This window comes from Peromyscus maniculatus, chromosome 7, assembly GCF_049852395.1.
Source record: "Peromyscus maniculatus bairdii isolate BWxNUB_F1_BW_parent chromosome 7, HU_Pman_BW_mat_3.1, whole genome shotgun sequence".
Taxonomy (NCBI): domain Eukaryota; kingdom Metazoa; phylum Chordata; class Mammalia; order Rodentia; family Cricetidae; genus Peromyscus; species Peromyscus maniculatus.
In genome coordinates, this window is record NC_134858.1 from 100880772 (window position 1) to 101023821 (window position 143050).

At 47.8% G+C, this 143050-nt stretch overlaps 3 protein-coding genes across 4 annotated transcripts; 1 reads left to right on the forward strand and 2 right to left on the reverse strand.

Annotated features, from left to right (window-relative positions):
• Positions 1–16337: 16337 nt before the first annotated feature.
• On the forward strand, positions 16338–79209 carry Rab6b (RAB6B, member RAS oncogene family). Of its 2 annotated transcripts, none has more exons than XM_006978665.4 (8): positions 16338–16804; positions 46037–46095; positions 65166–65219; positions 65421–65526; positions 66601–66712; positions 67955–68048; positions 72702–72768; positions 78843–79209. In XM_006978665.4, exons 1-8 carry the CDS (start codon positions 16735–16737, stop codon positions 78905–78907), a joined length of 627 nt encoding a protein of 208 aa, XP_006978727.1. In that variant the 5' UTR covers positions 16338–16734; the 3' UTR covers positions 78908–79209. The 2 variants fall into 2 exon arrangements, with proteins under 2 accessions (XP_006978727.1, XP_076433046.1); XM_076576931.1 differs by lacking the exon at positions 16338–16804 and adding an exon at positions 25251–25363.
• Positions 79210–85531: 6322 nt separating this feature from the next.
• On the reverse strand, positions 85532–102036 carry Srprb (SRP receptor subunit beta). Its single transcript, XM_006978667.4, has 7 exons — positions 101819–102036; positions 101185–101279; positions 98948–99025; positions 95193–95275; positions 89442–89578; positions 88154–88208; positions 85532–86568 (listed from the first exon to the last, which is right to left on the reverse strand). The coding sequence occupies exons 1-7, from the start codon at positions 101964–101966 to the stop codon at positions 86355–86357; spliced, it is 810 nt and encodes a 269-aa protein (XP_006978729.1). The 5' UTR covers positions 101967–102036; the 3' UTR covers positions 85532–86354.
• Positions 102037–108569: 6533 nt separating this feature from the next.
• Tf (transferrin) lies at positions 108570–136482 on the reverse strand. Its single transcript, XM_006978668.4, has 17 exons — positions 136197–136482; positions 133697–133869; positions 132154–132262; positions 131269–131445; positions 130470–130602; positions 129469–129524; positions 128811–128989; positions 127843–128020; positions 123401–123552; positions 121392–121482; positions 120805–120837; positions 118682–118837; positions 117093–117222; positions 114296–114360; positions 111940–112124; positions 110097–110286; positions 108570–108741 (listed from the first exon to the last, which is right to left on the reverse strand). The coding sequence occupies exons 1-17, from the start codon at positions 136237–136239 to the stop codon at positions 108707–108709; spliced, it is 2085 nt and encodes a 694-aa protein (XP_006978730.2). The 5' UTR covers positions 136240–136482; the 3' UTR covers positions 108570–108706.
• Positions 136483–143050: the final 6568 nt, after the last annotated feature.

Here is a 143050-nt window from a genome sequence, read left to right on the forward strand (position 1 = left end):
CTACCATGCCAGCCGGGCAGTGGTGGCACACGCCTTTAATCCCAGCACTCAGGAGGCAGAGGCAGGCGGATCTTTGTGAATTCGAGGCCAGCCTGGTCTACAGAGAGAGAGATCCAGGAAGGGCACAAAGCTACACAGAGAAACCCTGTCTTGAAAAACAACAAAAACAAAAACAAACAAACAAACAAACAAAAAGCTACCATGCCTACTACTTCTTTATTCTCCACTCATATATATATTCGCCTGGAGCCCTTCATCTATACAACTATTCCATCTGCCCCATCTGTCAAACTACCCACCATATTACTATTCCGCTATCTACTCACTTTTCTACATTCATTTATTCTAGCGAGACACACCTACTCATCCATTTACCTATCCCACCTTCTATCCACCTACCAACCCTCTCATTCACAAATCACATTATCCCATCTCCTATGTATTTTTTTTATTAATTCATTTGTCCATCCAACCAGTTCATCAATTTATGTGAAAATCTGGAGACCCAGGTCATTGTCCAGGTAGGGAGCAGTTTCTTTCTCCAATTCTTGATTTTCAGCTATCATGAGAAGACTACACATTCCATGGGCTTAATAAGGAGGTCTGTCAACTCATGCTCTAATTATTGGTCACCCAAATAAACATTATTGCCATAGACAATGTGTATTTAATAGTACCATATCAAATACTGGGTCTTCTGTTATCAATTTCCTAATAGTTGTATATTCTAATCTCACCTAACCTCCACTATAAAAAGTTATACAACAAACTGAATATGACATACACTACTGTAAGAGCGTCTTAAATAAGTATTATGGACATTATAAATTTATTCCAATATGTAAAAGAATATTAGAAAAATTAAGAAGGAGGGCTGAAGAGATGGCTCAGTGGTTAAGAGCACTTACTGCTCTTCCAGGGGACCCTGGTTCAATTCCCAGCACCCACATGGCAGCTCACAACTGTCTGTAACTCCAGTTCCAGGGGACCTGACACCCTCACACAGACACACATGCAGGCAAAACACCAATGCACATAAAATAAAAATAAATAAATTATATTTAAAAAGAAAAATTAAGAAGGAACAATAAGCCATTAAAAAAAGAGCTATTCAGAAAATGAGGCACAGTTGGTATTGTTTTATTTTGTTTTGTTTTAGACAAGTCTAAAAGCTGTGGCTGGGCCCTGTACCTTGCTATAAAGACCAGACTGGCTTTGAAGTCATAGAGATCCACTTGCCTCTGTCTCCTGGGATTAAAATATTATATCACCATGCCTGGCATAGGCACAGTTTTGTTCTGTTTTGTTTTTGTGTTTAATATGTACTTGAAGAAACTGGAGAGATAACAAGATAGTAAAGAAATGCAAAGTTTAGAAAAGGGTTTAATTAACTTTCAATTCCAAGTTAGAGTCCATCATTTCTGGCAGGTCAGGGTAGGAACTCAAGCAGTCACATTACACCCACAGTCATGAGCAAAGAGAGAATAAATGCACACATACTTGCTTTGTTAGCTTGCTCTCAGCTAGCTTCCTCCTTTCTCACAAGAGAGATTCCCAAGAGCCCCGCTAAAATAATGCTTACAAAATTCAAAGAAGTTTTTAAATGTAAGTTTTAAATATTGGAAAAAAAGAAAACCATAAAATGATGTGGTTTTTTTTTTAATATAGTAGATTTGAAAAAGAAGAACATGGAAATTCTAGGCCTTAAATGCAATGGTAAAAATTAGGAAATCATTAGATGATGTTTTAAAAGACAAAACAGAGCTGAAGAGAAAGTTTATAAGCTGGAAGGTTAATCAAAGAAAATACCCACAAAGCACCATGAAATGACAAAAGAATGGAATATACAAGATATATGAAGTACTGAGAAGGTGTGGTTATTAATCTTGATTGTCAACTTGACTAGATTTAGAATCACCTGGGAAACAAATCTCTGGTGTGTCTGTGAGGGCATTTCCAGGGAGGTTTAACTGAGTGAGAAAACCTACCCTGAACTTGGGCAACACCGTTCCATGGACTGCGTGGTCTCAGACTGAATAAAAAGACTACAGGGGGCAGAGGGCCAGCACTGGTCTCTCTCTGCTTCTTGTCTCTGAACACAATGTGACAAGCTGCCTCAAGCTCCTGACACTATGTCTTCTTCTTCACGATCAGTTACCCTCAAAGCCTAAACCAAAATCAACCCTCCCTTCCTTCTTTCAGTTGCTTTTGGAAGGCAAGAAGAAATGTAAGGAAAAGAGAAGGTCTAGCTTAAGTAGAGGTGAGGAATGGAGTATTAAGGTTATGGACAGAGTGGTCAGAAGTGGCTGTATTCTTAAGAATATTTGTTCCAGGGCTGGAGAGATGGCTCAGTGGTTAAGAGCACTGGCTGCTGTAAATGGAGATGAAGTTTTCTATCCCAACAGCCTGGTCCCAAATAAACACACAGAGGCTTATATATAAATATAAATGCTTGGCCACCAGCTCAGGCTTATTATTAACTAGCTCTTACTTTGAAATTAACCCATTTCTATTCATCTATGTATTGCCACATTGCCATGGCTTTACCAGTCCTCTGGCATCTTGTTTCTTGGGTGGCTGGCTTGCATCTCTCTCAACTCCACCCTTCTTTATCCTAATCCTCAGTTTGATTGTCCCACCTAACTTCCTGCCTGGCTACTGGCCAGTCAGCATTTATTTAACCAATTTGAGTGACAAATCTTTACAGTTTACAAAAGGATTATTTCACAGCAGGATGCTCTTCCAGAGGGCCTGAGTTCAATTCCAAGCAACCACATGGTGGCTCACAACCATCTGTAATGAGATCTGGTGCCCTCTTCTGGTGTTCAGGCATACATAATAAATAAATCTTTTTTTTAAAAAAGATTAATTGTTCCACTAAGAAGTATCCAATGCACTGGGGCAACAGGAAGTATGCCTTATGGGCAAGACCCCACACAGGCAAGGGCATCAGGATACAACAATGTAAATTCATTTGAAAAGAGTGTGCCTAAAAAAAGAAATTGACTTCTAGGTGCCCTGCTGGAGAACAGAAGACTTGGGAAGCATTTTCTCAGATTCAGCTTTCAGAGACTACTGTAGCTGTGGTCCAAGGGGACCAGGATACACCTCAGGCTAACAGCAGAACTTGACATCATTCTCATAATTGCTTGTTTTACAGGCATGCAAGATTCATGGGGGTGGAGGGGCAGTGTCATGGAGGCTTGTACTAAGGGCCCAAAGAGTTGCTGAGGCCAAGCATTGTATATGCAGGATCAGAGTCCTTGCATGGAACTCTTGAGTGGGCTATGTTCAAAACTGTGGAGGTGAGGTTGAGGTTGTAGTGGAGGGCCCAGGATACTGGAGGTGCCAGAGCTATGGGACATTCACTGAAAAAAATGGCTGGCACTGAGCAGAGTCAGTCCAAGAGAGATGACACAGGAGCAAACAATCAAACTAGAAAAGTGGGGATTCCCAAGTCCATGGGAACCCCGATGATGCCTCCAAGAGCCCCAGATGCTGGACATGAAGCTGCTGGGTTTGGCCTTTGTCCTGTTGGGTTTTGTTTTTTGTTTCCTAATATGGTTGCATTCTTCTCCTTTGGAATACGAATGTTTACTCTATGATGTGGCATATTTGAAGTATGTGACTTGCTTTTATTGACTACACAAGGGGCTCACAGTTAAGTGATTTCCTTGAATCTTACAAAAGACTTTGGGCTTTTGAACAGCATTGGGATTATTGAGATTTAGGGAGTTCTTAGGGATAGACAAAATGCATTTTGTGCTATGAGATAGACAGGAGACTTAAGGAGTCAGGAGTGGAATGTTATGGTCTAAAGTGAAGTTTTGAGTATCAAGCTGGCAAAGGGTGCACTTGTTAGTAATGGTTAACTTAAACCATCAACTTGATTGGATTAATAGACAACTGAGGTTTTGAGACACGTTTTTGGTTGTGTCTGTCAGAACTATTCTAGAGAGGACTGAGAAGGGATACCAGACCTGAATGTGGGCAGTCCATGATCCAGGGTTGTGGGGTGACTAAAAAGAGGAGGGGGGAGAGGAGGAGGAGAGAAGGAGGAGGAAGAAGAGAGGAGGAGGAGAAGGAGGAGGGAGAGGAGGAGGAGAGAAGGAGGAGGAGGGGGAGAGAAGGAGGGAGAGAGAATAAGGAGAAGAGGAGGAGGAGGAGGAGGAGGAGGAGGAGGAGGGGGAGGAGGAGGAGGAGAAGATCAATTAGGCCCTAACATTTTTCCTTCTCTCTTTTCTGTTCCACTGAGAAGCTAGGAGGTGAAAGTTCAAAGATAAGTGTCATGCTTTCCCTGTCATGATGAACTGATACCCTCAAATCATAAGCTAAAATAAATAATTTCCCCCTTGTTTCTTGTCAGGTATTTGGTCATAGCAACAAGAACAATAACTAAGACACTAGTTTCAAAATCATGTTGCTCTAAGAATTCAGAGCACAGAACCTGTGTCATCTTAGCATTAATATCCCGTCAAAGGGGTAATTATTGCTTAAAAATAATTCTAAATTTATCAACATCAGGCATTCTTCACAAATTTCTTCTATTTTTGCAGCCTATGTATATAATAGCAATGATTATAATTAAAATATGCATATCGATTCATTTTCAAAAACTGTTTCAAGTCATTATTTTTGGTTTGTATTATAAAAAGCTGCAAAATAAATGTTTGTTCTTATTTTGCCAGGTCATAAATAATCTTTCCTCTTTCTTTGCCATTTCAGAATTAGATACTTTGCATGAGAGTGTAATACCAGGAAGGAAACAAATCCCACTGACATTTTTATCTTTGTTTATTGAATATCTGGCCAACATTTGTTTTGAACTTCTCATAAGTCTGGGTTATTTACTTAAAATTTCTGGAACACTTTCTGGCATGATCTAGCCTAATTTTATTTATATCTAGCTGAGATTATTTTTGACATATATAAAATATTCTTATTTCAGATTCAGTTCAGACTTTTAGGCCACAAATGAACAATATTTTATAAACTAATTTGGACACACTAGAGGATATCACATCAAAACATCATAGAACAATATCCCTTCTGTCACATGAGCTACTTAGACTTTAAAAAATGCCTGTAATTTTTCTAATATTGGATCAATTATCTTTGATATCATGAAGAAATACTCAACTTCATATGGAAAAACAAAAAACCCAGGATAGTCAAAAGAATACTGTACAATAAAACAACCTCTGGAGGCATCACGATCCCTGACCTCAAGCTCTACTATAGAGCTACAGTAATAAAAACAGCTTGGTACTGGCATAAAAACTGACATGTGAACCAATGGAATCGAATTGAAGACCCTGACATTAATCCGCACACCTATGAACATATAATTTTTGACAAAGAAGCCAAAAGTGTACAGTGGAAAAAAGAAAGCATCTTCAACAAATGGTGCTGGCATAACTGGATATCAACGTGTAGAAGGCTGCAAATAGATCCATATCTGTCACCGTGCACAAAACTTAAGTCCAAGTGGATCAAAGACCTCAACATAAATCCAGCTACTCTGAACCTGCTAGAAGAGAAAGTAGGAAGTAGTCTTGAATGCATTGGCATAGGAGAGCACTTCCTAAATATAACACCAGTAGCTCAGACACTCAGAGAAACAATCAATCAATGGGACCTCTTGAAACTGAGAAGCTTTTGTAGAGCAAAGGATACGGTCAACAAGGCAAAGCGACAACCTACAGAATGGGAAAAGGTCTTCACCAACCCCACATCTGACAGAGGACTGATGTCCAGAATATATAAGGAACTATTTTATTTTTTGAAATAGGTCTCTCACTGAGCCTGAAGCTCACTGATTTGGCCAGACTGGTTGGCCAGCGAGCACCAGGGATCTCTCTATCTCCACCTACTCGGCACTGGTTTTACAGTCATGCACACCACCATGCCCAGCTTTTATGTGGATGTGGGGATCAAACTTAGATCCTCATGTTTGTGCAGCAAGCACTTTGTAGACTGAGCCATCTCCACAGCCCCTGGTTTCTGTCTTCTGTTCTGGCCACAGTACTATTATCTCCACTAGATTCTACACTTACACTTCCTTTTTATATGTAAAGCTTTGTACACTCATTTTCTCTTAATTAATTAATTAACTAATTAACTAGTGTGTATTGTGTAGACAGATTTTTTCTTTGGGCTGCCAGCTCACAAAAACAACATAGAGACTTGTTATTATGAAAGCTTGGCTGATAGCTTAGGCTTGTTTCTAACTAGCTCTTATAACTTAAATTAAACCATTTCTTTTAATCTACATTCTTTTACGTGGCTCAGTTACCTTTACTTTGTAATGTCCATGCTGCTTCCTCTGTGTCTGGCTGGTGACTCCGCCTCTGCCCTGAAAATCCTGCCTAGTTATTGGCTGTTTAGCATTTTATTAAACCAATCCAAGTGACATATTCTCACAATGTAAAGGAATATTCCACAACAGTTTTGTGTGTATGAGAGTATGTGTGTTGTATGCACATATGTGTAGTTGCATGATGTGCCTATGTGTGTACACAGAAGCCAAGGAAGAATGTCAGGTGTCCTGCTCTACGTCTTATTTCCTTGAGACAGGGTCTCTCACTGAACCTGGAGCTAGGGTGGCAGAAAGCAAACCCCAGTGAGCCTCCTGTCTCCTTGCCCTCACAGTGAAGGGATTTCCAGGTTCATGTGACCACTCCTGTCTTTTTATGTGGTTTCTGGGCATTTGAACTCAGGTTCTCATGCTTGCCCACATGGCAAGCTTTATTACTCATTTCCACTGCCCCTATACAGTTACTTTCTAGACTAGGATAATAATTTCATTAGTACTTACAATATATATATATATATATATATATATATATATATATATCCCACTGTACCTATATTATCTAAATAGAATATTATGCTATTATATAAATATATAAATAAATTCATGCTGAGTCAATCCATTAGCACCGACTAGAAACACAAAGTGCTTAGGCATAATTATAGAAAATCCTGTGACACAATGATACAATAAGTTATGTAATGCAACAATTAGAGCAAACTATAGTCCATAAAAATTATAAAGTTGTGTTAAGAAGAAAATACTTTATACCGTTTAGGTGTTTAAATTGTGATATTGATATTAGCCATGTTTGTGTGGAAAACACACTGTTAGGAAAACAGTTCAGGAGCCTCTTCAAAGTCAGTCATATGACAGAGAAATCTAACTCCTGGGCACTCATATCAGTGGCCTGAAGATATATGTTAACATCAAGGTCTGTGTGTGAATGTTGATGGCAGTTTTATCTATAATTTCCCCAAATTGAAACAATAAAACTGTATTGTAATTGATAAACAGGTTTTTAAAATAGCATATCTAAATAATGGAATACTACCAACAATAAGGAGAAATGAACAATTTAGTAATTCCACAAAATGAATGAAGCTTAAATAATTTTTCTAAGTGAGATAAAATAGATCCCAAAGGCTATGTATTGAGTGACCCCTTTGTATGACATCCTGGGAAGGACAAAGCCATAGAAACAGAAAGCAGATCAGTAGCTGCCTGAGATTGGAGAGAAGGGATGGATTCATTGTTTGAGTAAGAAAAGGGACTCAGAGGACTTTTCTGTGTGATGCTTTAACAGCGGGTCTATAACTCAAAATCTGTAGGAATTACTACAAGAAATGGTTTTACTGTGTGAAAATGTCACGTGCAAGCTGGGCTATCAAGAGAATCCAACGTGGAATACAGGCTGATAGGCAAATCAAGCTCTATTATAAATTAATGCCATAACCATGTCTTAGTTTATTTTCCTGTTACTGTGATAAAATACTCTGATCAAACCAACTTAAGGGGTAAAGGGTTTGTGCTGGCTAGTGTTTTGGGTTTTGTTTGTTTGTTTGTTTGTTTGTTTTTGTCTGCCACCTTAAGCCAAGATCTGGGAAGAGAAGACCCCAGCAGAGAAAACGCCTCCATCATATTGGCCGGTAGGCAAATCGGTGGGTCATTTTCTTGACTGACTGATTGGGAAGGACCCGGCCCACTGTGGGTAGTACCACCCCTGGGCAGGTGGTTTGGGATTCTGTAAAAAAGCAGGCTGAGCAAGCCATGAGGAGCAAGCCAGGAGGCAATATTCCTTCATGGCTTCTGCTTCAGCTCCTGCCTCCAGGTTCCTGCCCTGAGTTCCCTCAATGATGAAACTGTAATCTGTGAGCTGAAATAGACCCTTTCCCCATCAAGTTGCCTTGGTCATGGTGTTTACTACAGCAATAGAAACCTAACTAGAATGGGGTTTATTTTAGAAAAATGTCCCAATGGCAAAAACCTCACACATAGGGGGCTCCATATTGTGATGATCCAAATCCACTTAAAGGAAGAAAACCCAACTTCAAAGAGTTCCCTGCTCCTTGAGAGCAACTGCTTACGAAAGTGCTTCCCCAAGGCCGGCACACAGAAGCTGATGTGCCTGGGGTTCAATGGTACCAGGCTCCATCCGAAGCCAGGCCAGAGTCTGACAGATGGAAGATACAAGACCCTGGAGGAGCAGCTGAGGCCTGACAGTGTGTAGCAGGGCTGGAGTTCCTGCACAGAGATACTAAGAGGCCATGGTGTGAAGTTGTGAAAGTGAGGCCTCAGTTATAATGGAGACCCCAGGATATCAGAGATGTCAGGACTGGAGGTCATCTGTCAAGGAGAGCTGCAGACATGGGGTGAGGTGGAGACAATCTGTGTGTGGTGCAGGTGGCAGAGACAAAGGAGTAAAGCTATCCAAGCCTTTTGGAGCCTGGTTGATTATATTATTAGCTCCAGATGCTTGACAGAAAGTGGCAGAATTTGCTATTTGTCCTGTTGAATTTTGGTTTGTTTTGGTGTGACTGTTCCCTGCTTGCTATGCATGTTTAAATATATTTACTCTGGCTTTATATGTTAGAAGTGTGTAACTTGTTGAGTTTTTTTTATTATTATTTTATTTTATAGGAGCTGACATTTAAAAAACTTTGGGCTTTAAAAATATTGAAATTGTTAAAAAAAAACTATGGGGACCTTTAATGCTGGAATAAATGCATTTTATATGGTCATGAGCCTATGGGGGAAAGAAATGGAAGAATGTATTAATTACTTTTCTATTGCAGTGATAAAACACCATGACCAGACATTACTTACAAATGAAAAAGCTTATTTGGACTTACAGCTCCAGAGGGAGAGTCCATAATGATGTAGGAGGCATGGCAGGTAGTTGGAGTCTTCAACCCAAAGCAAAGAAAATAAACTGGAAATAAGGGAAGGCTATAAACTCTGAAAGCCTGATCCAGCTGACATACTTCTTCCAGCAAGTCTCCATCTTCCAAAGATTCCATAATCTCCCAAACAGCTCCACCAACCAGGAACCAAGAGTTCAAATCTGTGAGCCTATGGGGGCCATTCTCACTCAGACCACCACAGAGGTTATGGCTTCAAAGTGGTGTGCTTGACACCCTTCCCTCAAATCTCAGGGAACACCATGGAAGAGGAGGGGGAAAGACTGTAAGACCCGGAGAACAAAAACAGTGTCTTCTGCATATGGCAGGACCACTGCACTCATGAGCTCATAGCAGCTATGACTGCCCACATAAGACTCACACAAAACAAACCAATGATTAATATCGATAAATCAAAAGTGCATTAAGGCAATCAATTAACCTCTAGACAGAATGCTGGGGGCAGGGAAGAAGAAATATATACACTGTCAATATCTGGAATAGGAGACATATCACTAGAGAGTTTATAGAATTAAAAGATTAATAAGGCAACATTACAAATAACTTCACATAAATAAATTCTATGGCTTAAGTAGAAAAATTCCTTGAAAGACACTAACTGTTGGTGTTCCCTCAAGTAAACAAACAAACAAACAAACAGTTAACCCGAAGGGCCTAAAGAAACTGAGTTGGTATTTTTTAAAAATATTGCCATAAAGAAAATGAAGAATGAATGGCTTCATTAGTTAATTCCATGCAACTTAAATTTTTTTCATTAAGAAAAAAATCTTAGCTGGGTGGTGGTGGCTCACATCTTTAATCCTAGCACTCAGAAGGCAAAGGAAGATGGATCTCTGAGTTTGAGGTTAGCCTGGTCTACAGAGAATAGTCAATTTAATGGATGTTTCCTATCCCAACTGCCTGTTCCCAAACACCTGGCAGCCACTTCCCAAATTATCATACAGAGGCTTATATTAATTATAAATGATTGTCCAATAGCTCAGGCTTGTTACTAACTAGCTTTACATTTTAAGTTAACCCATATTCCTTATTTATGCTCTGTCACATGGTGGTACCTTTATTAACATGGCTTGTTCATCTTCTGCTTCCTCTGCATCTGGCTGGTGACTCCTGACACTGCCCTCCTTCCCATCATTCTCAGTTTGGCTTTCCCGCCTAACTTCCTGCCCAGCTACTGGCCTGTCAACTTTTTATTAATCAATGAGAGTAACACATATTCATAGTGTAGAAAAGGATTGTTCCACAGCAAGTCAGGGTTACACAGAGGAACCCTGTTTCAAAAAACAAAACAAAAAAATCTTTATGTGTGTCTGTGTGAGTGCATACCACATGCATGTGAGGCCAGAAGAGGGAGTCAGAGCCCCCTGTAGCTGGTCATGAGCTGCCTGATGTGGGTGCTAGGAACAGAAATCTGGTCCTCTGGAAGCACAGGAAATGTTTTTAACCACTGAGTCATCTCTCCAGTCCTTCCATCCAACTTTTAAAGAAGTAATACCAATTTTACACAAACTCTTGCCAGAAATTGATGATGCCCTTGTACTTCTCAGTTCATTTTATGAGGCCAGCATGACTCTGCTACCCAAACCAATTGATGGCATTATAAGAGAAGAAAATTGCAGGCCAGTATCACTCACAAACATAGGCAAAAAATAAAAAGCCCCCCAAATTCAGAAGGTCAAATTTAACTTTATATAAAAGAACAATTTATTATAACTAAGTAAGGTTTATCGAAAGAATGCAAAGAATGTGGGTATCCTTCATGAGTGAGGGACTAAACAAACCTCTGTCATCCCCACCACAGCGTATCTTTCAGCAGTAAATGGAGTGAACTACTGATACAAACAGGGTCTTGAGAATACCCATGGAATTACTCTGAATGGAAAAGAAAAGCCAGTCCCCCAAAGTCACACACTATGTAATTTCAATGAGATTCATGAGATGACAAGTTTCAGGAAACCGAACAGTTCAGTGATTGAGAGTGAAGAAGGAGGTGCAGGTGTGAGGAAAGCAGGTACAGGAGGGTCCCCATGGTGATGGGAATGCTTTTTCCTCGGTTGCCAATATACAGGCCGTGACAATGAACTTGCAAGGTGCAACCATGGTGGAAGGTAGGGGGAAAATATAGGACCCTCAGGGTCTGCCTTTCTTGAAATTGCTTGTGATTCTACAGTGACTTCTGTTGTTTTATCTTCGGCACAGTGGTTGTGCCTCAATCTACTGCTATTTCAGCCCGCAATTGTGACACGACAGTGACTGGCCTGCTTCTCTGAAAGTACCCTGGTGCTCGGGCTGCAGCCTGGTGGGAAATTTGTTCCTGTAGGCGCCAGCTTTGTTGCTGCTGCTACAGGTAGCTTTAACTAAATCTCTGTCGTTCTATTTAGGCTGGGGTGAAAACCTGCTAGCTCAGAGAGGTTGAGTAGTAACTAGTTAACCTTCTCTCCTTGCTGGTATCTCCCAAGAAGTCCACCCTTCTGCTCTGCCAAAACACAAAAAAGGCTATGCCACTCAAAATCCCTCCCTACTACTTCCAGTGTGTCTCTCTATCTCTTCCCGACGCCCTCTGATGCTCTATGATTACTTTCTGTCAAGTAGTTGCTAGCTCAGCCTCCTGACCCAAGGTTAATTTTATTTAATTAATGCAAATGCAGACTCAGGGTTCACAGTGTGATAGAATGTCCCCCAACATTTTTCCCTTTTTGTCTAAATAAAAAGGAAAGGTTTTAACTCTAACACAGTGAAACTATATACAATAAGAACAATTATCAAGTTAGGATTACATTCACAATGTCCTGTCCATCTGTATTCGGCAAATTCAGAGAAACTACTTTATTATCTATCCTATCTTGGTGAGTCCAAAGTTTGATACCCAATTCACTTTCTATCCTAACTTGTATTGCCAGTTCAAAACTATCTTTTTAGAACTCAAAAACATTTTCTTAGAAAAACAAGCTAAGCTTTTATGTCTCTCAACCTGATACACTTTATACCTCTTTTGTGAGTTTCTTTTCTGAATTTGGTAACAAAGAAAACTGTAACTATAACTATCTCATCTTCAACTCCATCAGAGACCTGGAAGGAGAAGGATATAATATTACCTAAGTAAACAGGAAGTGCAAGCAAGCAACTTCCAAAACTACAGAAATGACAGAAGCAGCTGGCTGCCAAGACAGCCACCCAAGTTTCCTGTGCAACGTTGGGGCATCCATCTTCAGCCCACAGCCCTAGAATATCTGGCAAACTTTTCTGTGAAGCAAGAATTTTGAAGGACTGTTCTATCTTGCCTCAGCAGTCTCCTTCTTTTGTGTCCTACTTGTCTAATTTGTATGGTACACTGTCAGCCGTCAAGGCAAGGGCAGTTACTTGTCTAGTAGCTAAGTTTGCCATAATAAAGACAAATTCCATATGAAGCTTCTTCAATGCCCATCATCCTTTTTTTTTTTAAAGCAAATTGGTGCTGCCAGGAGCAGATGTGTCTCGCTGTCATGAAAAGCCTTAGGCTATTAAAACATCTTAAATGCCATATTCTGTAGGTTTGTGAAGTCTTTGAAGACCACCTATCTATCTAAAATATATCTCTGTTTAACCTTGAGAATATACCTAACATGACTACAAGTTTGATTACTACAGATGACTAACCTGTATTTCTTAATTATACATTATATTTTTTAATGAGCTGTATAGATACAATACCTTAAACAATAGTAGAACACATACAGTATAACAAAAATAACCTTAAATTTGTATCAATATACAAAAATCCATACCATTGTAAACTATTTGATATTAATAGTTGCTTTTTAGTTTGAAGTCGATCCAATAATCTACCCTTTCATCCTATTCTTCCTAGACTTCCAAATAAAGAGTAATTTGTAGTACGTTTTTATATAAATAACCAAGGGCAAATAGCCAAGACCTTCTTGAAGAAATATGGGTAACGAGGTAGCTATAGGCTCTGACAACAGTCTTTGGCATAAAGATAACATACATTAGGTTCTACCTCACCATGTATCTCCTCTATGAAGAGCTTTGAAATCTTTTCATAGGTGCACCAGGAGAGAGGTAGAGAGCAATCCTATCTGCATCATTCGCAAAGCAGAAAGAAGGTTGGGTGCGTTTTCCAAGGTTAATTTCCTGTCTCTGTTAAGGTACTGTGGTTATGTAAGATGTTATTGTGGGGCTGTTGGATGAAGAGACACAGAAACTTCCTGTACTATTTTTTGAAACTTCTATGTTAGTCTAAAATTATTTCAAGCTTTAAAAACTGGACACATTTTACTGAAAATGGTTTCAAAATTGGGGCAGACAGTGGAATACTGAACAGTCGTGGGAATGACAGACTCTCCGCTCTGTGCATCAGCAGGAATCTTGGGAGCATACGGAGAAGGAAAGTCATGAGACAGAGTTTGAAATATCGATTCAAAAGACTCAAAAGAAGTGCAGGTGTTGAGACGCACATCTGAACAGACTGCAACGGAAAGAAAAGCCAGAGTTTGGGGTTTGGGGGTTGAGGAAGGAAGACGGGGAGGAAAACCCCCAGGGGCATCAGAAATATTAGAAGGCAGGTGTGTGTGTTCATGGTGGTGACCATTTCTTTCTATGTTCCTCATCCCTCCACTGACGGGCCAGAGAGATGCTATGCAGAAGAAACTTCCTAGTGGGGTTGCCAGGTCAAGCCTTATAGAGCCTATGATAGGAATCACTTGAGAAATGTCTGGTGTCCCAGGACAGAATACCCCTAAGAGACAAAGGAATGAAAATGTAGGAAAGAGACTTGGAATAGAGCAGACTCTTAGTGCCTGAGGCTAAGATTCCCACAGCATGAAGACCACACTGTGTGAACCGAGTCCTGCCCAGACTACAGGAGCCAACCCAGCGTTTGCCATCTGAATCATCATTTGAAGAATCCTGCAATGTATTCTGGTCCATGGCTACCTCAGTTGGACTTGGTGCCAAGCCCCATGAGCTGACTCAGAGGCTCAGACGTCCTCGACCCTATTCCTCCTTCCCAAATGCCCACCCTACCTGTAGGTAAACGATCAGCCATTCAGAGAGAAGGTATAGAGTCAAATGGTCAGGGAAGGGTGGTCAGGGCTGAGTTAGCCTTGCCCAGAAGACCACACTTTCTCTTGCCTCAATGTTGTCCTCAAGCCAGCATGAGATGGTGTGGGGACACAGTAACAGTGTGGAGGTATGGCGTGGAGGAGGTGACCTCCTTGGATGCCTTGACCTCCACTGGCCTTTTACTCACAGGCAGAGGGGACTGTGGCTTAGAAGTATTTGCAGGGATGTCCAACCTCTTGATATTGAGACAGGACATTGACAGACTTCACACTGGAGAACCAGGAAATGAAATCAAAAGCAACAAATTGCAAAAAATAAAAAGTAAAAATACCCACCTCGATATCTCATAACATTTTACTTATGATGACAATATTGTGTTGGGTAGCATTCATAGTTATTCTGCACAGCATGTGGCCTGTGGACAGTGGGCTGGACATACCTGCCAGACCTTTCTTCAGCCCTTGCTTGGTGATCCTGAGACTGCAGCAATCTCAGGGCAGAAGGTGGGTGGAACCTGAGAGAGTGAGCCTGTATCCCAGGCTTGTATCCCAGGGGGATGATCTCCAACCTCAGGGACTCCAAACCAAAGAAGACCATGAGAACAGAAAGGTTACAATGATTTGAGTCCTAGACATGAATTCGAGCTTTTGGTGATTATACCTAAACTCTGAGGTCCTTGAGATTCCAGATGGAGCCTCAGCTGCTGCTTCCATGGAGTTTACTGTAAGGGTTTAAAGAGCCGTGAGAGACTATAGTGGTACACTCTGGGTAAATTGCTCCTGAGATGGAGTTTCTCTGTGTAGCCCTGGCTGTCCTGGAATTCACTCTGTAGACCGGGCTGGCCTTGAACTCAGAGATCTGTCTGCCTCTGTGAGTGCTGGGATTAAAGATGTACACCACCACCACCACCACCACCACCACCACCACCACCACCACCACCTGACTAAAGTTTCAATATCTTTTTTCCTTTGTTTGTTTTTGTTTTTGAGACAGGATTTCTCTGTGTAGCCTTGGCTGTCCTGGAACTTGCTCTACCAAGCTGGGAGTTATCTTAGTAGGCGTGGGGTGCATTTCACTCCTGGCTCTCTTTGCGTAACACACACCACACATTCCAAACGTTCCCACATAAGCATTCCCTGCAAGGTAAGAGGTCAAGACCAGCGGGCAGCAAGAGAGAAAGAAGGGGCTTCTTAAGAACTCTGTTAACCAGATGTTTTTGACTGGGCTGTCCTGGAAATGCATCTAGTCCTCCTCTGCGCTCTGCTCTTTGCTCTCACCCTGTTATGTGTGGCCAGTAAGCAGAGGTGAATAGGAGGAGGACGCCCTCATGTCCTCTTGGGGCTCATTATACAAATAAACCTAAATAGCAGGGCGGAAGAGTGTAGTTGGGACTGGTGGTCTCAGGGTCAAAAAAGGCTGGGCACTGTCCTGGAGTTAGTGGAGCTGGCTTCCACCAGGCCTTCTCTCCCACGGAGCAGACTAGGACTCAAACCAGTGGGTTAACCGTAGGCACATGCTATAAGGGCGTCTTTCCTCCCACTGGCCAGATCTGCTGGGGACAGCCAAGCCACAGACCCCTCCCCATGAAAGAGTCTGGGCCCAGATGGGAGGGTGAGCTAGAGGCCACCAGGGGCGACAGAGGAGCCCCACCCCGTCTTTGCCAGGTATCCTCATATTTTCCTACTTGTCACTACACCATGCACTGGCCCTTTCCTACCGTGCCGCCCTGTCCGACCACTGCTCTGCTCATCTGTGTCTGAGACGAAAGAAGGGACCCCCCCTCCCCGCATCCAGGTGTCAAAGACCAGAAGCAAATGTCCCCCGACCACGTCGTGTCTTTCTTTTTCTAGGTGGGTGGAGGGGGAAACAGAAGTAGCCGGGCCGTGCGAGCCGCTCCGAGGAGGGGCACCTCTCGTAGGCACAAGGCGAGGTGACTCTCCCCGGGCGGGCTGCGCGCGGGGGGCGGGGGCTGGCGCACGCCCCCCAAACCCCGCAAGCCCACGGGCCCCGCATGACATCAGAGGCAGGGGAGCGCGCAGAGCGCAGGCGCGGGCGGAGCAGGCGGGCGGGAGGGGGCGCGTGGCGCTGCTCGGGAGAGCGCTCCTCCGCCCAGCTCGGTCCCTGCGCCCCGCTCCACCCGTGCCTGGCTGCCCGCGCCGAGCCTCGGGCGTCCACAGCGCGACTGTCGCCCGTGCAGCCAGCGCCGCCCTCGGCTGCGCCGCGCACCCTGCCTCCTCCCTTTCCGCCGTCGCCGCCGTCGGACACGCAGCCGCAGGCCGGGGCCGGGCCGCAGCTGGGGAGTCAGGGGCGCGCGCAGCCAACCCTTCCCCCTCCGGCTCCCGCACCGCCCGCCGCCTCCCCTCGCCCTCCTACTCTCCCCTCCCTGCTCCTTCGCCGCTTCCTCCTCCTCCTCCTCTCGGGGCCCCAGCTGCCAGCATCATGTCCGCAGGGGGAGATTTTGGGAACCCGCTGCGAAAATTCAAGTTGGTGTTCCTGGGGGAGCAGAGCGGTGAGTACTCGGCTTCTTCTCTCGGCTCGGAGCCGAGTCTTTTCCCCACGCCGCCCATTCAGTTACCCCACTGGGGACCCTCCCAGCCCCGGCTCGCCAAGGCCCTTCCACGCCCGGGCGGAGGAGGAAAGGGATGCAGATGGGGAAATGGGGCCGGCTCGGGTGGGGCCGGGCTGGGAGGACCTGGGGTAAAGGATGGAGGTGGCTTCGGGGTCAGGGGATGAGAGTGAGGGTGGGATCTGGATAGGGGTACCCCGGGCAGGTGCGTCTGGCAAGACCGAAGGCGGTGGCTAGCTCGGTGGCTGTAGGCGCCGGGTTCGCGGGCTCGCTGACTAGCTCGCACTGCGGCACCGGCTGCGGAGCACGGTGCAGGTGTCTGGGTGCCGGCGAGGTTGTGGGCGAGGGGACAGGAGCCTCTATTGGGAGAACGAGGTGGGGCTGGGGGCTGATTGCCCCCACCCCATAAGATTGCGCCCGAGGGGTTCCCTGTGGACCCTGCCCGGAACCAGGGGAAAGGACACGTTCAGCCCTGGAGCAGATGGCCGCTGGAGAATGGGGGACACGACACCTGTCCCTTTTCGAAAAGAGTGGGTGCAGGTGGTAGGGGAACAGAGCATTTAGCCCCCCCCCCCGGCTTACATCTGACTGGGCAGAAGGTTCTAGACCCACGGCCCTTCGCTAATGAATTAGCCTCTTTGGGGCTCAGGGGTGTGGATCATGAGAGTGAAAATTCTCTCCTTAGCAGGTGACTTGGGGGATGGTACAGAGGCATCTCATATCAAGGATCTTGGCACTGGGCAGAGAAAGGCCTAAGCGACACGCCCTGCCTGCTTCCCTGCCCCCTCCAGAGAGCATCAGTGGAGCCGGTGGATTCTCCCACCCCCATCTCCCAGCTCACCGCCCTTCTTGGGGGAGGGGAGGTCACCGTGACAGCCAGCCAGAGCCGAAGGAGGGGGAGACTGAGGGTTTCTTTGCTGCCCAGGAGTTTCCCCACCCCGAGTATCTGAAACCCAGGTTGGTCCAAGGTGGGAAGCCCAGACTGAAGAGCAGCGACCCCTCTGATAACCTGTAGGAAGGTGTGGCTCCGCGAGAAACCTCAGTCCAGGAGCCTCATAACCAGGGGCTTACAGAGACAAGCTGGGTTCTGAGCATTTCTGCTGGAGGAGAAGGGGATCCCCAGGGGGCGGGATTTCCAGCTCTAGCTCTGTAAACCAGTCCTGTTAGCTGGTTTAGAGGCCCAGAGCAGGAAGGCTGTGGGAGGACCTGGTGGGCTCAGGCACAGTGCAGCTATGACGTGTGTGCGTGGGCTCTGTGGGGTCACATGGTCACCTTCTGTCTGCTGATGCTCAGTACCTGAGAAGGAGGCTTGGGATCCGAGTGGAAGCGGTTGCCTGTCCTGGAGAGCTGGGTTTGGGACATTTCAGGTCGGGACTAGCCCAGCGAGGTAGTCAGCTGGATCTGATTTCCAGTCCTTTGTAGATCCGAGTGTCACAGTGGACACCTCTGTCCCCTGCTGTGTGGAAAGGATTTGGGTGCACCTCAGCCCTAGAAGGGAACCTGCAGGGGTACAAGCAGCCTTGAGGTGGAAGTCTCATCTGTGTTGTCTTTTGCCTAATTGGAGGCCTCTGGAACACTCATTTCTGTCTCTGAAAAATGGGTGGCTTGCAAGAGACCTTGTGCCTCATGTTCTCCCCGGTGCCTGGACTATGCTGTAGGCTCAGAGACTATTTGTTTATTCCGAGTTCGAACACAGTTCCATAGTCTTATGTGGTGAGTCTGGATGAAAACTCTGGGGTCTCTTAGAAACAGTGCTGATGAGTTCTGCCAACCCCTACATGTCTGAAGTCACAAAATGAGAGTCTACCTTTACCTCCATGCTGTGCGGAAAGGGAGCTCCAGGGAATGGGGAGGACTTGCCTGGAGACCCCCTGTGAGTGGTGAACACTTTAGGAACAGGAATCCACACTTCCGTTTTCCAGTCTACCATTTTTTTTACTAGCATGCCACTGGGAAATGAAATGACCTTCAGTGGGGGAAGCCATGTCCGGAACCTCTTTGAGAGGAAATACAGGCTCGGGGGTAGTTGATGTGGGTGACCCGGTGGGAATGCTGCACTAGTTGGTTGGGGGTAGGGTTCATGGGCCTTTGGAACATGGTCCATTAGTGAGATTGACTGCTGGCCACCTTGGTCCCTTCTGGCAGACAGCCCAAAGCCCCTGAATAGCTCCTTCCACTTAGATGTGTCATTAGTGAGCTGTTTACCTCAGGTTTACAGAGCGTTCGGTGTCTGAGATGCAGAGGTTATGTGTATCCCCAAGCCCGGTGGGATGAGATTGCTCCTGATGTAGCCCTGGCCTATGCACAGTTTTCTATGTTAGCATTCTCTGCAGCCTGTGCTGTGGAGGGAGCCTCCTGAGGTCTGATCCAAACCCTACCCTAGCGCTCCCTTCTTATGTGATCTTGGAGGCCCCTTGCCTTCCATACCAGGGCACTTGAACTCTGAAGCATAAGCTTGCCTATCTGAGCTGAGTCTGCTGGTGATGGGAGAGAGGACACAGACGTCTCCTGACCTCTGTTCCTGGCATTGTGGTGGTATCCCTCTAAGCTGGACTCCAAAGAGGAGTGTCAGGGTTGGAGCAGGGTGAGGAAGAAGATACCCTGGGGCAGATAATCACAGGTAGGCATGAGTCCCTCAATGGTACCAAGGAACTAGTTCAAGTGGGAAGCCTTTGAGTGCCCTCCTTCCGGAACACACCTCCAGCCTGGAAGAGAGCGTGACAGCAGTGAGTGGTGTCACATGGCCTATGGACTGTAGTCTGGCTGGCCGCATGGGGTGGGATCCTGGGCAGGTGCTGTGGACCTAGGAGGGGGTATTTCCTTGCATCAGAGAGGCCATAACGTCCTACTGGTGCTCGGGCAGCTGTCTGGATCTTCCTGACTAATCCTAACGTGGATGGTGATGGTGGGGAACAGAAGAAGCTGACACACACCAGACTGGTCTGGGACACTTGATAGCATCCAGAAAAGACAGAGAGGAGCAGGCGTCTGAGGGGAAGTGGACCTACAGGGTCCCTAGCTTCTCCCAAGTTAGCAGAGTCTTCAAGGGCATCTAGCCCCCTCACCGGGTGCATCTTGGCGCGTGTGGTGAGGAGAGGGGGGAGGCGGGATGGGAAGCTGTCTGCTTTCGCAGGCTGAGGCCAGTAGGGCAGCCTGGGCCTCTGCAGGCCTGAGTGCAAGATTAGGAGAAGATTTCAGAGAAACCTCCCTTTCCTTAACCCGCTCTGCAGAACGAATAGATGGAGGCACAGGATGTCAAGAGTGGCTCTGGGTCGCTGGCACCCATAGAGACTGACCCTCACTTCCTCCCATTCCTCTCTAGTTAAGGGTTAGGGAACAGCTGTCCACAGGCTGTTCCCTGCAGCCACCCCCCGCCCCCCGACCGGCACACAGCACACAGCTGCCCTTCACTAGCTTGGTGATGTACCTGCTGCCCTTCTAGAACCTTTCAGCTCCCAGGCCTGTCTTGCCACAAATGGGCACAGCTTGGATTTTTTTGTTTTAAATGAGCATTTAAGAAAATAATTGGTCATGCGCTGTCCCATGACCCCTCTTCTGTTGTCTCAGGTAGCTAAGGATCTTAAGATGGTAACCTTCTGGGGTGCCCAAATTCCAACTGAAGCGGGTGACCAGAGCACTTCTGAAGGACTGTGTCTTAGTCATCTCCTGCTCCCCACCCCCTCTGTGGGCTGGGTGTGCTCACCGAATATCTTGATTTGAAGATGATGACATCCTTGATGTGTGAGATTTGCTGATGGCCTGTCAGCAGATTAGCAGTGAAGGAGTCAAGGCAGCTTGGTGTGGCTTCCCTTCATCCTAGCACCTGCTGCTTTCTTGCCAGAGCTTCTTACCAGGGACACTTGACAGTTGTTTTTTTTTTTTTTTTTTTTTTTTTTTTTTTTTTTTTTTTTTTTTGAGAACTGAATCATTGTGCTATGGTCATGCCCAATCACCTGAGTCTCAAGAATTCATAACTCTCTTTATATCTCTGAAGAAATATGGGGAAGCTCCATCCTACCAGAGGTAAGAAAGGACATGTCAGACCAGAGCAGATCTCTTGGAGACCTGGACTAAATCACTAAGCTGTTCTGTGCCTCAGTTGCTCATCTTACTTTTTCTCTCCTTTTAATTTTCTCTCTCCCTACTCCCTCCCTTGAATGCTAGCACAACAGAGAGAACCTTGGATGCTGGGTACAGACCTAGAACCCTTGATTTTTATTTGTTTAAAGAAGTGTGTAGGAGAGAATCGAGTGGACACTAAGATGAGCCTATCAGTGTGCGTTGTTACTGCAGTGAAACACCCGAGTCAGGCTAGCTTTGTAAGGAACACAGGTTTCGTTAGCTCCCAGTCTGAAGAGTCAAGGACAGGGTGCTGGCAAGTGGCTCAGTGCTGGTGAGGCTGTCATAACAGATGACATCACAGTGGTGGGAGTGATTATGAGAGCATGAGGTCACATTACCACAGGACGTTAGATAGAGCTTCATAATCCTTTCCCAGCCAAGCTACAGTGGATCAAAAGCCTCTTCATAGGTTTCCTGTCTTATTTATCTGTGTGGAGGGTTGAGTGGGGGCGGGGGGATAGGATGGTGGACAAGGGTCTTATATAGGCCTCACTGGCCTTGAACTCCCTGTGTAGCTGAGAATGACCTTGAACTCTCCCACCTCCACCTCCTGAGTGCCAGGGATTGAATCCAGGGCCTCCCACATGCTAGATTAAGCACTCTGTCATCTGAGCTAAATCCCTGGGTCCCACCTCTTAACAGACCCATTACAACATGAGGGCCAAACCACATCCAGACCAGAGACTTGAAGGTTAACCTGTATACAGCACAAGAGAAAAACCGGCATCAGTAGTGAGAATTTCCCAGTAGAGAGACAGGAAACTGAAGTGTGCTGGCTGTGCGCTGTGGTGATTGCCAGCTTTTGGAAGATAGGACTGTCATTAGTTACAATCCCCAAATAGTTATAAATCACTTAAAAATGCAACGAAGTAACTTCCTGTCTTCCACACTACCTCCCTAAAATCAGTCCATGTTGCCCTGATGCTGCAGACCATCCTTGGCAGGCCCAAGAGAGGTGTCTGTTGCATCCAGCCCACACTCCCCACCCAGTTCCCCACTCAGTGGCTTTCACTGTTGCTAGACATACAGGGCTGCCTGGTCTCAATATAAAGAATTAACTTGTTGGGCAAAACCATGGAGGGAACTGAAAAGTTAGGTAGAACGGCAAAAGCCATAAGTAGGGATGGACTACTGTCCTGGGCGTGTGTGTGTGTGTGTGTGTGTGTGTGTGTGTGTGTGTGTGTGTGTGTGTGTGTATCTGTGTGTCTGTCTGTCTGCCTGTCCGTCTGTCTGTTATCCTTTATTGCGTCTCACTGTGCAGAAGGGAAGATGGAGGAAACCTTGGTGGAGGTTGCCAGGGAGAAGTACCAGACACGCCCTGAGATGGGCAGCTCTTTTGTTCCAGCCAGAAATACAGGCTGCTGGGAAACGGGGCTCCAGGCAAGGCCTGGGGACTTGAAGTCCCAAGGGGACTGGGAATGGCAGGCAGTCTTTGTTTCTAGAACCAGGAAAAGGATGGATGCTAGTTCAATTCTCAGGGCTCCTGAGGAGGACTATATTATATGCCTGGGCTTCAAAAGTCAAATTTTCTTCTTTATTTCTATAACTTTGTTTGAAACCAAGAAGGATCATTTTAAAAAATAAAATTTTCTTTGCCATGAGTACTTCTTATCACTTTAATAATGTAGTTTATTTTTAGTAGAAAAACATATTTATCCTGTTCTCTCGGTAACAAGACCAGCGGGAGCTCAGGTAACTGGGGCTACGTACCTTGGCCTGGCACTGTCTCCAGGGGTTGGCATTACCCAAGGGATAGGCCTGGGTCTTGAAGGATACAGATAGTGGATCCCTGAGCTCAGAATATAGTTCTTTAAAGTGATCTCCAAGAGGGCTGGAGAGATGGCTCACCCATTAAAGGCTAGTTCGCAACCCAAACTAAGGTGGTCTCTATGAAATACATAGAAAGGCTGGCTGTGTCCCTCCCCTGTTAACCTCAGGTGGTTCCAGGTACCTCAGGTCTGTCCGCCCCAGGCTCTCCGGGAGCACTCTGTACTTTCCTGGTCACCCCATGACAGACATGCAGTGATAATCATTTTGCGGTTCATGAGACAGCAGCAGGAGAGAGCCGCTCCTGCCTTCTATTAGTGTAGCAAAATTAGAATTTGGAGCTGGGGCTGGAGGGATAACTGAGCTAAGGGGGTGCTTGCCTTGCAAGCATGAAGAACTTTTTTGATTCCCCCAAAACTCACATTAAAAAGTGGGGTGTGGCTGGGCAGTGGTGGCACACACCTTTAACTCCAGCACTTAGGAGGCAAAGGCAGGTGGATCTCTGTGCATTAGAGGCCAGCCTGGTCTACAGAGCAAGTTCCAGGACAGCCAGGGCTGTTGCATAGAGAAACTCTGTCTTGAAAAAACAACAACAACAACAACAACTAACCAACAAATAAAACACAAACAACAGGGCTGGAGAGATGGCTCAGCCGTTAAAGGCTAGGCTCACAACCAAAAATATAAGAGTTTGGTTCCCGGCACCCACGGCTGTCTCTCCAGCCACAAAAAAACAAAACAAAACAAAACAAAAACCACAAACAACAAAAAAGTGGGATGTGGTGACAGATGCTTGTCACCCCAGCACTGGGGAGGTAGAGGCAGGTGTATCCCTGTGACTCAGTAGCTTGCCAACGGAGTCTACTAGGTGAGCCCCAGGCCAATGAGAGACTCTGCCTCAAAAGGGGTGGGGCTTATGTCTGAGGAATGACACCTAAGGATGTCCTCCAACCTTCTCTCTCTCTCTCTCTCTCTCTCTCTCTCTCTCTCTCTCTCTCTCTCTCTCTCTCCTCTCTCTCTCTCTCTCTCTCTCTCTCTCTCTCACACACACACACACACACACACACACACACACACACCACACAAGCATTTAGACCATGTCGTTGTCAAAGTCAGGCCTTGGTCCAGGAGCAGGGACAGAAGAACATTGAGGTCTTAGCAGCATGAGGTCTGCCGTAAATGACTCAGAACATCTGTGCCAAGCACATGCCGAAGATGAACCAGCATATCCCTGTACGGAGCGGGCCATGAAAGGCGTTGAGGCCCAGCACAGGAAGGACAGGCCTTTAAGGAGTAGGCACGGTCTCCATGATAGATACCGGTGGCTCTGGCGTTGTACAGCAGGCCTCACTTGGTCATTTCCCCACACAGTTAACTTGGGATGATTTGAAGGGGCCAGTAGAGAATCAACCTTCAACCTACTTCTCAGGGGGACACTGACCAGGGTGTAAGGGGCCGAACCAGTCAAAGTGTCTTGTTAAACCACCTGCTGTGGACTGCGTGCCTGGGTCTGCCATGTCCTGGAGATACAGACGTTATCTGTCACCAGTTGGTGGTGTTAAATGAGCCCCTTCTCCACGGTGGCTCCCAAGGCTCCTGGGTGGGGTGGCTTCTGAGTGAGCCAGTGGGGTTCAGACTCTCCTTTTTGTAATTCTGTGCTGGCACCGAGCATGCTGCCAGGCATATAATAAGGCTTCAGCCTGGAGGTGGGCACGCTGCTGGCGTGAGGGGCTGAGGGTGGCAGTTCTGCTTAGGATCAGGGGTTAGCCAGCTCCTCTCTCCCGATGTGTTTGGTCCATCCTCTGCTTCCTGTCGCCAGAAGGCATCTCTTCCACAAATGGATGGCCTAAGAGGAAGGCAGCGGGAAAGGCACAGCCCTCAGGCACCAGGGCTCAGATAAGGAAAGAGCCAGAACCAAAGCGGGTGTTAGCGACCCTGCCCCAGCTCCTGCTCCAACCATCACTATGTCAGACCTCCTGAGTCTTGGGCTTCTGCCCAGCTCGGCCTCACTGTCTGGATGGTGTGTGGGGTGCAGTAGGACCATGCATGCTCACTCAGTTCATGACCTTGCTGGAATTTCACGAAGATCGAATGTGTGAGCGCACAGCTCGTGGTTAAAGCTCAGGTGCCAGCTGGCTTTGTTAATAAAGTCCTGACAGCAGCTTCCCCACCCTCCTCCCCTCGCAGCTGTTAGGGAAGGAGTATAGGTGCCTGGAGCCTCTCTTCAGGTAAGCTGCGGCCCACAGCCTCGGGATGGCACAGCCACTCATCCCATTGGACAGCTGAAGAAAGGGAGGCTTTGAGAGGAGGAGGAGGAGGAGGAGGAGGAGGAGGAGGAGGAGGAGGAGGAGGAGGCGTCTGTGTTCCCAGTAGAGCCCAAAGGCAGCCTCTACTCAGCGAGAAAGGGACCTGGGCCTCTGGCTTAGGGTCTGCCCCTGCTCATCCCTCCTCAGTGGCGGGAGGGGGCACCGACTCACCAGCCTACCCCCTCAAGGGCCACCAAAGCCCCTCGTGGGAAGAGTACTTTGTCTTCCCCGAAGAACTGCAGGGGCAGGAGCTATGTGTGGTGTGACTGGAGGCATATGGACTGTTCAGAGCAGCGCTTGGCCTCAGGTAAGTGGAAAGGAAGGCCGGTCATTATAAACAGGAAGCATTACATACAGAAGCAAGGCTGTGGCCATGCTCTGCCTGAGGGAGCCATGGAAGGCTCTCAGAGGTTTTATAGTGAGTGGGAAAGCCCCTGCAGGCGTGGAGATGCAGGGAACAGAGGGCCCCACTGTGCCAAGGCAGTAGAAGGCCTGAGGCTTCTGGAGAACTGGGTCTGGTTCAGGGCTGCTGGACCCTGGTGGCCTGCCGGTGTGGGAGAGTAGCCGGTGTAGGGATTGAGCCTACAGAAGATGGCAGAGCCAGACCATGGAGCTTTGGACAGAGGAGGCCCATGCTCATGGATTATGAGAAAAGGCAGAATGTGGCCCATTTGAAGGTCCAAGTGACTAAACTCGGTCAGACAGAGGATGTGTAGAGCTCCGAGTGGGCTTTGGGAGGCGGAAGCTCAGTCCTCTGCCTAGCTCTGGCCTGCTCAGTTGGGTGGGTATTTTCTCTCAGTTTGTTCTGCAGAGAAGAGCCTCAGGACAATGAAAGGAGCCGGGGAGGACGCCCAGCCTTCTCTCCACACTGCCCCCAGATGTCCCAGAACCAGCCACCTTCAGCAGAGGGAAAAGGCCCAACTTTGACTTGTTCCAGCCTCTCCTGGGTCCCTCTTTGTACCCACTCCTGGGACAGGCAGGGGTTGAGAGCTAGAGACCCGTCCCTGGTTCGGGAATAGATTGCTGGAACTGTGACCTGTGCACCAGAGCCAAGTCCCAAGGGACGGGCAGATAAACTTCTGGCTAACTCTGAGAAAGGGAGGGAAACGTTGCACCTTGACCCTGTGATGAGCAGGAAGTAGGACATAGGACAGAGCACTGGAGACATTTAAAATGCATTTCTCCCCCCACCCCCACCCCTCCCCCAGTGTTGAGCGTGGTGAGCAGGCCAGGAGGGAGCCACGGGTGTAGCCAGAGGAAAGGGACACCAAGGATGTGCTGAGTCAGGGGAGATGTGCTTGCTGGTCTCCCTGGGGCTTCCAGAACCAGGATACTTAGCAGCTCTTAATAATGGTACTGTCCGCCGGGCGGTGGTGTCGCACGCCTTTAATCCCAGCACTCAGGAGGCAGAGCCAGGCGGATCTCTGTGAGTTCGAGGCCAGCCTGGGCTACAGAGCGAGATCCAGGAAAGGCACAAAAAGCTACACAGAGAAACCCTGTCTCGAAAAACCAAAATAATAATAATAATAATAATAATAATAATAATAATAATAATAATGGTACTGTCCATCCCAGGGTTCTGACCAAGTCCAGTCAAAGGCTGGAGGTTCTGTCAAACTGCCGCTGGTTCTTGGGCACAGGACGTTGTGGCTGTGAAGGACAAGAAGGGGACTGTAGCCCAGTGGGGCATGGGGGGGGGGCACACGACACACGACACCTCCGTCAGCCCCACTGTCCCAGGGCTTCCTGTGGGGGACCTGAAGGGAGGGGCACTGAGCTCCACCTCTTCCTCCCCCAGGGGTTTTTACCCCTGTCTCTGTGACCCTGCAGGTTAACACTTGTTTTTCCGGTAATAAAGTCACACCTGGGGACCGGGCTCTCTGCTGCCTTCTGCTCTTTCTGTAGAGAGCACCCCCAGGAAGGGCTTCATTTCAGGGCAGACCACTCCCAAATTATTTTTCAGTTCTCAACACATCCTTCATGCAGCCCTGGGGTCTGTATGTTCTTGATGCTATTCATCCAATTTCCTCCCCTTTCCCCACACACCCCACCTTAGTACTGCAGGCCACTGCCCAGATGACAGGGAGCAGGAGGTCTGACAGGGAGGCACCTGGCCAGCCTCCGGTCCTGGTCCTTTCCTACCCACATCAGAAAATGGCAGAGTCCCACATGTAGGGCCAGGAAAACTCGGTTCTTCTCCAGCTCTGGGAACAGAACGGCTGCCAGAGCTGGCCTTGTCTGGGGTCTGCTGTCTGGGGGTTCCAGATGTGGTGTCGGGGAGCTGGACAGAGGTGTGCACCCGCGCCTGGACCAGTAGACACAGCTGAGTAGCCCTCCATTCTGCCTTTATGGCAGCAGGCTAGGAGAGATGTCCAAAGGCTAGGGGACCTGCAAGGTGTTGTTTCCGGGGTCAGCCCAGTTCACAGCAGCGGGAGCGGGAGGGAAAGGCAGTCCCTCTTGTGAGCCCATCACTGTGAGTCCGGTCTTCTCAAATATCCTTCCCCTGAGTGCAGATGGGACTCTGTGACATGCTTCGAGCCCATACAGTATGGCGAAGGTAACAAGAGGTCACTCCTTGACTTGAGTCATGTTATTGGGAAAGGTAACGGGACAGTTTGTCCCTTGACTATTTCTTTTTATTTACTAATTAAAATGAATTCTTTGAAAATGTCATACATGTATTCCGTGTGTTTTGATCATATCCGTCCCTTATTTCCCCCACTCCACTTCCCCCAGGGGACCACGCCAGCGGGCCTACCCACTCTTCACTCCACTATGTATTTTGAGACAGGGTCTCTCAGTGACCTTGGAGTCACTGATTGGCTACATTAACTGTTCCGTGAGCACTGGGAATTCTCCTGCCTCTACCTCCCGTACTAAGATTTATAGGCACGTGCTGCCTTAAAAAAAAAAAAGCATGTGGCTTTTCACATGGGTGCTGGGGATCTGAACTCAGCTCCTCATGCCTGTGTGGCAAGCCCGTGAGCCACTGAGCCGTCTCCTGAACCCCTCTTGATTGTTTTATTAGAAAACCATTCCTCTGTGCCTCAGAGAAATAAGCTGCCATGTGTAGTGTGAACACGTGTGTGGAGAGAGTGACTCGGGGACTGGGGCTTGGCCTCTAAGAGGAAAGTGCAGCCACCAGCCAGCAAGAGATTGAGACTTCAGTCCCACAACGGTGACGACCCCAACCCTTGTCTTCAACTTCATAGGTTTGGAGGAGGATTCTAACCTCAGAAAAGAAATGCAGCCTAGCAGACACCTTGTTTGTGACCTTGTGAGCGCTAGTAATTGTTACACAGCAACAGATCGCCTACACGGAGGAGGGAGATTTTTCAGGCAGGGAGTGTCTTTATCAGAGGAGGCGTGGAGGGATCTGCTCTGGGTTAAGCACCTGCCCAGGCCCAACCTGTGAAGCCCTGATGCATGCTCTGCTTATGTTCTTCATGTGACCCCAGACAAACCTTGACTCCTGGGGTTTTCCTCTGCCACATGCAGGGCTAGAACATTCTGTAGGCCCTTCCTGCCATGCCCTGTGTTCTGAGGCCACTCTGATCGACGGCCCTCCCGGAAGCCAGGCTGCCACACTTCGTTGTCCTCTAAGCTCTCTGCTGACCCTTGACACTTCCTGTTGCGTGTTTCCACTGGGGTCTTAGCCAGTAGAGTCTCCCTGGCCTGGTGACACATTGGTGACCTTGTGGGTTCACATCAGCGGCAAGAACAAGAGTAAAGAGAACAGCTTCTGAGGGCAAGCTCTCGGTGTGCATTGGAAGAGAACAGTGCCTGGCTGTGGCCCTGGTGCTGTGTCGGTTACACAGGTGACCCTTCTCCTCCGGCTTCACATCTCTCCGATATGTGAAGGGTAGCATGGAGCCAGCGGGCAAACCAGGATGCTCTCAGTCTCCATGGGAACGGGGAGGGAAGCTGCTACCAGTGACCTGCCTCTCTGGGCCCCAGCTTCTCTTCCTGTCCTCTGCAGATCCTCATACAGCTTCTCACCTTACTGCTGGCCCAGGAGAAACATTGGTTCTGAACCATCAGCTCCAGAGTCTTCTGTGGCTTCCAACATCATGGGGGCTGCTTTTGAGAATGGCTCCTGAGAGGCCTAGAGCTTTCAGTGTGGGGGCGAGAATCTGAACATTGCCCTGGTTCCCCTGCTCCTTTGTCCAGTCTCATGCCTGGCCAGCAACCGTCTGTGCCTCCACAAAAGCTGGAGGCAGGCACAGTGGTCCTGCCTGCATTCCTGATGCCTCCTCATGGTCACCCACAGGCCCAGGGGCCTGAGGTGTACAGTGCGTTTTCTTCTTCGAGACAACAGTCTTCATGGTACTTCAGCAGAAGACCTGCCCCTATGCAAGTGTGTTTACATATGTCTAAGGAGCAGGAGGATGGTTGGTTTGGGGTTAATGAGAGGCTAGAAGTTTCACTCTTTTGTTCCTCTTTCCAGCCGGCTTGAGGGGAACAGGGCTGGGCCTCTGTCCGTCTTCTCCTGAGCCAGGAGTAAGGTGAGAGGCTGTGTAAGAGGCTGCGGAGGACAGGAAGAGAGGCCGGGGACCACAAAAGCTGCCCCGGAAGCAGCCCCCTGCTCTCATGGAGACTCAGAGCATCCTGGTGTACCAGTTGGCACCAGGCTACCCAGCCCAAGAGTTCCTCTGAGAAGGGGATGGACTTCTGGGAAGAGGCCTGCCAGCATCAGTCACCTGCAGGCCTCTCCCACACTCCTGAGCGAGCTGGGTTCCATTGTCATGCTTAAAGCTTTGACCCTAGTGTTGGGACCTGTAGGTTATTACAAGTCTCTTTGATGACCTAGGGGACACAGCTTTGCCTCTCAGCACTCTGTGCGCCATCTGGTCACCTGACCTTTGTTTCTATTACTGAGGCTTTTAACATCCACACCACCAGCCTTGGGAAGAAAAGGATGAGCATGTCCATTAGTTTACCAAACTCATGGCTGGCTGAATCAAGACATCCTGTTAGGTAAGCTCTCAGATTACATTAACAGGAACCTTTTCAAGAGATGGGGGGAGGGGGTGCAATGGGAATGTAGCATGCATATCCCCCTTCTCTACAGCATGTTCATGGCGGAATAGTTGTGCAGCTACTCAGATACATGGACACGGTTGGCCTGTAGTGTCTGGCTGGGGTTGGGCTGAGTCTCAGAGCAATTGAGTGGGAGTACATTTGCCTACTCTAGAGTGGCTTTCCTGAGAAGCGAAGGGTTGCTGTGTGCGCTGTGGATGGGAACCTGTCAATGCCATGTGTCCAGCATTCAGAAGTTTTACTTGGACCTACATGGGAGACGCCATGCCTTTTTGAAGTTGCTCCTTGTGTTTGATACCACTCTGAGAGGCAGAAAGGACTCAGACCTGGATAGGCTGGCTGGAGTTGGAGTAGTTCTGCCATCTACAGTAGGGTGCCAAGGTCTCAAGAGGGTCTTAGAAACCCTAAAGGTGGTATTCTTGACCATCAGTCCTAAAAGCAAAAAGCCCAGGAAAACCAAGGCATTTCCACGCAGACCTGTTGTATTTACCATGTATGTACACACACCTGTATATGTATGTCCAACATGCATCTCAAGTATGTACACATCAGTGGGAACCTGTAATAAGAAAAGCTCACAGCAGCCTCTGACCCCAATCCTGTTCCTCCAGGAGGCTTGAATAGATGTACAGTACCATTCCAGTTTCTTAGAGAAATCTCACCAGGGGCTGTGTTAATCCCACCAGTCGAGAAGAAGACCACTACCACGATTTAAAGTCAAATTTGAAGCAAGCTTTAATTAAATACTGGCCAGGTGGATGGGCTCTGGCCGGGTCCATACCCAGATTCCTGGGAAATGGCCCAGAATCAAGTATGGCAAGGGCTTAAGAAGGAAAACCCATAATTCATTGCATTTCCCATCAGGTCCAATCAGGGGCAAGTATACATTCTGACATATGTCCTGCCTACGTACCTCCCGCCCCCATGTGATCGAGCACATCCATCTGGTGTAGATGGGCCAAACAAACTTGTTTAGGGGAGTGAAAATATGATGAGGCTTGTTATCTCCCATAAACAGTTGCCACCAGCATTTCAGGAAGTATCTGTCCTTGGGCAAGGGACTTGCAGACCAGAGGTGTTTTTGTGGATCTCTTAGGCATAGTAATTAAAACTTAAAATGTAGCATTGGCTCTCAAGATGCTCAGTGGTTCAGAGTGTGGATGATTCTTTCAGAGGACCCAAGTTTGGTTCCCAGCACCCACATTGGGTGGTTTATGACCACTTGTAACACCAACCCCAGGCCTTCTGAGACCCTTCTCTGGCCTCCTCAGCCATTGGCTCTCATTATGTGCACATTATCCCCACACACACGCACACACATGAACATGTATTTAAAATCTTAAAAAAAAAATTTTCGTATTCACCAGCACATTTGTTTAATCAGAATACACCATTTCCTGAATATGCTGGGTATCTCAGAGACATGTATACACATATAACTAAAATAATACTTTCCCCTTTGTTTTTTAGGCCTATAAAAAGTTACAAAACTAATATAAAGACTTCCCATTTGCCTTTTACCCAGGACCCCAATTTCTAAATTTTCACTACTCTCCTAGAATTCTTAAGACTGTTGTGAGATAGATTGTTATGTGTGAGGAAGACGAACCCCAGAGAGGGTAGTAACTAACGTAAGGTCACACAGCAAGCCAGAGGCCTGCCAGTCCTTAAAGCAGCCACGCTGACGACCGGGCTGCATGAATCGGTGGAGGCCGCTCCTTCTGCCCCTCGTTTCTTTGCTTGTACACTAGATCTGCCAGCAGTGAATTATCTTGGCATTTGTCTGTATTTCACTTTCATCTTTGAAATATCTTTTTCTGGGAATAGAATCTGGGTCTGATAATATTTCAGAGATGCCACTTGCTCAGCATGTGATCATAGCTGGAGTCCTAAGCCAGAGGTCCAGCTCTGGAGGTTCCAACATACCAGGTCCCCGTCATCGTCACTTACTCCAGAGGAAGCCGGTGGGGATAACGGCGAAAGGACAGCGAAGGATTTTAATGAACACAGCTATGCTGGGAAGCAAACACCACTAAGCGTTTGCAGTCCATCTTCTGGGAACTGACTCAGGCTTTAGGTTAAACAGAGGCATGAGTATGACTGGGGTGAGAGGCATGCCTAAGTAAGCAGTCTTGGTTAAACTGGTCAGTTCCGGTTCTGCTGAAGTCCTTGCTTGAGGGGGCAAGCCAGTTCCCATGAGACAACTACTTCTGTGCCAGGGGTGGGGGGGTGGGGGGGTGGGGGGATGGTGGGGAGGTGGGGTGGGGTGGGGATGGATATGGTGACACTCAGGTGGGTGTTCTTTGAGCAGCTGTTCTCTGGTACCCTCTGTTTCATTTTGTCAGGGGAGGGGAGGTGTCTCAAACAGAACGTCGTCAGGTCTGACAGGAAGCTTTTATCTGCATGCTTCCCCGCTCGAAGGGGAATGAGGTGAATCAGGTATCACTGATTTTGCACAGACCTTCCTTGAATGACTAACATGCTGTGTGCAGAGCTAAGTAGCAGCCTGGACCTAAGTTGTTGGTTTGAGACAGGGTCTCACTAGGTAATAGGAACTGGCCTGTCACTATGTAACAGAAACCGGCCTGCTTCTGCCTCCTGAGTGCTGGGATTAAAGGGGGGCACTGGGATACCCAGCTTTGACCCTAAATTTAGGACCAAAGAGAAAGATATGGGATGGAGACTTTTCTCCTGCTTTTATTCCCTCATGGGCCCAGGGAGGATCCATGCTTTCAGTAAAAGCAGTTTCCAAGCGCCTATTGTATCATTTCAGAGTAACACGGATTTTTCTCATAATCCTCTCAGACTTATTGTTATTTTTGTTTAGACCATCACTTATCTTCAGAGGGATTTAAATGGCAAAAATCTTGGTATTTGCCCATGGCCACCATTCTCTAGTGACACTCCACATTTCCACCCAGCATCATTCCCCTTATTCCTGAAGAAGTTCCGTTAACAATTTTTGTCATGAGGATCTGCTAGGGACAAATCCTGTTAGCTTTTCTATGTTTCTAAACAAACAAACAAGCAAATAAATAAATAAACAAGCAAACGAATGAATGAATTAATGAATGAATGAATAAATAAATGAATAAAATTAACCTCTTTATCTTGCCTTTACTTTGAAAGATGCTGTCCCTGGGGATAGAATTCTAAGTTAATACCTAGTGTAAGTTTTCCCTGTCAGAACTTTATACACATGTACTCCTCTCTCTCTCTCTCTCTCTCTCTCTCTCTTTTAACCATAGGGCTGAGAATTGAACCAGGGCCCAGGGCACGCTAAGCCCTCCATTGTCTTCTTGCTGGCATCACTTTAGGGGAGAGCTCTGCTGTCCCCTTATCTTCCGGTTCTTGGTACATAGAGAATCCCCCACCCCTGGCCCCACCTCCCACCCTCAGCCCCTATGTGCACTTTTAGAGTTTTCTGCTCACCCCTGCCTGTATGTCGCCTGGCAGTGGTGCTTCTCGGTGGACGTTTAGTGAACTCTTTTCTTCTTTCTTTCTCTTTTTCCCCCTGCCTCTGTCTCTCCTTCATCCTTGGAGAACACAAGTCACATACATGGAAGACCACTTGACTAGCCCACAGTTCACTGGTTTTCTCACCATTTCGATCTCCCTTCCTCCCCCACACCCTCTCATCTTAGATAGTGTTCATCACTGATCTCAGGTTCACTGCCATTTCCTTCTGTGATGGGTAATCATCTCTGACACTGTAGTTTTCACTGCTGGAAGTTTAATTTGTGTCTTTACAAACATATTCCTTGTCTCTATTGAACGTTTGAACATACGGAATATAGTTATAACAATCTCATAGTGTCTATCTGCTAATTCTAGTGTGCTGGTTTGGGTTTGGTTCCAACCGATTTTTTCCCCTCTCCTTTTTATGTTCCTGTTTTCAGGCTTCTTTGCAGGCCTGGTGATTTTTTTTAAGACTTTTATTTCTTATGTGTTTTGCCTGTATGTATGTCTGTGTACCACATGTGTGCCCAGTGCCCAGACAGGCTGGAAGATGGCATGGGATCCCCTAGATCTAGAGTTATATATAGTTGTGAGCTACTATGTGGTTGCTGGGAATTGAACCCAGGTCTCCTGGAAGAGTAGCCAGTGCTCTTAGCCTCTGAGCCATCTCTCCAGCCTCACGTGGTGATTTTTTTTAATTGGGTATCAGATACCATGAACTTGGTGTTATTGGGCACTGCATAGTTTTGTAGTCCTATAAATATTCTGAAGATTTATTAGTTAGGTCCTAAGCAACACTCAGTGAATTGCAACCCACTTTGAGCACAGCCCTTCTGAGGTCTCCCCCAGGGTCCTTCAAGTGATAAGCGTTCCACAATGACTGGTGGGGACAGGGGCTGTCACCAGCCCTGTGTAGGCACCAGGCATGGCTTCCTCTGATCTGGAAGGAGTTCTGTCCCAACTAGTTTGTCCACACACTGGCCAGCACTCAGCTTGAGACATGAGAGACCCTCAAAGATGCTACAGTTTTCTCTCTGAGCTTCCTCTCTAGAACTCTGTCTTGTTGACTCTGGTTTAACTTCCTCTAGGCTGTCAGCTCCATCCCCTCCACCTAGGGGTGCACCAAGTTCCCCTGACTCTCAAGACATCGTCTGTGGGGTACATGACATTTGTTTCATGTCTCTCTGGAACCACCATTTCCCAGAAGCCATTATGTTAAATTGCTGTTTTCTGTATTTGTCTGTCATTTGGATGAGATGACTTATCTGGTCTCTCTTGACTAGAAGCTGAAGTCCCTGGATCTTGAGTTTCTCATATCTTCATTGTTTGTCAGAACACTAACCTGAACCTATGACTCTGAAGGCTGACTTGGTCTGGTCATTAGCCTTGGTTTTTCGGTAGTCATGGCATGCAGTTAATTGTATAAGTGTACATATATGTTGGCTCTTTGAATGGCTATATAATTTCTGCACTCCAGACCCTTTTCTAAATTTATCTGGAGCACAGCTCATAAAAACCATCTCAATATCACACCTGGCTTGGTTTTTCTCACATGAGTAGAGTGGTACCCTCTATCTGTCTCATGTCTTCTGCTTCCGTTACTTGTGGCCAGTTGGAAGAAGTAGGGTTAACACAGTACAGTAGGGTACTTTGAGTGCAGATGGTGGGATATTTGTGTAACTTTATAATAGTGAATTGTTGCACTTGTAATATTATGTTGTGATTATTATCAATCTCATATACTACATTAGAAATTAAACATTATCATAAGTGTATATACATAAGATGCAACATAGTTTATATAGGGCCTGGTGCTGTCTGTGACTACAGGCACGCTCAAGTCTCAAAATGAATACCCTGTGGATAAGTGAGGGCTGCTATACCCTCAATTTTTTTTTTTGGTTTTTCAAGACAGGATTTCTCTGTATAGTTTTGGTGCCTGTCCTGGGTCTCGCTCTGTAGACCAGGCTGGCCTCGAACTCACAGAGATCCACCTGGCTCTGCCTCCCGAGTGCTGGGATTAAAGGCAAGCACCACCACTGCCCAGCTACCATGAATCTTATAACTGGTCCTGCTGTGTTTTTTCAACTTTGGCTGCCAGGGAAGATGAGGAGGCCACCATCTGGGGAAGTTATTGTGAAATGTATTTCGACAAACAAACTTTGCTTGTACATTGTCTTTTTACTGACCTATCTTTTTGCCTTCCTGAATTTGTAATTGTAAACAAGAGATCTAATGTCCCAGTCCAGCTGACTGGAGGAAAGATTGGACTGTAACTAGAGTTTTCCTGCCTGGCCCACAGTCAGGACAAATCTTTGTCACCTGCCAGTCCCACAGCCGCTCAGACCCAACCAAGTAAACACAGAGACTTATATTGCTTACAAACTGTATGGCCGTGGCAGGCTTCTTGCTAACTGTTCTTATAGCTTAAATTAATCCATTTTTATAAATCTATACCTTGCCATGTGGCTTGTGGCTTACCGGCATCTTCACATGCTGGCAGTGACTCCTCCCACCTTCTTGTTCTCTCAGTTCTCCTCTGTTAGTCCCGCCTATACTTCCTGCCTGGCCACTGGCCAATCAGTGTTTTATTTATTGACCAATCAGAGAATTTGACATACAGACCATCCCACTGCATTGGACAGTTCAGGGCAGAAGGTCAAAGGCACCTCAGCAGTAGCCTGAGTCCCATAGGAGTGATGTTGGGGAGACGCAATTCTAATGCTGGGTGCTGGCAAATGCTAAAGCCCATCCTCCCACGGTGGCTGCCTCTGAATGCAGAGTCCAGGTTGTAGTGAGTTCTCCATCTCACTAGGTTCACACCCGTCCCCTGGTAGAGTCTTGTGTGAGTCTCTGAAGGGAGAAGGCTACTGTGTGCCTCCATGTGTTGCAAGGTGGGCCTTCTCCATTGGAGAGGCAAGCTGTGGCTTCTCCAAACAGTGGACATCCACAGGGATTGGGAAGTTGTTCAGTTTTATTAATAGGAAGGTACCGTATTCTGACATGCCTTTCAACAATTACATGTCCGAATATTATTTTCGAGAGTTATGAACAATCTTTTTGGCATAGAGGAGGAGTTACCTGAGTAAATAAATAAGGGCAGGTACTCCTGGCAGTCCTGAGCCAGAGAACACACCTTCTACCTCATGCGAGCCCCCCCCCCCCCCAGCTCCCCTCTGCCTTCCCACCACGGTAGACAGTCAGATTTCAGGTCCTTCCTTTAGCTTCAGGGCTCTGGGCTGTAAAGGGAAATGGGGACATGAGTAGGGTTTGAAGCCCTGGGGTAAGAGGATTCTGCCCACAGCAGTGAAAGAGCCCTTCTGGACTGTCCATCTGCAGGATATCAAAGTCGATCCGGATCTTAAAGACCATTTGGCTCAGCCGCATTGGACTACCAATGAGCCCAGGCAAAGCCAAGACACGCGTGGGTGGCACACTGGCAAACTTGTTGGGCACGTCACTGCCTTGGCCCTCCATCACTTGACAAGCAGCCCCGGACATAGCCCTGGCTGCGTCTTGACAACGGGGCAGGCCACTGTTCTGTCAGTGGACCTCTCTCACTAACAGTGCCTTCCTCGGTTCCAGACTCCTGGCCCAGATCTAGCCCTCTGCAGTGTTTGGGTAAGAATGTCCTGGGCTCTGGCATTCGAGTCTGTTCTGGGACACAGTGTCTGTATTGCAGTGTCCTGAGGCCTCTGTGCAGAGCCACCTTTGGGCAGACCTGTCTGGTGTTTCCAGTAATGGCTTCCCTTCCTTAGCCCTCAGCAGTCCGGTGCCCCCTTCCCCTTTTATTGCCCATGTCTTCCATTAACTGAGTCCCATAGCTACCGTCTGTCCAGCCCAAATCTGGTGCCCTCCTGACTTCAGGCAATAGAAGTTGGAGCCAGGGACTCCATGTCATTCCCTGACCTTGAACTAGAAAAGCCTCAGGTCAGAGCTTGAGACTGTTTGCTTCCTGGTTCTGGCCTGAGACTGGCCCTGACTAAATTTTAGTGTTTTAGGTTTAAGGGGTGGGATATCCTGTAGCTGATACACCCCAAATCATTCAGTCTCACTTGGCCAGGACAAATGCCCCAAGGGTCTGCTTGGGACTGGGGAAGAAGAGGAAATCTCAGTTAGGTCTGGCTGGGAAGGGATGAATTCCTGTGTCCTGGAATCTCCTGAGGTGGGGGAAAGGAGGGGCCAAGTCCAAGACTACCGTGCAAGTTCCCAGGCTTTGGAGAGGGAAGGAGGGAAGCTGGGATGGGATGTACTGTCTAGTAGCCTGTGGACCGGACTCACCTGCTGGAGACTAGGTCTCCTGCACTCGCCTTATAACCCGAGTTTGGACCTTTGACTGACATCCCCCCACTTTACCCCACCCTGCGCCCCCGCGCTCTGTTTCTGAAGATTGAACATAGAGGTGGAGGAACCGCATGGCTGTGTCTTCGTGTGTCTGGCAAACCCTAAGTATTGTCATCATGAAAACGGCACCTGGGAGGCTGGGCAGATGACTCGGTAGGTGAAGCACTGGCTGTACAGTGTGAGGATTGGTGTTTGGTCCCTAGCACCCACATAAACGCCAGGTGATCATACCCACCTGTGATCGTAGCACTCAGGAGCTGGAGACAGATTATCCTTGGAGCAAGCTGCTTAAAGGAGTTGAGACAAGGAACTCTGGGTTCAAGTGAGAATCCCTGCTTCAATGCATAAGGTGAGGAGCAATCGGAGAAGATACCTTATGCCAACCTCTGAGTGCCACATGTGCATGCACACACACACACTCACACACACACGCTTGTACCACACACACCCCACCTGCATACACCACATATATACACCATGCACGCACGTACTTGCACCATACACACACACACACACACACACACACACACACACACACACACATATGCACGCACACCCCACAGGCACGCATATACACATGTCAGAAAGGTAGCAGTGTTGTGATGAATACATTAGACTAACTGCCGTATCATTTCATAATGCATATGCCTACTATCTGTATCTATAGAGAGGGGAGTGCCAGCAAAGCATCACATTGTATGCTTTAACTATATATAACTTTCATTTGTCAGTTATGCCTTAGTAAACCTGGGGGTGGAGAAAGAAAGGAAGCTGGAGAACAAAAGGAAACCAAAGATGAGCATACACTCTGTAGGCAGGAAGGTGCCAGAGCTCTCCCTCAGGGCAGCCAGAGGCTGAGCACCTTTGGAGGAGTCTCACCTAGCCCAGCCCTGTGGGCAGCGCTTCCCTCTACTTACCTTGCTACTGAAGGAGGAGCCACTGGAAAAGAAGTGGGAACACAGCCAAGAGTGTTTAGAAAGGGAAACTGAGGCTGGGCCTCTCAGTGCACTGTCTGGGCACTAGCAATGGGCACAGGGCCTTGATAACGGTGTCTGGAGGACTGAGCATCCTGTGTACCTGAGGGTCCCTGCAGGAAGGGAGCAGGCTTGTCTGTAGTGTTTGGCTTCTTGGGGACAAGGAGCCTTTATTTTGGCCCTTCTGTTTTTCTGCCCTTATCCTTTCTACATGGTAGAAGTGGGGGTTTCTTCTTTATTTTATAGCATTGTACTTTTAATTTATCGTTGTTGTTGTTATTACTATTGTTTATTATTACTATTGTTGTTGAAATTATGTGTATGTGCCCAAGAAGGACAAAGACATCAGACCGCCCCCCCTCAGAGCTGGAACAATAAGTGCTCTTAACCACAGAGCCATCTCTCCAGCCCCTGAGCTGTGGACTTTTGTGTTATCAAGATTTCTTTGGCTCCCCTGATCCTGCTCTTTCTTGCTCAAAGGCTGCGACCCTCAGGGGGCTACAATGGTTCCAAGGTCCTGTGGCCAATCCAGGCCAGATAGGAGGCCAGAACGCCCTTCTGTCTCCCAGGATCCCCATTTTTCCAGCAAGTGTGAAGAGTGGTAATGAAATGGCACTGTGCTGCTGAGTCAGGACAGGCTTCCAGGACACTGGGCTTGGCTAGAGGAGCTGGGTCTGTGGAGGGCTGTGAGGCAGGAACACTCAGTAAGGAGGCCAGAGGGTCAGGCATGGTCAGCCTCCTGGCTGGTACAGAAGGGCCTGAGCCACACCGGCCTGCCCCATGCCTTGCTGTTTGTTCTCAGCCTCCCTCTTCCTGCCCTCCATTTCCCTGTTCCATCTTCACTGGCCCCTGAGTGAGGCCCAGGCAGCCGAGCATCCGCTGGCAGAGGGAATTAACACACTTAATTAAAGTGTCCGATGAAGAGCTTTGCATATTTCTTAATTACCGTCTGAGTCTGTGGGGGAAAGGTTTGAAATGGGATTTTTCACCTGTTTCCTCATTTAGCCTACAGTGAGCCAGCCGGGCCCCGAGGGCTCAGGTGGGAGCCGTCAAAGGCACTTTGAGCACGGGGTGGCAGAGTGGGGTGTGAAGGGGGAGCCTGGCCCTAGGCGTGGTTTTCTTCCACAGTCAGAGAGGGCTGGATTTTTCTGTTTCTTTAACAGAGAGCAAAAGGAAACAAGATTCCAAGGTAGCTGCTGTCTGCCTCTGTTCCTCTCCTCCTCACAGGGTCTAGATGCCTCGTACACCGCGGCCCGGCCAGTGAGAGAGGACCCGGCGTGCAGAGGTTGCAGGGGATAGTGGAGGCATCTTTGAGGACACAGGGTCCGATGGCTTGTCCTGCCAGTTCCAGGCCCCGGGCTCAGCCCCTCTGTAGGCCCTTGCCAGCATCCCCAGGGCATTTCCCATCTGTGTCCTGAAAACTGAGTGCTTGGGACAGCTGAGTGGGCTGGTCCCACTCTAGGAGTCGGTGGCTTGAGCTGGGAGGACACAGATTTGAATTTTCAGCCCCTGGGGCCACCTTCTCAGAGCTGCGGATCTGCTTTGATGAGAGCTGTAGCCGGGTGCAGAGTGTCTGGCATGGGGCCCGTTCTCCTAAAAACACTGAGATCGGAGAGGCAGACAGTCCACCTTGGCTGTCACCGTGAGTTACATGCTGCTGCCACCCAGGGCGTGAGCTCCTTCGGGACCATCAGGGGGACTGGAATGAGCGCATCTCTCTCTGTCCAGGAGCGCTGCCGAGCAGTTAGGGGCAGTAATGTGAGCTGAGCTGTGAGCAGGCTGCAGGCCGAGGCTCTCTGTAGTTGTTACAGCTTCTGCCGGGTCTTGCAGACCCCCCATCAAGTGTGCAGATGATCCCTTGTGCTCTGTCTCATTTCCTGGCCCTAACAGCCATCTCTTTGCCTACATTCACACCCGCTGTGGAGATGAGGAGGAGAAGATGTGTCCTTCACAGAGGGAGGCTAGCTATTCAGCTCTCGTCCTGTGACCAGGACCCAAGCCACACCCAGCGTCCTCATGGGTACTGACCCTCGGGCATGGCACTGATGGAGCAGTGTGGGTGAATGACTTTGTGATGGATAAGCGCATCTTTCAGCCCTCAGATCTTCATTTTCGCCCCTCCCCATTAACCCAGGTACCACCTCCCTTCCAAGAGCATGCTAGGACTCCCCCAGCAGGGCCTCATTACAGCCACCTCCCTCAAGTCTGGCATTTCAGGTGCTCATGGCAGGGTCTTGCTCCGCATGGCCAGGGCTGCTCTGGGGTAGCCTGCCTTCTCACTGTGAATTGGGTGCCCAGATTGAACCTCGCAGAGTCAGCACTCAGTAGAGGTTCGCTGAATGCAGAAACTTCTCTGTGTTCTAGAAGCTACTTAGAAACCACCAAGATGTACAAAAATCTGTCGGCCTGGAACTTGTGCTGAGTCATTGGGGCCCACAGACTGTGGGAGGCCAGTGGAGTGCGTGGACCCGGAAGAGACAGGCAGGCACTGGTAGCAGGCCACCTAGGGCCAGTGTTCTGTCTGTCCAGTGGCTGGTGGTGTTGCCGTGGTGTGTGGGACTGAGTGCCACACAGCCTGTGGGTATGCAAGAGCCTGGTCCAGCAGCTCGGGATAGAGTTCAAAGAAAATAGATAGTTATTTCATGGAAAATGGGCATAGATCCTTTGTTCATGAGACTGAATGATTGCTTTTATTTATTTACTTTCTGGAAACAGGGCCTACGTGTGTGCCCTGATCTGATCATTATGAGGGAAGTTTTTACAGTGCTCTGAGGGGTTCTCATTTGACTCTGATCTGGGGTCCTGTCACCTGGGTGATCTGGGGTCCTGTCACCTCCTCTGTTCTTTCACCCCTGTTGCCCCTGCAATCTTCCAGATGGTCTATCTCTCACCAGACTCCTGCTCCGCCGCCACAGTGGCTTCTGTAGCCAGTCTCCAAGAGCAGTATGAGTAGTTTCTTTGAAAGCTCAGAACTGACTCTGAGTATCTCATGCCCTGTATCAAACCACCCAAAACTCAGCTGCCCAACCAAAGGAAGATATGTACCTGCCTCTCAGGTTCATAATTGAAGCAGGGCACAGCAGGGCACAGCAGGGCACAGCAGGGCAAGTATGCTTTGGTTCTGAGCATGAGGAATTGAAAGTAGCCTGGAGATTGAGGCAAGAGTTCTCAGAATGAGAAGCCTTTGCACGCACAGGTCACCTGGGATAGGGGATGTCTCAGTTTCTTGTCACACGAACACACCAGAGTGATCTCCCCCAGGTGGTCTGGCATGGGCTCTTGTGAAATCTGACAGCCCAGCTCTAGGGCAGGAGCACACTTGAGGCAGGCGAGCTGCCCTGTCTTGCCTGGTGTCGGGAAGCACACAGCACCATTTCTGTGATCAGAGTCGGACCCTCCAGACTGAGCCCCCGAATGAGTGCCCGGATTGCATTGCGAGCGCAGGTGGAATGGGGACCACTCCGGGAGCCTGTTGTGGGAACGTTGAACGACCATCACTGTGCACATCCATACTCCTTGTGCTGAGGTCTCTTCTGGAGCACTCACTGCCTTGGAAGCTTCAGCTATGGCCGCCACATCCCTGCCAGCCTAGCCTTTCCACCTGCCCCTTGTAAGCCCTCCACAGCTGGCCCCAAAGGTGAGGTTTGGTTTCAGTCAACCCTGCAGCCTCACAGAGCTTCTGGGAACAGTGTTTTCCGTTCACCTCTCTCTTCATATACTGTGTCTAGCTCCGTTACCTGTAAGGCAGTGTTAAGATTGAGGGGCCTCCGCATAACATCCCGTGATGACCTGGCCTTCTCCTCTCCTTTCCTAACAGACATCTCCCCTGCACCCCGCCCCCGCCCCGCCTCTGCCTTTGCTCACACTGTTCCTGCTGCCTGGGTGCTATTGCCCACCCCACCCTCCCCTCCCTCCAGCAGCCTTGCTTGGGGCCCCCATGATCTGTTGCTTGCTGGATGGCTCCACGAAGCGGCTCTGAGGAGCAGCTGAGGCAGAGGTGCCGGCGGGCGGCAGACCTGTGCCCCCATTTTGTCCACTTTGTGACCTTGAGCATCTCAATGCATAGGCTGGAAGTGAGGATTCCTGAGGCCACCCAGGGACAGTGCCAAATCCCCCTGTGTGGCTTACGTAGGGGCCCAGGGAGCATGGGGGTTTCCTCCTTCCTGGAGGATCCTGGTCAGTGCGCAGGAATGACTTTTCTCACCTTCATTTGGTTGAAGGAAGAAAAACGCAGCTCCCTGTGTAGTCGGGGGGCGGGGGGGGGGGGGGACCGCGCATCCACGAGATGACAGGAGTGTTGCCGAGCCCGGAGCCGACGGTGAGAAGAGCTCTGTGATGGTTCCGCTGCGTGTTTCTAATAAAGCCCTGCCCTGCCTTGCTGCAGTGGGTCTGTGAGCCATTGTTGGCAGTGTGGCAGGGTGACCTTGAGGATGGGGCAGGGTGGGAGGCGGCTCTCTCTGAAGGGTTCCTGCAGGGATTAAAGGCAGAGCGCGTTTCCTGCCCCTCCTCCCCCCTGCCTGTCCTGGTGCCTGCTGAGCACCGCCACCCTCTCAGCCCTCGCTTCTGCCATGACCCACAGTAGAGACCCACAGTAGAGTGCCTCATCGGGTCCGTTTCCAGATTCCGGTGTCCGTGATCTGCCCAGGGCTGTGGTAGAGGGCAAGAAAGGGACAGGGAAGGGGCTTCTGCCCTTCAGGGTTAGATGACCTTGGCAGAGAACACCCCAAGCATGAGCCACGGAGCTCTTTCATTTGATGCCATGGTGGGGGCCAGTGTGGGTGGACGGAGGGGGATGTCTTGTAATGAGCTCTGCTCGGGCCTCCTGGAGCATTGTCTGGTAGCATTGTCATGCTTTGTGTCCCGGGCAGGGCAGTCCAGTCCCCTGAAGACTGTTGAGCCCAGAGACCTCAGAAGCCAGGGTCAGGACAGAGACCCTGCGGTCCCACGCTTGGCCAAGGTGGGGCTTGAGACAAAAACAAAGTGATCCGAAATAAAAGAGCAGAGACAAACGCTCTAGAGAGCATGATGGCCTGGGAAAGGGTGAGAAGGTGTACCAGGCCCGTCGGGAACTGGAAAATGTTTAGGGGTCCCCCAGACATCTATATTTATGACCAATTAGCTCTAAATCTAGGGGGTCCCCAGTGCCCCTCAGGTTCAACAGCAGACCCTCAGGAAAGCACCCCTTAAGATTGCAGCTGTGGGGATGGGGGACAGCGGAACGAGAGCTCAGCTGGTGTCTTGCCATGCAATCATGAAGACCTGAGTTTGGCTCCCCACGTGACAGATGTGATGCTGCACATCTGTAATCACAGTCCTGAGGAGGCAGAGACAGGCAGAGCCCTGAAGCTAGCCAGCCTCACCAGTCAGTGAGCGAGCTCTGGGAGCATCCCAAATGCAGACTGGCTGGGCCCTCTCCTCACAGAATCACAGCCTGTCCACCCTCAAGGCACATCTGTGTGTTCACAACCCAGGCGGCTCCTCCACAGGCCGTGGGTGTCTAGAGTTCTTCCTGGGGTTTCATTATGTAAACAGAGCTGGTCGAATATTGTCGTCCGTGTGTTGGAGCTCAGTCTCCAGCCTTCCTCCCTTCCCTGGACCCAGCCCTCTGGCCATGTGATTGACAGCTCATCCTGAGGCTATCTGGGGAGCCACCACCTCATTAACATAGGCTCAGTTGTAGTAACTAGAAACTCCTGTTGTCCCCTAAAATTCCAATCCTGGCATATGTGCCCTTACCCCAAGACAAGGAGGAATCTGTTTCTTCATTATACGACCTTAGTGCTGATGGGTTTGTTTTTCCCTTGTCATATGTCATTCTGGAAAGTGCCTTAGCTCTCTCAGGTGGCCTGACGCCTCCTACTCTCCAGCACTTCCCATGTGCCTTTCACTCTTATTACCTTCCTTACTTCTCCTTACATCCTCTGCCGACTTTGGTATGTTGTAACGAGGTCCAGAGGAGGGGTGATTACCTCAGGTGACACAGCTGAACAGTCCTCCATAGGATTGGTCCTCACCCGGGTCAGACTTGGGTTTTTTGGCTGCAGCCCAGACCTAGTCTGTCAGAGGCTCCTGGTCAGGAGACTGACGCTCCTTGGCCAGTGTTGGCTGTCAGGAATGTTACATGTCTGTAGATATAGACCCGGCAACGAGCCTTCCCATGGATCATTGGGTTGTCCTGCCCTACCCAGGCAGTGACTAGCCACGCCACCAGACCCCGTCTGGGAATGGCCTGCTGAACATGGAGAGGGCGGGATGGTGAGAGCTTGTGGCCTTAGGTACCTTCACCTTCCTTGTCAGGGATGGTTGTCTCCTGCAGCTCCCTTCTGAACCTCCCAGGACTGCGACAGAGTCCTGGTGGGACAGAGGAGAGAAGGGTTCCATGTAGTGACCTGACAAATGTCCCTTTATTATCCCAGATGGCGCGAAGTCCCGCAGTTGGCATTTCTGTCACTGCCATGTCCCAGAGGACCTGCTCGGGGTTGTATCAGAAGCCAAACCCTGTGGTTTGGGAAATTAGCGCCATTTATGGGTCTCCCAAGAGACTCTTAACCATACTAGCAGTTTTCAATTGGGGACGTTTCTGCCCCATTTGGGGTGCTTACAGACCTGTGGGTAAGCCTGCCGTCATCACAGTATCTGGGAATCCTCTTGTCATTGACTCAGTGGGATCCAGGAATGCCAAAGGCCCGGTGTTGGGCTGGACAGTCAAGCCCACTCTGTGGGGAAGAGGATTGCTCTGGAGAGACACTAAGAAAGGACTGCTGCCTTCACCTGCCCCTTCCTCGCCAATGCTTAAACTAAGTAAATGGGAACTGAAGGGTGTCCCCTGTGAGCAGATGCCCTGTGGTGCGGTGGTGTGGCCCGGCGAACACAGACAGCTATGAGAAGAGCATCTGTGGGCATCACATTTCAGCTGGCACCTGGGGTCAGGGCAGACCTGGACTTGGGTGGTAGGAATTGGGGAAGGGGTGGGCCTCCTTCTCCATGGCAGCCTGGCGTCTGACCAGAGTGTCTCTGGAGCTCACCTGGTGTAGACCCCAGTGCCTTGACTTGGGTCTTCTTCCTGGGGTTCTTGTAAGCCGTCTCTCTTCCGAGTTTAGAAGCCGCTGGCCATCAGGCTCGTCTCCTTTCATCTGAACATCTCTCTCCTTTTTGCCTTGCAGTCGGGAAGACGTCTCTGATCACGAGGTTCATGTATGACAGCTTTGACAACACATACCAGGTGAGATTTCCCCACGTCCCTCATGCCACCCTCCTCCTCCCCCGCTTCTCATCTCTGCCTGTGGCACCTGTCTGGAGACCACTGGCAGCCTGTCTCCAGGGATGGCTGAGATCAGAGTGGGACAACTCCAGGTTTCTGAAGTGTCTTTTCGCTTTGAAGGAACATCTTCCCTGAGTACTGGGCCTATGCAGGAAATGATCTCAGAATCTAGAGGTTGAAAAGGAGACATTTTTATTTTTCAGGGAGAAATCCCAAAGCCAGAGAGGGGATCTTTTGCTGTTCACAGTCAGGTCAGAACCATTACAATGTTTGGTTATGTTGGGAGGCAGACAGAAGAGGACAAGCTGAAACCCTGGAGCAGTTGAGGAGGGTATACCCTAGGAGTGGTCATGTTCTCTTCACTGGACTCTTACATACCCATAACCCAGAGCACACACACGGAGTCCCTCACACACCCATGCATTTACATACTCACATTCCCTAGACGTCACACCCTCGGCCCCTGTGGTCATTGCTGAAGCCACAGAGAGGCATGGGTGGTGAGTTTATCCTGCCCTGTGTGGCCAGGAAACTGGACATAATGACCTCTGTGGATCTTGATTTTGGAATGGTGGTCTGGCATCAGTCACAGATCTATTATACTTTAGGTGACCCCAAATCAAAATCCAGGGGGGACAGGGACATATCTGTTTGGTTTCAGTGGTGGTGGTGGTGGGGTGTTGTACAAGTGAATTTTCCTCATAATTCAAGCTTTTTGCTGAGGTTGTAAAACTTAGGCATTTCAACTATTCTGATATATTTTAAAAGTACTGTTTTTTTTTCCCTCAGAGTATAGACAGTTCTCCAGTTCATTTCTCTGGGCTGGGAGTCCTGTGAGATACTGGTTCCCAGACATGTTAGTAGGTAATACTTGAAAAAGGGGGGGTGGGGTTTCAAGCAGAGCTGGACTCTCCAGGCAGGGGACTGCTCTCAGCAAGACTTCTCGGGCTCTTCTTCTCAGTGTGGGGCTTCAGCCCGCGCAGCCGCAAGCAAATACAGTGTGTGTGAACGAGGACTCCCTTGTCATCACATTCTCAAGGACAAGTATTTATAGAGCCGCTGGGGCAGCTGTTCCAAGATGTCGCTCCCCACCACTTGGAACAGCTCACCATGCTTGCAGTTCTGTGGCTGTCTGTCCGTCTCTCATTACCCTGGACCAGTCATCCTTGTCTCGGATGCCCTCAGAGGGCCCCCTCTCTGCTGCCCTCGAGTCCCTGCTTTCACTCTGCAGCGGCTGGACCAAAATCCTGCATCGTGGGGCATCCAGAAGGATTGTCTAGGGGGAAGGTCAGGAGACTCTGGGTGCTTCAGAGTGGGGCCCATGGCGCTGCACACGGCTTTAGGACATCGATGGTGGCCCTGCCATTGCGTCCTCCCCAAAGCCAGGACTCCGTATCACTTTGTCTCCCTGTGGCCTGTCCTCCCAGTAAGGGGAATTCTTCTGTCACTGTAGAGCAGAGGTGCCAGCCCTGAGGGACTCCCTCCTAAAGTCTCACTTCGTGCTGTGTGTGCACTCACGTGCACGTGTGTGTGCCTGCGTGCATGCTCATGTCTTGTCTTTGTTATCTCACTCTTCCCCTTTAGTTTTTTTGAGGCAGAGACTCATGGAGCTCCAACTGGCCTTAAATCTGTTCGATAGCTAAGGATGACCTTGACCTCTGGATATCAGCCGGCACCACACCTGGCTACTGCTTGGTTTTAAAATAGTCATCGTCTTCCCGTTTTCCGTTGACATCACACTGAAAAACACAGCGAGGTTCTTAGCCGCAGCGGACAAGTCACCTCTGACAGGCAGCCACAGAACTTTGAAAAAAGACTTCCCCTTCCCGGTGTCACCATCACCGCCTGGCCCTTGTCACTCAGTTCAGCCTCTACTTGCTGCTCCCTGTGTGGTCCTGCTGCCCTCGGCTCCTGTCGCTGTCCCCTCTCTACTCTGAAAATTCCTCTAGTGCCGGAAGCTTGGGGCAGACGTTTGCCCTCAGCACAGAGGCCCTGCCACCCCCATCAGCTCCTCATGACCCTTCACCTGCAGCATGTGTCCTTAAGGCTAGTTGGACCCCCCAAATCTAGGGCGTCTGCTCTGCCCTTCTGGTTTTCACCTGGGTTTTGGGATATGCCAAGCCCAGGATCTTCTTGGAGCCATCTCCGTCCGTACCAGGCCTGGCCACAGATGGTGTTCACAGACGCCTGCTGGCACAGCAGTGGCTGCTTGCCTCAGTTCATTGGTGGCCTCAGACTGAGAGCCCCCAGGTCCACTGTCATGGTGAGTCAAGAGAGACCAAAGGGTAGACCTCATGCTCCCCAGGCAAGGCAGAATTGTCCGACCTGGTGTGTTATAGCCTCAGGTAGAAGTCTCTTCCAAAAGCCCCTTAGAGCAGTAATTAGGTGGAGATACACACACACACACACACACACACACACACACACACACACACACACACTAATGAACCCTCTGGAGACAGAGGAGGGTAGACTCTTTGTTTATTTTGTTTTTCCTAGCAGAGCAGCAGAGGTGTGTGGGAGTGGACACAGCCTCCACGGGCTCTAGAGGATGAAATTTACCTCTTCTCACGTTGTCCCACTGCACAGTGGCCATGCTGGTTACCCTCCCACCAGTGTCCTGTCTGTCCAGCAGCCAGGACAGCAAGGCAGAGTCTAGATCCACTCAGACACTTCCCAGACAGTGCCCCCTCTCTTCTCCCCATGTCTCCAGGCCCCACACTCTCCACCCATTCACTCACTCTGACGGAAGATGTCTGTGTGGTGCCGTCCATGGTCTGTGGAAAGGGCAGCAGAAGGAAGCAGTCAGGGCGTAGAGCCTGGCCCACCCTCAGCAGGCTAAGGAGGGCAGGGGTCCATCCTCAGGACTAGCCAGTTCCACCTTGGTCTGGGGCTCAGCAGGCACGAGGCCCTGAAGGGCCACCATGAGGCTCTGAGTATGGGAGGCTGGGGTCCTCTTCTGGACCTCTCAGAAGGTTCTGTCTGCCTGTGGGCCCTGGTGAGCTGCCACTTGGCCAGCCCTGGGGACCTTTGAGGAGCATGTCTTTTTCCAGTATTTACCTGGCAGTCACACACACACACACACACACACACACACACACACACACACACACACCGTTTTTCTCCATTAACACATGTACTCTGCAGTCTCTCACCACCTACCAAATGACCCTGCAGAAATCACTTCACTTGTACAAGTGAAAAACCATGTCTCAGCCAGAGGAGAATTGTGTTTGTGATGATTCCTTCCTGTAAGATCCCAGCTAAGAGGTTACCTTCAAATTCTACAGTAGGAAAATATCTGGGCATACCCTGTAATAAGAATTGGCTCTTGGTGTGCCCCCCCCTCCCCTGATACCCGGGAAACCCCTGTAGGTCCTGGGAAGGTCAGCTGTGTGAAGGAGTCCTGCTGGGAGGTATGGTCCTCTGGAGGCAACTGCTGGCTGAGGTTAGAGAATCGCTGCTTTGTGGGGCCTCTCCAAGGCTCTCTTTCCTGCCTGCGTATTAGGCAACTATTGGGGGATGTCTGGGAGGGGAGCTCAGGCCTTAGCATTTAAACCAAACTGAAGGTGATAGAGTCCACACAGTGATCCAAGTCAGAAAACAACAGATCGAAAGGGTTACCTCCGGGAGAGGCCCACATGCTGAAGGGTTGCTTTCACGGGACACACTGCTGTGATGGGAGAGGGGTTCAGACTCTGAAGGGGCTTCCTAGGAAGCTCTGGCCTTTCCTGAAGGCTCGGGGCTCCTGAGATGCCCTTGCCTGAAGCTGATCCTCCAGCCATGCCAGTCTGTTCTGCCCTAAGGCTTCCCACGCTCACTTCTTGGGGCTGCCAGAACAAACGATCACAAACTGAGTAGCTTCAAACGATGGGCGTGTATCCGTCTCATCACCTTCCTGGGGGCCTGAGGGTGACACAGTACAAGGGGACCACACTCTGTTTAGAGGCGCTAGGGGAGGATGCTCTTGTCAGCTTCCGGTGGCCCCAGACGCTCTGTTGTAGGGCTGCAAGATTCTCATCTGGTCCCTCTTAACAGGATCTGAGATGTGGCTGATGGGTCCGTGTGGATCGCCTCTGGGCCCTTGAGGTGGGGTCAGTGCACCTCTATACTCTGGGGCAAGCTCCTAGCCACCAGGTAGTCAGTCACCTGGTGCCCCATAGCCTGGGATTCTATTTCTGTTTCCTTTTTGTGTGCTCTAGCTGTGGACACACACACACACACACACACACACACACACACACACACACACACACACACACACACACGATGCTGGATCCTGACACCTCAGCCTTTCTTGAATACTTGTGCACGCACTCATTCCTCCCTCCAGGGTGGCTGCATCAAATCCTGCTCATCTCCCACTCGCTCCACTCTTTCCTCCAGGAAGCCTTCCCGCCCACTCCATCAGCCACCCATGCCTGGCTTGTCTGGACCACACACCCGAGGGACCCCAGCCCTAACACACAACTCCTTCACAGGCTCAGCCACTAATGTAGGTGGGGGAGGGTGAATGGGCAAGGACTTGGATGACAACAGAGATGTTTCTCATGTTGTAAGCACCATGATCACCCAGGGACAGGGTAGCAAGCTGTTTTTTGTATTAGTGTTCTCTAGAGGAGCAGAACCAATAAAAATATATTCACATATAGAATTACAAATGGGATGGCCATTCTTCATGCAGAGTAAAGTAACCACCAGAAGAGGACAGATTGTGACACTGAAAGGCTAGAGGCCTGCCCTGTGACCTTGGGAGCCACCATCGCCTCCTCCACTGAAGGGCTGGCCACCGCTGGCCCCCACACATTTCCAAAGGCTGTGGGATCCTCCCCACAAAGCACCGTCTCCTCTCGGGTCTGAATCTTTAAGTTTACCAGGCTCATTTGCATGGTAATTTGCATGACTTTACCCAGATACTTTTCTCTGCTGGTTGGTTGTGCAGAAGCAGAACAGCAGAGTCATTGTCAAGGGCTTGTCATGCCCAGCTGCTTCCTGCCATTTACGGATGCTTCTCTCCAGCCCTGGGCTCGGGCCGGCCAAGGCTAAAAGAAGACACACATACTTGCCTTTTCATTCTCTTCCCCAGAAGAAAATGCTGGAGTCAATTTATGCAAATTACCATGCAGATTTCCTCCGTAGACTTTATTGCTGTATCTTGTCAGAATGTGGATGCAGAGTTATATTTCATAATAAATGCACAGCGCCAAGAAGATTTCAACAAGTGCCGTAGGGAACATCTTCTTGCTCGGAGATCAGCTGTACCAGTGGAAGTTCTGTCTAGAGGAATGTACGTAACACACCATCGTTTGAACCCCTGTTGATACTGTTTAATACCACACTCAGAGGAAGGCAAACGGTGGGGAGGAACTCTGTGCTTCTTAATATTCCTTGCATGTATAAAATAAAGCGGCTGCCATTTTTCACAGGCGGAGCTGCTTGCAAGCGCAAAGGAATAAATTAGCATTGCCAGGTTGGGGGGTGGGGTGGGCATGTATCACAATAGAGTACACTGCAGTCTCCTTCAGAGGAGACATCATGCAATACAGGCAGGTAGGCACAGCCTTGCAAGGGGCTCATGGGGCCTCTAGGCTGGCAGGAGATTCTCCAAGCACGTGCCTGTGGTTCGTGCGTCTCGGCATCCCATCCCCCATGGAGCAGCTACCATCGGAAATTATTTGTTCCGTGCCTCACAAGATAAAACAGAGAACAGAACAGCTGCTTTGACCATGACTCCTTGGCACAGTGGAAGAGGGCTGTTGCCCCCAGACCCACCTTTCTGAAGCTCAGCCTCTGCTGAAGCCCTGGGAACACCAGATGGTTGAGGCGTTGATAAGGGTTAGGAGCACAGAGGTTCCTAAGGGGGAGGGAGGTGCAGTAGATGAGGAAAAACCCAGTTCCCGTTTCTCCAGTGCAGGACTTAGCAGAGCCTTTAATGTACCACTGGAGGCTGGTTCACCGTTGACCTTCATCCTGAGCGTAGACTCTCAGGGTCATATCACATACCCAGACAGACACTGGGCAGCTCCATGGGCTTGGCTCTGCAGCTTTGCGTGGACAGCCCCACGTCAGTTGGTTTCTGGTACCAACTGCTCATTTTTGTTTACGTAGCATAGAACAGAGTAAAGTGCCTCCACAGAGCCTAACTCATGTGGCCCAACAGTCCTTACAGGGAGCTCTGGTGTCTTCAGTTGAGAGATGAGAGGATTGAGAGCTAGGGAAGCTAATCAGACTCTTGAGCTCAGCTGCTAGACTCTAGCATGTGGAGTTAGAAGCCGGAGGGTAAGTTCAAAGCATCCTCAGCAACATAGTCATTTAAAGGCCAGCTTGGGAGCTGGGAATACAGTAGAGCCTATCTCAGTACAAACAAACAAACAAACAAAAACAAACACAGATAACATCAAAGAAAACCATACTGGTGCCCGCTGGACTCCTGACTGATGGCATGGCAGCCCCTCTGGGGCCAGCTGGGGCCTGTCCTGAGCGGCACTGACAGACAGACCCTGAGTATGCTTCCTTTCCAGAAAGTCTGTGAGGGTTCCTCACCACCTTGGCCTCAGGGCAGTGCTGGGGCTCTGTGTGTATGGGGATCCTGACTTTACCTTCAGAGCAGAAGCCCCGACCCCCTTCTCCATCATACCAGTATAATACAGCCTTCCATGCCTTTGTACAAATCAAGTGTGAACTTGTGTGTGTCCCCATTACCATGCTTCCCATACACACACACACACACACACACACACACACACACACACACACACATCCATCAATACACAACTCTCCTGTGTGACCTTTGCTGACCCTTGAGAGGAAGCTGGTCAAAAGGAGTCACCAAGGATGCCAAGGCCTTTCTGAATAGTTATTTGTTCTTTTTATCTGGTGTCTCCTCCCTCTAACGTCCACCTAAAGTGGGAGCTTCCTTTACAAGTAGACTGCAGATGCAAAGGAGAGAAAACTAGCTCCATGAGTGAGGGCACTGGGCTGAGAGCGGCAGAACCACCGCCCGGGGCTCAACATTGGATCCTTGTTCCCAGCTGGCCACGGGGAAAGGAAACTCTGCCTGGTTCTTGAAAGGTGATGTGCTCGGATGCTGCTGTCTCTTGAACAAGCCCACCTCCCCCACAGGCTGTGTTTGAATGCTTGGTCCCCAGCAGGTCGGGATGTTTTGGAAAGGGGTGGGGCCTTTAGGAGGTGGGTCCTGGTGGAGGAAGTGGGTGTCTGTGGGGAAGGCAGCATGCAGTACATTATGGTTACAGCCTGGCTCCTCGTTCCAGCTTGAGCCCTGTTTCCTCGTCCACCATGGTGTGAGCAGACAGCTTCACACTCCCACCTGCCATGGGGGGGTAGGGGAGAGCTGCTGTCACCACCAGATGGGCTGTAGCCCCTAAACAGCCAAAATAGAACCTGAAGTTCTTTCTTTAAGATATTCTGCCTCAGCAACAGAAAAGTCGCTAATATAGAGGGTTTCCTGGGGCCAGGCTACAGAGACGTATTTGACGTGGCTTGGCAGGTAGAGTAGTTGGTAGTGGTGTGAACAGCGAGGCGGAGACTCATACAGCGATCCGTACAGCTCACAGTGTACTGCCTGCCTCCTCCCCTCACTTGCTAGCTCCCTTCTGTATGGTGTGGACAAACATCTGTGGTCCATGGCCTCTGAAAGCTGAGTTGACACGGGTCAGAGCCTGTAGGTCCGTGCTGAATAGCAATTAAACAGAACTCTCCGTCAGAGCCCAGGAGCCCCCAGGAGCTCTGCTTGCCATGCCCTGGTTAACTCAGCTCATCCCCTGTGAGAATGCCCACCAGTCTGGATTTAGCCTCATGGCTCCCCACTTAGGCAACATACATGAGCGACACCCATGTAGTGTCTGTTTTCACTAGTTCTTGTGGTGTGGTTGGGGCTACCCTTTCTGGAGTCTGCTCCAAAGGAGTCAGTCTGGATCAGCTATTTTTCCATAGACATTACCTCACACCCAACAGAAACAGCCTGATGTAGAAAGTATTGATTTGGGCACGTGTGGTCGCAGAGACGTTCGTAGATCACAGTGGCGAGCACATGACCAAGCAGAGCAGTTCACATCATGGCGGCAGTTCACATCACAACATCCTGCCCAAGCATGTGGGACCACGCGACCATGGACTGGGCTCCTGGAAACTGTAAACCAGAAGAAAGTCACCCCATTCTTGAGTTCTTGTCTCTGTCGGGTATTTTGGTTGCAGTGAACCCCAAGAGTCTACACTACTCAGGTCAACAAAGTTAACCATTCATTACACAGCCCACGAGGTCTCCTTTATGGCCTCACCCAAAGCCCGTGTGCCAGCAGTGGAGAAGATGTGTGACAGTCCTTGTCACCCTGCTGACTCACTGTGAGACTTTGGGAAAGTCACTTCTCATCTCTGGACCTCTGGTTGGTCCTCTGGTAAGTGAAGATGTTGTTCCCACATATACAAGCCACTGCACATGTCAAGACCTTGCCTCAGCCACACAGCCTTTCTGAGTCTCTCAGCATCCACCAAGTCCAGCATGTCCTCAGTATCACCCACAGGCCTCCCTCCCTCCGGAGTCCGCTCTCTCCCCTTGCCTATCTTCCAGACTTGCACAACAAACTTCTATGTGTCTTCCTTGCATTCTTCCCATCTGTCAGCCAGAATGACCTTTCTAGAGTTCTGGCCATTAGGAAGTCCTTCTGAATTTCCACTTCATCCGGTTCTCTGGCTTCACCGTGTCCTCTCCTCGTGTCCCCTGTACCAGCCATTGGTCCCAACCATTTTCCATTTTCTGAAGAAAGTATGTGGCTTCGTACTTCAGGGTGTTGTCATCTGCAACATTGTTGCGCGAATCCTAATTGCTCTTGCAATAAAAACCTGGAGCCAGACATTGGGGTAAATGCTGAAAGGTCAGAGGGACAAAGGAACAAGCCACTAGCGAAACTTCTCACCATTACCGAATCCTCAGGCTGAAAGGGAGGCGAGTCCTGTCTCCACAAATCCTCAGACTGAATGCCTCTGACTCCTCGGCATAAAGGGCTGAGTTCCTATCTCCTTATACCTTATATCCCTTTTTCCACCCAGCCATTTCAGTTCCTATCTCAACCTTCCTAGTGCTGGGATTAATGGTGCATATGCTTTCCAAATACTGGAGTTACAAGTGTGTGCCACCACTGCCTGGCTGTTTCTCTCCTAGACTGAATCAATCTCATGTAGCCCAGGGTGGCCTTGAACTCACAGAGATCCGGACACAGAAATCTGTTGTGCAAGTCTGGAAGATAGGCAAGGGGAGAGAGCCGGCTCCAGAGGGAGGGACACCTGTGGAGTGCTAGGATTAAATGTGTGTGCCACCACTGCCTGACCTCCATGTTTAATCTAGTGGCTGGCTCTGTCCTCTGGTCATCAGGCAAATTTTATTAGAATATAACAAAATATTAGCCTCACCCATGTAGTGATCCTCTCCTGTATCCTTAGCCTTTCCAGAGGAGTCCCAGTTCCTGCCAACATCATTATTTCCTCTCAGTCTGAGGAACTTCTTTCTAAAGTAGACTCTTTGTTCCCATTTATTTAAAAATGCTTTTAGTTTATCTGCACATTTGAAGAACTTTTTGCTGGATTTCAAATTCCAAGTCTGCTGTCCCCGTCATCCCTGTCACCATGCCCTTGGCTGTCATGTGTCATTTTCCTCGGGCTGCTCCCAAGATTTTATCTTTCGTTTGCTGTTCATTGATTTGACTCTGATTTTCTTTTCTTTTAAAAGTGTGTGTGTGTGTGTGTGTGTGTGTGTGTGTGTGTGTGTGTGTGTGTGTGTGGAGAGGTGCATGCCATGGCACATGTGTGGCCATCAGAGGACAACTTTGTAGGGTGAGTTTTCTCCCTTCTACCCTGTGGGTTCCCAGGATCAAACCAAAGTGGTCAGGTTTGATGGAGGGCACCTTTACCTGACGAGCCATCTTGCTGCCCCAAATCTGAGTCTTCGTTATGAAAATAAGTTTCTTTCTGTGTTTGGACATAATAATATTGACCACTTTAGAATATTTCCTCCAGCTTTCAGCGTCTAAATTAGCCCTTCATTTATTTCTCTTTCTCGTGTATGGCTTACATTCTCGGCTCACCTCATGGTTGCTCACTTGGGACTGCCCTGCACATTGTGCTGGTGACCGTGGATTCTGTTTCCAGCCTTGAGCAATGCTGTTTCCTTAACAGTTGCGTGGACCCCGATTCTCAACTCTGTCCCATGCTGGGCAGCAGCCACACAGTCTCTTCCAATTTCTGTTTCTTTTGTTTTCTTCCCAGCCCTGGGCAGGTTGCTCGGGGTCTTCTCAGCTCGTCTGATGTCGGGCACGGTTTATAAGCAGACTTCAGAGTCCCTTCTCTGTGGCTTTCTCGTGTCTAGGATTTTCTGTACTTCTCGCCAGCTGGGGTACCGTGCATTCTGTCCTCTTATTTTTTCAACCAGTTTGACTGTGGGCTTCCGAGCCACCCCTTGGCTGCCGCTGGGGCCGCCTGCCGTTGGGTGAGAAGTCATGAAACCATAGGAAACACGCAGTGTTCCCCTCTAAGTGGGTGTTCACTCACTCCGGTTTCTACCTGCACTTTCTGGTGCCTTCACTCACCTGTTTGTTCTATTTGGTCCACAGTTAATAATAGAAATCATCAAGAGGGTTAGACAAACTCTCGTTTGATAATAACCAGAATTCCTCTTACTCCCTCCAAGATGCTTCTCCCTGAACCTCCCATCCTCCACTGTTCCCCATCCTCTGCCTACTGAAAAGGTGACACGCACCAAGGGCTTGCATAATTCACTCTGCATTTCCATAAGACACCAAGCAAGTGGGGCCCACTGCGCTGGACCCTCAGAGCCCTGCTCACCTGCTCCTTCTCCATTGCTGTGAGTGACAGTTCTTGTGCATTTATCTTCTTCTTTTTCTTCTCCACAAAGTCAAAAGCTCCTGAGGGGCAGGGACCGGGGATTTTTATAACACACAGTAGGCACTCAAGTGAAGTGGCTTCATTGTTAATTATTACACCATCTGCCACAATAAAATGCTGCCCAGGGAAGACCATAACCACCTTCTCTGAAAATCTGGCCTTCTTGGTAGAGACGGGCTCCAGCTGGCAGTGGTGTGGGACCAGCTACTGTGACTTGTATCTGGGAAATAGATGGTGCCCGGAAGCTAGAATTGTTCTGGTCGTGGAGACCCAGCCAAGTCTCTCTCACAAGGCCTTTCCCTTCTGTCCTTTGAGGGCTCACTTTATTTATTTCTACTAAAATGCAAATGAACTCCCTCTTAAGTGGGCTCTGATGAGCTGTTGTGGCTAATTATTACCACTCTCTGACGGTAGGGAGCCAGATATGATGTGATGCCAGGGAGTCTCAGGGACAGCCTCAGAAACGGACTTCTAGAAGCAGAAGGGGTACAGCTCAGTAGCCTATAGCAGGGACTTGGATGTCAGGGAGACGTGGATTCAGATCCCAGCTCTGCTACCCAGACCATGTGACCCTGGTTCTGAGGGAGCCTGGTCCCTGTGCATAACACCTCATCCACTAGCACTGTCCCCTCTCCCTCAAGCCTTGTCATCAATCTGTGACCCCTGGAGAACACAGCCTCCTCAGACCCGGATCGCAGCACGGAGCAGTTATTTGCACACGTCACTGAGCAAGTAAATGATCTGAGAACTCATCTATGGTTCTGATTCCCAGACTGACATCCAGAGCTTGCACTTGTGTCTACCTGAGTGGACTCAGGGATCCCAATGTTCAAAAAGCTCCTGGGGTGATTCTAAAGCCCACGATCAGCAGGCTGCTTGCTCAGAATCACCACATCATTAACCAGTGGCAGAGATGAGTCAGTCTGAGACCTTTCCTGTTTGGTAGTAGAGAAAGTATTGAACAATCTCTGGGCTAGCCTGAGAGTTTAGAATGTGATTTGCAGAGGAGAAGCATCTCAAATTCTAAAGAAATACTTTCAGGGGAGGAACAGCATCAGGAAAAAGACCTGGGAGGGGCTTGCAAGCTGACTCTGTGGGTAAAGGTCCCTGCTGCCAAAGCCTGACAACCTGATTTCCATCCCCAGACACATGGTGGAAGGGGAAAACCAACTCCTGTAAATTGCCCTCTGACCTTCACAAAAGAGCCATGGCATGCATGGATGCACAGATATATTCAAAATAAATGCACAGTAACGTGGGAATTCCAAACAACATTATTCCCTGGTATAAAGTCAAGCTGAGGAAGAGGAGTATGAGGCCATAAAAAGCAGTGGTGGGCCCTGAACAGTCCATCACACATGTTTAGACTATTTCCTAGGAGCATCAGGGAGGAATAGAGTCAGGTTTTTGTTTTATATAATTTTGTGTTTTAAGATGTATTTATCATAGCCGGGCAGTGGTGGTGCACGCCTTTAATCCCAGCACTCGGGAGGCAGAGGCAGGCAGATCTTTGTGAGTTTGAGGCCAGCCTGGTCTACAGAGTGAGATCCAGGAAAAGCTCAAAGCTACGCAGAGAAACCCTGTCTCGAAAAACAACAACACAAAAAAGATTTATTTATCTTCCTTTCATGTGTATGAGTGTTTTGCCTGCATATATGAAAGTGTGCCATGTATGTGAAGTGCTGCTGGAGGCCAGAAGAGGGTGTTACATCCCCTGGAACAAGAACTGTAAAGAGTTGTGAGCTGCCATGTGGGTTCTAGGAATGGAACGTGGGTCTTCTGCAAGAGGTTCTTACCTGCTGGGCCACCTCCCCACAACTCTAAGGTTGTTGGTTTTTAAACCCAGAAAAATAACCTCGCCTGCTGTGTAAAGATGCCTTCCAGGACCAGTGTTGAGGACAGGGAAGGCAGGCCAGGTGCCTGGAGGTTCCTCACAGGAGAGGTTCAGTCTGAAGTGGGGAGGGTAGGTGGAGGTGGGAAGAAGGGGGCTGGGGGAGGTGAAACTACAAGAGACAGCGCCATGTGATCTGCTGTCTCCGCGTTTCCTCATTTCTGTCTTGATTGTTAGGATGTCCTCGGATTGGTTGAGACCCATCTCCACGTCTGTTTTTTCCCTTTTCTTTTTAAGCATACCTGTTTGTATCATCTGGGAGTCTATTCCTATTGAGGTTGTTTTCCCCCTCTTGATTATGATTCAAATTCCTTCTTTTTTTATTGAGTGGACATGATGACTTAAGGGCAGGTTCCACTGAGTTCTCTTTGCTTTCCCGGAGACTGAAATCCGTCCATTATCCACCAGCTTGCGAATGGTTTCTTGAACCTACAGACTAGTCAGATAGAACCTGCTCAGCTGTTAACCAAAGCAGAACCTTAACTATGAGTTGAAGAGAAGCAATGGCTCAGTTGTCCCCAAGAAGTGACACCTGTGCTTTGTCACCGTCATGCACAACTGTGACTTCTTCTCACAGTTATCTGTGTAGTAGATAGGTGGCCTGGTTGGGTGGGGAATCACACTTGGTTTTTATGTTTTTGCCACCAAAGTACTCGACAGGAACAATTTACAGAAAGAAAGATTTGTTTGGGTTCATGGTTCCAGAAGAATTCAGTCCTTCACAGACAGGGAAGGCCTGGCAGATTTGCAGCAGTGTGAGCATGTGTGAGCATGTGGTGGGGGCTCCTCACATCACAGCAGACCATGAAACAGAGAGAGCAAGGCTAGAACCAGGTATAAACTGGTGTATGTACTAAACACCCACCCTACGTGTCCTGTTTTCACCAGCTAGGTCCTACTCCCCAAAGGTTCCAAACCCTCTCCAAATAGTTCCACCAGCTGGCAAACAAATTCTCAAAACCTAAGCCTGTGAGAGACACTTTAAATTCAAACTATAACATTCCATCCTGGTTGCCGAAGGCTCATGGCCATCTTGTAATACACAGATGTGTTTATTCCAACTTCAAGAAGCCTTATAGTCTCAACAATGATCAGAAGTCAAAGTCTAAAGTCTCTACTGAGACTCAAAATAATCTCTTTGCTGTGACCTGTAAAGTAAGAAGAACATATTCAAGATTGAACCAAAGCAGGACTAATACCCAGCAGGGAAAATATTAAATCTTGTAGCTCCATATCCAGAATCTGGGGCACATTGTTTGGTCTCACTCACAAGCATTCCTTAAGAACCTAGGGGCAAGACCCCCAAAATCTTGCCTTCTGCACACCTGGAAAATAGTACCTGGTGGATAATTCCATTTCTGCTGCCGGTGAGGACCACTTAGATCATGGCTACATCAGCCTGAGTCCCTGAGCAGCTGAACCCAGAACCGAGAAAATCATTTCTGTAGGTGGCCCTTTTCCATCAGAACACCCTGGTGACTCTTCAAAATTCAGTCTCCTTTGAAGGAAAGTATTTTAAGCGAGTCTTCAGTTTTATACCCTGGCACCTTCGGAGGGTAGGGACTCCTTCTCAGGTCACCTGTTCTGTTGTCCCAGTGTCATAGACACAGCTTCTTACAGATGCTGATGACTTGAGCATCAGTGGCCTGCCTTGCCTACTCTTCCCTTATCCACAGCTTTAAACATCCTCACCTTTCTTTCAGGGCCAGACCCCACATTTTAAAAATTCTTCTCTGCATTTTGATCCTGATTCTCACTATAAAACTAACTAAAAGTAGCCGGCCAGAACCGTACCACAGGCTGAGTACTAAGTTGTCTTGCGTTTTCTCCATTACTTTTGAAATCCCCCTCACTCAGATTTTCAGGACATGGGTAGAATGTGAACGAATTCTTCACCAGACACAGTGGCCTCCGTAGTCCTGTTCCCAGTCGGGTCCTTGTCCCTACCTGAGACCACATGAGTACCATCTTTGCTGTCTGTATTGACAGCATCCTGGTCCTCCAAGTTCTCACCAGAGTGGTGAGTCTACATCTTCATAGTCCACATCTTCATAGTCCACATCTTCATAGTCCACATCTTCAAACTCTTCCACTTTCCTTCACCAGCCCGTTTCAAAGGCCGATAAACCACCTGGTGGGATGAGCTATAAGAATGGTGTCACTATAAACCAGCTGGTGGGATTAGTTATAACAGTGGCACCACTATAAACCACCTGGTGGGATTAGTTATAGCAATGGCGCCACTTAGCTGGGGCCAGCTCTGCACTTGTTACTTTGGGGTTGTTCTGATGGAAACAACTTGAAGGAAGAAAGATTGGTTCTGGCTCACGGTTTTCCAAAGGACTTCAGCCTGTTCCAGCATACAGTAGAGGACGTGGGGAGGACGGAGGCTGTGTGTAATCTCCCAAGCCCACCCGACTCCTTCCGCCAGGTATGCCCCGTTCTGAAAGGTTCCACAGCCTCCAAGTTGACACTGCCCACTGGAGACCAAGCATTCAGAACACGAGCCTCTGGGACATTTCAGGTTCAGATTCTAACAAGTGGCCAGAACAGGTCTTAGAGAGAGACAGCTACCAGATTAGGGATTGCACTTCCGTAGTAGCTTGAAGATCAGACTTAGAGAAAGCTGGGGGGGGGGGGGGATAGGAAGTTGGTCCCTCCCAGCGTTGGTTTACTCCTTGCCCTCTCTTGGGTCAGGCTGTGTTGAGGTTGAATAGAGATGCAGTATGTAGTTCAGTGTTTGTGATGATGGAAGCCACTGGGCTATGCGTGGCTGCAGCTTGATCCAGGGACATGATTTCTTGTCAGAGTATCTGATGACCTCTCTCTGCTCCATAGCAACCAAGTGTCTTCTGTGCACACAAGGGGGGAAAAAGGCTGTCACCGTCACAGTTATTATCAGTGACATCGCTGTCACCACCCAGGTGCCGACCTTTGGGGATATGATTTTCCACAGTCCTTCACTCTGTTGATTAAGGTTAGTTACGCTGCGTTGACAGAAGTGGCTGGAGCAAAATAGAAAATGGAGTCTCTCTTGCACCACACGGATAGGTGTACGCAGGCGAGTGCTGCCGAGGTAACTCTGCACAGTCGGGCTCAGGCTCTGTTGAGCAGCTGTCCTGCCCTGTCACCCTCAGCTGGGTGAGCCATTATCACTCACCACACCGTCTGCATTCCTTTTCTTTTCTTTCTTTCTTTTTCTTTTTTTTTTCTTTTTTTTTTGGTTTTTCGAGACAGGGTTTCTCTGTGTAGCTTTGTACCTTTCCTGGAACTCACTTGGTAGCCCAGGCTGGCCTCGAACTCAGAAAGATCCGCCTGCCTCTGCCTCCCGAATGCTGGGATTAAAGGCGTGCGCAGCCGCCACCGCCGCCGCCGGCCACCATCTGCATTCCAAGCAGTGGGGAAGGGGGCAGCTTGGAGCACACTGACCCATAACGGACTCATCCCAGACAGTCATCACCTTCTCATCCTTTGATCGGATCGTAGCCACCCTGCAGCCATAGGAAACGTGGCCTTCAATGGGGGCAGCCACCAGCTCAACTGTGCATTTCTCAAATTCTGCACTGGGGGATGCTGGCAGCCCTTGCCTCTGATCCTGAGCCCAGGCATCTGGTTTGGTTGGGGGGGGGGGTCACTAAAGAAGGAGTTTGGTGCCCCGCAAGGATCCTGTGGCACATAGAGAAGTTGAAATTTCTGTTTGGCACATTCCTTCAGGTTCTAGGTAGACACAGGGTTGCCAGTCCACTCACTGATGAATGGCCATGTGTGGCTGCTTGGGGATGAGGCCTTGTCGGCAAGTGCTCACTGGTTTTAGATCCGCCTCCCATGACTGTGCTAGGCAGGACACTACATAGTAATGGGTAGATTTCAGCATGGGTTTTTCCCAGTCCCCGCGCCGACTAGCAAAGTCATGAGGCATGCTCTCCAGCTTCTCCAGTCTTCTCTTTTACTTCCCACAGTCACGACAGGATTGGGTTGTGTTTACAGTGTGTGTGTAGCTCTTGAATTGTTGCACATTCATTCTAGAATGAGATGGCATTGGGTACTTTACACATTACCGTGACCAAATACCTGGGAAGCCGCAACTTAAGGAAGGACTTATTTTGGGTCACCGTCTGAGAAGGGCTTGCGATCATCATGGCAAAGATGGGGTGGCAGGGAGTGTGAGGCTGCTGGTCCCACTGTGTCCGCGGTCTGGAAGGGGAGAGAGAATGGATCCGAGTTTTCTTTTGTTGCTGTGATAAAACACTAAGCAGAACCGGCCTGGCGGGGAAGGGATTGTTTGGCTTCTCTCCTCCATCACCGTCCGTCATTTAGGGAAATCAGGCAGCAACTCGGCCTTGAAGCAGGAGCTGATGAAGAGCCGCAGAGGAACACTGCTTACTGGCTTGCTCCTCATGGCTTGCTCAGCCTCTTTTCTTATGGCCCCTAGGACCACGTGCCCAGGGCTGGCCCCACCCACAGTGGGCTGGGCTTTCCCGCATCAGCCATTAGTCAAGAAAATGTCCCCACTGACTTGTCTACAGGCCAGACTAACCAAATAAGATTCGCTCTTCCCAGGTAACTCTAGCAAGCACACGCACGTGCGCACACACACCTCTAACTCAGTGAAGGAGAGGAGGGAGGGGGAAGGGAGGAAAGGGCTTGCTGTGCTTCCTCTCATTCTCTCCTTTTTGTTCAGTGTGGGACCTCAGCCCATGGGTGCTGCTCACATTTAGGCCGGGTCTTCCCTGCTCAGGCAAACTTCTCTTGGAAATGCCCTCACAGACAGCCCAAAGGTGTGTCTCCTCGGTGATTCTAAATCAAGTTGACAGAGATCTCTGTATTTATACTGAAGTCTCTCCTTGGTGTATCTTTTATATTCATTGCAGGTTTTCAAAGGATGAAAACTTTTCTTTCAAATATTTTTTTAAAATAAAGATTCACTGTGTAGGGGACTGGAGAGATGGCTCAGCAGTTAAGAGCACGGTGGCTGCTCTTCCAGAGGTCCTGGGTTCAATTCCAGCAACCACATGGTGATTCCCAACCATCTGTCATGAGATCTGGTGCCCTCTTCTGGTGAGCAGACGTACATGCAGGCAGAAAACTGTATACATAATAAATAAATAAATCTTAAAAAAAAAAAAATTGACCGTGTAGCTCAGGTTAACCTCACACTGTGTTCCTCCTTTCTTGAAAGTGCTGGGATTGCACAGCTGTCTCAAGGATTTTTTTCTTCTAAATTCTTAACTATTAACTGTTTATTATAGAAAATATTAAAGTGTGTGATAGAGAAAGCAAAAATTGCCCAAGATGCAACTATTTATTCAGATACCAGAACACAACATACTCTCTTCATCTCAGCGTCTGAGAAAATAAGAGACCATCATCTATCTACTTCATTCGATCAAGTTGGGACATCACCACACACAGTGCTTTGTACTGAGCCTTTCACTACTGGGTGAAGGTGCCTCCAGAGCTGGATGTATTTTCTGAGGTGACTCCAGGCACGGGCTGGAGCACACTGCTGAAGCTTCGCTGCTCCTCAGTGGTGTTCACTCCAGTCCACGTTGACGGTCTCTTAGTCCCCCACTTGCAGGCACAGGGTACAGGTAAGGACCAGAGAGGTGGGGCTGCCTACCAGGACAGAAGAGGCACCAGGGTGGCACAGGGGGTGGGTGGCAGCTCTTGACTTGGCAGTGTGAGGAGCAAAGAGCTCACTGGGTTTTCGACTAAGACATTATTGTAGATGGTGCACAGTACCCCTACCCGAGGCAAGGCATACTGTTCTCTGGTCCCATGCGGTGGCAAGTTCCACCCCCACCCCCTCAAAAACCCTCCCAAGAGCAATGGTGAACCCAAGTTCAAGGTAGAGGCTGTGGGAGCTGGGGGATGCTGGAGGCAGTGGGAGCCTCTCTTCCATGCCCCATGCTCTCTCGCCCTTCCTGAAGGCTTTCTCTCTCTCTCTCTCTCTCTCTCTCTCTCTCTCTCTCTCTCTCTCTCTCTCTCTCTCTCTCTCTCTCTCTCTCTCTCTCTAGAATATTCCTCTCAGAACACAGAAACAAAAACCCATAGTCACCCATGGTTTGCTCAGGCTCCCTCCTCGAAAAAGGGTGTCAGTGGCTAGTAGGGGCACTTGACTTGGGTGTCCCCTCTGCTGTCTGTGCCACCTCCTGGGGTCTCTGGGCGATTGGCCCCTTAGTATGAGTCTTTTCCATTTTGACTTCCCTGTGCTGTTCTTTCATAGGCAACCATCGGGATTGACTTCTTGTCAAAAACCATGTACTTGGAAGACCGCACGGTGAGTTCCTGATCTCCGACCTGGGAGGACAGAGGGGACATTGTTGGGTTTATCCCCTAGAGCCCCCAGCTGGGCACTCTTGGAAGTCTCTGCTAAGATCGGGATGGACTTGGCAGTGCCAGCATCGTGGGGTCTGGGCCTCCAACTCCCTCGACCAGGAGGGCTCCACGGCCCCACTGATGCCTCTGTCTTGACACTTAGGTTAGACTGCAGCTCTGGGACACAGCCGGGCAAGAGAGGTTCCGCAGCCTCATCCCCAGCTACATCCGGGACTCCACGGTGGCTGTGGTGGTGTACGACATCACTAGTGAGTAGGGGGTCTGTGTTGGAATGAGGGAGCTCTTGGGGTCCAGTGTGAGCCTGACCAGACGTGTGTGTGTGTGTGTGTGTGTGTGTGTGTGTGTGTGTGTGTGAGAGAGAGAGAGAGAGAGAGAGAGAGAGAGAGAGAGAGAGAGAGAGAGAGAGAGAGAGAGAATGTGTGTACAGGTATGTGCTCAGTGTGGGGGTAGTGACCTATCTTGGACCACTAGTGGGATTCACTGTCCTTCAAACGCCTGCGACAGACCTGGCCGAACAAGACAGGGTCCTGGGTGGGCAGGGAGACAGATGCTCACAAGGTTAACCCTCTGTGCCCTCCGTGGCCCTGGCTGACATATGTACCAGCTCTCCCCAGGGATCCCTGGAGGCAGCCCTCCTGGCACACATGGGTCTCGAGAAGGCTTCACAGAGTCAGTGGAGGCCCAGAGGTTAGGGCAGGCCTTAGGCAGAGCCTAGCTACCCAAGACCATCTAGAGGAACACAGCTTGGGTGTCACCCTGTGACTCTTCTGAGGGAGATGCTGCTGCCCATAGATGACTTGCTTCCAGATTCATGTGCCTTGGGGTGGCCTTCCATCCACCTTTCCCTTCAGGGTTGCAGGTTCTCATCCCAAGCCAGCCTGGCCTTCCTCAGACTCCCTTGAGCATCCCTTTGGTGGGACAGCATTTCCTAGGGGCCACGGTGTCCTCCCAAAGCCTTCCTTTCCATCCTCCACTGTGAGCCTCAAAGCAGCTCTGACTCTTGCATGGCCTCTAGAGTCACTGTTCTGTGTAGAAATTGTGACAGCCTAGCTTCCCAGGTATGGTGACTTCTCTCCCTGGGGTGGCTGAGCAGTCCTGCCTCAGGATCACAGGACAGGCCTCCCTTCCCTCAGGATCACAGGGCAGGCCTCCCTTCCCTCAGGATCACAGGGCAGGCCTCCCTTCCCTCAGGATCACAGGGCAGGCCTCGCTTCCCTGTACGGCCCCAGCCTAACTGTTATGTGGAGCTTGGATTCGTGTCTAGGTCCACGCTTGCCTCCGGGGCCTCTCATCCTCACTCGGTCCCCACTTTCTGCCTCCAGACCTCAACTCCTTCCAGCAGACTTCGAAGTGGATTGATGATGTCAGGACAGAGCGGGGCAGTGACGTGATCATCATGCTTGTGGGCAACAAGACGGATCTGGCTGACAAGAGGTATGCACCAGAGCGTGGAGACGCTGTGGCCGGCAGGTCCATGATTCCTCACCCCTCTGTGGCTGCTCTGCCCAGGAGGTCTGAGATGACAGAACGGCAAAGCTTGCCTCCACGCACAGGAACCCTGGCCTACCTGTGAGACTCCACACACTGCAAGCTTCTCATCTCAAAGCCCCATCTTTCTCTGCCCAGCACAGGCAGGGCGGGGACCTGTCTGCACACATGTCCCCATTATGGTCCCAAAATAGCGCCCTGACACAGTGGCCCCCTGGGCTGGAGCTCCTGTCCCTGTGAAGGCCCTGCATTAACTTGTGGGTAGGAGTCTGTGGAATGTCAGCAGAACACAGAACTTGTCCCTCGTCTGTGCATCCTGGCTCATCCTGTGTCTGGGCATGGAGTGTTACCGGAACAGGCTTCTCCACAGCTGCCCTCCAGGGTCCCTGCTCACCAAGGTATCCTCTCCATGTGTGTCCACTCTCAGAACTCTGTGCTGACTTGGACAGATAAGAGGCCACGTGTCATGGTTTCTAATAAAGCGCGTGGACTTCCTCACAGTATCCCTGACATTTAAGAAATAATCTGAGTTAGAGTCGAGAGCCCTGTCCAGAGGGGAGGGAAATGGGCTCCTCTGCAGAGCGATGTGGGCCTGGTGGGGGTGACTTTTAATTTTGGTGTTTGCATTAGGAAAAGGGGACTGATGATTCCTCCCAAGACAGGCTGTGTGTGTCCAGTTCTAAAGGCTACCGAGAAAGGTGGCAGGGGTGTGGCTCAGTTGTAGAGTGTTTGTCGTCCATACAGGAAGCCCTGGGTTCAGTCTCCAGCACTCACCAAACCAGGCTTGGTGGAATGTGCCTCAGTCCCTGTTGTAGGGAGGTAGACACGGTAGGATCAGAAATGAAGTGTCGTTCTTTGCTACATCACAAATTCAAGGCCAGCCTGGGCTACATGTGACCCTTCCTTAAAAGGTGGGGGGTAGCCTTGCTCGCTAGTTCAGAAGACATGGAAGAAATGGTGGAAAGGGGCCGTGGTCCCCTGTGCTCAGGTACCACCTTCTTACTAGACAGACTATGGCTGGCATTCTAGGAGGGACTCCTGGGCAAGGAGCCTGTCCTCAGGGCTGACCAAGGGGCCTGGCAGGCTCCGTCTGCCCCCCCCCCCCGTCCTTCGCCTCAGGTTGCCTCTTTCATGTGTGCCAGGATTGCCTCTCTGCCACCTGATCTTTCCCTCTCCCTTCATTTCCAGGCAGATAACCATCGAGGAAGGGGAGCAGCGAGCCAAAGAACTGAGCGTTATGTTCATCGAGACCAGCGCGAAGACCGGCTACAACGTGAAGCAGGTGAGGAGGACACACTGGTGAGGGCCCTGATGCGCTCAGGTCTAGAAGCCCTCACCTGGGACATTCCTCGCCCTGAGGTGGCTAGTGACTAGGCTGAGGCAGCCAACCAGCGCATAAACCTGTTCCTCTGAGCAGTTAAGGGATGGCACTAACCTTCAGGGCTGCTAAAGCAGGTGATACGGAGGGAACACTCAGCTTGGGAGCCATGCAGGTTCTGTCAGTCACTAGTCTCCACAGCTGCGATCAGGTGTGGGTCCCTGTAGCAAGCAGCCTGTGTGGATGAGGGGCCAGCGTGGACTTCCACCTGGCTGAGGGAGCTGTGGTTCCTAGCATCTCACTTCACTTACAAATGAGAACGCAAGGTATTTAGTCTGATTTAACGTGTTGGGTTTATGTCTTGCATGTAGCAAGAACTCGGGGCCATGAATGGCTTGGCTCAGAAATGGAGCAAAGAGGTTCCCATGGCAGTTGGGGATCACAGGAGGGAAAAGAGGTGGAGCTGGGGCTGGAGCAGTCGTGTTTATCCGTGATCCACCAAGTAGTTCACCTGCAGAGCTTAGCTGCTCAGGCGACCTGGGCGTAAGAAAATCATACCTGTGTTATGACTCCTCACTCATCTGTAGCCTGGTCCTCAGGGATGGAGGAAGACAGCCAGACTCCACATGAGCGGTGACTGCAGTGACGCTCATGGACAGAAACCATAGGTGTCTTCTTGTTGCTTCATGGTGTGACAGGCATCTTTACACACCTGCACTTTACACATGTGGACCTCAGCATCCCACTAGCTAATCCTGCTGTCTAACGTGTCCAAAGGGAGACACAGATGTCACCACGGCGTAGATTTATGATCCTTAAATATTCGAGAAGTTTCATTCAGGACTGGTGTTTGAATCTTAGATGGTCTTTTAATAAAAAACAAACAAACAAACAAAAAACCCAGAGCCAGATATCAGGGTGAAAGCTGAAAGATTAGAGAAGCAGAGCAGCCAGCCACTAGTTCTTAATGCTACGAAATCCTCAGCCTAAAGAGAGAGGGTTCCTGTCTCCTCACGCCTTATATACCGTTCTCTGCCCTGCCATCTTACTTCCTGGGATTAAAGGCGTGTGTGCTCCCCAAGCAAAGGCATGAGATCTCAAGTGCTGGGATTAAAGGTGTGTGCCACCACTGCCTGGCTCTGTTTTCTCTCCTAGACTGGATCAATCTCATGTAGCCCAGGGTGGCCTTGAACTCACAGAGATCCAGACGTTATCTCTACCTCCCAAGTGATAGGATTAAAGGTGTGTGCCACCACTGTCTGACCTCTGTGTCTAATTTAGTGGCTGGCTCTGTCCTCTGATCCTCGGGCAAGTTTATTAGGGTGCACATCGTATCACCGCACAGAACCAACCGTTTCCTTTACCATCTCCATAATTGACTTTACATGTGAAAAGGAGTCCACAGGCTTCAGCAGATTTTGAAAGGGGTCCATGGCTCAAGCGAGGTGAGAACCCCGATTTTGGAGCACGAGGAGGGCGAGGTGGCAAGGAGGAAGGGCGTCCCAGGTGAGGCTGGCAGTTGTACGCCTGCCGCACAGGAATGGGACTCGAGGAAAGAGAGCAGCTTGATGTGGTATCTACCGGGACCCTAGATTTCCCAGGAACTCCAGGCAGACCTGGGCACCAGTTGGCCTTTCGGAGACAGTGATGGTTCAATTCCACGTTGATGGTGCTGGTGGCCTCAGAGAGTAAGGGTGACAGAGTAGGAGGGGCACTTAGGGCCACCTTAGGGAGACCCACAGCATCCGGAACCCGGTGGTGCCCAATTGGAAGGCCCTCAGCAGCTCCGTTCATCCCAGCCCCTTCCTGGCCTCCATGAGTATCAGATGTGAGCCTGAGGGCCTGCCTTCGGGGGTCTCGGAGGAGGAGAGGGAGTATGAGGTGCTGCTCATTGGGTCCAGTGATGTCATGGGACATGGAGGCAGAGGACAGCATTGGGCATCCATAGAGCAGGTAGCATCTGCACAGGCCTCCGGGCCAAGGAGAGGCTGGTCCCCTTTTCCCATCCTGGAATGATCTGGCATGTGGGCAAGGGTTTGAGCAGGAGTTAAATCTGGCCAGTTTAGCCCCTACCACAGATCACCACAGGCTATGTAGCTTAAAGATAATAGAAAATTATTTCTCCCTGCTCTGAAGGCTGAGGAGCCAAGTTAAAGGTGCTGGTGGGTTTAGCAGATTTAGTGTCTTGCGTATCCTCCCCACCACAGATATTTGATGCCTCTGGCTGTTTTCTCACATGAAAGGAACTGACAGGCTCCCTCAGCCTTCTTGTAAAGGTCCCAGTCAGGAGGACCCCTTAAGGCAACACCTTCTTATACCTTTGTGCTGGGAATCAGGTTTTAACATATGAACTTGGGGGAGACCCAGACATCCAGACCAGTCCAGAATCTTCTGTGCTTTGGGCTTCTGCCTGTACTTCTTACTTTCAAGGTGTTACTATCTCTGCCAGCCTCCACCTTCCAGGCCCCCTGATGTCTCCTCCTGCTCTCATACACATTCACTTTGGTAGACTCACACATGAACCCACACTCCACGAGCTTGCTTCCGCCGTGGCCACTTTCTCATATACACACAGAAACGTGACAGTCACAATAACGCATGCGCGCGCGCGCGCGCACGCGCACACACACACACACACACACACACACACACACACACACACACACAGTGTCATGGTAGTGTTCTCACATCCCTCACTGTGGCTGTGGCTCTGGCTCCCAGCATCTGGCTGCCCCAGTGTCCCTGGGGAGAGTCATTTGCCTTAAGTCTGGTCAGAAACTGGTGTTCTACACCTAGTCCCCATGTGAGGGTAACAGACGAAAGTCTACTGAAGGGCCTGGATGATTCCTGCACTAGGGCAGGTAGGTCCTTTGCGGCCACCATCATGTCCCCTACTGACTGTCTGTGGCCAGCCTGCCTGTGGGAGAAGCCACAGCTTTGCTATGCGTGGGGGCATGCGTGTGTTTTCCCCTGCGCAGGCCACAGGTGAGCTTCTGGTGTCATCCCTCGGGTGTCATCTACATTGTGTTTTGAGACAGGGTCTTTGGTTTTATCTGGTGTGCACCAGTTCAGCTAGGCTGGCTGGCAAGTGAGCCCTTGGAAACCTACCTGTCTGCCATCCCATCACTGGGCTTACGATACCCAGCTTTTTTTAAAATTAATTAATTAATTTTTAAAACTACATTCATGATATTAATCACATTTGTGGTATTCATAGATTACATTTGCAGTATTCATTCAAATATATGTATATATATATTCAAATATATATTTAATTTTAAATGTCGAATGTCATTTCTTGAAGGGGGTAGGAGGTCTTAAATACAGGCTTACAGCACAACGGGAGGACCCCGGAGGGCAAAAGTTCGCTACTAATGTTTTACAATCTTGCAACTAAGCTGTTAACACCCATTATTCAGGATACACATACAAGGAACTTCCCTTAAGCATTCAGGAGGGTGGAACCTGGCAGGGAATTAGCATTGGGAGGATATCAAGGTCAAGGTCCGCAAGCAAGGCAACAGTTACCCAAAACAGGGGCCAGGGCCCTGCAGGTCCCCCTTTTATTAAAAAATGAGCTTCTGACTTGGGTTGCGTGGGACGTCAGCAGGTCACCTTACCCGTCATGGAGACGCCTGCCCAGGCCACACAGGTGCTCTGTCTTAGGTTGGTGAGTGCCCCCCAGGTATTACCCGTCTCTGAATACTCATTATCATACCGGCTCAATCGTGTGTGAGCTGCATGGTTAATTGCTGCCAAAGATCTCAAAGTGGCACTGGACTTGCAATCTGTGTGTTCGATACAGAAAAGACCAACAGAGGTCCTATCTCACCCATAGCCAGTAGGCTAAAGGCAACTGAGCCATTCCCTTCCTTATTGAGCCATACTGTACGTTGGAGTCCTTGTAAGATAGTATCCCAAAAGCAACTGGAACTTGAGTTTATAAATTTATAATTTTCAAAGCCAATCGAGATGTATATAACTATTGAATTAAATTTATCAGGCCCAATAGAATGAAAGATTAACTAACTGTGGTAGCTACTTTTGTTGCCAGGGTCTCCACTGTGCTAGCTGTAGTAACCAATTATGAAATGGTAATCCCAGAAACAGTAGCAGCGATACCCAGCTTTTTTGGGGGGGATGGTTCGAGAGAGGGGTTTCTCTGTGTAGTTTTGGTGCCTGTCCTGGATCTTGCGCTGCAGACCAGGCTGGCCTTGAACTCATAGGCATCCGCCTGGCTCTGCCTCCCGAGTGCTGGGATTAAAGGCGTGTGTGTGTGCCACCACTGCCCAGCGATACCCAGCTTTTAACGTGGATTCTGAGGATGAAGTTGGGGCCTCAGGCTTCTGTGGCAAGCACTTTACTGACCAGGCTGTCTCCCTAGCCCGTTTCCTCTTTCTGCAAACACCCCGAGACCCTCCAGCATTGTGAAGGCATTGTGAAGGGCTATGGTGACAGGAAAGGACTCAGACCCAGCCTGCCTCCAGGGCACAGTCAGTGGACAGACAGGCAGTTGATACCTAAGATCCATACACACGAGAAGAGCGGTGCAGGGGGAGACCGGGGAAGGGAAGGAGGGGGACTGGGAGGGCCTGACCCTGCATCTCCTGCCTGCAGCTCTTCCGACGTGTGGCATCCGCTCTGCCCGGCATGGAGAACGTCCAGGAGAAGAGCAAAGAAGGGAGTATCCTTTTCCTTTAACACGTGAGTGAAGAGACGGCCCCCAAAGTCCGTGCTTCCCTTAGGGTTTCAGTAGAGGAGACGAACATTCCATGGCCTCCAGCCCAGCCTTCCCTGAACTGATACAGATAGCCAGGCCACCTCTGTTCAGCCACAGGGTGGGCTCCACGGCCTTGGGGCTCCCACCCAGCTCTGACCAAGGCTGCCTCCTCTTGCCCAGCAGTGAAGAGAGGCAAGGGCTGTGCAGCCGTGGTGGGGGAGGGGAGGAGGAACAGTGGCTCTGTCTTGCTTTGTGGTGAGCAAGATGTGTGTTTCATGAGTCCGCTGGAGACCCCATGCTTCTCTGCAGTGAGCACTTGATTTCAGCCTGTCAGGGCTTCCTCCATCTCCCCACTGCTCTATGGAAGAAGCCTGCACAGAGCTCCCACAGTATAACTGGAAACCCAGCTAACACCCAGATGCTGCAGCTGAGGTTCATAGAGGTAGAATGGTTTCCTTAAAGACACATCATACATAACTTAGAGAGTTAGGATCCACACTGAGGCTCCCTTCATATCTACCCCTACTCTGTTCTGGGGTGATGTCTCTCAAAGGGCACCTGAGAGGATGCAGTTGGAAGGACATAGGTGGGTGAGGGCATTGCCCACAAACAGGCTTTCTTGGAAGCTAGTCAGATGGCCCTGGCTGAGTAAGGCCCGAGAGACTACACACTCACACCCCAGCTTACATCTTTCAGAATGGGATACGTCCCTGCAAGGCAGCTTCCCAGCATCCTCCACTTATCCCTAGAGGTCTGAGGGAGACACCCACTGAGGGTCACAGAGTGACCCAAGTGCTTTGGCTGATGAGAGCCAAAACCAAGGAAACATCTAGGTTAATGGGAGGAGCCAAAGAGGTGACATGGCTGTGCCTGTCTCTTTCCCCTGCTCAGGGCACCTGATGCAGAGTAGAAAATAAGGCCCTAGCAGTTGCTACAAGGGTGAGCCCCAAGGAACAGGTACCCCAACAATGCCCAAGGATAAACAGTGTCGGTGTGCTTCAGAGATCAACAGGGCACCAAGGGGACAAACTCAGGTGTATCACCTGGTTGGTCAGTCACAAGACCTCACTTGCAGATAAGGAGACAGAAACAGACCCCAGGGCTATGGAGATTGCATGGCTGAGCTGGGCTGCATTCCTTGGGGAAAAGACCCCTCCACCCCCCAGTGTCACCAGCCAGGTGAGGAGGAGCCTTTGAGTCTCCAGAAAATGCAGAACCCCACCCGCAGGGTCAGAAGGAGAACAGGAAGGCAGGATGTGTGCTGACCCCTTCCGTGCCCACCATGAGAAACAGATAGCCTCCCTCTGTCCTGCCCATTCCAAAGGCGAAGCCAACCTGCCTGGATGAGTGGTGGCCATTCTTTCATGTTCTGCCCAAACATGGTCCACATAGGAATCCATGCTGGACCAACAATCAGGTCACATGGGCTCCCACTTCAGGGCGACAACTAGCACGGCATCCTGGTGTACCTAGCATCTCACTCAGCTCTAGGGGAAGAGTACCGAGCAGATCACACAGAGCAATCTGGGCTGTGTCTATTTGCCCTGTGAGGTACCCCCATCGGGCAGATGCAGCCATACCCTTTCCCAGGTGCCCAATGGCTGGAGCCTCCTAGGAGGCAAGACTGGAACAAACTGGAACAGCCTGGAGACAGCCCAGAAGGGACCAGGTGGAAGCAGCGGCCACTCCGGCTCAGCTGGGGTGTTGGGCTAACACATCTGCTTACTGATGGTTCTTACCCAGATGTTTTGAGGATGTGTTCTTGGGGTTATGCTTGGGATTGCATCATCATAAGGAAGAAATACACAGAAGTACCACTCAACAATGATAAGGGAAAGGTTCTTATGTGGCCTTGTTCCCCCGGACTGGTGGCCGGGGTGGGGTATAGATATGTGGGTGTGGAAATTCTATGTCCTGCTATCCGATCCCCAGAGAGCGGCTGCACTTAACCTTCACCCTGCACAGGAAGCCTCCCCAGGGCCCATTCTAGCAGCTCCTCCCACCCACTCCGCTGCTCTCACTCCCTCAACAGAGTTGGGCTGAGGGACCACAGAATGATAGGGCACACGCTCCTTGCTGGGTCCACACACACAGGGCTCTCCTTTCTGGAACAAGGGTTCCTGTGCCCCATAATGGCAGTGCCTTGGCAGTAACCACGTGTCCCAAGGAGAGAGGACACTTCAGCCTCCCAAGCAGGGCAGAGCATGCCCCAGCCCTCCCCGCTGGTAAACTTGCAGAGCTGTGACACAATCCAGATGTCTGTATTCTGTAACCACGGCCCTCTGATAGAGCAGCGAGGAGCCTTAACATCCCGGGAACCCCACAAGTGCTGGGGCCGAGATGCAGACGCAGCAGTTGGAGACAAGATGGTACCAGGCCGCCATCTGGGCCCGTCACTGTCTCAGGAACCGTCCGATAGTGGTCCTTGATGTGGTTAGTGATGGGCCACGCCTGGGGTCCTGATGTGGCCTGTGCACTGGACTGGGTTCAGAGGGGTGAGCAGCCACACTCTGTTCTGCCTACAGAAAGGCACGGGGTATGCTCATGCCAAGTCCTATGGCACATCTCTACAGAGAATCGCCTCTTCTGGGGACTAGTGAGAAGTGAGTCCACCCATTCTTGCCCACCTTTTCAGTCAAAAGCAACCCTTGACCACAGTATTTCAGTGGCACGTAGCATTACAAAAAAGGAACATTCAATGTTAGTATGTATAAAAGTGTGCAGCAAATCCTTTAAAGTTGTGCTTTATAATATTAGAGTCTTACACGAGTGTTTCCACTTAAATTAGTTAAAATTGGGTTAAGGTAAAAGTTAAGTTTCAGGATGTGGTCAGTGGGTAAAAGAGCACTTGCCACACGAGCCTGAAGACACAAGTTTGAATCCCCAACATTTGCGTAAAAACCCAGACACGGACACACACAGCTGTGACCCCAGTACTGTGGGGAACAGAGATGGGAGGATCAATGGCGTTTGCTGACCACCAGCCTAGCTCCAGATTCAGTGAGAGGCCCTATTACACACACACACACACACACACACACACACACACACACACACACACACACACTTTAAAAAGCTCAGTTCCTTGATTGTGCCAACATTATCCAAGCTCTCAGCTGCCGGCGTTGCTAGTGGCCACCATACTGGACATGCAGATGTACAATAGCCCACCATCACAAGTCCTTTTGAAAAGAACAGTGCCGTTTTGGAATTATCCCAGTGTCTGTCGCAATGGCTTCCCAGGTGTTGTGCATTGGCATGTCCCCGAGAACTTTTTAATAATTCACCCAGCTCCTGATCCACTGACGTGGGGCCCAGGAAAATGTATTTTTTAACAGGTTTCTCAGGAGATTTTAGACAGTCCAAGAACACCATGTGGTGTACAAAAGTATTGTGCCTCAGATTTCACTGTAGAAGATTCCTTTGGAACAGTAGTTAGGTCACGACCATATGGGACATGCCATAGTTGCAGCTAGCCTTCCAGCTAGACCAGTGCTTCTCAGCTCTGACTGACTCCGGCCCCTCCCTCATGAGGGGAATTGAGCAATGTCTGCTGATGACTTTGGTTGTGGTAAGTTAGGGGGCTGGGAATCGGGTGTGTCTGGCATCGGATGGGTAGAAATCAGGGATGCTGCGAGCATCCTCCTCCCTCAGAGGGTGTACCACTCGAGGATGGACTTGAGCAGGACTAAGGTAGAGAAGCCCATGCAAGAAGGATTTAGCAAAACCTGCTCATTGAAAACAAAACTGAGTGGGAGGTATAGCTCGTGATTGAGTGCATGCTTGATGTGTCTGAGGCCCTGGGTTCGACCCCCAGTACAAGTAAGTAAAGAAACTCTAGGTGGGAAGGGTAGGTAGCCTTGGGTTTCGCCCAGACCCCTCGGCCTCCAGTCTGGATGGCTCTCGCCACTCTGAAGTCTGATGCTGAGCTTAGGTGACACATCTCCCCGGCCTCCCTCCAGGAGCAGAGGAGGTGTTCACTGCGGCCTGAAGAGGCTCCGCCAAGGAGGTGACATAGACCCAAGCCCCGGCTTAGATGAGGACACTGAGAGGCAGAGAAAGGGCGGGAACCTGGATGGGGCAGGGTTGTGTGCAGTGTTTCTAGAAGGAAGGAAAGGATGGAACCTGTTAAAGAAGGGGACAGTTTTGATTGTGCCTTCTCCATGCATGGCGGAGGGCAGAGGTCAAGCCAGACTCGTGGGAAGGCTTGAGTGCTAGTGTAAGAGATCTTAGATGCTGTGCCTGTGCCCCAGTGTGGGTATCACTGAACTGGCTTAGGGATGCCGCTCTGCTGAGAGAGTGTGTGGGCAGGCTCAGGGGTACCTGAGGAAGGTGAAGAGACCCTAGTAAGGCCTGTCCCCGGGGCTAACAGTACAGGCCCGGAACTGGAGGGTGCTGGGATCAGTGGGGACAACCACAGAACCGCAGCTGGCAGAGAACAACATTGAGATAGTCTGGGCAGTGTTTGTGGAGATTTAGGGCATGGAGGAGAAGGACTGTGGGACGGGAGAGGACAAAGCTGGACTGGATGGGAGGGGGAAGGAGAGCAAGTATCTACTACCTATTTACTTATGTATACTCTCCCATGACATCAGAAGTATGGGTGTACGTACACACACATACACACATACAACAAGGCAAAGCTTATGTTTGTATGTGCATGCACATACAATATAGAGAAAATAAAGGTAGAAAAAAATCATATTCAAAATGCATATTGTGATGAGTGATTGTTAGAAGGGGTAAAATACTGGCCGTGAGCTTCCTGACAGCCAAGGTAAAAAGAGAGACAGTGTGAACTTCAGGGCATTCTATTCCCAAAGAACCTCATCTGTTATCCTCAAACAGGGGACACAGAGGTGTCCTTAGAATGCCAGCAGCAAGCCTCATCACCACCCCACCCCTCTCACCCCCATTTAGTGCAACAGTGCAGCCAGCCCCAGAGTCCAGCCAAGGACCAGGGAGGCTGCAGGGCCCCCAAGGGCTTGTGGGTGCTCAGCAGCAGTGAGATGATCTGGCCAGATGCAAAGCCAAAGTCTCAAGGAGTTAGTCAGTCTGGTTTGTAGCCAGAGGTGATGGGAGGGAACAGGTTGCCCTGCCCTTGAACCCACTCCTCTGGTGTTTCTGGCAAGTGTAATTTAGCCCCCAGTCGCCAGAGTGCCAGTAGAAAGGGATTGTGTAGCACTCGGGAGGCAGAGCCAGGCGGATCTCTGTGAGTTCGAGGCCAGCCTGGGCTACCAAGTGAGTTCCAGGAAAGGCGCAAAGCTACACAGAGAAACCCTGTCTCGAAAAACCAAAAAAAGAAAGAAAGAAAGAAAGAAAGAAAGAAAGAAAGAAAGAAAGAAAGAAAGAAAGAAAGAAAGAAAGAAAGAAAGAAAGAAAGAAAGAAAAGAGAAAGAAAGAAAGAAAGAAAGAAAGAAAGAAAGAAAGAAAGAAAGAAAGAAAGAAAGAAAGAAAAGAGAAAGAAAGAAAGAAAGAAAGAAAAGAGAAAGAAAGAAAGAAAGAAAGAAAGAAAGAAAGAAAGAAAGAAAGAAAGAAAGAAAGAAAGAAAGAAAGAAAGAAAGAAAGAAAGAAAAGAAAGGGGCCGTGTAGGCCCATGGATGCAGCTTCTCACTGTAGAGGCCTTGAGAAATAAGGACCACAGGACATCCCCACATCCTCCCGTACTTTAGGATGTGGATGGACATTTACATCTGAGCCTGGCCGGGGCACTCTCCCTTACCAGGGCACTTTGGAGTAGGGCCAGCAGTTAAGGAGGCTGAGACTAAGGCTTGGTGCTGGAATTCGAGCACTACCCATCAGTCACTGGAGAAGGCTTTCGAGACAGACCTCCCTGGCCTGTGTGTCAGGTCACACAGCCCAAGTGTCGCTCGGGTAGACAGTCTGGGGGATGGAGGCAGGCGGAGGTAGGAGAGAGAAGGGTGGGAGGCGGGCAGTTCCTCTCCACTCCCGCTGAGCTAAGAGCAGAGTCTGGCGGTTTGTGGCGGGACGGAGTGGCATCTTGGTGACAGTCGTCTTCCTTAGCCAGCCTCCCGCAGTGATTGACATCAAGCTGGACAAGCCCCAGGAGCCCCCAGCCAGTGAGGGTGGCTGCTCCTGCTAATACAGCGCCCGCACGCACGCTCGGGCGGCTTCCTCGACACTAGACACTACTCAGTTGTGGTACCTCCTACTGGTTAGTTTCCTAACGGGGTGGGAAATGCGGTTATCAAACAGGAGGATCTTTCTTTTTCTCTCTCTCTCTCTCTAGGAGTAGGGTGGGACTCGGGAGGGAGGCTGGGCATCAGGGACCACGTCACTCTTAACAGCTGTTACCTAAACAACTATTTTTTGGTTTGGTTGTAATATATTGTACTTTATTAAGATTGCCAAAAACTGTTAAAATTAAAAAAAAAATTTAAATCATGTGTATACAACTTTTTGCCAGATATAAAAAAAAAGCAGTCATTTTCATTTGAAAGATGTGCTTTTTTTTTTGTTTTTGTTTTTGTATATTTGTAAACTTATAGAGAACCTCTCCACACACCTCTTCCTTCCTGTTCTCTTGGAACTGTATGTCACCTCTACCTTCCTCCCAGCCCCGTAAATTAACTGAATAATAGTAATTAGGCTCTGGTCCTGGGTCACATGGCTCAAACCAACCAAGCCCTTCACCCAGGCTCCCCTCGGTCAAATCAGACTTTAGTTTAACAAAAGCAGCCTCAGAGGGGTCATTGCTCAGTCCTTCCACGGCAGCGTGGGGCACGTTCCACTAGCAGGCCCCTGAGTGGAAATGAAGGCTGTGAACTAGCAGCAGCAGCAGGCACCACGGCTGCTTCTGCCTCGTCTCCTCCCCTGAAAAAAACCATGGAGACAGAGAACACACGGTGGAGCCAGAGAGCGCCCGCAACCGTGTGTTCTCTGTGCCGACCCAGGGACGAACCGAGTGAGAAGTTACCGGAAGGATGGGGTGCTCCTGGCAGCGGAGGGCTGAGGCAGTGTGCGGTTCTCCAATGTTGTAACCTGCCGGCCCAACAGTTGACACACTTCACCAACTCAGTGTGTGGGGCTGGGTGGCTCGTGCTGAAGCCTGTCTGGGGCACATGCCATCCGTCCACCTGTGACTGGGGAGGTGAGGGATGTCTGCCTTTACTCTGAACAGTATGTCTCATCAGACCCTCTACTAATCTTGCTGAGTACTGTTATGGAAATGCTGATTCCTTGATGTGTTTTCACCCCCCTGGCATGGTACATTTGAAATCTTTGTATGAATACCTTTGGGAGTGTTGTGGCTGCACCACAGACATCTTGGGGCTACTGTGGGGTTTCCAGAAGGCTGCCCAGGGCACTGCAACCTGCCCCCAGCAAGCTGTCCTTGCTCTTTCCACTCATTCCTGAGACTGCTTTAGTCTTAAAGACCTTCAAAGGCTCTAACAGAGTGCTCTCCTCAAAGCAAAGTAACTCACATTCTAAATGTTCCCAGACTCACTGCCCCAGGCCTACCCAAAGGCAGGCAGGGGCAGTGACTAAAACATCTCAGCCCCATAGAATTGGCTCTTCTCCAGACTGCTGATGGGCAGAGTAAACACTGCCACAGGGGCAGGACTCTTAACAAGGGGGTTAGAATGAATTATGGAACTTCTCAGAAATGAGTTCAAAATGGCAGCCTACATGGAGGGGCTGATTTTGTGAGTGGGCCTGCCATGCTTCTCCATCCTGGGATGACAGTGTCAGGGCCAGTTCTGGTGAAGAAGAGAGAAAGCAGGATCCTCCTGGGTCCCTCTCCAGAAGGCAAGGACCAATGTACGAGCGTAATTGAAACGTCACGTGTTCAGCTTTTATATGTGTGTACATAATTATACATAGAGATAGACTTGTGTATACACCCACACACACACACACACATCCTCACATATACATGTGCTCAATGTATATTCTTGTCGCTCCCGCTCTCAAGTTGGAACTTGCATTGTGATTCCAGTTTTGGAAGTTCAAAAGTATGCAGTGTATTGAAGTAAGAAATACTCAATATTGTCAAATAACTTGTGGTTGTCTTGCCTTCAATAAAATAGTGCATAGATGTGTTCAACTGCAATCGGAACTAGTCCACAGAACTACCTTCACCACTGCTTTATGTACCTGTGTGCACAGGTGTGCATGCCTTTGTGGGCCAGTGTCCCCCCCAGCGTGGGCACCCCACCTAAGTGGTGCTTGCTTGAAGAAGGCACACTTGCCCTGTGACGGCAGCAGTCTGGTTGGCAGTGAGGGCCTTCGCTGGCAGCCTCCAGCAGAGCCCCACTGACAGGGCTCTGTACTGTGTCTCAAGGAATGAATGCAGGGTGGAATTTAATCTTGGCACTGAAGAATAACCTTTCTTGTATTCCTGTAACTCTAAGTAGCAAGCCAGTTCCCTTCTCTTGTGCACACAATCTAAGGCATCATGGCACGCTGTTAGAAACAGCGGGAACCATGGTGGACGCCATCCTGGTGGATCTGGCCTAAGGAGCCCTGCCTTCCCAGCTTGTACACAAAGCCCCCTCTGAAGTTTAAGATCTCGCGACCTCGTGGTCTCTGAGAGTGAGGGTCCTGCCTCATTGTTTTCCTACCCCAGTAGTGCCCTGGCCTTTTCCTCTCCCCAGCTCCTCCCTAAAGGCCATTAAGGCAGCCAGGCCCTGCACAGGACTGTCGCTCCTAGGGCTTTCTCTTCACCACCCCCACCCCCATCCTCCTGCTTGTAGGTGGGATCTGGTCAGGTTCTGAAATTATCTCAGTGTCCCCGTCTTTGCTGAATCCAGGACAGACAGAAGACAAAGTGGAGCATTCTTCTTAGGACATGATCACAACTTAGTAATTCAGTTCCTCTCCCTGGACATTTGGGCCTGGCCTGGCAGATGGGCGTGGCCCTCTTCCTTTTCTTTAGGAGTCTTGAAGGAGAGTTGTCAGCAAAACTTCTGTGAGCATTGCAGAAATAGTCTTAAGATAGAAAAGGCAGCTATACACACATGCACACCAAAATGGTGTGACCTGAGTGTCCTGAGTGCTAGTATTGCTGTGAGGTCAGAAGCTAGAAAGCTTGGTGGTTAGAGCCTCACGGCTGTCACGGTCACTGCTCCCTTCCTGACGCCATCCTTAAACATTCTGCAATATCCCAAGATGGGCGGAGAAGCCATGGCCACATCAGGCAACAGAGATAAGGGTTCAAGGTGATATCTAGGAGTGTAGACAGCTGGGCGCAGTCCCCCGTTACCCAGTGGCTAACCAGTGTCAGAGATCTCCCCGGTGCCTGTCCTTCAATACCCAGTGTGACAGTGTGGGGACAGCACTGCTGGCTTCAGCATCCTGCAGGTAGAGTTTATTCCTTCTCCATATGGAAGGGGGAGAGGCTGGCAGGAAGACAGGGTAGCTGAAGACGGTGAATCAGAGCGACAAGAACCAGCTAGCGGGAGTATGTCTGTGTGTGTCAAGTGCTTGGGCTCAATGCTCGCTGGTTTCCAAACTACCTCTCCCCCCAGAATAGGAGGCACTGTCACCTTGCCACAGCACTGGGAGCCAAGCCCTTCCTGTTTCACAGGTGGGGGAACCCGAACAGACAAGGTCACCTGGGAGCCAGGAATGATCAGAACCAGTGTTGGCAGTCTTCATCTGTTGCTGACCTGGGTGTGCAGACAGGATGGCATCCTGTGCCCGTGTCCTGTAAGCCATCTCTACTCCATGGCTAGAACGTAAGGTTATTCCCAGCCTCAGTAGCTAGAGAGAATATAGGTGCATTTTGGGCTCCTTTACTGTAAAGGGTGGTCCTCAGATCTACTTGCATTGTCTTGTACACACACACACACACACACACACACACACACACACACACACACACACACACACACATAGCAGTAGTCAGGGCACCCTTTTAATTTTTGTTTGAAATCAACTTCTTCGGTATTCCAAAATCTTGCAGTTTCGGTGTGCATACTCCTAGGACTCCAGTCCCTGTCTGATTGACACCCTGCAGGGTATGATTATCAGGAAAACCTTGCAGCAGGAGTTCAGATGGTCCCTTCAGGAGGCAAGAAGCCCCCGTAGCAATGAAGGCCAGCCTGTCTATTGTGTGTTGACTTCTCGCCTCACCTGTTCTTTAAAGTGAAGAACACAGAGGGTGGCATTTCCATCTGTATGGGCTCAGAAGGCAAAGCGGCCATATTGACTTTACATTCAACTGTGTAATATGTGGAAAAGACTCAGCATGTTGGTCAAACAATAAACTGTCCTAATTCTCAACACAAAGCTTCTTGTCGACTGTTTCTACGTGGTGCAGTTCTATTACAGGGGGCTTAAGAGTGGATTTCCTCAAAGGCCCTCTCATGGCTGGGTGGCGCGTCCCCTGCACAGGGCCTTTTGCCTCTTGTCCCTGCTCCCCTGGACGCTCCTCTGGTTCTGAAAGAAAAGTGTGGGCTAGTGAGATCGGATCCACAGCCTTGTTTGTCTGTCAGATTCTAACAGCAGATGGCCAGGGAAACTCCAGGAGGGACCAGGACTGTATTTGCCGTCACCCCCACATTGACAGGGCTAGGGTTAAGAGAGAGTGCAGGGACCAGGTTTCTTTCTTATCCCCTTGATGACTTCCAGACTACCATTTAAAGGCAAGAACTCAAGGGTAATCGTGATCCCCTTTCAGATGGCCCCAACATGACCACCCCTAGCCCCTCCCCACACCAGTTAGGGACAGTCTCTGAGAGGCCCCTCAGGGGTCTCCACTACCTCCAACCTGGTAGGTGTCCTGAGCTCCTGTCTGGCGGTGGGAACAATTCCTGAGAATGTTGAAGTCTAAGTTTACCGGTGACCTTTCCTATGGAAAGGTTCTAGAGGTTCTGGAACACCCCAATTTGCCACCTCAAGGCCACTACTGATTAAGCAGGGAGAGGACAGGAAAAGTCCCTGCCCACTGCCTTAGATTAGTATCTAGTCATAAGGTGGGAGGTGGGCGGGTGCAGGGGATGGCGAAGGGTGGAGGGCTGAGAGCCTGAGAAAATGACCACATGCTCCATGAAAGCGAGAACAGCAACAGTCCTTCCCCAACGCAGCGGTGTCCAGAGCCACCAGGCCTCGAACCACTGACGGAGAGGTTGCTCTAGGTCAGATGTTAGCACAGCTGCTCTGCAGGCCCCACAAGACTGAGGAGGTCCTCCAGGTGTGCACACAAGATGACATGGTGACGGCTCTGCTTGAAGTGCAGTATGGCCAGGCCGGGGCTTGCAGGGTGGCTTTCCCATCACTGCAGGAGTGGCCACTGTTGGCTAAGCCTGAATTTTATATAGATCAGGGAAACCTTGTACTCTTGGATATATGTGTATATATAACATGTATATTATATATACATATATTCTTGTGTGCTTATGTATATATACGTGTGTATATATATACACACACATATGTATTTTTATCAGGTCGGTGGGACGTGGCTAGGTGCTCCATGTGGTGGGACCGTGGGGTGCCGATGGAGGCTACAGGAAGGGAAATGGTTAACTTACTTACCTAGGACTGCACAGCGGGCACGGGGAATAGCATGAGGGGGGAGGGACAGGAATACAGACAGCATTATATGCTGCTTTAGATGAGATTGGGAGTGAACCAGCAGGAGCTTTGACGGTTAAGGAAAAACCTAACAAATGAAAGAAAGCATTACAAACCGGGTGAAATGATGTCACCGGAACACCGCATGTCAGGACGTGCTGGAGGCCTCGGGAGGCAGTGGCAGGGGCTCCCCAGCTATGGTTCATTAAGAGCGAGCTGCGGCCCTTCCAGAAACCGGGGCAGCTGGTACTGAGAAGCCACCACCATGGCTTGAGAGCCAGAATGAAGTCTGGCCAGTGCTTCATGGAAGATTCCAGAGTGGAATCCTTCAGGCCGTCCTCGAACCAACTGCCCCTTTATAACTGAGCGGTACAGCACTAGGCAAGCATTCCGCCAACCTCGTTTCCAGCCCTGCCCAGCTCACCTTCTGCTTAAGACCATCTCCGGGCTATGAGTAAAACTTACCCCTGCTCTCCATCCTCATCACCTCTTTCTGTACTGATTCTCCCAGTAAACAGAATCACTGTTCCCCAGAAAAAGGCAGGAGTCAGTGAACACATGTTCTTTAACTGAAACATCTTTTTTTCCTGGGCACCTATTATGAGGTGAATATCGTTCATGCTCCATCTCACTTGACTAATATGAACAGCAGTGGCCCAAGAGCAGTAAGAATCCCAGCTGCAATACTTCTTTCTGGTGGGAACTGACAGGGTCATCTCCTGACCTACCCATTTTGTGGTCTGTCTCATACACCAGAAAGAAATGTTTTAGGGTGGGGAGCCCTGAGTACTTATGCTGGGAATAGCAGCGATCTCGGAGTGTGCTGTCAGCCCAAGTGACCCACAGGAGGCCATGTGGTGGCAGGCAGAGGCTTGGGCTGGGCTGCCCAGGGAGCTCCCCGTGTGTTTATCCTGGGACTCTCACTGGTCCCCAAGGCCAGCGCAGATGCTCTGTGCATGCTCCCAGAGCACTGCACCTCCACTCATGGTGTCTCTTTAGTGAGGCCTGTCTCCGAGTTCAAGAGGAGATGAAGAGTCTGTCTGTATATACGCAGCAGTCTGTAGGCTCAGGTAATCTAAAATTGACCTTGAATCCTAGTTCAGCTTAGTGCTTTCAGATAGACAGTTATTTATCAAGATACCAGTTGTTTGTAAAAGCAATAAAAACACAAATTTTAAAGACAGCATTACTTTGAAAAGGCAAATTTTTTTAAAGCATGAATGAATACACACTTAAAAATCTACACAGTGGACTTCTCTGTGTTGTTCCACGGCTTTTGAGCTGAGGTGGCAGACACAACAGGAGCTGACCAAGTAGCACCGGCAGACAGCCCGGGGTGGGGGGTGGGGTGGGGGCTCACCACCCGAGGCTGCAGCGTGCGGTCTCCCGGCTCTCCCCAGTTCCTCTAGAACACACTAAGCCGTGAGTGTCTGGGGAGGTGGCTCTTACATCCATCATGTGAGGGCGACTCTAGAGGTTCCCAGCAGGCTTTTGAACCCAAGCTGGAATGGAGATAAGTCACTGAGCCCATGAAGAACACACTGTCAACTGTGCCCTGTGGTTCTGAGCCTGTCTTCATTGTAACTACCTTTACACCTGAGACGTCACTAAGAACAGACAATGAATTATGCCAGAATACCAGGGGCAACTGGAAATTAACTGGTTCCACACACAGGCAGGTCTGGTTCCAGGAAGAGAGACCGAAGCAGAGAGGCAGGGGACAAGAACTTTCCAGATCAACCTATTCTCGTGGTAAGGTCTCTGTGCTGTGTCACACACTAAAGCAGTGCTACACCTTCCGAAGGGAGAACAGGAGAATTAAATAAGGACTAGCTGAGAAAGGAGCTGAAAGGGAGGGACATGTACTCTCAAGCTGGTAGAACTGTTCTAGAACACGGAGATGCTGCAGACACATACATGCCCTGCCCCTCTTTATCGGCTCCACCCCAGCACAGCCCTTCCCAACTGCCAGTCAGTCACAGATGAAGGTTTGCAGCCAGGGCTGCTCCTCAGGCAATCTTGGCCAGCCACTTCTCCAAGTCCTGGATGTCAGCAGTGCCGGCATCCCCTCGTCCACCCTTGGCACTGCACTCCAGGAACTCCACTTTGAGGGGCAACTGGGAGAATTCAAATTCTTTGCCTTTCTTTCCCAGCTGAGCAGGTGCAGGACTGGAACTGTCCAGTGTGCTGGGAGCAGCAGACCGGGTGACTCGTAAGGTGTTGCTGTGGAGCAAGGGACAAGTCGGAGGCAATCCGTTAGTTCCCATTGAAGACTGATAGGCTGAAGGTCACTACTAACATGCTGACTTATCCTTTTTATCCATGAACCACTGTTTCAGACACACAGGTGAGATGGATCCAACCTGTCTGTTAGCCAGAGCCAATGGGTTAAGAGACCCAGGTCACACCAGCTCTTTAAGCCTGGGACCACTTCTAAGATCTCCTGAATAACAGCATAGAAAATACAGTTTTAAATGTATGCTGTATTATAAAAACTCAAGTTTTGGGAACTTCAGCACAGGGAGATAGGGAGCTTTTTACTGTGAGTCTTCTTGGATAGAAAGTTCATACATCCACAAACTTCAAAGTCCCATCGATCCTGTTCATTTGTAAGGAGGAAAACTGACCCAAATTAAGTCATTTTCCTGCGAGCTACTGGTCCTATTAGAGAGCAAACAGGCTGCATGCTTACTGACTTTCTGTCAGGGATTCAGTTTTTTTTTTTTTTTTTTTTTTTTTAGCTGAGGACTGAACTCAGGGCCTTGTGCTTGCTAGGCAAGCGTTCTACCACTGAGCTAAATCCCCAACCCAGGGATTCATTTTTATAAATACTAGATCCGACTAAAATGGCAAGCTGGGCCCATGCCTTTAATCCCATCACTAGGGAGGCAGAGGCAGGCTGATCTCTGTGTTTGAGGACAGCCTGGTCTACACAGCGAGTTCTAAGATAGCAAGGGCTACATAGTAAGACCCTGTCTCAAAAAAACCCCCCCAAAAAACTGTTCCTTTTACAAAAACAATAAGAAAATGTAACTGGTTTTACTGTGTTGGTCTTTTCTTCTGTGAACAAGGTTTTTAGTTCTTAGAAATCAGCACAGCACAGAAGGTTGCTAGATTCCATAACGCTCACTGTTTCTCACTCAACTTACAAGTTTTTCAACACTAAAAGATGAATAATATTGCCAATAGCTTGAAATCAACATAAGAAACTAGAAAACAGTAATGTAGATTTTTATATTCTTCCTAAGTGTTCTTGTTCTGTTAACAATAATTTCCAATGGCTATAATTTAAATTTTATTTTCTGGGACAGGCTTTCACTATACAGGCCAGGCAGGCTGGGACTACAGCTGTGCAGGACCACACCCAGCTTCCAATGGCTTTTCATTTTTTTACCTCCTTTTTCCCCAACCCTCAGTTTTTATTTAATGTTACTATTTTGTACATATTATTTGTACCTTTGAACACTGTTTTACATGCCTTGCTGTGTGAACAAATACCTTCATTGACTGAAATAAAATTATTCTAAATGTGGTGTTTTAAGTCTTTAAAACCTTCCAACTATAAAGAGTAACAGTGATTAAAACAAAATGAACTAATGGTTTCAGTAAGTCATGAAATTTTAAAATAGCTATAAACATCTCAGTAGTTTTTATAATTCCATTAATTCTTTCATAAATTATTTAACACACATATTCCATACTAATCCTGATTATAATTTTGATAACCATATACAACCAAAGGTGACAGACTTCAACCCTTGAAAGCTTAAGTGTCAGGACATTTTACCAGGAATACATGCACACTTACAGTTCCTTTTCAAGCTGCTGCTGAATTAACTTTGCTGATTTTGCCATTGCGATATCTGGGAAAAAATAAGAGCATTGTTGTAGTTTAAACCAGAATGTGTCTTTTCCCTGAACTTCTAGCACAGACAGAAAATCCCTATTTATACCAGGAAGTTCATCTCCCATCCCTTTGTTAAGTCATGCTTTATTGCTATTTCTTTCTCTGTCAAAGTAAATGCTATATTTGTGGTTTTTTGGAAAAATGCTTTAAAGCATTAAATGCAATAAAACATTGCTTTAGTGATATAATGACCTTGAAACTAATTAAGTTTTCCACACCATACAAGCCTTTGAATACTTCACTTGTCCAGTCAATCTAAAGAAAGCAAGCTTACCAGCACTGTGACTGACAGTTGATGAGAACACACTACCTTAGCTCCCACACACAGCCAGCTAATACTAAGGTGCTGTGGTGAGCAGGAAGTACACTAGGTTAGAAACCAGCCCGGGAGGGCACAAAGCCCAAGCCAAATCAGTCCTGACTGCCCTCCTTACACAAAATAGAGAAAGAGGTGAGAGCTGGGGCTGGAGAGATGGCTCAGCGATAAGAGCACTGACTGCTCTTCCCGAGGTCCAGGGTTCGATTCCCAGGACCCACATAGCAGCTCACAACTGTTTGTTCCTCCAGTCCCAGCAGATCCAAAGCCCTCTTCTAGTTTCCTCAGGCACTAGGTATGCACATTGTTCAGACATACAGGCAAAACAATCATACACATAAAAAAATTTTTTTTAAATAACACCCACAGCAGGTATTAGGATTAAAAAAAAATCACTTCTGAAAAATGCTTCAGGCTCTTAAGAAGACGTGGAAGAGCTCTGAAAGACTACCTATCCTGCGTTACTTGAACTGGTCTCAGAATTGAAGCCTGGCTGACCTGAGTGTGAGCACCCAGAGAAGGGGCTGCAATTTCCTCTGGTGGAACTGCTCAGTGGTAAAGCATGTTTGGAGGAGAGACCCCAACAATCTCTCCAGAACAGACAGTATGCAGCCTCACAAACTAACATTTAGTGAAGCAAAATAATTTCTAATCTTTAAAATAAAAAACACTGTATAAAAGGTATAACAACACAGCCCCATGGCTGCCAGCCCTTAGGACAGCCTGGTAAAAAGACTGGGAAAGTAACAGAAATAGATTAAGATTTATCCCTTAGTTTCTGAACACCCCGCCCCCCACACTCAACATTAACAACTGCAGGTAAATGAGCTAACAGCAATCCCACACCAACCCACTGCCATCGCCAGGAAGCACCTTGCTTATTGCAGGCTATTAAGAAGGAGGGTGTGTTCTTCAGACCCATGCTGTCGATGAGGACCTGATACAGAAACTCGGCCACATCTTTCACCTCCCGCTGGAACGTGGCACTATCCACCACGAACACCACAGCCCTGTGGGGACAGTGAAGAGGAAGAGGCACATGAGCACACACAGTAAACAGGATCTCTGATCACTCTAGACTCAGCCCCGTCATACAAACACACAAGTACACATACACACACACATGCAGCGCACACACACCTTGACATCGACATCATCATCATCACTATAATATAATAAAGCTGTTAAGAAACTAAAAGGACACTGGAAATACAAGAAATGACATCTGCTCTCAAGGACCGGGAAATCATCGACAGCCCACCATGGAGTAAGAACAAAGAGGAAGACATCTGAACAGGACCCAGTGGAAGACTAAAGGACGATGGGAAGCTGAACTAACCAAAGAGACACACAAACTAGGCACAGACTGTGGGCTAGAGGAGTATGCTGACAATATGAATAAAGGAGAAATTCGGAGAGGTGAGTCAGGGAAAGCCAGGTCAGAGATGACAGACACACTGACCTGGAAAGCTTATGTTTTCCTGTCCTACAAAGACTACGGGTGCCTAAGTGGAAGAGCGACAACCCCTGAGAGGTAAGTCAAGGAGAAGTACCAGCACGTGGGGCCTAACCTCAGGCAACAACAGTAACAATCATCCCGTACCAGAAACAAAGCCATCAGGGGTAATGCATGGGAACTAAAGACAACAGGTCCTAGGGTCAGGGGCTTGGAGGCCCAGATGGAGAGAGACGTGCTGTGGCTCACAGGCCCCGGGTAGCCACACCAAACACCCTGCACAAAGCCTCCAGTTCAAAGGCGGTCTAATGGAGGCTGTGGTTAGAAAAACATTTCCAAAGGAACCGAACACCTCGTCGTCTCCAATGCCTCACAGCTATCGTGCAGCAGTCGACAAAATTCCCCCTGGAGTGATAGCCCTACCCAGAAGATTACATAAAACCTTGGCCAGATTCATCAAAGCTCCATGACACCAACAGATGGAAGTAACTCTGTCTGGAGTCTACCCTTTACTCCTAAAACAACAGAGACTGTCAGCCTCATCAGTGACACCCATTCCCTTGAAGGAGGGGTTCTGGATCAAAACATAGATGAAAATACGCAATTACAAGAGGGGATACCCAGAAGCCCCAAACTGGACTCATAGAGATGCAGCTCGGTTGGTAGAATGCTCGCACAGTAAGCACAAAGCCTTAGATCCCATCCCAGCCAGCCTAAAGCCAGGCCAATCGCATGCCTGTAATCCTAGCACCAAGGAGGTAGAGGCAGGAGATCAGAAACTCAAGGTCAGCTTTGGCTAAATAATGAGTGCAGGGCCGGTCTGAACTGAGTGAGAGCCTGCCTTCAAAAAAACAAGGCCATAATAGTAAAATATGGTTAAAATTATTGTAGAGGATAATACAAGAAACAAAAAGAAACAGGTGGACTTTTAAAGGGTATATCTAAAAGACTACATTATAAAAATAGTATATGTAATTAGCAACTCAGTAGAAACTGAAGCAGAGATGACGCTTAGCTGAAAGATCACAGCAAACGCAACACAATCTGAGGGGCTCACACAACACTCAAGGGAAAAGGCCTTGTTAGATAAACTAGCAAAGAGATGGCAGAGAAGGATCAAATAATGTCAGCAGAGTCCCAGGCTGAGACAAGTAAGAAGCGCAGACAGTGCCATCTGTTGGCATCACAGGGTTTGATGAATCTGGCCCAATTTTTATGCTAATCTTTTTTCTCTGTTTTTTTTTTTTTGTTTTTTTTAAAGATTTATTTATTATGTATACAGAAGAGGGTGCCAAATCTCATTACAGATGGTTGTGAGCCACCATGTGGGTGCTAGGAATTGAACTCAGGACCTCTGGAAGAGCGGTCAGTGCTCTTAACCTCTGAGCCATCTCTCCAGCCCTATGCTAAGCTCTTACTTATTCCAGCAGTGTCCACTCGCATCCTGTAGCTGTGAGGCATGGAAGCCAGGTGTTTCCATTTCTTTCGGAATTATTTTCCAGCTGTAGCCTCCATTAGACTGCTGTTAAGTGGGAGGCTTTGTGCAGCGGTTGGTCCAGTTGCCCAGGGCCCGTTAGCCACTGCACTTGAACAGATGATAATGTCCTTTAGCGCAGGGTGGTACACTTGAATTCCAAACACCATGAAGCCAAAGGCAGATGTCCCATAGGGAAATGACACTGAGAAAAACAGAACTTGAAAGGAAGGAGCAGAATTTGGCAAGGAGCAAAGAAATCACAGCCAGCAGGTCCACTTAAGTAACTATTGGATATAAGAGAAGTAGCAATCCCTGGCCCTTACAGTGGGGCATCCTCAAATAACAGAAGGTCTGGGGAAGATCAAAACACAGGCGCTTACAATTCACCAAAAGGAAAGGAGTACTGATTGGATACTGCAGTTTACTGTTTAAAATGGGGCAGGAATCTATCGAGTAAAAATAATATACTTTTAAGTCAGCAGATGGGGAAAGAATCGTAAGTAGAAGGTAGAATGTTTTAAAATGTCCCGTGGAGCTCAAGAGATGGCTCAGCAGATAAGAGCAGGAAGGTTAGGTTCCCGGCACCCACATCAGGCAGCTTGTAACTCCCGTCTATGGGATCCAGCACCATGTTCTGGCCCTTCAGGCACCTGTACATACATGATGCACAAACATACACATAGGCACATGCACATAAATTTTTTAAAAAAATCTGAGAAAAAGAAAAAGTCACATACCATAGTAAAAGTATTTTCAACTCCCTTGTATTATGACTGAAGTTTCTGTGAACTTAGTTTTATCTTTATATGCTACATACTCTATTGATTTAAGACACTTGGATAACAGTATAACTATACTACAAACTGTAAATTAACAATAGAAAAAAAACTGGTTTTGAGATAGTTTCACTAAATTGTATAGGCAGGTCTCAAACTTGCCATCCCCCTGCCTCAGTCTCCTCCGCAGTGTGTGTCACAGTGCTCAACAAGAGAGAAAAGAACACCCAATTATGGCCAAATTTAGCAGTTCTAGATATGTCTCAATTGTCTGAGGAATAAAAATCACATTCTTGTCGATGACAAATTGCTCGTCACCATCTTTCTGTGGCAGGAAGCAATGACAAAGTCTAAGTCTAGAATGCTCAACAAAAAGGAAGCCAGGACACCATCAGTCAGAACCATGAATACCTCAGGCACAATACTGCCAATTAAACTATCACAACATATCTCCAAGATGCTTTCCAGATTCAGCATTAAAATATGCCTTCACGTCACTGAAATGTATCATACAAATTCACCTCGTTAGTTTTTAATCAGTGTTAGATAGCAAACATGAAGAAAGCATTTAAACTAGAGCGTACAAATTTTAGGAAAGAATTCAAGAATCAATTGACAGGATGACTTACACTAAAAATAGTTCTTGAGGCACTGTTTTAATGTAATTCAAGAACAGACTTGCTAGGCCGACATGCTGCCTCTAGCTTTTTATACAATGGAGGTAAGGACGGTTTCTATACCATGGTTCCTATAAAGTGGACTGCTCCAAACCCACCAGTGGAAAAATACCCAGCAAACAACTTACAAGACTGCTTGTAAGAGCATGCCACTCCTGTAGGGGTGAGGAAACCTCATCATCCCAAGCCTGGTACTGTGACACTCGACTCAACTCTGAGCCTCAGACTCCCAGTCAGCAGCTGGTGTAGAAATTGCCTGGGACTTCAAGACAGACCAGCACTTTGGGAGTACAGCTACTAGTGCTTTACAGGAGCCAAGCCAGGCCTCTCTGGCTGGCCTTTTTGAAGACACCAGTTGTGCGCTATCCATGTGTAATCGGAGTTTTTCTGTCCCAACTGCCCAGTCCCAAATAACTGACTCAGAGGCCGAATATAAATTATAAATGCTTGGCCAATAGCTCAGGCTTGTTACTAACTAGCTTTTATATTTAAGTTAACACATATTCCTTATTTACACTCTGCCACATCGCAGTACCTTATTTATCAGCATGGCACATTCATCTCCTGCTCCGTGTCTGGCTGGCACCTCCTGACTCAGCCCTTCTCCTTCCCATCATCCTTAGTTTGGTGCCCCCCCCATACTTCCTGCCTGGCTACTGGCCAATCAGCATTTTATTAAACCAATTCAAGTGACAAATCTGTACAGTGTACAAGAGGATTATTCCACAGCATCCATGCAAACAATTAGAAGTTATGCCCAAAGATATCCAGCTAGCATGCCACTGCACTATGTGCAAAACATGCTTAAAAATCTACAAGAAACCAGGTGGTGGTGGCACACACCTTTAATTCCAGCACTCAGGAGGCAGAGGCAGGCAGATCTCTGTGACTTTGAGGCCAGCCTGGTCTACAAAGCGAGATCCAGGACAGGCTCCAAAGGTACACAGAGAAACCCTGTCTCAAAAAAACAAAAACAAAAAAAACAAAAAAAAAAAAAAGGGAATTTCTTCTTGATGGCAAAGAAAGAAAGAAAAGCGGGGGGGGGGGGGGGGGGGACACACACTTGCTAGATGTGGTGGCACACATCTGTAATCCCAGTACTTAGGATAATTAGAAGTTCAAGGTCATCTTGAACTACATGAGACTCTCACAAAGCCAAAACCAAGCAAGCAGGCAGGAAGGAAAAGATACTTAGTTTACATACATACAATACCTGGAAGGCTGGGGCAGAAAGAGCTTACAGGGCTACCTGAGCTCGAGAGATACTGCCACCTTATCAAAACAAAAAGAAAACCAAAAGGAGTAATGTTTTGAGCTTAGCATTTTCTAGGATCCATCCTAGCCTTAAAAATTCCTTTTCCAAAAAAAAAAAAAAAACCTCAGAAGTAACTGCTGAGCATATGGTTTCTTTGGGGATAATGAAAATATTTTGCAATTAATTGATTGCAACAGTTGCACAGCCCTGTGAATGTAATGCAAACCAATAAATTGTACTAGCCAAAAAAAAAAAAAAAAAAAAAAAAAATTCCTTTTCCAGTCTGGTGGTAGTACATACCTTTAATCCCAGCACTCAGGAAGGCAGAGGCAGGCAGATCTACAAAAGGCCAGCCTGGTCTACAAAACGAGATCCTGGATAGCAGGGCTACACAGAGAAACCCTGTCTCAAAAAAATCAAAAACCAAACAAACAAAATTCCTTTTCCAGATTCTAATAGCTCCAACATATCTTTAAACATATCTTCAGAGTTAAGGGCCAGAGACATGGGTTCAGTGTGTGTTCAGCTCTTGCAGAGGAACTGAGTTCAGTTCCCAGCACCTACCTTGGAAAGTTCACAACCACTTGTAACCCCAGCTCCAGGATATTCAACATATCTACGCATGTACCTGCACACAGGTACACATATACCACCTCACATCCATATAGCTAAAAATAAAACATTATTTTTTAAACAGTATTTTCAGAGTTACCACGAAATTTAATCATGTTAATGGGAGTAACACTCCCTGAGCAACACTCCCTGAGAAACTCTCCTTAAGCCATGCCCCAACTTCATGATCCTAGTACCCCAATGGTCTTCTACAGGTGTATGACCTTTCCACCCCAGAGCACCATGGTGTCAGCATCTTCTTTTGTTTTGTTTTTTTGGCGTCAGAATCTTAACAGAGAAAGCAGCATGAGTGGATGCCAACAACACATAATAGACTTGAACAAACCCATGTCACTTCCTCCCTAACTTACCTGGCTGAAGACTTAAAGCGATCTAAGAACTGAAGCCTCAAGCTCTCATGTCCAGGGAGGTCAATCAAAGTCAGGCTATTGCCCTGAGGACAGCAAGAGTGAGATCAAGTCAGCATTTGGTCCAGTTCCAGGTTCACAGGATAATATCACCATCAGATCATGGGCAGCACACTGGTGCTGCACTAATGAATCAAGCAGATAGATGTCTGTGGAGCACTTCCTAACAGTAAACACTGATGAAGAACACAGTGCTTGCCTAGGATGCATGAGGCACAGAAAAAAAGGGGGGAGGGGGCTGGGGGAGAGAGGTCAGTTGGTAAAAAAGATCTGAGTTTTAGTTTAAAAGCCTACATAAAAAAATAAATAAAAAATAAAAAGGCCCAGTGTGGTGGTACTTCACCCCAGCACTGGAGAAGCAGAGACAAGCAGATCTTTGAAGCTCTCTGATCAGCCAGCCTAGCCTACTTTGTAAGTTCCAGGACAGTGAAAGACAATGTCTCAAAAACCAATGTGTATGGTATCCTCAAGAACAACATACCCAAGCTTGATCCCTACACACATACCTGCACTCCCCACATTACTGTCCCCCACATACATACATACAATCATACATATATACATACATAAATAAACAAAACAATGGCAAAAGCTCTGGCAATGAAACAGTAAGCATAGTTCCTGACATGACATGAATTATGAGGGACCAATGCAATATAAAATTATGTAAGATGTATAAAATTACAATGTTAATACATTCTTGTTTGTTTGTTTGATTTTTGTTTGTTGGTTGGTTTTTTGAGACAGGGTTTTACTATGTAGCTCCTGGAACTCACTCTGTAGAGTTAGGCTGGCCTCAAACTCAGAGATCTGCCTGTCCCCCGCTCCCGAATGCTCGGATTAAAGGTGTGCAACACCCCCCCACCCCTGGCTTAATAAATGTTCTTAAGAGAATAGAGACACCTTACTGTCTGAAGGATTAATAAGCATGGTCTACCCAAGGCTTAGGAAATACACCAATATGAATATAAGCAAACCCATATACACAAATAATGTAGTTAAAAACATACAATTTATAGTACACATTACAATTAATGAGATTCTCAATCTTAATGAGATATCCATAATTTTGACTTCTGAGTTTTAGATATTGTATAATAGATACACCATTTATTTGTTCCAATGCTGTCAGTATCTTGTTCCAATTGCTGGTCCCCTAATGAGGAAACTCACTATACACCCTAGGAGGTGCTAGTCACCATGCTAGGACCTCATCGTTGGAACATATGTTATTGTAGACAGAAATGACAAGAGTATCAGGTGTGGTCTGGTACATGTATCAGAACCATCCATCATTTCTCACACTGACCTTATCCTCAACCAATAATGACCAGGGTGTCTGCAGGAGGAAGTCAGTACCACATATAGACCACCGAACCCTCTGGATTCACTATGCCCTTTTGGGTAGCCTGTCCAGACCTTCACCGACAAACATGTCTAATAGCTTTGCTGCTTTATGTGCTGGTAAGAGCCCGGAGAGCACACTGGGGTCTAGCTGTTTCTGAAGCAGCACTAGCACTGAACCACACGGTGTTAGTGATCCAGAAGACATCACTGGGTACATTACTGCTTAGACTGGAGCAGACACCAGGGAACAGGACAAGAGACAGGAAGAAGGGATGAGTGTTCTTTATGTTCAACAAAGCACAGTGCAGGCTCATATGCCTAAGGGAACGTTGCCTATCAACTTTAATAAAGTATTTAAAATCATTTAACCCAACATAAAGTATTATTTCAGATTAATTTATTTTTATTTATGTGTATGTATGTATAAGTAGTATGTACATGTATATGTGGGTGACAGTGAGGACCAGAAAGGGGTGTTAGATTTCCTGGAGCTGAAATTACAGGCAGCTGTGAACTATGGGATGTGGGTACTAAAAACTAAACTCCCAGTACCCTGGAAGAACAACAAGTGCTTTTAACTGTTGAGGCCCAGAATCAGGCTACAAAAATCCACCAATACCAAGCCACCCTGGAACATCACCTTCCCTCTACACCCCCAAGAAACCATATATGCTCTGTACCCTGTTCAGTTTGCTGCTGCTTCTCACCTAGAGGCAGCCACCCTCCTGGATTCTTCCTTCCCAATAAATCTCAAGTGAGGTTTGTTGTGTAGGGTGACATTTTCGCTGGAGAGAGCCAGAGCAGACAGACTGGAGCAGAACTGTTAACACTTTTGCTGGGGAAATTTTCCCCAGCAGGGCAGAGTTGTTAACACTCTGGGGGACCTAAGCAGAGCTGTAACACTTCTCCAGAGCAGAGCTGTGACAGCCTCGCTGGGAAAACCCTCCCCTTGCTGGAGCAGAGTTGTTACACTTGCATTGGGAACCTTTCCCTGGAGGAGGGCTGTAAGCTGCTACGCTTACAGTGACCTTGTGGTATTCCCTGGCTCCTAGCTGCTAGGAGACCTTTTCATCCAAGCTGCAATGCTTACAATGAGACCTTGTCTTAAAAATAATAATAGTAATAATAATAATAATAATAAAGTTGTTGATCAGAGAAGTACCATTGTAGAAAAAAAAGTTGTCAAATGGTTGATCCTTTTATTTTCTGACAGTGCTTAATTCTTAAGGCACCAAAAAGGGGAAGAACAGGGTCTCTAAACTCAGAACTCTAATTCATCCATCACCTATCCTTCCATCCCTAATTGGCCACTGAGCCCTCAGCCCTCCCTCACCAAAGCTGTTAGCATTGTAATCAGCTTGGCAGTTACCATCTGCACCCTGCAGCTACACAGGCATGCAACAAGCCATTCTTCTCATTCTTTGGGGGTATTTTTGAAATGTACAATATATATCCATCACAACAATGCTCATAAAAGCAAAAGATTGTAATGCCACTAAATATTAACAATGTTCTGACTAAAAATCTAATTATGAGACAGCTTCTAAAGAAGTCTGGGTAGCAGAGACAGAAAGGGAAAACTACTTTTTTTTTTTTTAAGACAGGGTTTCTCTGTGTAGCTTTGCGCCTTTCCTGGAACTCACTTTGGAGACCAGGCTAGCCTCGAACTCATAGAGATCTGCCTGCCTCTGCCTCCTGAGTGCTGGGATTAAAGGCGTGCGCCACCACTGCCCGGCTGGGAAAACTACTTTTAAGCAAATGATTAGCCTATGTATTGCCTCTTGTAACAGAAAAAGACCCAATGCCCACTGAAACTCATAGTAAAGATTGGCAAGGACAGATCGGCTATGAAGACTATGTTTTTCATAAAAGTAGGCTACAAATGATACCTACATCCTCGGACTACTCCACTCAGGAAGGTCCTTCCTTGACATGCCAGGGTGCTAGTTAGCTTTGTCAACTTGACGCAGCTTACAGTCATCTGAGAGGAGAAACCTCAACAGAAGAAGTCCCATCAGATTGGCCTGTGGGCATGTCAGCAGGGTCATTTTCTTGATTGCTACTTGATATAAGAGGGCCCAGCCCGATGTGGGAGGTTTCATTTTGAGGCAGCTGGTCCAGGGCTATGAAGAAATCAAGCTAAGTAAACTAAAGAGTGGGCCAGCAAGCAGAATTTCTACATGGCTCCTGCTTTCAGGTTCCTGCCTTGATTTCCCTTAATAATGGATTATGACTTGGGAGTGTAAACCAGATTAAACCCTTTCCACCCCAATTTGCTTCTGGTCAGAGTATTTTCTAGAATTCACAGTAAGAAGAGTGTCAGATTCTAAAACATTCCACAGATACCTTACCCTGTTATTGTTCACTTTGTACGCAGCAGAACTGTCGGTAATGGAAGTCTGTGTGTCTCTGTAGTGGCCAGTTAGCAACTGTAAAAAACCAAGATGGACGAGATCTGGGTAAGCACACTACAATAACACCAAACCTAATTTAAAGAATAACATTTCAATTCTCTCAAGCATAAGGTCAAATGAATGAATGCTACTTGAAGTAGCTGAAAAGGATCGTACTGATTTATTTTTAACCTGTAGAAAAATATAATTAATTATGGGCTTTATTCCTCTTTTTTGCAGTGCTGGTGATCTAACCCAAAGCCTCAGACATGCTTCAAAAGCAACTCTAACAATGGGTGACACCCTTGGCTGAATACTATTTTCTTCAAACTACAGCAAGGGTTCAAATTCACTGACCTGTAAACATTTAAACTACCAAAACCAATTCAAGGCCTGAGGAGATGTGCAAGCCTGCCAATCTGAGTTCAGATCTTCTGAACCCATATAAAAGCAGATCTAGTGATGCACACATTCATAGCTCTAGTACTCTGGTGGGAGGAGGTGTCAGGAGAATTTCCAGAAATTCAGACTTGCTAACCTGGCACAGCAATGAGAGAAAACCAACACCTGTCATCCTCTGACCTCCATGGATGTGACAGGGCACACACGTGTGTACATACCAGCACTCACACACATGAACACACACACAAAGGATTAAATATAATTTGTACCCTCCAAAGGCAGAGTGGAAATTCTCCATAGTAAAACATGCTCAGTTAAAAAAAAATATTGGCTATATAAAGCTAAGTATTAGTAAAAGGAAGCCTCATCAGCTTAAACTACCAAAGGAGGATCATTTTTGTCATGTCTTTGATAATGCTGAGTTGCTCAGAACTGGCCATGCTGCGACTATTTCATGTCCCAACAAAGGTTATTGGGTTTCCTTTATTCTTTTATTGATTGCTTAGATTTAAGAAAGTGATGAAGAAAAGTAATAAAGCAGGCTAAACTTAAAAGCAAATGCCTGTAGCCATTATATTCTGGTTAGCCCAAGAAACTGACATGCATCCTTTAACATGTGTATGTGTACACTGGAGGCTGACATTGGGAGTCGTTCCTCTCCACCTTGAGGCTGTGGTCTCTCACTGAACCTGGAGCTCACCAACCAGCAAGGCTGGCCAGCCAAGGAATTCCAGGGATCCACTGTGTGTCTACTGGGATGACTGACAGGCACCTCTGGGCCTGGCTTTTAGGTGGATTCCAGAGATCCAAACTCAAGCCCTCACTTTACCAGGCAAGCACTATGGACTGGGTCACCTCCCCAGCCCCTGATCATATATTCTTAACCATATCACCTGCCTCGGCAAAGAAGTTGCCCATGCCACTGACAAGTCAAGTCCAGCATCCAGCTTCAACATTTCCCTCTCATGCTTTATACTAAAAAACCTATCAGCCAACGTACATGTCACATGTCACATTCAGCGACAGTGAACTTACTGAGGAATCAGCAGCCTGGGATGCAAATGCCTTTGCCCAGTCTTGGCCCAAATGCAATCCCAACACTGCTGCACAGAGTGTTTGGTGAGAACCACTGAGCTATACAGAACTCACAACACAGTTTACAAATGAGTAAAATATAGTGTTTTGAATTTTAGAGCAGATTAAGGATGCTAAAGTGATTTTAAAAAAAAGTATGCAAATATTCCAAAATTCAAAACATCCAAAATCTGAAACAACGACGAAAAGTCTCTGGTAAGCTCTCAAAAGGGTTCATTACCCATCAATAACTCTTCTGGCATCTTCACCCACAGAAATATATTTACATAAGACCTTATAGTAAGGGCTAAATGTGTGCATGTGTGGAGGGATGGTTACAGGTTTTCCTAGAGTCTTTTTGTATTCCCATGTAAGAAGAAAATTAACTCCCAGGGCTGGAGGACGGTCAGCTAAGTTGGTTAAGAACACATACTGCTCTTGTAAGGGACCTGAGTTCAATTCCTAGCATCCACATCAGGCAGCTCACTCCACCGAATATACACATCTGGCCTCCACAAGCACAGGCACTCATGTGCACATACCCACAAGCATACATATAATTAAAAAAAGAAAAGACCTTAAAATACATAAAGTATTTTTTAAAACTTGTTCCAAACTTGCTTAGTTTCCTGTACCAAATAAGCCACAAGAGGACAGGAATACTGAAACGCCATGACAATTTCTATTACGTTTAACAGAGGTGGAAATCAAAGCATTACCCTGACAAACAGCAACGTTTTCCCAGAGTCACAAAGCCCAACGAAGAGAACAGCCCTCTGACTGCTCTTTCTGCTCCAGATGAACTTCCAGAAAACTGCAGGTAAGAGAAAAACAGCCTTCATTTTCAAGGGCATTAACAGGCATTTACGACAAAACAACGCATTCATTGTTATAACCCATGAGAGTCGTTGTAATAGTTAGGAACCCTCTGAGTGCCAGCCACATCGACTGTCAGCTTTTCCACACCTATGTCCCTCATCCCAACTGTGGAGACTTCAAGTACCTACAGAACGATGAATTTTGAAGAAAAAAAATTAATGGCTTGCTAAATTTGATTTGAGGATCTCTTCTACCTTAGTACCCCAGTAGCCCAGAGCCCAGCTCACAGATACAAGCAGCTCAAAGTTGGTGTGAGCGATGGAGGCGGGCGCACTCGGCGCTCAAGCACCCTGGGGAGCCTCCGGCACTCCTGTCCCCAGAACCAGGTCACTTCGGAGTCCCCGTTCGACGCTGCTGGGTTCTGGAGGGCGGATGGCAGAAGAGGGGAGCCTCGCCGCCCGCCTCCCAGGCCTGCTGCAGCACCGAGCCCCAACTCCGCCAGCCCGCCTTCGCCGCGACCGCCCGCCGCCTCACCCAGCGTCAGCAGGACCGCGAGCAGCGCCACCGCCGCGGAGAGCAGCGTCGGGTCCCTCTGCTGCAGCTCCTGCCGCAAGGAATCGAGGTAAGGCTGGAAGGCGCCCCCGGCGCCGTCCCCCACTCGCCGGGTATCCGCGGAAGCCATGAGGAAGGTGAGTTGTCTTCCCGGTCCGCCTAAGCGACGTGGCCCTAGACTCCGCGCTGCGATGGGGCGCGGAGCATCACGGGAGTGGTAGTTCGTAGGTGGGGGGCGGGGCGGGGGGCGTGTCTTCCCGACTGCCGGCCGTGAGGAGCTCCAAGTGCCTGATGGGAGTTGGAGTTTTTTAGTTTCTAGAAACCGATTAACTGGTCTACGGATACACCTTCATTCTTTGGGATATGAATTTATCGACTCTGTCTTATTTGTGCGTTTCCCCGCCCCCACCCCTTACATTTTAAATTTTATCTTTGGAGAATTTCATACACAAATATGTGTATTAGTCAAATCCACCCCTCTACGCCCATTTCTTTTTGATTTTTGAAAGAACGATGAATTTAAGCGAAGTTAGTGGCTTGCAAAATTTCATTTGAGGATTTCTACTCTGCCTTTACACGGGATGAGACTTGTGAAACGTTTTACCAGAGTATAGTGTGGCAAGAGATGTCACAGGTCGGCCATTTGAGGCCTGGGGTAGACGAGTTCTCCCAGTTTCTCAAGAGAACTTAATTTATAAAAGATTTTCGTGGGAAATCTTCTACTTAAGATTTCAGCAGGTAATCGAAAACATTAAAAAAAAAATGTGTGCTCGAATTTAAAAACACCTCTACGGGTCAGGAGTGGCCAAGCCTAGAGGGCTCTGTTTGCAGTCTCTGTCATTAAGCATGTGTGTGATTTAAAGTATAGGTTTGACTGGGTGATGACATGAGAAGTCAATGTTCCTTAAAGACTAAACAACTTCTTTACAATTCCACATTGCCACACAAACCCCAGTTCTGAGGCACCAGGAAGGGAGGAAATAGGACTCTCCCTTTCTCACAGTGTGGCTAGCAGAGAGTGGCTAGGCAGAAACATTTTTGATTGGGTAGGAAATGAAACAAATATGCTAAGGTTTGCATTTGGAAGGTTCCCAGTATGAGTTAGATGCACCACAGGTGAAATAAGCACAATTCGGGCCACTCATTGGCCTTGTCATCACCAGATGCTGAGTCACTGGTTACAAACTGTAAAAACTGATTACAACGCTCATTTAAGCAAAAGTGGCAGAGAACCAGCTGCAAGGGTCTGTGGGACTCAGACCTGAAGTGGTTTGGTGTGCTATGCTGAAGAATCTTGAGTTTATTCAGAATGTAACAACAAGTTGAAGGTGATGTGTTATAGAATATTATTTTATGGTGTGTTACTTTTGTTTATGTTGCATTTGTTTAACTCTGTGAAGCAGTGTTACTGTGCCTGTCTAAAACACCTGATGGTCTAATAAAGAACTGAACAGTCAATAGCAAGGCAGGAGAAAAGACAGGGAGGGCTGGGAGGCAGAGAGAACAAATAGGAGGAGAAATCTGGGAGGAAAAAAGAAGTAGCCAGAGAAGGAGGAGGACTCCAGGGGCCAGCCACCCAGCTACACAGCAAGCCACAGAGTAAGAGTAAGATTTACAGAAAAGAATGGGGAAAAGCCCAGAAGCAAAAGGTAGACAGCATAAATTAAGGAAAGCTGGCTAGAAACAAGCCAAACTAAGGCCTGGCATTTATAATTAAGAATAAGCCTCCATGTGTGATTTATTTGGGAGCTGAGTGGCGGCCACGCAAAAAGAGCAAAACCAAACAACAACAGACATGGATAATTGACAGATCTACAGAGAACTGAGGCTGGCAACCAATGGGAGTCTCTTGTTGTATTTAGGCAAAAGATATCCAGAGTCTAACATAGGATAAAAGTATGGAATGGAGGACACAAATTTCAGGAATATTTAGAAGTTAAAAGATACAGGTTGTAATGACTATAAAAATATATAGATGAAAATAATGACTTAAGTACCGGAAAACAATCAAGCCTTTTCCCTAGAACATTAGTGTTGGGTGACTGGAAAGAAGAATGGGTCCTTTGGTGAATTAAGGACTTCAATAAGGGAGAGTGGACCCAATTAGTAAAGGAAGCTAGAATAAAAATTGACTATGTCATGTTTCAGGTGTTCCTGAGAAATCTGAAGGCCACTGTCAAGCAGGTGGTGGAAAGAAGAGATATAAAGTGCCCCAAATATGTACTTGGTTTTCATTTGGAGGCAGGAATCACCTGGGCTTCTTTGGGAGTTCATGGGTCAGTTACATAGAAATAAAACAAGCACATCTGGCAGTTGTCAATAGACTCTTTTGTAGCAGAACAGCCCTTACGCTAAGGCTCTGGACGCGTGTGAGCTCAGGGGCTCCGGAAGTGTGGGGAAGTGTAAGTGTGGAAGACTATGATAAGCAGGAAACAGTGATAACAAGAACGGGGCTTCTGTCTAACAGTAATGAGCACTTTCTGGTGTCGGAAAGCATTCGAAGTACTTTTAATGAATTCATTTGTCCGGTTCTCACAATGACTCATCATTCCAACCTCTACAGAGGGGAAATCGAGGAAAGGTTTGCATAATTCCCCATGAGTACATAGTCAGAGGCCGAGCTGGGGTTTAATTGCAGGCAGTTAGGCTTCTATATGCTTAACCACTTGCCATAAGGTGGTAGGATTCATTTGATAAAGGGCTGCAGGTCCAAGAGAAGTGTTGAGGATGTGAGCTTTAAATAGATAGGTTATAAATTGTTATTATCAGGTAAAGTACCAGGACTATCAGTAATCATGACACATTCTGTTTCTTTTCTTTTTATGGTCCTAACTATACACACAAATAAATAAATAAATAAATAAATAAATAAATAAATAAATAAATAAATAAATAAAATATGTTAAAATGGTTTGAAGAGACATTTTCCACATGTGGCAAGTTATCAACAGGAATATGAAATGAGCTGAACATCTCTAGCCATTAGAGAAATGAAAATCAAAACCACTATGAGCTACTTACTACCTTACACTCATGAAGATAGCTACTATTAAAAAGTCAGAACATATCAAACAGTGGTGAAAGTGTGGAGAAAGGGGAACCTGAGACACTGTTGGTGGGAACAGTATGGCATAGCCACTACATGACATAGCATGAAGGTTTCCTAAGAAACTAAAAGAACAACTGAGCCAGGTGTGGTGAGCACCTGTAATCCTAGCTCTTGGGAGGTGGAGGCAGAAAGCTCAGCAGTTCAAGGTCATCATTGGCTGCATAGCAAGTTTGAGGCTGGCCTGGATAACATGAGAACCTGTTTTAAAAAATACACACACACACACACACACACACACACACACACACACACACACACAGGCATACACAAACACACCTTTCTACCATCTAACCCCAACAAATTTTCATCTGATAATGTTTAAACAATGATTTTTTTAAAGTGAGGATGATATAAGATCTCACACTTCGTGGAGATTGGTGGAACAGAGGTTGGTGAGTGTGGAATTTACTATATAGGTTAGGCTGTGTGGTGGTTTGATTGAGAAGAGCCCCATAGGCTTATATATTTGAATGCTTGGTCCCCAGTTGGTGAAACTGTTTGGGATTAGTAGGTGTGGCCTTGTTGGAGAAGGTGTGTAGGTGGAGTTTTTCATCAGGACCGCCGGCCAGTTCCCAAATAACCACATAGAAACTTAAAATTAATTTGAATGCTAGGTCAATAGCTTAGACTTGTTACTAACTAGCTCTTAAAACTTAAATTGACCCATATTTCTTATCTAAGTTCTACTATGTTTCATGGCTTGTTACCTCATTTTGTACACATCCTGCATCCTCTGCATCTGGCTGGTGACTTCTGAGACTCTGGCCTTCTTTTTCCCAGCATCCTCCTAGTCTGGCTCTCCTGCCCAGCTAACAGGCCAGTCAGCTCTTTACTAACCAACAAGAGTGGATACATACTTACAGTGTACAAAGATTGTTCCACAGCATGCTCATAATCACCAAGTTATCTCTCTACCCCCCAAATGATCTCTCTCTCTCTCTCTCTCTCTCTCTCTCTCTCTCTCTCTCTCTCTCCTCTCTCTCTCTCTCTCTTTCTCTCCCCTCAATGGTCTGAATAAGAGTGGCCCCCATAGGCTCATATGTTTGAATACTTGGTCCCTAGTTGGTGGAAGTGTTTGGAAAAGATTAGAAAGTGTTGACTTGTTGGAGAAGGTGTGTCACTGGGGGCAGGCTTTGAGATTTCAAAAGACTTGTGCTATTACCAGTGTGGTCTTTCTCTCTTTCTCTGCCTCATGATTGTGGATGTAGATGTGAGTTCTCAGATGTTTCTCTAATCATGCCTTTGCTCTGCCAACATGGACCCTCACCCTCTAAAACCATAAGCCAAATTTAATGCTTGCTCTTATAAGTTGCCTTGGTCACAGTGTTTTATCACAGCATAGAAGAATAGGATGATTCCCTCAGGTTTTGTTTGTTTGCTTGTTGTTTTGTTTAGCTTGTAACACTGGGGATCAAACTTGGAGCAAGTAAGCTATCACTGAACCACACCCCCAGCCCCAGTCTTTGATATGTTGGGTTTCTGTTTGCTGTAAGACTCTATGCAACAGATCCACAGGTGGAAGGAGGCATAGAAGGAGAATGCTGGAGACTTGGGTCATGACTATGACTATGGATGCCCCGAGGTCATTCCCATTGCTAGAAGGGAATCTGAAAAGAAAGGGGAACATTGGGTCAAGAAGAAGTCTTAAGATATCCAGACTAGTTGAATAAGGTCACAGTTCAGACCACGAGTGAACAGAGAGAGATAGGAATCAAAGAGGGTAGCCATATCAGAGAGGGAAAACCATCCCATGAAAGGGAGGATAGCGGGTGTGGTGGCGCACACCTTTAATCCCAGCACTCAGGAGGCAGAAGCAGGTGGATGGCTGTAAGTTCAAGACCAGCCTGGTCCACAAAGCAAATTCCAGGAAAGCTAGAGTTGTCACACAGAGAAGCCCTGTCTCGAAAAAAACGGAAAGAAAGAAAGAAAGAAAGAAAGAAAGAAAGAAAGAAAGAAAGAAAGAAAGAAAGGGAGGATAGACATCTGCAAGAAGTGCAGGAAACATGCTTACTTAAGAATAAAGAAGGTGGTTCGAGAGTTGGCAGGTGGCAGTGACTTATGTCAGAGTGGGAAGTGGGTAGAGCTGATGACTAGTCTCTATGTGTTCAGCCAACTATTTATTACTAATACATGGCGGGAGGCAGGGGGGAGAGAATGAGCTGTACCTTACAGGAAAGTGGACTGGAAAGGGGAGGAGATAGGGTAGAAATGAACCAGGAGCAGGACCCCAACTCTCCCTGGGCACTGGGAAGACTGTTAAAATCTGCTGAAAATCACTGTCAGTGAGAATGTTGAGCTCTTGGGCCATTCTTATTTGAAGCACTCCTTTTGATGTTCATCTTGCACAAATAAGCCAAGACCTTGGGTCATGGGACATTTTGACTTCCTAATTAGCAGCACCTGCACAGGCCCTTAACGACTACACAGGCCCTTAACAACTACACAGGCCCTTAACGACTACACAGGCCCTTAACGACTACACAGGCCCTTAACAACTACACAGGCCCTTAACGACTACACAGGCCCTTAATGACTTAGCTCTGCTCAGTAACAGCTAAATCTTACCACCTGTTTCCTAAAGGAGAACTGTAACACTAGAGGGCGCCATCTGGCCTGCCTGCCCACCTCCTGCATCCCCCCCCCCGCCCCCCCACTGTGGGACACCCTATACACCAAAGCTCCCAATGACCAGCACTTTTCCTTGCCTGCCCATGATGTCTAGTTGAGTGATGTAAAAGGACCCCCAGCTGTGGGGCGTTTACCCACCACCCCCACAGTTCCCCAGAGTTTTCTTGAGTGCAATCAGCAGGAAATATTAGATAGAAGGATTTATAGCGGAGAATCTTGCGGACATAAACAGATAGAAAATAAAGGATAGCCTCGAGAGGGCCTGGAACCTATTCCAACGGGCCCCAACTGTCTCTGGCCCAGGGTTTTTATAGAGACGCCAAGGGGGGGAGCAAAAGACCTCCTCCCCCAGGACAGCCAAGTGCAGACCATCTCAGACACCTGCACTCAGGCCCGTGGGCCTGATCATCCTCTATGCGGACCTGCTGGGTAAAGCCACGAGGAACCCGAGAACGGGCTCCCACACCCAGCCTACTAACTGATGACAGAAATCAATATGTTCTCAGGCTCAAAGGAAGATTTTTAACAAAAGCTGTGACCATATAAATTTGATTCTATTAGGATGACTTAGGAGACCCTTTCAAAGGTCTCTTGGGCTGGACCCTGGAGCTGTGGTCTGTGGACCCCACACAGAGCTGTGGGAAAGACTATCTGAATCTTTTTACTTTTTTAAAAAAATATTTTCATTTTTTAAAATTACTTTCTTATCTTTTATTTTTATAGGTATGTGGTTGTGTTAGCTTGCATATGTTAGCTCACAAGCATGCAGGATCCCGTGGAGCAGAAGGGGGCGTCAGAACTTCTGGAACTGGAGTTACAAACAATTGTGAGCCCCCATGTGGGTGCTGGGAATTGAACCTGGGTCCTCTGGAAGAGCATACAGCCCCGACTACCTGAATCTTAAGCTCAGAAGACAAGGTTCAGTTGCAAACATAGTCAGATTGTATAAAGAAATCCTGGTGAAAACATTTAGAAAAGAACGGAGCTTGGAAAATATAAAGTCAACAGTCATTTTTATTTTGTGCTCTTTGTGAAGATAGACACAGTTTTCCTGAACCCCTCAGGCCATGGAGGCCCAGGGAAGCCCATGGATCACCCATCTCCATCACACTGGCAGCCCTCCTCTTGGATTTTTAACTTTTGTGGAAAGTGCAGGCTTCTAGGAGTCCTGGAGAGAGAAGAGATGGAGGGCATTCAGAATACTCGTATTTATGAACTGTTTAGTGAATGGACAGCTCAGTGTAACATAAAGGTGCTAAAGATCATTATTCTGCTGTTCTGATGCATGTTGTGGCCCATTCTTCCAATGCTCATCTCTACTTGCCTACATGGCTCCTGTGCCTACCACAGGGAGGACCCCACACCAAGGATGTAGATGCTGTAACATGACTTTCCTACTCCGTGGCATCTTCTACCTTGTTTTTAATGGGTGAGGCTCTGCACCTGAATTATAGCTAGAAATTGTCCAAAAGACTCTTTCCTGAGATTTTTAGGCAGATGGTGGCTGGTAGTCCCCAGCAACTTCTGAGATGAGTCTAGGGATAGGATGGAGAATAGCAAAGCTAGACTGTTATCTTGGGCAGCATAAAGGTCAAGGAAAGAGTGATTTGGATTTTCTAACAATGGGCCTAAGCAAGCACATTGCTTACACGTGTGAATTGCACGTGGCAACGTGTGTGTGTGTGTGTGTGTGTGTGTGTGTGTGTGTGTATTCTCCTTCTACTGTCAGATCTGGGGATCAAACTCAGGTCATCAAGCTACAAGCTTGATGCTACAAGCTCTTTTACCCGCTGAACCATTTTGCCAACCCACATGCGGAAACCTTGAAAGTGCCATCGTCCTGAACAAGCACAGACTCACTCAAGCTGTATCTCTCGGATAGCAACTTAAATCAGGACCAAGACTCACCTACAAGCTACAGCTGAAGACTAATCACCTTACACCACATGGATTCCCTCACATTTTCCAAATGCCTCCAAGTGATTCGACTAATCCCAAAACAGACTGAAAACTATATTTTATTCTGTTTCAATTCCTGGACTATGACATTCCAGATGAGCTTGGAACACATCATTATTGACATTCTGCAGATCAGAGCTGTCTAAGATGTTCTGCAATATTCTCTTTGCTATGGCTACTTTTCACTAAAATTGTAACTGGATGGGATCGAGGAAATGATATCTTGATTTATTTCAGCTGTAATTTAAATTTAAGTAGTCACATCTTGCTAGTGGTTGCCATATTGGACAAGGACCTCTAATAAGTTTGGTCCCCCTTTTTTTCTATCTTCTTAGAAATAAGATGAGATTATGTACATATAATAAGTTCGCTCCCCTAGTATCCTGGATCTGTGGTCCCCTTACTATATGTGCATATAACCCACCCTGTTGTCTGTGACAGGTTTTATCTGGCCCGTGTGGCTCTTTCCTAAGGGTCATGCTTGACTTCTCTATTATAACTGCCATTCCAGAACCCATCACTGGGTTTCCTTTGCAACTTCTCCATCCTGCTCATTCTACTCACGTGAGGTTGAGCATTTCCTCATGTTACCAACAGCTTGGACATAGTCTGCTCCTAAGTATTCTTTATATGTGATGCCTTCTGGAAGTTTAACCAAACATTTGGTGTCATCTCTGAACAGAAGGTTCTTGGTGTTCGATGAGAACAAACAGAAATTCGTAGTGCAGTCAGTTACACTGTGTCCAAATGTAGTCTGTCAAATGAACAGAAAATACATGTGAACATACATCCCTGAGCAGTGGGAAACACCTGCACTGCAGGAGGCTGGAAGCTCCAAGCTAGCCCTGGGAACAAAAGAAAGCTACAGGATATGCCTTGGGAACTTTCCACCTCCCGCATCTGCCATTTACCTGCCTGAACTTGAACCATGTGTTTCCACAATACCTCCAGAGTCCTCTGTGGCATCCTTTGTCTTACTGTCCTCTGAGACTTCCCACCCCCCTCAACTACCCACTTCCACCTTTTCTGATCTCTTTTCCATTTCATGACTGGACTGCCTTGGAGGTGCTTATAGGAAGTGAGAAGAAATACCATGTCCCTTCCAGTATTGTTGCCCAAAAGACATCAGATATGAGCTCTCTCAGGAATGGTAAAAAGAAACCACTAGAAGTTCATTGTGGATAAATTGTAAATTTGTCTTGGACCAGCCATGTAGCTTCCCCCAGCCTCTCAAGGTTGTAAATGATGATGCTAAGAAGTCAGGTTAGCATTCCTGTCATACACAAGGAATATCCTTAAATGCTCGTTATTATCATCATGTACTCTCTTTTTCATTTTAAACTCTTTTATAATTGACACAGCATTTTCTAAAAATCTACACAAGAAACAGAGGTTTAAAACACCGTGAAAAGGTTAATGAATTTCACAGTGAACCAAAAAGTAAACAGCAGTAACACTGATATGAAACTCTGTTATCTGTTGTAAGATTATTTGACCCAAATCTAATGTCAAACTAGAGACATCATTTGATATTATCACCATGTGCTTTTAAAGGAGCTTTTGAAGACATCCTATCCTATTTTGTTTTCTTTTCTTTTAAAACTGATGACAAATTAACAGGCAGGAAGCTATACCAGAAGGGAGGGCGATGTTTGTGTGTAGAGGAGCCCCAGGGATTGAAGTATTCAAGCAGTCCCGTAAATGTTCCCCTTCCTCCCCCCACTCCCCTGCCCCTGAGACTGGCCCTGACAGGGTTGTTCTGAGGGTGAGAGTCTTCTGTTTTCCAGATTGTTAAGAACATGGTAAGCCGATCTAAGCATGAGGAATAGAAATCACTTCTGGTCCTCAAGACTTGTATGCAAGAACATTAGGAAGCAGGACCTGTCATCTTCAATCTTCAGAAAAAACATACTTGAGGAAAATAAAGGAATCCCTGAGTCAAGGTCAAAAGGGGGCTGGAAGGCAGATTCCAGGTCCTGAGGGCTCTGTGGGTCAGGTGGGAACTTGTCTCTAGTGACTAGGAGTTCCACAGAAGCAGAGCCAGGTCGGAGGGATCCAGTCCCAGCTAACACGCTGTGAGCCTCTCCATTAGACACACATTTCCTAACCCTTTTGTGTGCATTACTTCACTTTTTTTTTTATTAACTGAGAAACAGGTGTCCATATTATCATTTCCTCTTAATATGTGAAGAAATGGAGAATGGCAATGTCCAGCCGTATACATCTAAGGTGACATGGTTAGGAAGCTGCCGAGCTGAGATTTGAACTTGGATATTCTGATCCACGATCTGTGGACTCCAAATTATAAGTTTTCAGAAAGTGAATGTCCACCCCGAAGCTTTGCTTAGCTCTGAACTCCAAACAACCTGCCCCGGACTAGGAGGTGGGAGGCCCCGACAGTCCATACCTGCTGGTTCAGCAGCACTGTGCTAACACGGGCTGCCTTCTCTTTCCGTGCGACCACAACGTGGTTTGGAGCTCGGGCCAGGTGGCAACTGGCAAACTCAGTCACGGGCTTCCTGGTGCCGTCAAGGCACAGCAGCTCGAAGTCGTCCTGGTTCAGATTCTTAGCCCATGCTTCAGTGTTCCTTCCTGGGTAGAAAAAAGGGGGGATCAGCCAATCTGATCATTTTAGTTACTGGGGAGGGGGGAGGGCCGGGGCACACTGACCCGCTGGAGAGTCTGTGCCTCCTGGCCAGAAGCACACGTGCAGGGTTGTGACAGTGCTGGGAGGAAGGGACGCTCATGCGGGCTGCAGGTGGTACTCAAGTCACAAGAGATTACTAGTGACCGCTCCTTACTGATCTTCCCTCTCAGCCAAACAAAAAGAATCCATGTTCTAGGGGTATTGTTTTAAAAAAAGATCTTCATTTCTATTAAATTCCAAAGCGAAAGAACAACAAAGCATTTTTTTAAAAGGCCAGGCATCGTGGTGCACACCTTAAATCTCAGCTTTTGGGAGGCAGAGACAAATGGATCTCTGGGAGTCCAGGGCCAGCCTAGTCTACATAGTGAGGCCTGTCTCAGACAATAACAAAATTCCAAAGCCTTTGTACTTCTGGCTCCAGCATGGAAAGAACGTGATGCTCCAAGCCAGTTTCTCCATCTCTGCACACATCACATCTCCAAACAAAAGAATTGCTCCAGAGGGTGCTTTTAAATCAACAACAACACTTTGAGTTTGACTTCCTGCTAGTCCCAGGGAAAAACGTCCTGTCTCAGCTGCTTGCCTAATCTTCTCTGTATTCTCTTTGCAATAATTAATTATTTATTCAGTCAGTTTAAAAACCTTTGCCTGACCTGAGGCTTTCCATGGTTCCTCTTGACATTTTATTTTGCCAGTTTTCATTTCTCTCCCATAAGGCAGGATTATGACCTTTCTCTTTCATTCATTGTTCACGGAACACTCTTTCCGTAATTGAATAAATGCTATGTGAGACCAAGGTTATCATATTTTTAAACATCAACAACAGTATGACTTAGATTTATTCAAGTGCTTATCTCCTTAGGTGTCTCCTCCTTCCTCCAGAGCTGAGGACTGAACCCAGGGCCTTGCGCTTGCTAGGCAAGCGCTCTACACTTAGCTAAATCCCCAACCCCAGTTATATTTTTAAATGCGTCTACTTATAAACTAAAAATCCTCACTTCTGCACTCCCCAAAGCCCAATGGTTCCTATGGCTCCAATCCTTGAAAGCACAATTTGTGTTTCCATCATGACTTTTTGTTGTTGTTGTTTTGTTTTTTAAGACAGGGTTTCTCTGTTATAGCCTTGGCTGTCCTGGAACTCACTCTGTAGACTAGGCTGGCCTCGAACTCACAGAGATCCGCCTGCCTCTGCCTCCCAAGTGCTGGGGTTAAAGGCACGCGCCACCACTACACCACTGCCTGGCTCCATCTGTGCCTCTTAAACTTCTTTATCTATATATGGCTCTCCATGATGTTACAAGCGTACAGTTTTTCTTAGCATTAGATCTTAGCATATATAAACTCTGGTAGCTCTTTCTCAGCTACGTATATGTGGTGATAGTGTAAGATTCATTCTACACTTATATACCTTCAGCTTTTTCTATACCATTATGTAAATTGAGGTCATTCTTTTAAGCAATTGGACCTTCTGTGGCATAGAATAGTGTTTTTAAACCATCCCTCCATTTATAGGTATTTGGAATGTTTATAATTTTTTGATCACTATAGTAGTCATGAGTTCTATTGCATGTGAGTGTGCTCATATAGGTGTGGAACAGTTAATTCAACTTAATTTTAATATAGCAAACTTGCTTCCGCCACCCTAAGTGGTAAAGACTTGCTTGAGCTTGAGCAGGGCCTTGGGTTAATTCCCAAGTACTGCTGTGGTTCTATGGAGAGACAAGGGGAGGGACTGGCAGGGAATTACAACAATGTTCTCTGTTTAGGGTCAGAAGCTATGAGAGGAGAACTACGAAGGGCTTGCATTTGTGCCAATGGAGTTTACAATGCCAGCGTTCTCTGCATGAAAATAGCAGCGTGGCAATCAGAGGGGCTGAAGGGGATGGAAGGCTAGGTCTCCTATAGAAACTGTAGCCAGAAGGCTATAGACTATGGGATCATTATGAAAAGTGCAGAGTCGAGGCCTAGAAATCAGAGACTTAGTTTAAAAGCACAAAAGAAATCTAAGGTGACACAAGGAACCAAGGTCAGGATAACCCTCTGGTGGCAAGAAAGAACCCCAGCAAATCCCAGCGATCCAGATTCTGTAAGGGAACGGAAGAGAGTGCACACGTACCGCCCGTGTTTTGCATGACAGTCTGGTGTTTCACAAAGGCTACATCTCCCTTCTCCACGAGACACCTGAAGAGGTCCAGATATAGAGGGGAGAGAAGATAGGATGTCAGATTGACACACGTCATTCAGAGGCGCCACCTGACATCGGCAAGTGTTAGGACCATTCTATCACTAAGCACCATGCAGAATAAGGAAAAGACTCCAAGTTGCTATACAGTTCCACAAGCTCAGCTCCACATACTACATAATTTCTTTCTTTATTCTTTGTATATGGCGGCGGGGGGGGGGCACACATGCACATTCGTGTGGGTGTGTGCACATGTGTACACACACGCAGAAGGTAGAGGTCAACATTGGGTATCTCCTTTGATCACTCTCCATCTTTTTGAGACATGGTCCCTCACTGAACCTGGAGCTCCTCAGTTTGGCTAAATTGGCTGGCTAGCAAGCTCCTGTCCTTTCTCCATTCCTCACCCACAAGTGCTGAAGTTAAAGACACACACATTTGTGCCTGTCTTTTATGTGAATTTTAGGTATCCAAACTTAGGTCCTCATGTATGTGTGGCAGGCATTTACTGACATAGCCATCTCCTACCCTCTACATCATAATTTTTAGCACAGCTCCTCAGTAGATTATATCCTTTCCCCAACACGAACATGGGGGACGGGGAATCAGTTTTCTGATTCCCATAACTCCCCATTTATCTGAAATGTGGATGAGAAATTCCATCCCTTCATATTTTTGAAGCTCCAAATGCCTGTGCCACATTTTTGAGAGACTGCAACTCAATCGCAAATTTCAATTTGTGGTATCCTTAGTCCATTTTAAAAAATAATTTTAGGGTTGGGCATTTAGCTCAGTGGTAGAGCGCTTACCTAGCAAGCGCAAGGCCCTGGGTTCAGTCCTCAGCTCAAATAATAATAATAATAATAATAATAATAATAATAATAATAATAATAATTTTAACTTTCAGGGAGCATGCAGGAGTTTCTGTTTTGAGTTGTTTTGTTTTCCTTTTTTCCTTCATTTCTTTATCTCCCCTCTTCTTCTCTCCATCCCTCTCGCCTGTTCTTTCTTTTTTTCTTTTGAGAAACACAGAAAATACAGCAAAGCCTGACACATATGCCCTTGACTCTAGCAAGCCCCATATACATCTGGGAAGGGTATTTTGGATGGAGAACAGAATTCTGAACCACTAGTTCCAGAAGTTCCAAGAAAGAAATACCAGGAACATTAACTTGTATATGGTTCTACCATTTTCCCCCGAAGTCCTTGGAAAGTAGACACATGCAGGTGCTGTACTAGTGTGTGCTGCAGTATCTACTCATTGATCCAGGTCAATCCAACTCTTAAACAGTAGGCCCACCCCTTTCCCCCTCTTGCTTCAAGGGAAATCACCTGCCTCTTCCTGCAGTTCTCTAAAATTTCTGTGGCTAGTCACTGAAAACGTGAATGTCTATTGTGCCCTGAACTGACTGTGCTGCGTTTTCTTTGAAGCTAAGAGTCTGTCAGTTGGATGGTTGCATGTCATATCTGAGTTTTAGAAAACATTTTGGAAAATGAAGCCCTTTAAATATGTTTCTACAAGCAAAGTGTGATCCTTTTTCCTTGACCTGTAGTTCTCAAACATGCTACCGCCAGCAAAAGGGTCAAGGAAAAGGTCAAAGGGGGCGGTGCATTTTACATCTTCCAAATCCTAAGACCCTACATCCCACACATTCTCTTTTGTGTGATCAGAAGTGTGTGTGGTGTGGTTCATACTTTCTCTCACGAGTTTGGTTCTTCATGGCATGTTGAGATGTCCTTTGCTTTTCCTTTTGTTACTGAGAGGTTCAATCGTAATAGCATCAACCATGGATTCCTGAGCTATCACATAACAGAAGGTCTAAGGCAAAAGAGTCACTAAACCATCATACCCTAACAAGGCACACACATGTCCTACAAAAATGGTAGACATGGAGCTGGAGAGGTGGCTGATCAGTTCAGTGGCTCTTGCAGAAGACCTGAGCTCTGTTCCCAGCACCCACATCAGGAAGCTCACAACTGCTTATAACTCTAGCTCTGTGGGATCTGATGCCCTCTTCTGGCCCCCACAGGCATCCTGCACACAGCACACACTCATACATGTAATTTGTAGTGGTACATTTCTCTGGTCCTGTCCGGGGGTATTGGGATACACAATATACCACCAAGGTAATTAAATTTTTAATTTTTTAAGTTTAAAAAATGATAGATATTCTATAAAATATTATTGTAAAGAGGAATTTAGAAGTCATGTTCTTCAGTATTCTGTACCTCAAGATGAGTATGGGTCTTGGTTAGCATGGAAAAGCTTGAGCCAAACCCCTGACTCAGTCTTCTGTCAGTTATGGGAAGGTAACATTGCTTTGGCACTAGTGACATTTGGGACTTTGTTAATTAGTGTTGACTTATGCATTGTAGGCATTTATCTACTTCTACCTCTTCGATGCTGGAGGCACCCCCTACCGACATCACCACCATCAGAAGTATCTCTAGACATGACCAGTGTTCTCTAGGAGGCAAATTGCCCCCATTGGTAACTGCTAAGCAGCATCACCTGTCAGCCTCACTGTCTGATGGCTGGCTCAGGCAGGCAGAGCTCTGTGGGGACTGAGATGCTCCTTCACATGCCATCTCTACATTTGGTGGGAAAAATCTCTCATCCTAATATGTACAGCACTTAACAGACTAATAACATAAGACTTCACCTCTGTTCCTAAAAGGAATCTGGTCAAAACTAGGGCATCGTTATATAGGTTAGGATTGGAAAACTCACCTGAAAGCCCCTGTGTAGTCATAATACCCCTCTTTGTTGTTCTGGGCACATTTGCTTGGGCCCATACACAGGTCACAGAGAGTGGAATTCTTCTCATACCCAGGAGCACAGCCTTGACTGAAATATTCATCTGGACCAAAGAACAAGAGAAAGTCAGGAGGGTTTTTTGGTTTTGGTTTTTTGTTTTTGGTGTGTGTGTGTGTGTGTGTGTGTGTGTGTGTGTGTGTGTGTGTGTGTGATTTCGAGTGGTTTACTTAACACCTGACAGGGTATTAAATGATTCACTCTGCAACCTGCCACCCACCAACCCAGAATCTCCAGACAGTAGGCCTTTGAAGGAAGCCTGTCAAGGTGGGGGAAGGTATTTGTGAGCTCCACTTCAGGGTGGAGGGGATCGCTTGGGCAGCAGCATCTCCAGCCTGAAGAACGAAGAAGTGGAATCTCTAAGATTGTACCACTGCTTTTGTTGGTGTTGGTTTGAGTTTCCCCTTTCATTTCAAAGCTTAAGAGAAAAATAGGGAATGTTCCCTGCATTTTGGCTGCTTTCGTGGCTGTGAAAGTCCAGGAGGTCCAGGGGGCCCAGGGGTCAGAGGTCAGAGGTCAGGGGCCTGTGCTTTCTGCCCGTGGCTCCGAGTGTACTTTGTTTCTGAGGTACCAGAGCATCTTAGTTCAGAGCTGTGTCCTCATTTCCAGTCCCTGCATATGCCGGGCATGTAGGGTTTACAATCAGGTTTATAGTTCTCTCGTTTTTTTTTAAGGAATTGCCCAAATTTGGAAGCATCAGGAAAGAAGAACTCAGGAAGCCAACATAAAGCAAACCCATCATCAACATCTGTCTGTTGGGATTGTCTACTCAGAAACTTCAGGAGGTAGAAACAAACTCCGCTCAGGATATTCAGAGGACACATAGTAAACGGAAGAATCCTGGGAGCTGAGCAGGAACTCAATGAGATGACCAACACCTTATGAAACCAAGGAACCCCCCCCTCAAAATCATATCATAGAACCCCCACGGTAGGGATCACTTACTATCTACCCAATGTCCATTGTGCTTTGTTCCTCGGTAACAAAAATCTAGTTTGATATGTGGTAGGTATGTGTAGGTAGGTGCATGATGACACACCTAAGATCCTCATAATGGGAAGTTATATCAAAAATAATTGCTCGCATGTCCAGAAGGCTCCTTTCAAACACTGATCACAGTTGGTGTAAATTTCCACTGGCTCTCATTCTTGCCTGAATCATGAATGCCTTGGCAGCCATAAGATAGCTTTGAACATGGAAGTGCTATGTTGGGAATTGTGGAACAGAAAGAAGCAAGAAGCCTTCAAGACCTTATCAGCCATGGAATGCTCACATCTGGTCTTCTTCGTGGGAGAGAAAAGTAAATGTCTACTCCCTGAAGCCATTATGTGCACCTGAGACAAAGCACCCTGGCTCCATTCCTCAGCGCTTCAGCCTTTCTAGTCCTTTTTGCTATTTCCTTGAGGTTCACTTTTACGAAATTTCACTTTAATGGACCTGGATCCCACAGCCTTCCTCAGGACCCCTCTTCTCTACGTGCCAAGCTTTTTCCCAGCTCTGCTCACCAAACTTGCAGCTTTGGGTCCTCTCGTACAGCAGGCCCATGGGGATGTTCCAGCCAGCAGTTCTGTCTACTGCAGTATGGCAGGACTTTTTGCCTTTCAGATTTTTCCAGGTGATGTCAGGGTTGGATGCCTTCACCACTGCCACCGCATAATACCCTATGGGAAAGATGCCCCCCAAACAACTATTAATATCACTGGGGCCTCCCAGAGCATCTGCTTCCAACAGTTGCCACTGTCTTCATGAAACAGCAAAGATGTCCTAAATAGCACACTGTGTCATGTAAGGAACTCTGCAAGAGCTGACTCCAGTGAATCACAGAACAGCCTAGCAGGAAGAATTCCAAAAGCAAAGCACTAAGATCACACAGTGCCCCAGGATTATGTACAGTTTTTAAATGTTTTTATATATCAATTTTAAAATAAAATAATGGGCTGGGGAGACGGCTCAGTTGGTAAAGTACTTGCCATGTAAGCATGAAGACCGGAGTTCTGAACCAGAACCCATGTAAAAAAGCCAGGCATGGTGTGTGTGTGTGTGTGTGTGTGTGTGTGTGTGTGTGTGTGTGTGTGTCTGTGTCTGTGTCTGTGTGTTATGTGCTTATAATGTCGGAGACAGACAGACTCCTGGAGCTCAATGACAGCCAGCTTAACTTACTAATGGGACTCCAGGCCAATGAAAGACCCTGTCTCATAAGACAAAGTGGACGACTCCTGAGAAATGCCACTTGAGGTTGACTTCTGACCTCCATAATGTCACGTCACAAACATGCACATGTGCCCCCACACACACACATGTGCACCCATAAAATGTGAAAATAAATAGAAAAAGTATTAACACCTTATCATTAGAGAAATGGCTGACATATAATCCTTACCTGTATGCATAAGGTTAAGGTTATTAAAAAAAAAAAAAACAAACCAGCAACTCACTTTCCAAAGTATTAAATCCAAGAAATGGATACCAAAAAGCTAATGTAACGCTGACAGTTTATAAATGAACATGTACTGGGGTTAATCAGATCAGACAGCTTCTCATAAGGAGAATATAGTTTTATACCAGAGTAAATATGCAAAATGGAAAGACCAAGACCAAGTCAGTTGTCCTTTTTGGCAGCACAAACATGCCCTCTAACAGGGACTAGAACACCAACCTATGATTCTGTTTTCTTTTTTAATTAATTCAGAATATTCTCTCCAACAGGAAACAATCCTTATTATCCATTGAATAATAATGACTCTTTCACCGGGTGGTGGTGGTGCATGCCTTTAATCCCAGCACTCAGGAGGCAGAGGCAGGCCGATCTCTGTGAGTTCGAGGCCATCCTGGTCTACAGAGTGAGATCTAGGACAGGCACCAAAACTACACAGAGAAACCCTGTCTCAAAAAAAAAAAAAACAACCCAAAAACCAAAATAATAATAATAATAATAATAATAATAATAATAATAATAATAATAATAATAATTACTTTCTAGATATGCTAAGAATTGGAAGGTTGTGTTCAGATGCAGGAGCAAGGCCAGAGTTGTACACCCATGGTTCTGTGGAAACTGAGCACTGGGGCTTGGTGTCACTTTAGTGTCCAACTTCCTGCTTGCTCTTGTGCCATCATTTCAGATCTATCCCTAGTCAAAGCCCTAGTGAGATACAGGTTAATCTGGTTCCTGAGCCCAGTCTAGTTGGATGATCAGAAAATGCCACACTCCTAGACATCAATATTTTGAAACTCTCTACTCAGTCCTGCAAGGACCACATAAGCAAGGTTCCTTGGCCGGTGCTAAATCTCATTAAAACTCTGAAGACTTCATGTAATTCAAAATGGCGGGAGGCAATGGGAAGAGCCTAGATTGGTTTCTAGGATCCTAAACCATTCGTAAATTCTGAATCCCTGGATCCTCTCATGAATCCTAACAGAAGACAATACCTACATTATAAGAGGAAAGGAGAAGTCCAATGTCTAAGCCATAACAAGTGTAGGAACACAGCCATACTGGTCGATTACTACCCTCTCACAACACTTTGCATTCTAAAATAGGATCTCTCCACTGACTTGTAAACTTACCTAACCACTTTTCCCAACAATGAGAATTTACCTTCCAATGGCCAGGATTACCACAACTCACCTTCTTCTGGGCGATATTTACAATCAGTGTGATCTGGAGGAAAGAAAATAAACCATTAAACATTTATGTCTAGGTTGGAAAATCATGCCTTCCTCATGAAGCTACTAACATATAAAAAGAGTGGCTAAAACTGCACACCTTACTGGTTGACAATAAGGCTAGACTCTCCAGATGTTTCGAGTTCCCCTGGCTGCTGACCTCTCAGATTCATTCACAAACTGCATTTCAAGTGTCTCACTTGCTATGCACCAAACCTGCAATGTGATGCTAACTGAATGTATTTGTCCTGCAACAAGGTAGCAGGAAAAGCAAGAGTGTTGGACATTTGCAAGACTTTCCAGACACCCCATGTGGCCTCTGCAGTGGGATCCCTTTTATACCAGAAATCTCATAGCGGGGACTGCGGGTACCACCATTCTCATCCTTTAAGGCAACTGGAGATTCTGGCTGAGGGAGTCCCAGAGTCTGGGGAGGAGCTCAGGAAGGGGGCACTTTATAGTGGCTGTGAGATAAACTGGACTGTGATTCTCCTCTCCCCACGACCCAGAAAGAAGAAAGCACAGAGGCAGGCACTCTGCATCACTCACCGTAGCTCTCTGCCAGGACGGGCACCAGACCACACTGGCCTGCTATGTAGGCATAGCCTCCATCCATGGTCATGGCATCAGCTTCTCCATTCTGCAAATACAGCAAGTCACAGCAAATGAAGAGCTGCTGTTTCCTGTGTCACCTGCCCTTCTAGGCTGTCTCCATGACAGTCCTTCCCAGCACAAGTTGTAAAGTCAGGACAACAGTAGATCTTGGTACTGGACCCCCAAACGATCAGACAGACTCACCTAGATGTTAGTATACCTTTATACTTTATAGACTCAGGTTTGAGTTAACATGCTTTGCATTAATTTGGTTTGATTTTTTTTTCTTGCCTTGACTCAGACAAAACAATAAAATGGAATGGAGCTAAAATAATGTAATATTTTAAAATGTAGATAGAAGAGCAGAATTGGTGGTCTGCTTTGCTTTGTGATGGATAGCTTAGAAAGCACATGATTATTTTTTGTTTGTTTGTTTGTTTGTTTTTTTCGAGTCAGGGTTTCTCTGTGTAGTTTTGGTGCCTGTCCTGGATCTTGCTCTGTAGCCCAGGCTGGCCTCGAACTCACAGAGATCCTGGCTCTGCCTCCCGAGTGCTGGGATTAAAGGCGTGTGCCACCACTGCTGGGCCCGCACATGGTTATTTTTTAAGAGCTCAAAAGCAGAGCTAGGAAACTCCAGAAGGATCAGTTGACAGTGGCAAGAAATCCCAGTGTTGTCAATAGATATTACTCTGTTTCCATATATTTACTGGTTCACTATCCAATATCCAACTGCAACTACAGCTCAGTTGGTAGAGTGCCAGCCTAGCATACTGGAGGCCCAGGGTTCTGTCTTGAGCAACCCCTAAGCCTAGGTAGTGGCATAGAGGCACATAATCCCAATGCTCCAGAGGTAGAAGCAGAATGATGGCCGTAGCAGGCCATTCTCAGCCTCAGCCAACAACTGACCAACTTCAGCTCCATGAGACCCTGTCTCCGAATTCTACCACCAGCAACTACAGCAACAACCAAAGGTTCAACTCAAAGAATAGACCAATTGGGCAGTAGAGGGCTCTGTGGAGCAAGAAAAGGAGGCAGAGCCAGGCAGTGGTGGTGCACGCCTTTAATCCCAGCACTCGGGAGGCAGAGGCAGGCGGATCTCTGTGAGTTAGAGGCCAGCCTAGGCTACTGAGTGAGTTCCAGGAAAGGTGGAAAGTTACACAGAGAAACCCTGTCTCAAAAAACAAAAAAGAAAGGAAGGAAGGAAGGAAGGAAGGAAGGAAGGAAGGAAGGAAGGAAGGAAGGAAGAAAGAAAGAAAGAAAGAAAGAAAGAAAGAAAGAAAGAAAGAAAGAAAGAAAGAAAGAAAGAAAGAAAGAAAGAGAAAACAGAGGCAGGGGATTGAAAGCTTGGAGCTTCCTTGCCCTCTCCAGGCACCCACCCTGGCCGAACCTCATTGTGTCCTCTAAGACAGAAGCACAAAATCAGGGTTTGGAAGACATAAGAAAAGCTCACAAGACACCATGAAGTGGGAGGTGCTAAGCAACCTATATGACACAATCCCAATAAGAGGGTCTTTCCTGAGTTACTGATGATAAGGGGTATTTATTTTCTTCTTTCTCAGGATTTTGAAGATTCTCATAGGAAAGTAAGGAATGCTAATTTTGATCAATTAGGCGAATGTGTACTTGCCTGAAAGATCAAAACCGAGGCCTTCCACACTCATCAGGAAGTGTCATGAGCCCAGTGACACTCTTGCTATATATAGTACAGCTTCCCTCAGAAGGACATGACTCAGATTACCCTCCCACTGTGCTGATGGAAAGAGCAAAGTGAACCCGAAGGCGTCCTTTAGACCCACAAACTCTAAGGCTCGGAACCTCCTGGGGAGCTAAACTCAGACCATGAAAGCAAGGATTCTAGAAAGGGGGTTTCCACAGCACTCTAGCTGCACTTGCTGACTCGGCCTTAGAGTGGGCCAGCAGGCCAGTGTTGGGGACACTGCCCTAGAAAGGCAGAAGAGACATACCACAATCTTGTCAATGCAATCCTCAGTGGTCTCTGCGGATTCACACTCGATTTGCCCTCCACTGTTAACACTCCATTCGTCACACTTGAGTCTCTCGTGGTGACTCAGAGCACACCACTTCACCGGTGAGGTGGTGCTGGGGCTTTCTGGGCCTGTAGTTCAAGAAGAAGAACCAGAAGTCAGGAGAAAGAAGCCCTGGCTGCTGTCTGGGATATGTCAATGCTGCTGACTGCTCCATGCAAATGATGAGATAAACAGATCCCATTCAAGGAACTCATAATCATCTAGGAAAGCAAAGACGGTAGACAGTCCAACTTTGGTTGATTTCATTTAAATTCAGCTTTTCCTCTTCTGTAAGATTATTTTTCTTTAATTTTAATTACATATGTGTGTATGTATCTGTATGTGGGTTGGTGCGTGTGAGTACAGTACCCTCAGAAGCCAGGAGAGGGTGTCAGATCCTCTGGAACTGGAGTTACAGGCAGTTGTGAACTGTCTAATATGGGCACTGGGAGCCAGAGCAGGGTCCTCTCAAAAGTCACACTTGTTTTTGACCACTGAGTCATCTCTCTAGCCCCCAGCCTGTTGTGTGATATTTTGATTGTGTTCTGACAAATCAAGCTTGCTTGGAGTCAGAGGGCAGAGCTAGCCACTAGCTGACCATAGAGGTTTGGAGGGCTGTAGAAAGAGGAGACAGGAAATGGTAAGGTGGGCCTGAGAGAGGATCTCGGCCCTTTTTGGATGGAGGAACGAAAGAGGTAGGAAACAACTGGCAGCTGCTCCTGGTTCTCTGATCTTTCAGGTTCTCACCCTAATATTTGACTCCATATTTTTTATTGATAAAGATTAATTAGATTGATGCTTCACCTGGCACCCAACGTGGGGCATGGATCCACATAAGACCTGAGAAAACTTAAAAAGGGTTCTAAATACACAGAAAGAGAGCCACACCGGGCATGCCAGCTGCGGTATAGAGATGCATCTCTAGACAACTGCCGGTGAGGGGGAGCCACCACCAATGGCCGTGAGCTAGACAGCATGGCGGGCTCCCACAGTCTCCCACGTGGGCCACAGTACAGAGAGGCTTCTCCCAGTCACTTCCTACAGGCTTGAGAGCCCCACCAACATGCTGCGTGGTGGGTGTAGGGTTTTTGCTCCTGCTGACAGAAAAGGTTACAGATATGTAGTAAAGACAGGTTCAGACAAGAAAAAAACCTCTAAACATTACAGTGTGCTTAAAAATATATGTAGGCTTGGGAGAGAAAATAAAAAGAGTAGAGAAAGTCCTTAAAAAGGAATAGAGTAATAAAAATATATAATAAGCCATATAAAGATGGGAAGCACACAGAGAGGCTGGATCTTGTATGTTATTATGTTGTCTTTGAATTTTTTGGTTGCTAAGAGATACTGGATTATAAAAACTGCTAGATTCAACCAACTTATATATTTTAAAGATATTTTGACTTCAAAATTTAAGTCAAAAGATGTGTTACTTTGGGGGAGAGGTTCTGCTTTTATTTCCACAGGAAATGAGAAGTTGTTGATTCATTCTGGGTTAAAGAAATCAGGTTTGATTGAGGAAGACCCCTGAAATCCTGCCAGGTGATCCAGCATGTCAAAATGCCTCTGTTACAGTCTCCTCAGAAGTCTACATCCAGAACAGCTTCAAGGCTGCTTGCTGAGATGATAAAGCCTCACAGAATACTCCAGTCAGAACTTGACCATAATCCTGAATTTTCTTAGGGTTCCCCAAAGATTACAAGTGCCCCAACCAGCAGGAAATTGTCTAGAGAACTATGCCCACATTCCCAAAAAATGGGTTATTATCATTTAAGAGGGGTTGGTTACAAGTTGTTATTTGTAATGGTCAGGAAAAAAGCTGAACAAAGGAGATTAGATTCAGGGATATTGTTCAAGGATCTACTTTTAAACCAAAAAAGTAACTACTAGTTTTAAATGTTTTACATTGGTTTGGACTTTTGTATATTGATACAAATTTGAGGTTATTTTTGTTATACTGTGTATGTTTCTACTCTTGTTTAAGATATTTTTGCATATTGATACACATTTAAGGTTATTTTTGTTAGAACATACTGTACTTACATTTCTACTCTTGTTTAAGGTATTGTACCTATGCAGCTTATTTAACAATATATTGTAAATTTCTAGTCCTTGAAAGTTATTATTACAAGCTACTTAGGACAATAAATAAATGCAGGTCAGTAGTTAGTCATCTATTACAATCAAACTTGTAGTCATGTTAGGTATGTTTTCAAGGTCAAATAGATCTATTTTAGATAGACAGGTTGTCTTCAAACATTTCAGAGATCTATAGAATATGGCATTTAATAACATAAGGTTCTTTTTTTAATTAATGACAATGAGACATGCCTGCTCCTGGCAGTGCCAATCTACTTCAGAGAAGATGATGGGCATCAAAAAAAACTTCATATGAGTTTACTTTCTTTGTAGCAAAGTTAGCCACTGGGCAAGAAACTGCCCTTGCCTCAATGGCTGATAGTATGCTGTCCAAATTAGACATGCAGGACACAAGAGAAAGAACTGCCAAACTTTGCCAAGACAAGGTAAGATAGTTCTTCAAAAACCCGGCTTCATGGTAAAGTCTGTAAGATAGTCTAGGTCTGTAGGCTGAAGATGGATGCCCCAATGTTAGAGGAACCTTGGGTGACTGTCCAGGTAGCCAGCTGTTTCTGTCATTTCTTAATTTGTTCTGCACTATCAGGTCTCTGATGGAGTTGAAAACTAGATAGTTATAGTTGCCCTTGTTACCAAATTCAGAAAAGAAACTCACAAAAGAGGTGTAAAGTGTATAAAGTTGAAAGACATAAAAAGATAGTTTTGGGTTGGTAATGCAAGTTAGGATAGAAATTGAATTAGGTACAACACTTTGGGCTCACCAAGATAGGATAGATAATGGAATATTTTCTCTGAATTTGTCAAGTGCAAATGGAATAGACATTGTTAATGTAATTCTTGCATATGTATATATATATATATACATATATATATATATATAGAGAGAGAGAGTTTATTATTGTATATAGTTTTACTATGTTAGTCAAAACCTTCGCTTTTTATTTAGACAAAAAAGGGGGAAATGTTGTGTGATATTTTGATTGTGTTCTGACAAATCAAGCTTGCTTGGAGTCAGAGGGCAGAGCTAGCCACTAGCTGGCCATAGAGGTTTGGAGGACTGTAGAGAGATGGACAAGAAGCGGTAAGCAGGGCTGAGGGAGGATCTCGACCCTTTCTGGATGGAGGAACAAAGGAGGTAGGAAGCAACTGGTGGCTGCCCCTGGTTCTCTGATCTTTCAGGTTCTCACCCTAATATTTGACTCCTGATTTTTTTTATTGCTAAAGATTAATTAGATTAATGCTTCACCAACTTTTTCTCTTGCAAAGCCAACTCTCTAACCTCAGGACACCCTAACATCTGAACACTTTTCTTTCTTCCTTCTTTTTCAAATAGCAGTTTTAACTAACCAGCCATTTCTATGTTCATTGTTTGTCACAGGTTTCCACATGGGAGAATTAAGTGCTACTAAAGAAAGGGACACACCTAACTCACTCACCAGGGCACTCTCCTATTTATCATCAATGTTATCATGGGGTCAGTATAATAAGTGTCCAGCAAAGATAGATAGATAGATAGATAGATAGATAGATAGATAGATAGATAGATAGATAGATAGATAGACAGACTGACAGATATATGTGCACATGCCCATCTTTTAGGCTTGGTCCCCAAAACACTCTCTCAGGGGGGCTCAGCTCTTGGCCAGGAGGGTCTGTTTGACTTTGCTTTTCACTCTTGTAGGACCTTGCTATTTCATTGTTGTTGTTATTTTTCATTTTCTCACTTTGTAGTTAGTTGTTCAGTAGTGTGACCATCTCTCAAACATTTGTCCTCTCCCTAGCCTGAAAGTCCCAGGACAACAGAACCTAATATTTGTTTTTAAGTCCAGCATCTAGCAGTGTGGCTAGATGTTCAATATATATCCACTGAATGAGTAAATTATTAGGCAAACCTCCAGTGCCCCAATGAAACCCAGGGCAAGATCAACCTCCCTAGACCTACAGCTTCATTATGTCTATGTTGACCATAGTATTGGCAAGGGGTGTGTGATCTGCAGAAACTTTGAGTTATTTACTTTATAATGGTCTAATGGGCTTCATAAAGGGCATCGGAATACCCTGATTTATGCAGAGGAAATGATACCAGTGCCGACCCAGGTCATTTAAAATGTGAACAGCCTTTAAAGCCCTTGGTGGTTGATGCCACCCAGCATTAGTCCAGCCCTGTGCTCACAAGCATGACAGAAATAGGAACCCTAGGAGAGGCTGACAGTCCCCAGAAAGATTATGGCTGCTTCTTAAACTTGCCTGGTTGCCCACGTTCCTGGCTTTTCCTGAGTACTTACATGTTCCTTCCCGTACATTCCGTATGGCAGTGACATAATTATGGCCGAGGTACAGCTTGTAGTCCATTCTTGAGGGGACCCTTATCAGCCCGATGGCAGAATTCTTAAACAGCAGGTCTTTCTCCAAAGGAGAGCTGAACAGTTGGAATTCTTTCGATGTGCCTTTGCCAAAATGTTCCTGTTTCCGGGAAAAAACAGAGCAGCAAAGAGCAACAGGGATCAGGGAGGTAAAAAGCAGGACTGGAGAGAACAGGGAAAAACTCCAGGAAACTGATTTTAAAACCACAAGAAACTTGGAGTACCAGGAAACAAGGCATTCAAGCATGCTCTCCATCACCCAGCACCGTTTTGTCCAGTATTTTAAGGACCGTACCACATTTCTCCTCCCCTGTGCTTCTGAGCGGTTGAGAGCTAGCTGAGAACAGGAAGTGAGTCTAGTGCAGAGGCTGGCACTGGATGGTTGCCCCCTTAAACTTGTGATGGACAGATGAGTAGGCGGGACCAGAGGAAGTTGTCTTAACCAACCCCAGCCAAGAGGCACAGAAGTAGCAGGGGAAAGCCTGTCCCTCTACAGGCAGAATGTGTGTGTGTGTGTGTGTGTGTGTGTGTGTGTGTGTGTGTGTGTGTGTGTGTGTGTGTGTGTGTGTGTGTGTGTGTGTCGGGGGAAGTGGGGAGATAAAGAGAGATTCTCTTTCCTTTTGGGTTATAGGAGAGCCTTTTGGGATTTGTTCTGGACCTTGAGGGCCTACCTTAGATGGAGTAGGTAGGTGTCATTGGTCAAAAGGTGGTGAATATTGATACTGCTACTCTATGAGGAGTCCCAACTGGGGACGCTGGAGAGGTTGGTAATGCATGACAGGGTCCCCACTGTGTCCTGAACATACACAAGGACTGTTCTAGTACGTGCCGATATCAAGAAGATCTGAGCACAGATCTGTAAGCAGGGGAGAGGATGGTGGGTGGAATACCTGGGCCACTTTGAGAATCTCCCAGATCAAGTCCTCTTTGCCGTCCACACTGCGAGCCACAACAGCGTGAGAAGGGATCCGGGCTAAGTAGCACTGCTCATATTGATCCACTGGCTTGCGGGTGTTGTCAGGACAGAGCAGCTCGTATTGGTCCCTGTCAGCCTGGTTTGGCAGGACCTCTGAGGAGGGAAAGCTCAGGTCAGCCTGTGGTAGGCTGAGCCCCTCCCGTCCTTTGTAGTATATCATCATAGAAAGCATAAGCTGAAGGTCCGACCTGGAGGGATTTCTGAGGGCCAAGGAACATGCAGGAAGAGGCGCCTATAACCAGATGAAGGCATGGAGGTGTCTGTGGGCCAGGGAAGCAATGACTGCCTTTATCCCATGAGTCTGAGCTCAGCAAGATTGCTGACAGGCCAAGGTCAGCCAGACCAACCTCCAAAGCTTGGCTATGGCAAATCTGCCCTAAAGGTAGAGCCATTATGCGGTTTGGGTGACAGAAAGAGGGCAAGGAATCTAGGTGGAGACCCCCCCAAAGCACCTGCCTCCGCACATGTTGAAACTCAAACAATGGTAGAGAAACCCTGCATGCTCATGTCCGCCTACCAACTGTGAGAAGGGGGGCAGGCTACCTGCCCCACAGTCCTTTCCCATCACTTACCAAATATGGTTGTATGCTTGACAAAGGCCACATCACCACCTCCGTCTTTCAGGCACCTGTGGAAAAGAAGCACATGAACTCTGTGGTCTGCTGACATCCAGCGCACTGCTGAGGGAGGGTGAGCTCACCCAAGATGAACACCCCTCTATTTGTACCCCAAGCTGGCGAAAAGAAGGGGGAGAGATTTTAATGTAAAAAGGCTTCAAATCCCTAGTGGAGAAGATGATGGTATTTCTACCCTTGCTATGAGGACTTCAGGGTATAAACAAGATAAAAAGAGAGAGCAAGAAACCAGCCACATGACATAAAACACCCCCCCCCCCAACCAAGAAGCTTTCTTGCTTGGAAAATCAGTTTTCTTCAGGGCAGGCCCCATGCCCCAGGAGTAGTTGGCCAATGGAAAGCAGACCCCATATTTTGTTTTCTTTCCCCCCTGTGTGCTTTTTGTTTGTTTGGTTTTTGTTTTGTTTTGACCTTTGTTGTTGTTGTTGTTGGTGGTGGTGGTGGTGGTGGTGTGTGTGGTGTGTATGTGTGTGTGTATGTAGGATCTAGGAGGAGTTGGGGGAAAGAATATGATCAAAATATATGTAAAAAAGGTTTTTTTAAAAAGCCACATGTACTGTTGGAGTGGGGACAGGGGAGCATCCAGTACATTGAGCATGGTTCACTGCTGTCACGGGGGCAGAGGCTCTGTCACGCCCACAGGCACTAGAGTGTGTTGGTCCCTTTGGATGCCACCCAGCTCGATGAGAGGAGACACCAGCCAGATGCAAGAGCTCTGAGGAAAGAGAGGACTCCCAGACAGGGCTTGACCTTTGACATCAGATGAAAGGGGATGTAGCCTCGCCTGGCCTTAAGAGTCCCAAGTTGTACCACTGCCTCCTTGGGAGATGTTGAAGCCCCCTAGATGCCTTTAGGCAGGTCATCTGCTTTGGGTCAGCAAAGAACCCCCATTTGAGGACTTCCGGCACTGGCCACCACAGAGCGGCCATCTCACTCACTTGAAGGCGCCTGTGTAGCCAAAGTATGGTTGAAGAGAGGAGCAGCCACAGCCGGGACACAGTTGACACAGTTGGGGGAAAGCCACCGGATCGGCACAGGGGACACAACTGCCCGAGAAGAAACTGGCCACAGCTGCTCAATACAAAGAAATGGACGACAAGGCGTAAGCAGAATGCCATCATCCAGTCTGGCCTGGCGAGGGAATGCAGCGGCATGAAGCCATGAAGCCACAAAGCACAGTCTTAGTTCAGCCTTGCATGTGCTAAGCACGGTTTCTAAACAGGAATAGGTTAACCCCTGCCCTGCAGTTACCCTCCAAGGTACACCAGTCCCTACTTCCTGCCCACCAAGGCTTGCCCTAGGCTTTTGTCCTCTGCTCCCAGATCTGTCCAATCAAGGGCACCCCTGGCAGTGGTAGAGCAGCCTAGAGAGGTGCAGGACAACCTCATGACTGGCAGGTGGCACCAAAGCACCCTTTAGCAGAATGACTCACATCTCCAGCCAGGAACTGGGGGGTTAGGGTGGAGGGCAGTCCCAGCTGCTAAAGTGAATATAGAAATCCACTGTGGACCCATCTGCCCTTTTCTTCCCTCTTCAGGCTAGCCTCTGCTGGGGTATTGGGAGCTCACAACAACAAAAACGGCTCAGCTGCCACTTCTCATGGGCAGCTGGCGCTACGGACCCGCCACTCTCTAGTGCTTCAATCTCTCTCCACCACCTGAGAGTTCAGCCTACCTGCCTGACTAATCATGACTGTGTGACCTCAGCAGGACATCCAGAATAGGGGTGATAGCTTACCCTTCTCAATAGGACTGCGGGGCTCCGGAAAATTGCAGAAAAGTAAGCCGATGGGAACATTCCATCCTGCAGACCTGCCCAGGCCAGTGTGGCAGGATTTCTTGCCTTGGAGCTCGTTCAGCTGGAAGCCCGAATCCTTCTTCACCACGGCCACAGCCAAGTAGGAAGTTTGTGGCTCTGAAAGGGGACAGTGTGAATGGAGGGCTTTGACAGGGCACAGGGAAGCACCCCTCATCAGTGCTTGGCTCTGACTGAGGGAAGAGAGACCCAGGGGTAACTTAGATGGAGCTGACTGGTAAGAAGCCAGAGAAACTTCTGTAGGCTTCAAGACAAATGGTACACTTGTAGCATCATCCCAGAAAAATAGAGTCTTTTGAGAAGCACCTGCTCACGGGTCAAGGATGCTCTGTTTACCTTACTCTCGTCAACCCAGGGCCACCAGGAATGCGCAGCTGCAGCAACACAGGCTCACATTCCCTGCCCCCCTCAAAGCATTTTATGTCCTCTGGTGATAGGGACAGTCAGAACAATCTTAGAAGATTTCTTGGACTGTTGGGCTCTCACTGTGTGCCATCGGGTGGGTTCTCCCGTGTCCATGGCACCTGAGGCTCTCACCAGGGCCAATGAAGGCCAAGCTGGACCCCAGGTTGCTCTCTTTGTCCAGTGAGGACTCAGAAGGTCCATACCAGCCTTCAACCAGCCCGAAGTCCCCAGATGCTTTGATTTGTGCCTAGAGGGCTAGAAGATCTTCTCACTCCCCACTGACTCCCCAAAGAGAACACTTGCTAGTATCTAATATGTGATAGCTGCCTATGAAAGGAGATTTAATCTCTACCAGGAGACAAAGCCACAACACACCGTCCTGGACACTGTGGGAGAACTTACTTTCGGGTGTCCCGTAGATCTCGGCTGCCACAGGCTTTAGGTTGTTGGGAGTCAGGCCTGCCTCATACACCCAACCGGCATCCAAGGTTATGGCATCTGCTTCACTACCCTAAAAGAGAATAACTCTCAATGAAGCCCTTGCTTCCAAAGATAGCCTCCCTAAGCCAGAACAGATGGGGAGGGACTAGCAATGCCCCGTGGGTCCAGGGCCAGAAAACCCCAACTGTAGCCAAAACACATCCAACCCCGCTGGCTTGGGTTGATTCCATGTCTGTCAAAAGACCACTTAGCTACTGTTCACATTTGTTCCTTCGGAGAGAAAGGAACAGAGTGTTTTTCTCTTTTCCCTGATGTGTCCAGAGCCTGGCCCAAAATACCCTAATGTAGAGTTACTCTCAGTAATTGTAGAGGCTTGGCCTGGCAGGCTTGATGGGGGAAGATCCTTCCCTCTCTGGAGGTGGGCACAGCCAGTGTACTGTAGGCTCTGACAGGGTTGTATTGAACACTTGGAGCCTGTCGTGGTTTTTATATCTGTTCCCATGCTCAGCCCCACAGAAGGGTCCTTCATTCAGACACCCTTGTGTTTTAAGCATTCCTGTAGCTCCTCTGTGGGTACTGTCGTAGAGCGGCCTCCAAGGAAGATGAAGACCTTGAAGGCACTTGGCCTCCCACTGACTCGGGATTCCTCGCTGTTCCCTACAGTCCTGGGCCCATGAAAGAGTAGGAGCCAGCATGCCATGCTCACACACACCTGTTATCCCAGAATTTGGTAGACCCAGGCAGGAGGATCAAGGTTCAGGGTTACCCTCTCACTTTCATTTCTGGTATAATTGTCTACCTGGACACCTGACACTCCCCCACCCCCAGTTCAATTTTTACAGGTGAGCAAAAACGGAGTCATATAAAGGTTAGCCACTTCAGTATGTCACATGGCTGCCAAGACATTCACCTGGGATTTGGGGCCAGATAGTCGGGCTTATTTCTCATCATCGTTACTTCAACATTGCTTATTTTATTTTATGATTTTGTGAATGTTCAACCTTTTTTTGGTATTTTTGTTTGTTTTAAGGCAGTTTATGTATCTGTGCTGATTTTGAACTCATGATCCTCCTGCTATCTATTGTGTGTGTGTGTGTGTGAGAGAGAGAGAGAGAGAGAGAAAGAGAGAGAGAGAGAGAGAGAGAGAGAGACAGAGACAGAGACAGAGACAGAGACAGAGGGAGGGAAGAGAAAGGGAGGGAAGGAAGAAGAGAGAGAGAAATAGAATTTCCCAGCGGGGTTAAGCAATAATTTTTAATGCCACAGACATTCCTGTTTTCCTGAGTTCACAGAACTTACGTGCCTTAACAGAGTCACCTTTGAAAGCACACTGTCCCCTGCCTTATGAACGGTAAAGATGACCTCTTCTTTTCCATTCTCAAAGTGATCTGAAGAGCAGCAGGGGTCGACTACCCCACCCATCTGCCTCTTACTTGACATTATTCCAAACTGACTAAAGAAAGCAGCCCTGCAGCCTTCTGCCGTGTGAGGCAGCGCGACTTACTGAAATGGCCTTGATGCAGTCAGAGTAGGAGGTTTTCTTCACACAAGCCAGCTGGGGACCGTCAGCTGGAAGGACGCCTTTCATGTGGTCACGGAAACTTATGCACTTGGAGTTTTCATGCTCGGACACTGCGCACCATCTTACGGTTTTGTCAGGGACAGCCAGACATAGTCCTGCCGGAGAGAAGGCAGAGGCATGAGGGACCCACTCCCTGAGCCAGGGGAGAGAAAGCCCCACTTTCTGCAGGGTCTTGATGGCACCTCGCCTCTGTCGCACCCTCATCCCACTCCTGATGGCCGTCATGACAGCACAGGGCTCTGCCGCATTCTGATACTGGGAACAGGGAAGGGAGTTCACCCCGATGGCCTCTCATTTTCCCACCAAAGCCTGGGCTGTTTGGAGGGCTTGCCGGTGGAGCTGAGGATGACAGCCCACTCCTCTCCCACCTCCTTGCCTCACTGTCATGGCTGAAGGTCACATAAAAAATGTGAAAGCACCATTCTCAGTCACCTGGACACAGGCTCTATACTGCAACCCTAAGGGTCTGGGGAAAGGGATGCCATCTTTTAGAAACCAGAAAGCTGGACTCCGGGAATGATGCAGGATTGCCCAAGGTCACCCTGTTTGTTAGGAGCCCAGACTCTAGGTCTGCTGGCCAGGCCACAGAGGAAGATAACAATCTTCTGTGCTTTGCCTCTCTCTGGGTGTCAGTTAGATTATGAATTTACCCCTGAGACTTTTCAACTATCTTCTGTTTAGAAATAACTAGAAACTCCCTTCTACTCAACAGGCTTCTGCTTCTACCCAACCTTCCCTCAATGCTTTACCCCCTTTGAGCGTCCATTTAGAGAAACAGCTGAAGACAATCGTGTGCATCACTATTTGTGTGTATGTGCTTGTATAAATAGGTGTGTGTGTGTGTGTCTGTGCACACGCACATGTGAGTGCATGCACACGTGTGCAGATGGGTACACATGGAGGCAAAGGGCAACATGGGTGTCTTCTGCTATTACTCTCTGCCTGGTTCTTTTGAGACAGGGACTCTCACTGAATCTAAGCCTTGCTGACTCTACTAGACAGACTGGCCGTAACTCCCTGGGATCTTCCTGTCTCTGTCTCCCCAGAGCATTGCTGTACCCAGCTTTTTCCATGGCTGCTAGGGTTCTGAGTTGAGGTCCTCATGCTGCCATGGGAAGCATCTCCCCAGCTGAACCATCTTCCCATCGGTGCCACTGTTAAAATCCGTGTGATGGAGAGATACCATAATCCATGAGATCTGGCACTCCCAGCTTCCATCACATCCCCTTTCGGGCAGCTCAGCGGGGCTCACTTCCTGACTCAGCAAGGTCCACAAAGCACAAAGCATGGAGTGGGGCAGGCAAGGCCAGCGGTCGGTCCTTCAGGACAGATAAGGAAGGGCAACAGGGAGGCTGGGTGCCCCAACTCTTTTCCTTTATTCCACCCTGGCCAGGGGAAAACCAGTGGCAGACTCTCTTAACGACCTCCCCAGCCTATTCAAACTAGTTCATCTAATTTGTAAATGTTGTCCTTGGTCATGCGCCACTGTGCACAGTCACATGAAGTGCCCCGAGCTGACTAGCATGGGAGCCTCTTCAAGCTGACTATTTTCAAAGAAGGCAAATAACTCAAACTAGAAGGTTCGGACGACGTGGCAAATGCTAACTACAGTCCAACTAGGGCAGGCACGTGGGGCTTCGAGACCCCATCTGGAGAGCAATCAGCAGGATATATGGCTGGCACCTGTGACCTCACCCGCACCTGACCCTCCCAGCCAGATGTTGTAACTACAGCCGTCACAGGAGAAATACAGGCATGATTTGAACTCAAGAATTCTAGCTTCAGCTAGGTGGTGGTGGTGGCAGCGGTGGCGGCGGCGGCGGCGGCGGTGGCGGCGGCGGCGGCGGCGGCGGCGCACGCCTTTAATCCCAGCAGAGCCAGGAGGAGCTCTGTGAGTTCGAAAACACCCTAGTCTACAGAGTAAGATACAAGACAGGCACCAAAACTACACAGAGAAACCCTGTCTCGAAATTTATTAAAAAAAAAAAAAAAAAAAAAGGAATTCTGGCTTCAAATCCCACACTATAGTCTAAGCCACCAGCGCCAAAGGCATCCAAGGGACGTCAGACAATGAAAAGATAGCAAGGTTAGATCCCAGAAGTCCTGACTATCACACCACGCTGTTTGGATTGCACGGGGAGGCTCTGTGTAGCGCCTGGGCTAACTGGTTAAAAGTTTTCTAACGTGTCATATACTATGTCTGCAAATTACTGGACTTAGGGGAGACAGCCTGAGGAGCGTAATAAAAGGTAGAGACTGAGTCAGAGTTCCAGACGCCTGAGGATCAAGGTTATTCCTAAGCTATTGAAGACCATAGAGATGTGGCAGAGAGGAAGCAAAAGGCAGGCTCTGGGGGCTTCCAGCCTTTAGCTTGCAGGGAATGCGTAGTCCTTCCCTGAAGTCCTTCCCTGCCCACACTCACCCAGGGCAGCACAGGCCAGCAGGGTGCCCACGGCGAGCCTCATCCTCCCGGTGTGTGGCGAGTAGCGGGGAGCACAGACGACCCGCTTCTGCACCGCCTCTCCGTGACCCGCTCTCCTTTATTGCCGGAGGGGGCGGGCTGGGTGCAATCTTTGACCTCTTGTGTTTGCTCTGTGCAATTGCCCAATCGCCCCGCATCCACCCCCTTCCTTTCTTGCACTGATGATCACCTCATTTCCTGAACTATGAGAGAACCGCGCATGGAATCCGCTACCACCACCACCACCAAAAAAAAAAAAAAAAAAAAAAAAAAAAAAAAAAAAAAAAAAAAAAGCTGTTTAGAAGGAAGCCTAAACCAAATCCACTCTTTGTTATCACTGCCCTCTCGGTGCCAGGAACCGCATGGCTACAGCCGCTTGGGCGGGAGTGGCTTGCTCCAGAACCCCGGGTGCCAGAGCTGCTTGCCAGCAACTTCATCAGCCTTACACAAGGGGAGACTGAGGCTAGAGAGGGAAGGGAACTGCCTTGGACCCCAGACTAGAACCGGAAAGGGAAGATAACGAGAGGAAAGTTGGGCGCTGGTTAGAGAGGCAGCACCCCTCGCTCCTCGGCTGGTGGTCCTGGGAACACTCCAATCGCGCGCATGTGCTCTCTCTCCACCCCGCCCTGAGCTTCTGGTGGGACAGTCCAGGCTAGGAACAGTCACAGGGGCATGAAACTCTCTCTCACTGCTAGGAAGTGGTCAAACTGTGAGACTCAGAACAAAGGGCCAGTGTTAGTGCAAAGAACAGCCCGGGAGGATACTTCTTGTTCATCCCTATTCCCCTCCGATTAAGTAGTCATCAAACTGATTTGACTGCATGCTTTTATCACAAAAATACTGCCTTTGTACCCTCCATGTGTGCTATTTTCACTATAACTATAATTGTGCATTTCAACCCTGTACATGGACTGGAAAATTGTGGAATGAAGTAAAAATAAAGTAGGTGTTTGAAAATGTCCCTCCGGGTATGTTACCTCAAATACTATCTCAGGACACAATATACACTCGGGGAAAAGGTCAAGGCGCTATAGGCAAAATGTAAACCCAGATTTCAGAACCATCAAGAGAATTCAGGGTTTTCAAAAGCCAGTTCTTACTCAATTTAATCAAGATGTTGTCCACTCTGGCCCCCAGTCTCCTTGTCAAGTCTATAAGGTGGAGGTGTTAAAGCACCAATGTCAGGCTGTGGGAAGAGCCCGGTGACACTCTCATGACGAGTCTCCATGGTTAAGGTGTTCAGAGGAGCCGTGAATGTCCAGAGGGTCTCTAGTATAGAACTGAACACATAACTGAGGACATGGATACAGATGTCTGGGGCCACCAAGGACACAGAACGCTGTGATGCCAACCTGTCACCTCCCCCCACCCACCCACATCCCTACAGATGAACACAGACAGGCCCGAGCCTTCCATGCACCATGCGACACGTCCATCCCCATGGCTAGCCTTGTCCTGTGGACCCCTCAAAAGAATGCCAGGCACGGGATTCTGTTGTCCTCCTCCTGTACAAGAACCAAGAGCCTGGACCTCTCTACCAGGAGTGGGCCAGTGGTACGGGTCTATTTCACATTTTAGCTGATGGGGAGAGCTCATGCCAGGCCCAGTCAACATGCTAATCTGGCTGCTTGGGTTTTGTACAGTGGTTCTTAGGAGCAGAAACAGGAATGTTTTAAAGGCACGTGTATGTCTTGTGAGGGTTAGGGAGAAAGTCACGTTTTCTTTTGTTTTCTTCCTTTGCTATTTAATGTGCCCACATGTGTCACATGTCACAGTGTGAAGGTCCGAGGACAACTTTCAGGAGTCAGTTCTGTCCGTCCACTGTGGAGGTTCTGGAGATCAAATTCAAGTCACCAGGTTGCAATCTGCATTGCCCACTGAGCCATCTCACTAGCCCAAAGGTCAAATGTTCGAACCTAACACTCATGTAACTGGACACACAAAAACCCGAAACATGGAAACAAAAATGTCAAAAACAAAAGACAAGGACAGGGACACAAGCATCCAGCACTCCTCTCCCTTGGCCAGCCTTTGTTGAGAGGATCCCCATCTTCTCTCAGGATACCTCAGAGGCTCCAGATCACAGATTACTGTCCAGCCTGTGGACCCAGATGAGGAGACGGCCAACCCACGCACTGAGCACAAGTACCGATTTGTTCATCTTTTGCAATCACAATAGCTATTGCTAAGCCAGTAGATGGTCTCCTGTAGGAAGGAGACACAGCAGCTGCTCCAGAGACCATTGGTTTAACAAGGGTTTGGGGGACCTGAGGCAGACATGTACATCACTAATGAGGAAGAGAAGCCTCTGCTGCCCTGGGTTCTGTCCCCTGACCCTCTCATGGCTCCTTATGCAGGAAAGTTATATTCCCACTGCCACCCCACGGCAGGCGTTAGGATGTAGTCTGGACTCATTTGACACCTGGGGGTAGGGACATGAAGGTGAGGGTGGAGATTCATGGTAGAGCAACAGGTACACTTCCGGCTGATGCCAGAAGCAGGAAGGGGGGATTGTGAGGTGTTGAATGTAGGACACGAACTCAGGGATGCTCAGGGGAGGGCGTGGGAGACACAGAAAATGACTGTCCCTCCCTTGTCCTCTCCTATGCCCACAAAATGCGCCCACCTCAAGCTATTCCTCCAGCACAGGCTTACAGCCTTGCCTTAGCCAAGTCTCTGGTCTCCCTGGGTCCTCACCAGACCAGCCAACTTGAGGCCCTGCTTCAGCGGGGTCCTCTGAGTCCAAGCCCAGAGAGGTACACAGGACATGGAGAAGGTTCCAGTTTGACATGGGTACCTTAGAGCGACCATGTCATCCACACCTACCCGGTAGAGAGGTCCAGGCCACTGGTTCTTGTTCAGGAGAAACCCTGTGTCTTCATTCCTCAGAGGGTAGGCTGGACAAAGGCTGCTTTTGGGGTGTTCATGTGAATGCAACCCAGGCTATGCTGAGTGCTCGGGTCTATGTATGTCTGTACAGTGTGGGGGGATGAGAGGTGATATCACAGTGCTCTCTGTTCTTGGTGGCCCCAGACATCTGTATCTGTGTCCTCATTTGTGTGTTTAATTCTATACCCGAGACCCTCCGGATACTCGTTGTCGTCCTGAACACCTTAACGATGACTGAGACTTTCAGGAGGGCCTCGGTGACCTCTTACTACAGTCCCTGGTATCGGTGCTTGAGAATCTCCATCTAGATGTGACAAGGAGACCAGACGGGAAGTGCCTTGCCAAAGGTCAGTGGTAATGCCCAGATACAAAATCAGAGGACTGTGGTAGGTTAACCCGTCACACCAGGGGCACAGCTTCTTCCAGCAGAGCAGGACTTATGGAGGCCAAGAAGGCTCATCTGTGGTCACACTGAGGAGGTGACAGACATGGATGGACTCTAGCCTTACCTTCCCCTCTCCCCCCCCCCCCCCCCCCCCGCAGGCATTCCCGCAGAACCGCAGGTGGGACTGCTCGGGTTGTGCCTTGTTGGAAGGAAAGCATAGTTTCAGCGCGCGCGCACACACACACACACACACCGCCCCCGCGTGCTCCAGGCACTGTTCTGGGGCAAGGGTCTGTAGTGTTGATCTACAGCCCTACAGATGAAGTCAGCAGTATCCGTGCTTCCAGTCACAAACAGTATGTTAAAATGAGGGCTCCTGGTTCGTAAGCTTTGGGGGGAGGACTCAGAACTAATGCCAGCCTTCTTCTTGAGACCACAGCTGCTCTCTTCATATTTGATCTCTCTATTTAGAGAGGGCGAGAAAAAGAGGAGAAGAGAGGGAGAAAAGTTGAGAGAGGAGTTAAAGAGGATTTCTGGTTTCAGATCAGCCCGCTCGTGACCCAAATTGTGTACCACAGAGTAAAACCCTTACACCTCAACCACAGAGCTGGCTTCCTGGCTAAAAACAACTGAAGTTGTGTGTACGTGCAGGGGAGTTTGGGGTGCTGCCCGGATAGGGGTGGACGGAAAGGCAGTGGGCCTCTGAACCAATATTTGCTGTTTACAAATGTTGCCCAATTTTCACAGAAACTGAGCAAACAAAGAGCCTCTGTCTGCTTCAAGCATTCCTCACCCCGCTGCCCCACCCGCCTCTCCCTGACCCCAGTGTCCTCTGCCCCACACCAGAGCCTTCCTTCTCTGAAATGTCGGGACTGGGTCGTCTTGGGGAGGGAGGAACCTGGAATGAAACCCACAAGGGCGGCCACTGCCAGCCTGCTGGGTTAGGGGAAGTCTGTGAGGAAGGTAGGAACTGGGGCAGGTGCCTCTTGGGAAACTGGCATTCAGATATGGCATGTGGCACCTCCTCCCTGTCTCTTCCTCCCTCTGTGTATCCTCCCTCTGAGAAGTCCTAGGACAATGGAAGATTTTTATTCTTTTCCGATCAGAGACCACAAAAATAACCTTCGCATAAACAGTAAGAGTCCATTGCCAGGTGGACTTGGAATTCAATCCAACGTTTAAGAAAAACCACAACAGTCTTACACACTCCTCTTGGGAACAAAGTCTAGGAAAGTCCCGATAATGCTTTGAGAACAGAATGTATTCTTTGAAAAGAGAAATCAGTAAAGACACCATGACAAATATAAAATATCTTCTGTGGACAATGATGCAAAAATCCTGTACAAACAAATTCATAAGCAGGGCTGGGAGGTGGCTGGGTTGCTGGAGTGCTTGCCTGGTGTGCGTGAGTCCTGGGTTTGACCTCCAGCACCACATGAGTGTGGGCTTGGACACACCCCAGTAAACCCACTGCTCACAAGGTAGAGGCAGCAGAATCAGCAGTTTAAAGTTAACCTTGCCTCCATAATCAGTACCAGGCCCCTCTGGGTCATTTGGGAACATCATCACAAATAGGATCCACTAAAATACAATAGAGATAATAAATAATTGCTCAATTTGATTTATCCAGAAATGCAAATTATCCTTTGAGGTATCAATTAATATAATTGAATAAATCAGTATAATAGTGGAGGAAATTAATGAGCACATCCATCAGTATCAGAGCAGCATTTGACACAGTTCAACATTCATCCATAATGAAAGTTCTTAGCAAACTTGCTCCTCAATTTGATAAAGGGTATTTAATAAAGATCTACAGATATCCTGCTTCATGGTGGAGTGTGAAATAAAATCTTTCTCTTTGAGAGCAACAAGCATACTAAAACACCCTCTATTACCATTTCCACTCAACATATTAGCTGGAGGTCTGAGCCAGATGTCTAAGTAAGGAAAAGAAATGGGAAGCAAAATGCCTGAAAAACAAAACAAAACAAAAACCCTCCTATCTTTAGATATGGCTTAATTACATATGTATAAAATTCTAAATAAATTCATTTTGTATCATAGGATAATGGGCTAAGAATCATCAGAGTGCAAGGTAAATTACACAAAACCAACTCGTTTCTATATACAAAATCTAAAAGGCAAGGAATTCTACCATAAGGAAAAACGAATGCTGATGAACACAGACATCTAGACTGTCATTGGCTGAAATGATTAAATATTATTGAGGAAAATAAACTTGAGGTAAGTGGAAAACTATACCCTGAATACGCAGTAGAAGAGCCAACATTATGAAGGTCTCAATTCTCTCCAAATGGATTTGTAGATGAAAGGGGTGGGGCGTGCTGGGAGTTAAAGGTTTAATCAAGTATGGGATGAGAACAGGTGCCAGAAGGAAGTGATGGGTAACTAAAACTAAAGATGGATGGAAAACTCTATGGAAACCCACGACTTTGTAAGCTAATTAAAAATACACAACTGTTTTAAAAAAGCATTTGAATACAGGCACCCTGCTTGGATGGACAATGCTTCTTGCCACAAGATATGTGTTATTAAATGAGGATCTTATTGCCAGATGTGGGATCCCTCTCTATGAATTATTTGGTCAAAAAGGCCCTTAAAACAGCATGGGCTGTTGGCATTCCTGTTGGTTGTGGGCCATAACTAGATGATAAGACCCTACTGCTGAAAACTGGTTTCGGGACACAGAAATCAAGCTGGAGCTTGAAAACCTCCTTCCTGCTGGCTAGCTTTCATCGTGCTGGAGAGTGCTGGGGGGGGGGGGGGCGAAAAGTCATCCATGTGCATTACCTAGAAGTGAAGCTGAATGCTCCAATACTGACTTGCCAGGCACGATATGCTGCTGGTGCCATAAAGGCATTAGGGTGGTGGTGGTAACAAGCTGCTTTCCCACTGGGTTGAGGCCTCCACCGAAGGGAGGGAATTCATTCTTCATATTATAAACCTGGTCAAAAGTTCAGAAGGTTGTGGACTAGAGCGGGGATGTCCTACTGTTGTTTTCCTAAATGGACATGTCAGATTGCCATTTAAGGCCTGTGAGATGACTCAGCAACCAAAGAGGCTTGCTGCCAAGCCTGGCAACACAGGTTTGATCCCCAAGACGCAACTGGTAGACGGAGAGAACCAACTCCCACAGGCTGTGCCCCGACCATCACAGGCAAGACTTGGAATGCACACGCACATTAAAAACTAAAAAACAAAACACCGCCTTCTGAGTATTGGTGTTTGTCTCCATAGGTTAGTGCTGCTCTCAACTTTGGCCAGAAAGCTTCTTTGTGCAATGGGCAGCAGTTAATGCAGACACTCCTAAGTGGTTAAAGTGCTGAGATTAAGAGACTGGTGAGTGATCTGCCCTAAATGGGACATTTATATCGATCCTCTCCCCTCAAAGACTTAGGGAACGTGAAGACGGGGTAGGAAGACTGTAAGAGCCAATGATGCTGGGACGTACTGTCTTCTGGACATGACACGGCTGTCCTGAGCTGTCCTGAGCTCACCAAAACCATGGGTACCTGTG

Coding starts and splice junctions, on each gene's coding strand:
- Srprb (XM_006978667.4), bottom strand. CDS start 101,966: ATGGCTTCCGCGGATACCCGGCGAGTGGGGGACGGCGCCGGGGGCGCC. Junction 95,276..98,947: donor ACAAAGTGAACAATAACAGG/GTAAGGTATCTG, acceptor TGCTGTCCTCAG/GGCAATAGCCTGACTTTGAT. Junction 88,209..89,441: donor AATAGCCTGCAATAAGCAAG/GTGCTTCCTGGC, acceptor ATTTTTTCCCAG/ATATCGCAATGGCAAAATCA.
- Tf (XM_006978668.4), bottom strand. CDS start 136,239: ATGAGGCTCGCCGTGGGCACCCTGCTGGCCTGTGCTGCCCTGG. Junction 131,446..132,153: donor GATCTACGGGACACCCGAAA/GTAAGTTCTCCC, acceptor GTCCCCTTTCAG/AGCCACAAACTTCCTACTTG. Junction 112,125..114,295: donor TGTCATGCAAAACACGGGCG/GTACGTGTGCAC, acceptor TTTTCTACCCAG/GAAGGAACACTGAAGCATGG.
- Rab6b (XM_006978665.4), top strand. CDS start 16,735: ATGTCCGCAGGGGGAGATTTTGGGAACCCGCTGCGAAAATTCAAGTTG. Junction 66,713..67,954: donor ACGGATCTGGCTGACAAGAG/GTATGCACCAGA, acceptor CTTCATTTCCAG/GCAGATAACCATCGAGGAAG. Junction 68,049..72,701: donor CCGGCTACAACGTGAAGCAG/GTGAGGAGGACA, acceptor TCCTGCCTGCAG/CTCTTCCGACGTGTGGCATC.